This window comes from Nipponia nippon, unplaced genomic scaffold, assembly GCF_047370975.1.
Source record: "Nipponia nippon isolate SJK-2023a ecotype South Korea unplaced genomic scaffold, ASM4737097v1 scaffold_8, whole genome shotgun sequence".
Taxonomy (NCBI): Eukaryota; Metazoa; Chordata; class Aves; order Pelecaniformes; family Threskiornithidae; genus Nipponia; species Nipponia nippon.
In genome coordinates this window covers 560,001-666,502 of record NW_028262402.1, presented here as the reverse complement: position 1 = coordinate 666,502, position 106,502 = coordinate 560,001, and the positions used below count along the sequence as shown (strand labels likewise).

The window sequence follows — 106,502 nt, the reverse complement described above, 5'->3', positions numbered from 1 at the left end:
GATACATACTTCAACCAAGCTGGTCAACTTCTCTATCCCAGCTGCTCTCCCACTTGCTCACAAAGCTGCAGCAGCTCACTGGCTCGCCAAGCTCGTTCTGGCAGCTGCAGGGTAAAAAAAAAATCATAGGGGAAGCTTTGTTTTTCCTGCAGGAACTCAGACGTTCCTTCTGCCTGAAGTCTTGTAGTGTATTACTAGGCTAGTCTATTGCTCTTGGGCATAGCAGCCCATTATATTGTGAATTGCACGGTGGGGACTGTACCTTTTTTGGCATTTCCCAGGGGAGACAGCTGCTGTGGAGCAGGGGGAGAATCCCAGCACCTGCACAAAAACCTTGCAGCTGGTTAAGAGATACAGATCTACTTCAAACTGATAAATAAAGCGGGAACCCTGTCCGTCTGATGATATTTGCAGATGTGTTCATGTTTTTCTACAAAGATGGGCAGAGATGAAGATATTAAGCCTAAGTATTAAAATTTTACTTTAAACGTGGATTATCTAAAATATTACTTCAGTCTTAGCTGGAGCTAGGCCTGCACGGGGTATGTATTTTTATGTATTTTACATATGTAAATGTTACCTGCATTACAAAAGTTTACATACACTTTACACCCACCCACGGAGAACGGCGCGGGAACACGGGCGGCGGGCGGGTATCGGTGGAGGACACCCCCTTCGGGGGACGGGGCTGCCGCCATTAGGCGACGCCTCCGCCGGTGCCCGCCGCTGGCGGGAGGCCCAGCCCACGGCCTCCTCCCGGCGCCCGGAAGAGCTTGTGGCGAGGCGGCACCGCCTCCCGCGGCCACCTGGGCGGTGGCACCCATCTCTGGTGCGGGTAGGGGCGCTGGCGTCAGGCACCTCAGCGGCACCATGGCAACGGCGGCCATGTCGAGCGAGGGCAAGCGGCAGGCCGAGGAGCGTCCATGACGGGTGAGGGCGAAATGGCCGCCGGAAAGGGGCGGCCGCCGTCTGCTCAGCCACAAATGGGATTGGACCGCCGCCGGCGGCCGTGGCTTCCGGTGGGTCGGAGGAAGGCGGCGGCCGAGGCAGCGGCTGGTTTTGGGGCGCGTATGGGGGTCTGTGGGGCGGCCGGGCCGGGCCAGGTGCTTGGGGAGGGCCGGGCCGGGAGGTGGGGGTGCGGGGGAAGCGGGGGATCCGGGGCGGAGGCACTGTACACCCGCGAAGAAAGGGATGGGCCTAAGGGACAGTACGTGTGGGGCTGTCGTGGCGAGCGGTGGTCGGTGTGGGGCTGCCTGGAGATACGGGCGAGGCAGCGAGGGGTGCGGGGCTCTCGGTGCCCGGGAGCAGCGCTGGAGTGCCCGGAGGTGCGCAGCAGGGCTGTCCAGCTGTGGGCGGTGGTGGTGGTCGGTGGTGCGGGAGGCTCCCGGGTGTGCGTGGGGTCGGTGGCAGAGCGTGGGGTCCCCCGCTGGGCGTGGGAGACGGGAGCACGTCGCTGGGTGCTTGCGGGTGAAGTTGCTCCCTACGTGTGCCTGGGGAGTCAGTGGGGGTTTGCAGTGGGTTTCTTGCTCTGCATGGAGAGGAGTCTCTGGTGGGCGATGCGGAGCTTTATGTACCCTATGTGGGGTGGCGTCTCTGGGGGAAATCTCTGGGATTTTAATGGGTGGCTGGGACAGGTTTTTGGGGAGCTCCAAAGGGCTGTGGATTATATGAACAAAAAATTAAAGTGTGGAGGGTGGCTGGTGTGTGTAGGAAGCTGAATGGGGAGCTCTGAAAGGTGCCACGAGTGTATGTGTGTGAAAGGGCCCAGACGCGGCTGGTGGGTGTGGGTTGTAGATAAGTGGCTAAGTGTTGGGCCTGGGGAAGTTTGCTATCTGCAGGTGATTGATGGTGGCCAGCGTAGATGACTTTTGGCCAGTGGTAGGTGTGGGGGGTGCCCAGTGGAGGTGTATTTTGGTCTGTGTGTAAGAGGCTTTTAACCATAAGAGGGGGATTAAGACGAAGCTGAGTCCCTAGTAGGGGAGGACAGTCAATCTTTGATAAGTCAGTGTGATCTGTCTGGGGAGAGCAGACTGTGCATAGCCTGGCGCTGAGGGTAAGGTTGAGTTCCTAAAGGAAAGAGAGGGTCTGTGGTCATGAAAACTTAGTGGGCCAGGTCCTAGGGTACAGTATGTGAGGAAGTGAGTAGTGGGAGAGGGGGAGCTAGAGCTGGGAGGGATGGTGTTGGGAGGCAATGGAAGAAATGGTTTGTCCGTGGACAAAAAATGTGAAAGGCAATAGTCACTGGTGGCTCACTGGACTGACAGATAGCAGATGTTTTTAGTGACAGCTGTTTCCCCCATCCCCTCCAGTGGCCTAGTCATTGTAGCTAAAATCGATGCCTGCTGAATTCTGTTGCTAAAAGGAGGAAAACGGTTAAGTTGTGGAAGTTGTCTTTGTTTATTTTTAAATTTTGAGATGTACTTAATACTTATGTTAAAAGGCAGGTTACAGGAACACTATATTTGCTGTTTCAGTAACTCATTTAGAAGTAATTTTTATATTATTTTGCGTATGGTGAAGGGCAGTGCCAAGCTAAAATGCTTGTTAAATGATAAGATTTGGCAAAGCAGTGTACCAGCTTAATATTAAAAATACAGTAGCCTTATTACTTTCAGGAGAACTGCTCAAGTAAAGCAAATACGTAAGAACTGGCAGGTTCAGTTTGTAACCCTTAGTTTAACTGTAAATGCCATTATGGATTTAAATGGAACAATACAAATCTTACTTGTATGGTCTGCATTTAATTTTCTTCTGGGTTTCATTTAGTTCAGAGGTAGAGATCTGTGAATTGAGTTGGCACAGCATCAGTGAATATGGGAGAAGAATGCTGCTTGTATCTAGTGAAGATCTAATCGGTTTTGTTTTCCATCACTGGCTGCTATATTTGTTTTGGAAACCCTTTAAGTAGATATTTGTTATTTTGCTAAATAATATTTTAGGGAACTGCAAGAAATACTGTTCAAACATAAGAAAAAACTATTTTAATGCTGCGGATCATCAAGTGCTGGCATAGGTTGCCCAGAGTCATTGCAGAGTTTCTATCTCTGGAGATACTTGAAAGCTGACTGGACAAGGCCCTTGGCAACCTGCACTGGCTGACCCTGCTTTATTCAGGAACACTGAGCAGATGATCTGCAGAGATCGCTTGCAGCCTCAACTATTTTGTGATTCTCTAACTAGTAGTCAAGAGCTTTTCAGATTGCATTGACTTGGGGATAAATACTCTTCAAACATGTCTGTGACTCTTCTGATACACAGGAAAACTCTTCAAAAGGGTCTTTACAAACCTTGGCTCAGAATTGTTGTTTGGTTCCATTGGGTTTGTAAGATCTCTATGTAAGCGCTTACAGGGCTCATCTTCAAGGTGTTGCTGCCCTCAGCTTTAACTGACTTTGAATGTTGATAGAATAAGAACAATTTGGTTGGTATGAAGTGAACTGGTGCCACATATACGCAGTCCTCATTGCCTATTAAAGTCTAACCCAGATCATTTTTGTTAATACAGAGAGAGATAAAAAAAGCAGAGGCTGAACCTGCATGAAGATTTTTTTCCAAAGAGCGTGATAAGGTACAGTGCTTCCATCTTAACATGACAGAGCAGTGGATTTTTTTCCCATCAACTTGCTGTTTGCAGTGCTAATCTAGTGCTAATCTAGTGGCAGAACTAGTTTTCCAAAACTTTGAGTTATGTGGTCTGTACTGTGTTGGGCAGCTTATTACCATGACATATCAGTATGTTAAAAATCGTAAATTGAGTTGATTGTGTGGGTGTGTGTTTGCCGTTTTTTTTTCAGTAGTGTTCTTTAATGTTCAGGAGGAACTTTGAGAAGGCGGGAGTCTATATGCTTCGGCCACCATGTCTGGAATTGGCAATAAACGGACGGCTGGAGAGCCTGGCCCTTCTGCACCTCCAGAGAAGAAGGCGGGGGTTGAAGATTCAGGGACCACAGTGGAGACCATTAAGCTTGGTGGCGTTTCTTCAACGGTGTGTCTTCCTTGCACACCTTGCTTTTTTTTTCATCTGGAAATAAAAATATCTTTCTGCCTTCTGTATGAGCCCAGTGATCTGGCTCGTGTGCCCTGTGCCCTGACTTGTGCCTCTGCGCAGGAGGAGATGGACATCCGGACCCTACAGACGAAGAACCGGAAACTAGCAGAGATGCTGGACCAGCGGCAAGCCATTGAAGATGAGCTACGGGAGCACATTGAGAAGCTGGAGCGTCGGCAGGCCACTGATGATGCCTCTCTGCTGATTATCAATCGATACTGGAATCAGGTTAGTAACACGCTTTGTTATTTTATATACACTGTTCTCTTGTCTTTTGTTCTGTTCCATTGCACTCCTTCTATTCACATTCATTCTTTGTCTTGTCTTCCCTGTCCCATCGTTCAGTTTGATGAAAATATCCGCATCATCCTTAAACGCTTCGACCTGGACCAAGGTCTTGGAGACCTTTTGTCTGAAAGAAAAGCGCTGGTGGTACCAGAACCTGAACCAGACTCAGACAGTAATCAGGAGCGCAAAGATGAGAGGGAACGAGGTGAGGCACCTGGCTGGGGACAGTGGAAAAGATGGATTTCAGCTGTGGACAATGTTGATGTCCCCTTCTAAAGGGTGACAGAGGCTCTCTGATTGTGAAGACTAGCAATGTGTTGCCTGCAGGAGCACATTTACTTTTTCGCACTTCTTTCTGTTCCCAGGTGAAGGACTGGAGCCAGCATTCTCCTTCCTAGCCACGCTAGCCAGCAGCACCAGTGAGGAGATAGAATCTCAGCTGCAGGAGCGTGTAGAGTCCTCCCGCCGTGCCGTTGCCCAGATTGTGACGATGTATGACAAGCTGCAGGAGAAAGTAGATGTGCTGTCCCACAAGCTGAATAGTGGAGGTATGACCAAGGTGGCTGATCCCTGGGTGTTACTCAAGAATCTTAATATACCCCCAGCTTAGACATGATTTTGCATTGTAAGCATTAAGGCCTAGTCCTTCTCATGCTTATTTATTTTCCAAAATAAATTTGCTTAGCTTTCCAAGCTCTCAATAAGCAAAACCTCTAGTAAAGACTAGGACTATATACTAGAAGTGTATTATAACTGCCTCTAAATTTGAATGCTGAGAACTCTGCCCAGTGTGTTGGTCTAAGGAAAAGCTTGTTGCTGCCAGTAGTGTGTTCATGCACCTGAGAAGTTACAGATTGCAGTGGAACCCTATCACTCAGCTGTGCTCAGCCAGTGTGTAAAAGGCTTCATGCTTACAAGTGAAGGAAATGAAATCAGTATTGCAAACTGATGTTGGACTCCTTCTCACTTGCAGTTTAGTAAAAGGTGTAGGAATAACCAGCTTCTCTGAGTTTTGAGCAAAATGGTAGCCATCTAATGTCTTGGTATGCCTATTATAGCTGTCAGTTTTGAACACAAAGCAGACTTCTGCAAAAGAAAGCCAAATGACTAGCTTCTGAAAATTAATGCAGCAAATTCAATTTACACTCAGATGACTCTGAAAAACTTCATTAGGTTAAGGTTAGAATTTTAATATTTTGAATGAAAATTTATATGGAATATTAACTCATCCTTGGTTTGCCTTCTGTCCAGAGTGTTCTATATGCTCTGATCAGGGAGCTTTGGCAAGTGTAGCATTCGTGTGGTAACGCATTACTGTCCTTAGTTGGCAGTCTTAAACTCTGTAGTAGCATTGGCATTAGTGCAATGTGAGCCTGTACTCAGTTGCTGTAATTGTCATCTGGTATGTTGGCTCAAGCCACCTGTTGTAGCAGGTTTACGCATGAATTTTATCTGCGTTAGGGTGTCACTGGGTTACAAGGGCATGTTCTGTGTTGCTGATACTGACACAGTTGGAATGATCTCTGACATTAAGGGATGGTAACTGACAGTCAGAAATGTGTAGTATGTTAAACTTCACAGCCTTTTGCTTAGTGAATGCAAGTCAAAGCTCTGTGTGACTTGAGATCAGACCCTCAGGAACCATCTGCTGGAGAGATACAGTAAGCAGAAATTAAAACCAGAAATTCCCTTTTCTGTTTTCTTTTTTTCTCTTTGCTGTTTAAGAATTAAAAACAGTCTTCCTTGATTTCTGTTAATTTCCTTCTCTTTGTGCATCTTTCAGATATTTCATTGATGGAAGAAGCAGTCCTGGAGCTTAATACCTACCTCTCACATGAAAACGGACGGCTGCAAGAGCTGGCTGATGTTCTTCAGGAGAAGCACCGAATCATGTCCCAGGAGGTATAAAAAGGAGAGAGAAAGAAACCTGCTTTGGCGTCCTGCTTAGAATAATTTCTGTTTACCATAGTTTGGAAAGCAGGTTATTGCCTTGGAGAGGGACAGGAGCAACACGGTTTGAAAGTTGCCTTCTGAAAAAAGGTTATGGAAAGGCTTGTTGTTGTGGAGAACTGTACATAGGTTTTCTGTGTAATTCGGGTTCATTTGCATGTTACGTCACTGAATGAAGAGTATCACCAAACCAGTGAGTTGAATGGATTTAGTTTGAAAAGGAAACAGAGCAGAGGAAGTGGTAAGGTGATGCTAAGGTGGTTGTGTAAACATCTGAGACACTTGTCGTTTCAAATTCCTTGGTTTCTTTGGGTCATGTATGAAAGTGTAACAACATTAATTACAAGATGATACCCGTCATTAGGGAATTCACATTATTGACAGTATTTGTTTTGGAGGTTTCAGTTCCTTTTAAAAGCTGTGTTAACGCTGGCCTTGCTCAGTGTTAGACCACCAAGCACTTCAGTGGTCTGTAGAGTAGATGAACATATGGATTGAAAAGATTAAAAAAAACAATGCCTTTGAATAAGCTGAGGTGGCTGTCTCTGTACTCTGCCAGGTATTACCAGCTTCTTGCTCTTTCTCCATTTTCAGTTTTGTCTTGCTTTCATTACTGTGTTGGGGTTCAGCCAGTGTAAAATTCAGGACAGTTCATTGAGTAGTCTGTTGCCACAGCAAAAGATGGGTGGAAAGCACATGAATCCAGGGTATGATGAATAAGAGAAAAATTAATTCTGAGCAGTCTCAGAAAATGTTGATTCTATTCAATATGCTGGCTGAAACACTCTTTTGATTGCAGTTCTCCAAGCTGCAAGAGAGAGTGGAGACAGCAGAATCTCGGGTGTCTGTTCTGGAGACTATGATTGATGACCTTCAGTGGGATATTGACAAGATACGCAAGAGGGAGCAGAGGCTCAACCGGCACTTAGCAGATGTTCTGGAACGAGTAAGCACCATCCTCTTTGCCAGGAAACCAGAGAAATGGGCATAGTTTTGAGATGTGTGACATCATCTTATGGCACTTTGCTGTGAGAAGTGAGACTCTGTAGTGTGCCATCTTTGGTCTTGAATATGCTGTATCAATGGTCTTGGCATTTAATTGGGTATTGATGAAATCTGTTGCCTTTTTTGTAGGTAAATTCCAAAGGCTACAAGGTATATGGAGCTGGGAGCAGCCTCTATGGGGGCACAATCACCATTAATGCCCGCAAGGTAATGTCAGAGGCTTGGTTGTGGGCAAGGGGAAGAGTAAAGTAAGGAGAGCTTGTGCGTAGGGCCACAGATTTAGATACCTCCTTTGCCACAAATCTGGTGGCTTTGAGCAAGCCGTTTTGTCTGTGTACAAGTTTTTCCTACTTACGAAAAAGACCTGATGGAAGTAGACTCTATCTTACTTGGTAATGTTACCTGACTGTTCAGTCTGTAATTTCTGTTACTGTATAAACAGTTACTTAATTAGTACCCTCGGTAGATACATTAACAGTAGGATTTACAAGCAGTTTATCCCCACCAGTTTGAGGAGATGAATGCAGAGCTGGAAGAGAATAAAGAGCTTGCTGGGAATCGCCTCAATGAGTTGGAGGAACTACGTCAGGATCTTGAGGAAGTAACAACACAGAATGAAAAACTCAAGGTGAGACATCTGTACCTGTTTGAGGATGAAGGTGTTCTGTGTGGTTGGTTGCCCTCTGTCTTGCTGTACCATGTCTCCCGAAAACCTCATTAATACTATTCTATTCTGTGCTTGCTCTTTATCTGGGTTGTGTTTTGTACAAGATAAAATTTAGCATGTTTGTGTGACTTAGACTTGCAGTTCAGTGCATTGGTGACACCATGTGGTCATCATTGGAAATTGTAGTGGTTTCTTATTTCCTGTTTTCCATTCTGATCTATTCAGTACATTTCAATGATGTCTAGTTAAAATTAATTGCACCTCTTTACAAGTATTGACCCCTCTTCCACCTTCCCTCTACCCTGTGCAAGTGGACACAGAGAACTGAAAAAATTGGCGAACTTGTGTAGGAGAGCTACAGTGTGGTAGAACGGATAGATAGGAAACAGCATATGAGTTTCTTACGTCTTAAAGGTGGTAATACAAAAAGCTGTGACTCTCTAGTAGATAATTATGATACAAAGAATAATCTAAATTTTATCTTAGTGATCTGTTAGCCTGTTATAAGAAATATCTGAGCTGATAACCTAAGTTTCAGAGATGAGATTCCAGAAACTTGTCTTGAGGCACGTCTAAATTCTGTTTATCCACAGGAGTTTATTTTGAGAGAAACACCATTTGGCTTACAACTTTCTTTTTCTCTTAATTAGTGTTAAGCTGTATGTGTGTATATATGTGTCTGTTTCACTGCTGGTAGTCACAATCATTTGCTAACTTTTTTTTGTAAGGAAAATTCAGATTCTGTACTTCTGCTTTCTTTCATTTCTCTTCCTTTCAATCATTATGTCTCTTATTGGTAGAAAGCTATCATAATGTCTACATGCACATGTATGTTCTCTAGTTTTCTATCATACTTTTCTGTGTGTCCATCTTTATTGATTTAGGTGACTATAGTTTCACAGTAAATCCATTGGAAAGGTGTGTCATGTTTTTGAAGTTAATATGTTTGAGAGAAACTATTGCAGAACCTGAGAATCCAAAACTCTTGTCATGTGACTGTGCAAGAGAAACAGGCTAGTGCATACAGAGAAAGCACAGGCTTTTTAAACTGATACTGAATCATATCACTTGCATCTGCTTCACAGCAATGCTATTAAAGTCCTACTTTTGTCTTTGCTTGTGGTAGCATGATTCACTGTTCTCCTACCTTGCAAAATAGATACCAAAGACAAGGAGATAATTTTTCTTTCAGTGGCATTTTCTTGTTGTGTCCTGACTAGGTTGAGCTGCGACGAGCAGTGGAAGAGGCTGTGAAGGAGACCCCAGAATATCGCTGCATGCAGTCCCAGTTTTCTGTTTTGTATAATGAGAGTCTCCAGCTGAAGGCGCATCTTGATGAGGCCCGCACTCTGCTTCACGGCACGCGCACCACACACCAGCGCCAGGTGGAACTAATCGAGGTAGCATGTCTCCATGAGACTAGGGAATATTGTCATCTTATTGACCATCGCTGCTGGGTCTGGGTGGCTCTGGGAATGCCAGGGAAATTTATCTTCCTGGAAATAATTAATCTGTTCTGGTAACTCATGTTGATGAGGTGAGATACTCCAGGGTCACAGTACCAAGTTCTGTCCCCTTCTTACTCCTCAGAGGGACGAGGTCAGCCTTCACAAGAAACTACGTACAGAGGTGATTCAGCTGGAGGACACCCTAGCACAAGTCCGCAAAGAATATGAAATGTTGAGGATAGAGTTTGAACAGACACTTGCTGCCAATGAGCAAGCAGGTATGGAGTTTTTCTGCTGTGCTTAAAAACATACAAACAACACCTTCCCCCCCTCAACGCCTAGTAGAGGCTGCATTGCAGTAAAACACCTGGTTTGATTCTTTGTCTGTTATTGTAAAATACTTGTTCTAGCAGGTTCTCTGTCTCAAAAACCAAAGCTTTTCACATGTTTTATGGGAGGCCAGTTCCATGTTATCTGACTTCCTTTTAGATGCTGCAACATACATACATTTTGCTAATAATTTGGTTTATGACGGAGTATTTTGCGTTATTAAAAATTACTTTTGGGGGGGGATTCATTTAGAAGTCTGGAATGACAGCCTGGATAGGAAACCAGTAACTTTCAAATTTCATCAAAGGAAATAAAGAAGTTGCTTCTAAAGTAGCATTTAAATCATAGGGATTTTTTGTAGCATGACACATTTCCCTTAGGAACATGGGGAGAAAGGTAATGTTAAGGGAAAATTAGGACTGGGAATTTGCAAGGACTTAGTTGCATGACTTTTCTGCAAATGTGTTGTGTTGCTCTGTTGTGTGGCAGAATGTTAATAGTCTTAATTTGGTTCTTTGTCATTGTCACTTAGCTTGTACTCCATCTCCATTAAAGTCCTCGCAGAAGGTTGGCAAAAGTATGGTCTGTTACAGTTGTGTTTCTGTTTTTGTAGGCCCAATTAATCGGGAGATGCGTCATCTCATCAGCAGCCTCCAAAATCACAACCACCAGCTGAAGGGAGAGGTGTTAAGATACAAGCGCAAACTGAGGGAGGCCCAATCTGACTTGAGCAAGGTATCAGAATAGGAAATGCCAGAAAAGAGCAGAAAGTGCTTAGGAGAACCGGGAATGCTGTCACCCTTACCTGCAATATCAGCCTTTCTGATAAGGCATGCAGAATACAATGTAATTTTTGATGGAGCTCTACACTCTACTGCTTCCACTTACCAAATCAGTGGTCTTCCTTTGTAGCTGTATAGTGGTCCATGAAAGTAGCAATTATGGAGGGGGCATGCAAGCATGGATCTGAGAAGACAAGGGAAGGGGGAAATTCTGGCTAAGAACTTAATGGTTTGTTTTCTTCTTGTGTTTTCTTTCTTGCTGTGCCACAACAGATCCGCTCTCGCAGTGGTAGTGCTCTCTTACAGTCCCAGTCCAGCACTGAAGACACAAAGGAGGAACCTCCAGAGATCAAGCAGGAACCTGATGATCCTTCTGCCCAAGTGTCTGTCCCCAAGGCTGCTTCTGAAGATATTAATGAAATGAAGGCCAGGCGAGATGAAGAGGAACGGGAGCGAGAGAGACGGGAGAGGGAGAGGGAACGAGAGAAGGAAAAAGAGAAAGAGAGAGAGCGAGAGAAAGAGAAAGAAAAGGAAAAGGAACGAGAGCGGGAAAAGCAGAAGCAGAAGGAATCTGAGAAGGAGAGAGAGTCCAAAGAGAAAGAGAAAGGGAAGCATGAAGATGGAAGAAAGAAGGAGGCTGAAGTGATCAAGCAACTGAAGGCTGAACTCAAGTAAGAGTAGTTGTCCCTCCCTTTCCTACTTGAGTAGTGCCCAAACTGGGGTGTTTGTGTGAGATGACTTGTAGCTTGCTCTTATGAGATTAGCTTCACTGAAGTAAAGTGAGAGGTTTCTGGCACCCTCTATATCTGATTGTGATTTGGACAATGCAGTAACATTTCTCCAGTGGCAGCCTAAAGCAGGAATTTCCAAACCAGGTACTTCACGGTGTGGATCAAGTAATCTTTATTTGTTGCTGTCATAACAATTGTGTAAAGCCTTACAGCAGCAGGCTATTAATAAAGGGCACAGTAGTCTTCCCTGTCTTGGATCAGTACCAAAGCAGAGATGGATAGTTTGTTGCTTACTGTTAGGGTACATGTTTCCTCTCCACCACACTTCTCTTGGCTTTTCAACCCATGTGCCTGAACATGTTTCTTTTCAGCTGCCAGCCTGTACTCCTTGGCTATTTTATGCTACCAGGGTAAGATGAGCCACGGATGACTCCATATGCATACCATGTGGGAGATGGAGAGAATATTGCTCTGACTCTCATGCTGGATATGTAATGGCATAGCTTTCCTGCTGTGTTCTCACCGTTGTCTATTTCCCTGTCTCCAGGAAGGCACAGGAGAGCCAGAAGGAGATGAAGCTGTTGCTAGATATGTACCGCTCTGCCCCCAAAGAGCAGAGAGACAAAGTGCAGCTGATGGCAGCTGAGAAGAAGGCAAAAGCTGAGGTAAATCTCATTTCTCTTCCCTTTTTCTATTTAGCGTGTTACTTACTTCTTTTTGGATGCCTTACACCTGAATTGTGTTGTTTTTGTCTTCAAAGCTGGAGATTGTTCCTCTTCTCATCTTTGTCACTTAAAAGAGAGATTGGAATGGTCTGGAGATGAACAGGGAGATTTTGGGATGTCCTCCTCTGGGAAAGGATGATCCCTTTGCCCAGGCTGAGGGACATGGCTCCGGCATTATCAGTTGGAGATTCAGCTGGTAGCAAAGCTGAGCACATGTCCCAGAGACATACACACACAGAGGACACTGACACGGCCAGTCAGGCTGGCACAGACAAGGTGCTGCCTTCAGCAGCATGTACATACAGGACTCATAAGCATAGACAGACAAGTCCCCTTCCTCCTCTTCAGGCGGTAGAGATAGAATGTCACTAGTGCAGGCACATGCACAACAATCTTTATGTTCACAACCACACGCACATTTGCAGATCCCTCAAGTACCAGCATGGCCCCTGTAGCTAGGACTTATTCCATGCAGCACAGATACACATGGGGTAGAGAGTTAGATTACACAGAGATAGTTAAGAAAATATTTAATAAGAAGATACAGGAATATAGGACAGGCTGCAATGATCATGCACAGGGCTGAGCTCGCCAAGTGTGTACTGACTGCCCTAATTTTACATGTGACTGGCTCCTACACGTGATTCCCTTCTCTGTCTAACCCCAATTTGTTCATCCTTGCTCTCCCTTCCCCTGCATGTCCCTCCTGGGTTTGTACAGCTCTATTCCCACGGCCCTCCCAGTCCAGGATCCACCCCTGGTTTACAGTCTTTATCAGTTGCAAAGTCCAGGTTGATCTTCCTGGAAGTGGTGCCTGTAGTTTCTTGGTAGCCTATCAGCTATTGTGACTGGGGAGGTTTATTTCTTGGTTTTGTCTCCATGTTTGTTTTGTCAGGTCTGTGTCTCTATGTATTTTGTTTCTGGTTTCCTCCTTCCTCACCCTCCCCACCCCGCCTTAGTTTCCCAGTCAACAGGCTCCACAGTCAGATAACCTTGCTGGAATAAACATTCTCACATTCTCACATGCTTTCATCAATTAGTGTGACTGACCAGGTTTGGGTCTCATCACTGCCTCCCTTGCAATTTGTCTGTCAGGTTTATGTCTCTGTGTGTTTTGTTTATGGCTGCTTCGTTTTCTTATTGTCCCTCTTTGTATTGATAAAGGTCCTTGACCAGATGCCCTTAAAGGAGCAGATGCTCTTTGTCCACATACCCTTACATATACAACTAAAAGAGACTAATGTTCCTACTCTGATAAAAGATACTATGGAATTTTCAAAGGTTTTGAAATCAAGATCTTGGGCTTACAGCCTGTCTAAATGGTCCATCTCCTAGTGGATGAACACTGTCCTGTTGAGATGAGATTCCTCCCCCCTCCCCCCCGATGCTTTGAAGGGAGTTTCTGCAATGTTTCAGAGAATTGTGGGGAAAATAAGCTGTTTAACAATGTTCAGGCCACATTCTTGAGTTTAGTGTTGTTTCTGTTTTGTCCATGCTGTAGTTGGAAGAACTGAGGCAGAGGGTGAAAGAACTGGAAGACAAGGAGAAAAAGGAGAGTAAAAAGATGGCTGATGAGGATGCCCTCCGCAAGATCCGAGCAGTGGAGGAACAAATTGAGTATTTACAGAAGAAACTAGCCATGGCTAAGCAGGTGAGAAGTTTCTGATGAGTTCTGTCTTGGCTGGAGCACCTGGGAAAGAACTGCCTTCAGGTTACAGCCAGGAAGATTACCTGAGAGAAGGAATTTCTGTCTCTGCATGTGCCAGAGATGCGAGTTTTGTCGCTGTTTATTGAAGGGGAAAAAGCCAACCAGCCAAAAAAAAAACAATAATCAAAAAAACCCCATAACATCAGAGTGTCACAAAGCTCATGGCAGGGGGTGGTGTGGAATGTTTAATTATTTGTGGCCTAGGTGGAGAGCACAGAGGAGAGATGGCTGTATCAGCCTTTAGGGGAGGATGTTACAATTTCTTTTTAAAAGTATTATCAGTTCATGTAATTAATACATGTGCATGGTACCGTGACATACCTTCTTCCACAAAAAAGGGCTTAATCTAATGATAAGAGAGCAGGACCACCTCAGTTGGGGAGAGGCAAGCCAGTGACTTGGCATGTACTTTTTTCACAATTCAGATTCTTTTCCTTGTAGTACAGAACTGTTCTATCTTGTCATTTACTCCTTTAACACTGAAGTGGCCTAAGTGAGTTTACGGGGCTTGGCAGCCTGTTGGTTGGAAGCTGTTGAGTTGTCCACGTGTAGAATTCTTGCCCTAGCGTATATGACAGCTATGCAGCTAGCTGCCTGAAGTTGGGAGTTGGTTTCTGCCCAGCTCTGGCAGTGACTGTGTCACAGCTGATTTTGCTAGCAGACAAGCCACAGTCTGTGAATGCTCGTGGAGATGACCATCTCTTTTCTACACCTTCTAATTCAGGGCTTCTCTGCTGTGGTGCAGACTTCTAGGGAGCACTTTTTTCTGGTTGCTGGGAAGAAACTGTTCTTTGATACTGAGACATCTTCCTTCATCTGTGTTAGGTTTGGTGTCTCTGAGTAAAATGTTCAGGGTCATTGTAGGGGGTACAGGAGACAGTTTTGCCAGAGCCTGTGATTCTTTTGCAGGAGGAGGAGGCCCTGCTGTCAGAAATGGATGTCACAGGCCAGGCCTTTGAAGACATGCAGGAGCAGAATATCCGCCTGATGCAGCAGCTGCGGGAGAAGGATGATGCCAACTTCAAGCTGATGTCAGAACGCATCAAGTCCAACCAGATCCACAAGCTGCTGAAAGAGGAGAAGGAGGAGCTGGCTGACCAAGTTTTGACACTGAAGACACAGGTAACCTGGGAGAAAGAGAGAGGACAACAGAACTGATGGAGGAAGGTGGAGGTGTTGTGGGTTAACTCTGGTAGGCAGCTAAGCTCCACGCAGCTGCTTGCTTGCTTCCCCACAGTGGAATGGGGGAGAGAATCAAAAGGGCAAAAGCAAGAAAACTGGTGGGTTGAGATAAAGACAGTTCAAGAGTTAAAGGAAAGCTGTGCGCACAAGCAAAGCAAAAAAAGGAATTCATTCACTACTTCCCGTGGCAGGCAGGTGTTCAGCCATTTCCAGGAAAGCAGGGCTCCATCACGCGTAATTGTTACTTGGGAAGACAAACACCATAACTCTAAACATCCCCCTGCTTCATCCTTTCGACTAGCTTTTACTGCTGAGCACAGTGTCATATGGTATGGAATGTCTTTTCGGTTAGTTGGGGTCAGCTGTCCCAACTGTGTCCCATCCCAGCTTCTTGTGCACCCTCAACCCACTTGCTGGTGGGCAGCATGAGACACAGAAGGTCTTGATGCTTAGTAAGTGCTGTTCAGCAATAGCTAAAACAGTAGTGTGTTATTGACGCTGTTTTGGTCCCAGATCCAAAATACAGCACCATATGAGCTGCTATGAAAAGAATTAACTGTATCCCTGCCAAAATCAGTACAGGAGGGAATGTTCCCCTAATCAACCTAGGTATGGTGCATCAGACTTCAAAGGGACCCATCTTAGTAAGAAACAGAGACTGTTGTATGAGCATAGAATGTCCTACAGGTTCATTGCTATGGAGAGCAGGAGGGGGAAGGAAAGCAGGAAGTAATTTTCCTGTCATAATGGTACTTCTACATATATAGTCTGCCATCCTTGGAACCAAGGTAGAACTGTTCACTGCCTTGCAGTAATTCTCTAAGCCACCTTCCAAAAAATAAGACACTTCTGTTGAGAGTATTTGACTGCTAAGTTTTAAAGCATTCACTGGAGAGGTCTGGATACAGCTCTTAAGACTGCTAGTTTAGGGAGAAAAAGGCAAACTGAAGAGGTGCTCCTTGGTGATGGGAAGGCAGGGATAGTTTTAGCATGCAGCTTTAATCACAACTCTGAAGACCTGCAGAGCATGCATTTCAGTCCTTCTGTACTTCCTCTCACCCTTTCCAAGGTGGATGCCCAGCTGCAGGTTGTACGTAAGCTAGAGGAGAAGGAACACTTACTGCAAAGCAGTATTGGAACAGGTGAGAAAGAACTAGGTCTCCGAACACAGGCCCTGGAAATGAACAAACGCAAGGTGAGTGATTGCTTGATTTCCTTTTGGATTGTAAGATGGAGTTGTTGTCTTGTGGGAAGCATAGAAGGCTCCTAGCTCTCGTTGGTACTACAGAACCTGATATTCCCTATTTTTGGACCAGAATGCTGAGGAGTCCTGAAGAGACTTCTGATTAAAGTATTGAAGACTGATGTTTCCTTTGATAAGGAGAAGCAGATCATAGGTGTTTCTGTGAAAGTCTGAGTAGGGAGCTGAAGTAAGGTGCCTTTAAAAGGAAACCTATTGTGAAAGAAAAGGCAGCAGCCAGATGAAGTTAACTGGGGTCAAAGCTTTTATAGGAAAGATGTGGTAAGTAAAAGGAAAATATGGCTGGGGAATGTTAAGACCTTCAACAAATGTCAAAGATCAATAAAGTAGGTCTGTTATGAGTAAAATAAGACTAAGTCTCATGGTTGATGCTGCCTTTGTTAAATCTTTAGTAGAAATGCAGAAAGACATGAAAACAGACAGAAAGGAAAGCAGAAATACCACTGTGAAGAGCAGATGGAGGGGGAATTCAACACAATCACTTGTGTTTAATATCACAATCTGTGGTATTGAGGGAACTTGGCTAATAGATTCATTAGTGCAGAGACAGTTAGAAAGTAGTAGGAGAACTGGTGAAGAGAGAAAATGATTAAAAAATAAACACTTAACTTGCAGTTCTGTCTAGTTCAGCTATAGAACTGCCTCTAAACAATTTAGTAGAGAAAATGTAGAAGGTGGAAGGCTGAAAATTCTTGAACAAGAAGAGAATTGTGTGGTCATTAGTGTTTTTCTAAGTGACATGCATTGTAGTGTGACGGGGTTGGCTCTACTGAGGAGGAATGTTCAGAATGATTAGAACTTGTTAACAATAAGATATTACGCTATTGAAGTACTGTTTAGGGAGTAATTCCAGTTATTCCATTTGGAAGTACCAAAATTAGATTGAAAAAATAGATCTCCAGCAGCCCAAGGAGTATTCTGTGAGCAGTCTTGGATTGCCAGGCAGAGGAAATAGAAATCACTAGAGCGCTTTTTGCATGTTTGTTACTTCTGTACTGGTTTTCTCTTTCAGGCCATGGATGCAGCCCAGCTTGCGGATGATCTGAAAACCCAGCTAGAGCTGGCTCAGAAGAAGTTACATGACTTCCAGGATGAGATTGTGGAAAACAGAGTAACTAGAGAGAAAGAGATGTTCAACTTCAAAAGGGCTGAGGTATATACCTCATGCACAGTCCTCCGATATCTGTCTGCTTTGGTGTCTGTCTCTTTGTACATTGAGCTTGGAGTGGGTTCCAATTACACTACTTTTTTTGGCGTCCAGTTTCACTTTGATTTCAGCTTCATCAGATCTTGGGTCTTTCACGTTTTGTCTACTGATAACTGACAATACATGTGGCACCAGATGATAATGTAATCCGTCATAAATCTGTTGGACTATCAGGGATGAAAGTATGGGTGGAGTGACTTAGCCAGGTGCACTGCTGGGTGGTGCTAGTTCTCTTTGGTTCCTGAAGAAGCTGTGAACAGAGAATATACTGCACATTTATTTGGTATCTTGTTTTTATGCAGGAAGATATTTCTAGATTACGCAGGAAGCTGGAGACCACTAAGAAGCCTGACATGGTTCCCAACTGTGATGAGATATTGATGGAAGAAATCAAGGATTACAAGGTGAGTAGCTATCTCTATCAACTTCCTTCTTTAACTCTACTTTAGTCAAAAGGCTGTATAGTCATCTTTTCAGTATTTGACATCTCTTTTCTGTACTCTGGCATTGTAGACCTATCTTGCATTGAAGAAACCACCTTCTCCTTATGAGGAATGGAAGGAGCTTCATCTTCAGTCATTTTTTAACATACCTAGTGCAATGCAGTGGGTCCTCACTATAATGTTTCTGTCTTTCAGGCCCGCCTGACCTGCCCATGCTGTAACATGCGCAAAAAGGATGCTGTGCTCACAAAGTGCTTTCATGTCTTCTGTTTCGAGTGTGTGAAAACACGCTATGACACCCGGCAGCGTAAGTGCCCCAAGTGCAATGCTGCCTTCGGTGCCAACGACTTCCATAGGATCTACATCGGTTGATTCTTTCCACTGGAGTGATGGAAAGTTGCCGCTTACGCTGACCTCAAGGCCTCCCTCACTTTCTGTGATTGTCACCTTTGGGGCAGTCAGTGCTTCTTCAGCTGATCTGCAGTCTCTCTTCTGGGAAGTGTGTGGTTAGGGTATGGAAAGAAACAGATTCTGGATCTTGATTCCTTTCTTGTCCCTTTTCTTTTATTCTTGCCCTCAGTTTTTGTGGATTCTTTGTGCCTGAGAGGACATTCCTCATCCATCACTTTCACACTGCCAAGTTGGGAACATCTAACTGAAGTCCTGCCTTGATGGGATGGAAGCTGTTTATGGTGCAGCAGAGATAAATGAGGCCTTTATTTGAGGAGTTTGCTTTGGATGTTAATTATTAAATCCCATCAAGGTATGGTAGTGTTTCTGAGAGTGAATAGTTTCCCAGATAAAGGGCCAAATAACAAATTAATGGGTACATCTGTAAAGTTCAGTGGAGTGACTCCTTAGACATGTATCTTCCTGAGTCAGGGCAAGAATCTGTGAAGGCTGGTGCATTAGTAAACATCCTTCCTACCCCCAGAAGCAAATGCACATCTTAGTATCCAGAAGAGGAGGAAGATAAGATGTTGGAGAATCTTTGAAAATAGCATTCCACTGATGAATCCTGGTTGATGTGGACATCTTCCCCTAGGCTGAGGCATTGTTGTCATTGTCCTTAGTTTCCAGGAAAGAATTTGTAGGAGTTACTTTGTTGCAACTTTGCCACAAAGATTAATCTTGTAATGCACAAAATCTAATAAAAGCTGTTGTCTGGGTTATTTCTCTGTTTCTCTTGCCTCTGGTAGTATCTATCTGTGCTCCTGTCCTTTGTCGAGTTATTGGAAACATTTTTCACAAGCTTTAAGCTTCTAAAGTAGAGAGATGTAATTTCTTCCTTCCTCTGTTTTCAAAAAATGGTTAATGAAAACAACCTTTGTCCTTTTGGCTGTATTTTCACTACCTTATTCCTGACACAACAGAAGGGCCAAGATGCTGGATTATTTATGCAGTCTTTTTTTCATGGCTGCTGGGAATTTTGTGAAAGGCATAGGTTATAGTCTCTATGCTCCCTGTAGTGCAAGGCTGTATTTGAAGTCTGCTCCTAAAATCAAAATGCACCATCATTTATTTACAACATTCCTTCATAGAGCACAGTGTTTTTCCTGTAGACTTAATTTTCTTGGAAGGTGCAACTGTCAGAGGTTTGTCTCATCTGTGTACCTTCCCTGAATCATAAAATTTCTATTACCTTCATGTATTCACTGTAGAAAATGATAGAAACAATAGTAAAGTGAAAGCAACCAATTGCAGACTGTCTTACAGTATGCATTATTATTTTTATCTTTCTGAAAACATTCAGAAAATATGAATTAAACATTGTAAATTATTAGGAATCCTCAAAAGTGAGAAGGAACACATGGCCCTATCTTTGCCAGGGGAAGCTGGAATGCTGAGAGTTTGTGGTATGGCTTAAGTTCTCTTAGAGCGTGTGTAGAAGCAGAACCCTCGCTGCTTTCACTGGAAGTTGCTCCCTGAATTAGTTTGTGAGGTGAAGTTGCTTGTTGGTGACCCTGGTCCTAGTTTTGATAAACAAACATTGTCTGGATTTTGTTTGCTGTAACAGCAGACTTCCTTTTACAGCTGTGAACAACAATCTGAATTAAACAGTTCTTGTAGAGGTGCAAAACTGCTTTGCCCTTTCCCAGTCATTAAGTCACATCACCTTTCTACTGAAAATCAAGCTTGAAACTTCTGTGTTTCTGGCAATGTCTGGTCATGGTAGGAAACAAACATTTGAAACAGTCTGGATTTGTTTCACAGATGAGGTCTGGAAACTCCTATTTTCTCCCTCACCAAGAAAAAAGCATTTCTTATTTAAAAAAAAAATATTTTAGTTTAAGCTCAGGAAGTCCTTGAAGCTCGTTCTGGAAGTGACGAAATTTCTCTCTGGGCTTATAATTCAAACATGAAGAAACAGTGAAAGTTTTAGATGGTCTGTTTTGACTTGCCAGAATGAGTGGAAAGAATTAAAAGTTTGTCAAGACTAGAAGTGTTTTGGGGTGAAAGAAGGGAAGGGGTGACAAGTACTCATTATCAAAAATCTGTCTAAATTTAGTATCTGAGTAATTCAGAGTAATTAAGTGTAAACAAAGAAAAAGCCTCTCTAGCCCTAATAATATGTGTGTATGTACATATATATATATGAGTGGTTTTGCAAGAGTTCAGTTTAAATCTTTATGCCTAATCACTAGGATTTTGAAAGAGCATTGTTATCACAAAGCAGCCTATAAACATCACAACTGCATATCATGGGTGGAATAAATTAACGTGGAATGATGAACTGAAAGGTAGGGGTGAGGTTTTTTGGGTTGGGTTTTCAGTGGAGTGTTTTTTGTTTTTTTTCTTGGTTTTTTTTTTTTTTTTAATATCCAAAATAGCAGATGGATCAGACTGAAATAAAGCTGCAAAGTCTGGAACTGGTCTTTGATTTTCCTTCTTGCCACCCATCTTGCACAGGGCGTAAGAATCTCAGGACTAGCTGAGGCCAGTTGATGTCAGTAGTGTGACTCTGTGTCAAGTAAGAGACTCATCGCCTGTGTTCTTATTTGATCCAGAACCCATCTGTTGTTCTTCAAATCTGTCAGTTGAAGTTATTTTCTTCTTGTGATAACTGAAGCTGGAAAAGTATTTGAACTGACTGCTGTCCTGTAAATCTCCTGCCCTCCTCTTCCATAAGATTAAGCTAGTCCTAAGGATAGTGTGGCGTTCCCAGTCCACTGGCTGTGACCTGCTGGTAAGCAATGACCTTTGCTTTCTCCCTTGCAGGCTTTGCTTCCTTACATGATGCTAAATGTGTCCAGGGCTCTCTGGAATCCAGTCAAGATTAAATCCTTGAGGAATTTAAGTTCTTCCCTTGGTCCGAGGCAGCAGGAATTCAATGTGAGGCCCAACAATATGGACAGGCCAGAACCATCTACAGTCTCCAGCGCATCTTCTTGTCATAGCCAGTCCTCTCCCTGCTTATGCAGTCTGCAGGCATTGACATGCGTGTGACACTCCCCATCCCATAGAAGCTACGGCAATCTTTTTTTCTGTCTCCTATGGGATCAGGCTGGAGCAATAGTTGAATAAGAAAATAGCATGCCAAAACGTGTCTCTGTTAGGCAGCAATAACTTGGATCTTCTCCCAAAAGGCTTCTAGTTGGTGCTGCAGTAATTTGGAGCAATCCCTATTCTGCATTTGCCATGGGAGTAGCCCCTAAGGCACCCACCAGAAATACAGATTTTTGCTTAATTATTAGGTGGTTGACATTTTTTTCACTTAAATTTTTGCTTTTAAGTGAAGAGTGATTTGTTGAAAGATTGGGTGTTTGGATTGGAACTTTAAACTACAACATACATTTTTGTTGAAGGTATCATTAGCACTTCCAATTACTTTTACTTTAAAAAAAAAAATCTTTTCCTGGGCTCATGCACGTAGAGATAAGGACATAACAAACTGTTGATAAACATACTGATAAAATTGGGCTGAAGTATTTCTTTCCTAGTGTTTGTCTCGTAATAATGAAAAGAGCAGTGTTCATCTGTTCTAACCAAATGATGTTGAAGGTTGTAAGGTACTGGATGCTACACAAATAAAAAGGTCTTCCTAAAAAGCTGATTATCTAAATGAGGGAGGGAGGGCAAGGGAAGGCAACAAAAGCAACCAAAGTGACTTGCTCCTAGTAACCTAGCTTGTCATGAGCAAGGAAAGAAGGGATACCCTATGTCTTTCAGACCTACGTTATGTGCAGGGCTCTGGATCCCACTTTCCTGTTTTATGTCCTAATTACTCTTTCCTGTGTTACTGATTGTGTTGGAAGAAGCAGACACACTTGCTGCCCAAAAGCAGAGGCCAAGGACTGAGCAGGGAATAGAATTTGAGCTCCTCTTGATGAGGCTAATTAGTCTGGGTATTGCTGCTATCAGCTTTTAGCAGAGCTTTTCATTTGCAAGTGTTTTTCAAAGGTTAAAGGTGTAAAAAGGTAGAATGTCTTTTTCAACCCCCAAAATACAGTTTCAGATCTGCCTGTAGCCTTTAAACCCTGCCTGGTGAGAACATCACCCCTGGCAGCATTCATGCAGGTGGCTGGAGATACAGGGAGGGTAAAAATTACTTTGGTGACATATCTGGGAGACCGGAGTTAATTCTGACAGTGTTACAAATGTTCTTTTTCTCTGTAATGAGGCATGTGTTGGGAAGTAGGGTTAAAAATTCATAGAAATCCTGTTTAAATAACACAGTCAGTTGGGTTGATGCAGTATTTATTCAGACGCTGAACAGCTTACCCTTCTTTCCCCTCTATTCATCATCCAGGGGGGAGGGAACTCCACTCAGTACATTGCCTTTGAAACCACAACTCTCATTCTCCTTCACAGTGAGCCCTGGTCCACAGGGGGACTTTGGTGACTCCCTTTGACTTTGGTGGGAGCGTGGTGTCAGAATAAATCATGGACCAGAGCCCCTTTATGTCACTTTGGCTGTGAGAAAAAACCTCATTGTCAACTGAAGACAGAGAATATTAAGGGAGTAGTTTCACATGGGTAAATACTTCATCTTCAGCCGTCAATCCTGATTTACAGTACTGCCACCCCTCCCTTCCCCTCATTGTTGCTCTGTGCCACCATGAACCCATCCCCTCGCATCTGCCGGTGCAGCTGTTTGCATGGCTTCTCTCTGGGTGGGAGTGGAAGCCAAACCTGGGCTCAGAAGCAGACAGAGGTGGTCGTTTGCTTTTTGCCAAGTTATTTTTAAGCTGGGTGAATTCCTTTATCACAGTCACAGAGCAGCCACATCTGCATTTGTGCTGACAGAGCTGAGGGAATGGTGTGTACTGGGATTGCCACCAAGAATTTGTCTCGTGAAACCACAGCCTGTGCCAGGAGGGAAGGGATTGCCAACACAGAACCAGCACCTGGTGTAATCAGGCAACCATAAGGAGCCTTAGCATGAACGGAGACTAGACCCATAGATATCACAACAAAAACATACCAACAAGGGACATGCTTCCAGTGGGCAGTTTAAATTTCTTTTTTTTTTTTTTTCCTTTTTTTGAATTAATGCACAGAAAGGGTTAAAAAAGTGGGAACCTCACTGTACTGTAAAGCGGAGGAACCAGGAACTCTTGCTGTTCGGTTGCTCCTTGTTTCTCCAGTCCCTTGAGAATGGCTGATGTTTGCCAGGAGAATGAGAAACTTGTTATGAAAGGAGGAGGACTCAGGAGGGTGGCAGTGGCTGTGGGCTGCTGCAATTCTGCTCTCATGAAGAGCATATTGCCTGCTTTATTTTTGCACCTCTTTCTGGCATTACAAAAGTGTGTTACAAATTTTACAGAGGAAGGGGAGAAAGGAAGAAAAGGGGAAAGGGCCAAGGTATGCTGGCCTAGGGCTCTGCAGTCCTGTTTGTCCTCTGATACTCTTCCAGCTCTGATTTCCTGTCCATAGCGAGTTGCAGCTCCTGCTTGATGATTTCGATCTGCTTCTCCAGCTCTGTAAGCTCTTGCATCACTGAGGTCCTAGCAATATTGAGGGACTCTGCTTTCCCGTTGGTCGTTAAAGAAGCCGGAGTGTCTCTCCTCACCTGGGGCAGGGGGATGTCTTGGTGCTGTCGGATCGTCACCTCATTTTGCCCTTCATTGGTGCAGATATACTTTTTCCGGTGACAGTTGCCCAGATTGGCTGTATTCCACACAGCATGCTGGCTGTTCCCGACATGGGACCTGAACAGAGATGTAAGGGTTAATATGAAATCAGTGCCTGCTCTTGTGTGTACGCAACCCTCCCCTGTGAGCTATCCTACTCAAAAAATATGATGCTTCTGGTATGAATTACATAGAACTATTATTCCTTTATTCTTGTAACTGTTTTTCTTGAGAAGCACAAATAATGAACTTAAATGGCCAATTTTTGTGATTAAACCATAGCAGAGACTAGAATAGAATCCTAAAATTCATCTTTCCCAAAACTTATTTTTTGTTAGTTATGAAATTACAGTCCTCTCAACTCCAGCTCAGGAAAATGCGAGTCATTCTCCAAAGCTTTCTGAAAGCTTTTGTCGTTGCAATGTCCTAAGTTCATTACAGTGTTAGTCCTTTGTGTGTTAGTACTCTGTGCTAGCTTGGGCATTTGCTCCCTTGGAGGAGCAAAGAGGCTGCCTAGAGCTGGTGTGGAGAGATGAATGGGGAAGTATGCCCTTCAGACTTGAAGTCTTGTGGAGTAGCTGCTTGCACTTTGGGGGATGGACATGATGAAATGTATTCAAACCTTGCAGTGTACAGACATGAGCTTCATGACAAAATAAGCAGAATTTGGAGCTTTCATGTTGGTGGAGAAATTCCCACTTGGGAACTTCCAAATGCTTCGATGTTTTCCTGCAGAAAAGTCTTTCAAAAATATTTTGATTCCAGAGAATCTTTTCCCTCTTTCTCGGGAACTTCACTCTGCAGCCCTCCCAAATCAAAGGGTCTTCCAGGGTTTCCTCCTGAATAGAGGAGCACCCTGTGGCCTCTGCTCTCCAACTAGAGCATAAGGAAGCACAGAGTTTGCTGTTGTGGGAGAGGAGCTTGGCTTTCCTACCTGCTTTACCTTTTTGGATAGATCTGTATGCGTTCATTTTATAAACTGCAGTTGAAACTCTAAAGTAGTTGCTCTTAAAACTGCTCCATCATAGAGATCTGTGGGTATCCTTGGACAAAATGCCTATTAATGTGAGCTACCAATCAGCAGGTTAGGGAAAAGGATTAACCTTTCAGGATTGGGATTGCTGAAAACAGTTGGTTTAGAGAAGGAGTCTGAAGCTGGGACTAGATACTTTTCTCACCTGCCTGCAGAGAAGGAAGTTGGAAAGTGGAAATTTCTTTAGAGGAGGTGGGGATCAGGAGTGTTTTCAAAAAGATGGGATGGCAGAGTGCAGGAGGGGAGGCTTTAGGCAGGAGTGGCAGCACCAGCCTGCGTCACTCTGGAGGGCTCAGGGAACCCCAGTGGGGACGTGTATGTAGGGTTGTTTATTTTTGTGTAGATCAGTGATTTTCTCATACTTCAAACTAAAACACAGGAAGACTCTCAGGTCTTGTGCTAAACTGGATGTGTGTTTTGTCATGCAACTATGTCACTCCCTTGCAGAGATGAAAACAAACACATACCTTTTAAGCACGTTTCAGACAGAGAATAGGATTAGCCTGGACAAGTAGAAACTGGCAAAGCATTTCCAGAGCCAAGAGCAGAAGGCCACCATGCTGCATTTCCACACAGTGGTCTAGACAAAAAAGGTCACCTAGCAAAGAGCAGAACTACTGACACGGGGCTGGGGTGCCCAAAGCTGCCTCCCTGCTATGTAGCTCTGCAGAGCCTGTGGTCCTCAGGGTCCTAGGCAGCCCGTGCGACCAACTTGCCTTGGAGCAGAAGTACACGTCTCAGAGAAGCTGCAGCCCTTTGTTTTGTAAATATTTCTTAGAGTCATATTATTAATCCGTAATTTCTGATACATTTTTTTTTTCCTCTCACAAATCAAGACACAGCTTTTTGATAAATGTTAGTAACTGACATAGCTTCTGCTGCTACTGGCAGTGGTGCTTTTGTCTGGGCAGGTGGTTTTAACAAATGCCAGAGTCCACAGTTAACACTCAAGTTTCGTCAAGTAAATTAAACCCTTCACAGTTTGGTCACTTGATGCTAGGCAGCTCTCCTAGTTTTTGGAAAGTTACGACCTGAAAAAACCACTGGATTTTCTTCCCTGAGGGAAATAGCAGTAGCATAATACAAATTCATTCCACCTCTTTTCTCTGTCTTGGTGCTTTTAATAATTCCACAGTCCCCAGCAGGAATAAAAGAAAGTGTTATAATATAATTGATTTGAAAGCCCTGGTTCAGACCTTGCCACATCAGTGTTCATGACAAGCTCGGCACCATATTACTAGGTGCCTTGAGCTAAATTCGCCATAATTCTGTGCAAAGAGCAGCTCAGACCATGAGAAGAGAAAGGATGGTGGGTGGGTGTGCATGCACACACACACACACATGGGCTGGATGCTGTGTGGGCAGAAGTTTTTGGGCAGCAGCACATCTTCACTCTCAATGTTGAAAGAATATTTGTGTGGTTCTTTTTCTAAGCCATTCTCTGGGGGCTTATGGCCATCTCCTTGTGTTATGAAATTTTTGCACTGGTCAATATCTGGCAAATAATTCGGCTGATGTTTTTTGTATCAACAAAGATACAGACAGTCCCCTCCTCTGGAAGACTCTCCCTCTGGCTGAGTTAGTGCCTCAGGTTGTGGGAGTGTGAATGCCACCACCCAGCAAGGCGGGTGTAGGAGAAGGAAATGTTTTGCACCAGTCAGCTCCTGGTACTGCTGTTCAAAGATCAAAAGCAAGGAGCTTCTGTGTGCATGGAGGCGCCACACTATGGGGTTTTGTGGGGCAATAAGATGAAAGAATGAACAGGAAATTAATTGCATGCACTTTTATATACTTGTTTGTATATAGGCAGTCTAGAAGCTTATAGATGTTTACTTCTTACATTTGCTGCCGTTAGTGCAGGAATGACAAACTAAACACAACATACATTTACATACGTGGGTTTCAGTCATGACAAATATCTAGCAACAGCCTGGAAGACATTTCTTTTCTATAGTCTGTGGCTGAACTTGTCTGTAGAAAAGCAATACGGCTGCCTGTGTCTTTAGAAAGTGCACTAATAGTTTTGAGTTACTAAGCACATGTATAGTTTTAATAAAATGCCTTGTGTTCCTGGTAGCTATAGGTAAGATTGTCTCCTCTTCAGCAGTCATAGGCTATGAAAACAAGGCAAGGTTGTTTGTTACCTACTTTTTTTCTCCAACAAGAGTTGTTTGAGACAAAGGTTTCTGAAGGGAGTGAATTTTCCTCTTCTCAGCTTTCTTATGTCTCATTCTAAAAAATAAGAAAGCTGAAAAAGTTTCTAACATATATGCTGCCTGATCTCTCATTCACTGTGAAGCTATCTCACAGGGGCCTAGTTATCTGCCATTACTTTAGTATGTGAGTAATTAATTACCTAAAAAGAAAGGCAGTGGACTTAAAAAACTGCAAAGCCTGTCGTTAGAATGGGGGTGCTTTTATTAGCTGTATGCAAAATCATGAAAGAAAAAAATTTCTAGATGTAATACTTTCTATTGGAAACAATTAATTCATTTCTGCCTCCCTCCCTTGTCACTTCTATCTTGTTTCCTTTTTTTTGGCTCTATTATCTTTGGGGTGTATTAGATCCATAAGTAGATATCCAGACACAACATACTTCATTTCAAAGTCATTTTTGTAGTTTGTGTTTTAAGGCATGCAAAACTTCCTACCTCTTTTCTACTCGTTTTGTCTTAGGCTGGCGTTTGTCCTCAATAAATGAACTGTTCAGAGCACGATGTAATCTCTAGAGGGAAAAAAAGAAAATAAATTAGTAAAAGCAAGATTAAGAATAGCTCCATGAATAGGTAAACAAATTGGGCTTTGTGTGATGGACTTGAGCATAAATTATTTTGCACGTTCAAGGATGCAAGCAATGTCTGTGCTTTGTCATTACAACAGATTTATTTTCCCATAGTTTCCCAAGGAAGGGCAATCTTAAAGGTTGATAAATAGTTTGCAAACAATCCTTGGTGATAGAATTCCTCAGAAAAAAAGCGGATCTTAGCAAACTTCATTATTTTCTAAAAGATCTCTTTCACTGTGCTGCTTTAAAACAACAGAAGCTCTTCCTTTTTGTGCCTTTTGCTGCAAAGTAACCTCTTCCTTTACAGCAAACACCTAGAGCAATTTTCTTCCATTATTTGCCCTAGAATAATGAAGGACGTTACCCAGCACTTCCTGCATGCATCAAAAGTTTGGGAACCCATAACAATGAGATAAAATGTTCCGGTTAGCCAGTTCAGAATAACAACACTGCTGCTTCTGGTGTCCAAAAGAGCTGTAAGGTTACAAGTGCAAATAGAAAGGTCCATTCTGTAGGCTTTGCAATTGTGAATATTTGAACTGTTTCCTCTGTGCTTCTCATTCCATCATTGAGTAAACCTCTTCAGATTCCAGAAGCTGCTGTCACACTTCAAATGCCAATCATCAGAGCTCTTACAACCTTTTACACCTTGTTCTTATCCAGGCTTTCTTAATCAGCCACATGACTTTCACAGGGTTACTTCTGAATACGTACCTGACTTGTATGGAGCCAGTACTTCATCTTGGATTTCTTCTTGATTCGTGGTAGGACCAGTCTGTACACGATGTGTTCCCCGATGGTGGTGAGAATGGACAAGCCAAACCCAATGCACAACATCACAAAGAGCCCAGAAAAATGCTTGATGCCCATTTGCAGTGTCTGTGAATAAAATCAAAAGGGGAAGTTAATGAAGTAGGCTGTTAGTGTATTTTAACAGAAGCTTCTGTTTTCTCATTTGGAAACGTGGTCTGACTGAATGGACAGTGATGAAATACTGCAGAATAGTCTGGATACTGTTCACAACAAAGACTTTCTGTGCTGCAGAAAGCTTGGTGTTCAGTTAGAGCAAAGGACCTGCCATGGGAATAAGAATCAGCCAAAGACCAGGGAATTTTTTTCCTCATGCTCTTTCCCGAATGAGATTAAGTGTTGAACATGCATGAGAATCCAGTATTTGTGGTGGCTTTGCATTTGGAAAAGCAAATACTGCTTGACAGAATACAGTCAATGAACTGTAGAGCAAGTCCTTCATCAGCAGTGAGCTAAGACTGACTTTTCGTATTTTCTGGGAACTGATATTTAATGTCCCCTTTTTGTACTTTACCCTTGATGGGAGGTCATGGAGAAAATGTCTTGAAGTAGTAGCACAAACAGGGCACCTCTCCACTCCCTAGATTAACAGGACTGAAATTGTGTTTGTTAGGAACCCCAACTGCAATTATGAAAAACAGGAACACTCTCACCTTGTTCTGCTGACCCACCCTTTTCATGTAGGGTAGGAAACCTTTAATTAATTAATTATTGGCATTAATCATGTTTGAAGACCAAGAAACCATGTGCAGCAGCAATCTGTACCGCAAACACCTGCATTCTAATGGGTGGGTCAGATTTGCATGTTATGTATAATCTCAGTACCTTTATTCTCATGCTTCTATAACTCAGTTATGAGTTTATCAATAACTAAACACTCTTGCTAATAATTACTGCCCACAGAGTACTTCGGAAATATTTCCAAGAATACAAGCTTTACAATACATTCCAAGAATGTTACTCCCTATGTCAGGAAAAACAAGGAGCAGAAAATTGCTTGGGTAGGGTTTTGTGTCAGGAGATGATCTCTGGGATGCTATCACCCTGGATAATTGACCTGTGTGTTCCTTCAGTTTGTTGTTAGTTTGGTGGATGAGTGGTGGTGGGGTTTGTGCTTCATTATGACTACAGCTGTGTAATTCAGAAAAGAAACTGGATTTAGTTGAAAGATAAATTACAGAATGTTTGAAAAATCTTGTTATGAGGTCATTTTAAGCCAAAGAGTTGATTGGTGATGAGTTCATTGAAGTTGAAGGCTTGGAAGTCCCTTTGTGTACTTTTGTTGGGCGACTGTGAGCAGTATTTCTCTCTTCTGGTTTTCATATTTGATTTCTGTTCTTTAAAACACAATGATATAAGACAGCATATCACAGATTTTTATCAAGAACAGAGCTTTAGCAGTCTAGCAGAGTGAGAACTTTTGCATGTGGCACTGGCAATGAACGCTTATTTTGGGGGTTCTCTGCCAAAATCAACCTGCTTGCCCTGAAGCGCACTGAGCAGAATTTTTGGGAAGAGAATTTTTCTATCAGTGAATAAGCACTTCAAGGGTGTTGAAGGGTATAATGGGGGTGTAAAAGCAATTTCTAAAGAAACTTACTGCAGCCTGGAAAGGAAAGTGGAAAACCACAACAGAGTGATTCTGGGGTAGAAAGGTGTCAAGAGTCTTGGCACGAGGATTTCTGATGCTGAGAGTGCATCAGTTCAACCTAAAAGCAAAACTTCCCTCTCAGCATCGGAATTTCTTGTTGGCAAGAGCTTGTTGTCCCATACTTTGTCCTTCCAGTTAGGGGAACAGGAGAGCAACACAAAAATGACAGGCGGTAATGCTTTACACCATTCAAAAAACAGTGTTTGACTGGAGGTCTGTGTTACCTAGCCTGTTTCTTTTAATTGGCAGTGAAGCACAACTTTTAGCCCAGGTAGCATAAAAGCAGAATGAGGCCCCACATCTGCCATTTTTCTCAGAGGTCTTCAGAGCCAAGACCTCAGTATGGCTCATCTCTGAATTCAGCATATATAAGTATCTGTAAGAAGCAAAAAGACTGCTATCCGTGCTAGCTGAACATACTGGTTAAATGTGCTTTTGCTAATTCTTCAAGAAGTGTTAAGGCAAATCACTTGTTTCCCAGAAAGGATGTTCAAGGGCAAGTATGAAACAACTTCCTTAGAGATGTATAGTTAACAGTAAATATAAGAATAAATTGAATGAGAAATAGAATAATAATTAAAAAGGAATAAATTTGCTCAGTCACCTGAAGAACACACCTATACATATATATATGCTCCCAGGCTACTGCTGTTTGGTGTCATACGGAGTAACAGTAACAGTGGGCACTGCCATCAACTCCCTTGGTGGCAGGAACGAGTCGATCAGCTGGGTGAAGGTTCTTTTGCTTAGCTACTTGAGAAGTAATGCAGAAGTCCCCAGAGGCAGGGGAGATCAGTAAGGAGGCCTGATCTGCCAGTGTTAGGTTGCTGTATGGTAGGAAGCATTCATATGGCTCTGAGACCAGGAACTAGGTTTAATGGTATATGATAAAACTCTAGCCATTCAAAATAATAATAAAAAAAGAGACACAGTGGCAATTACAGTGGGGATTCCTGCATGCATGAGATGTCTCCTCCAGCCTGAGGCTGGTGTTTGATGCCACTCCAGTACTGCTGCAGAGAGAACACCTGGCCTGAAAAATAACTCCCTTGTCTTCAGTAAAGCTGCTCTGATTTATGATGATGAGGGTCTGGCTCACTGTCCTGTCAGCTCTGCAAAATCGTTTTCTACCTTCCCTGGAAACAGGTGAAAGAAATTCCAGCAGTGGCATCTCAGATGAGTTTTTCACTTGTAATGGATAGCTTTTGAAATTGTCCCAAACAAGACATCTTTTCCTAGGATAGGAAGTGCCAAAACAAAGCATCAATAATATTTCATCCAGCAATAAAGAAGATAATGTATTGAAAGAGCTGCCTGATGAAGGCTGCACAGTAGAGGGAAATTTTTGAGACTAAATTAAGTGGGGAAATGAGGTAGGGGAGAAATAATTAGCAGTGTGTCTTGCAGTGTATGGAGTGATTATTTATAGCAATATCAGCACATTTACATACCACTGTAAAAAGGTAATTTATCAGCTGTTCTTAATTATGTAGGCACACACATGTTAAATAATAAAGGAAACCATCTGATAGCGGCACCTCTCATTTTCATAGCTTTATTCTGATCGATATCAGAGCAGCAAGCTCTACTACTTATTTTGTAGTTTGTGTATCTATTTGTAGGTGCATATATAGAATATATTTGGAAAGAGCAGCAATAAATGGAATCCTCTGTATCACTGCTTTCCTCTCTGCTGAAGTGGTAGGGGTCAGGTGTGTGTGTGTCAGGTCTTTGCTGGCAATAGAAAATCAGCTGATGACTTTCTCTACTGCAATATCTTGTGGTGTATTCTCTAGTAACCCAGGGTAAAAATACAGTCCTTGCTCCAACTTTGTAATCATAAATTCAGAAGGTAGCTCCCTGCATTTTAGAAGAAGGAACGCAATTATGCCCATGCGTGGTTGTTCTGAAGCAATAAGCAACCACAGTCAATCCTGTGATGATTACAGCTAATGGGTGCTAAGCACTACATTGGCAACAGACTCAAAGTTATTTGCCACTTCCAAATTGGGAAATTGGCAGTTGCTGAAAACCAACAAATACAAAACCAGAAGCTGAGATATCTGCTTTTTTTAGATATCCTTGGAGAGAGTTTTCTGATTTATCAGCCCATATCTGCAATTCCTACCTAAACATTTCCTGCTGCCTCCTCTGTAGTTATATGCTTTTTCTTTGGGCCTTGAAGGAAGGGGATGCAGAGAAGAGAGTTTGATATTTGCATTCTCTTTGAAAGGGGGAGCAGAGACAAAAAACAGCACTCAGTGATTTAATTATTGAATTTCATGGGCAAAACTCCTGCTTTACTCCCTACTGTGAGAGACTGTAAATGCTTTACTCTCCCTGGTGGTACTGAGAGAAGTGAATAAGCCATCAAATATGCCTGTGGTCCAGCTTTGACTAATTAAAAGCCTCTAAAGATTTTTGTGGATACTTTGCAGGTTGGCAGCACAGCAGAGGTATTGATGCTACACACAGCTGAACCCAAACACTAAATAGGGATATCATGTGCGTATTAGCTATAATAATAAGCTATCCTTTTTGATAGCATTTTCCCCGCAAGGATTTTAAAAAGCTTTGCTGGGATCAGGAAGTTAAATTTTGCAGCACCTCTGTGAAGAAGGAATTATTTCAGCTTTACTAGGGATAAATGGATATGAAGAGCAGATTTCTAAACTCGTTTGGGCATCTCAGTAGGTTTTCAAAATCCTACTGATGCTGATGCTTGTATTTAGGTAACTAAACAGTACTAAAACCTTGCCCTGTCTCCAGATCATGGCACTTCTGGTAGCTGCAGAGACCGTTATTTATTTATTTATTATTTATCCCTATGGATTTCTGTGCTTTCAAAGAAGCGGCAGCATTGAAGTAGTATGTATTTAATCTCTTTAGGGATATTATCCTTAGCAAAGAGTGGCTTTAGGGTTTCAAGTGCCAAATTTTAAGATACTGTAAATCACTGTCTTGCATGAGCAAGACAAGTTCCTTCCCCCTCTCGTGAGTTTTGCACAGATTTTGAAAAATACTTCCTTTTGTAATAAATCTTCTTCTTTCAACTCATCCATTATCCAAGCCCTGTCTGTAGTTGGAAGAACAACAATACGCATATCATCCGGATTAGGTACTGAGAAGATGTTTGCTTCTGTGATATTACAGGCTGGTGAATTGGGAATAACAGCTCTGTTTCCTCAGACAGTGAACTATTTTTTTTTTTTCAATTTCAACAGGTGAATCTAAATCTATTACTCATTTTCAGGAGACTTAAAACATGCTTCTCCTGACTCTGTTGTCAGACTCAGTACTCATACACTCCTTTCTTCAGGACCATTATGGAAAATAGTTTTTTCGCCAGGGCAAGTCCAGACACCACTGCCTCTTCCCACACTGAGGCGACCCCTTGACAATGCAACATCTGTCATTTTGTGACGCCCTTCTTCATAACGTTCCCAATCCTCCAGTGAGCAAGGGCCAGCTCTCCTCCCCAGACAGTATACGTGCAGGCTGAGCAAATTGTCTTGGCAGGAAAATCTTTGTTCCCGTTCTTTGTGTTTGTTTTTCATGCACTGGTAACAAGGTACTGTGAAAGGTGACCGATGAGCAGCTTTTATTTATGAGCACAGGGCAGTTTTTTCCCTTTGTGAAGGGGTCTGCATGGCCTTCCCTTGATACCTGCAGTGCACCAGGGACAAGCACATAAAACGCAGTTTCAAGGTAATGGCTAGACTGTTGAGTTGTCAGGTGATTGGTATAACAAAAAAGGAAACTAACTGTTGACCTTTAAGGAGACTAGGCAAAACTCAGAGCAGAAAGGCACAATTTGCTGGATGACAATTGGATAAAATCATGGCAAGATGAATGAGGCACTGTCTGATTGTGCATCCCAGGTGATGCCAAGGCCAAAGATCACCAATTCAGGCACAAGCCATGGCAGATCAAGTTTGAGCAAGTTCCTTCAAAGACTCCAGAGAAGAGCCGTCAGTGGATCCCACCACTGATGAGAGAAAAAGAGAGGGTGAAAGGACTTTGTCTTCGCTGTGTGCCTGGTCTGGATCAGATGGAAGCCCATGATCAATAACCGATCCCAACGGTTAGCAGCATGGACCTCTCCCTCAGCCACCGGCAGGAGGTGCATGGCACTGTGCCTTCCCCAGTGTCACCACCTGTGGAAAGAGGTGGGTCTGCAGTAACAGGGTCAGTTTGGGCTGGTGTCGTTTGTGTGCTTGCATATATTGTTATGTAAATGTCAGGTTAGATACTGTTTCTGTGAAGCATCAGTAAGTTGTTGGTATTAATAGTTGGGATATTACATAGCAATATATTATTTTTTATTCCATGTATTTGTTGTTATCTGACTGAACTGCCAGTCTATGTGCAAATCAGTCTCTAAGTTCTAGAGCTTCAGTTGTCCTGTGACAATTGCGAATGGAGAATATACAAGACTTTCAAGTGAAAATAAAAGAAACAGTTTCAACAGTAACATTTAAAAAATGTAGCTTAAAAGCTATGAAACAGTCTGTATGCATAATTAGCTCCTCCCAAACCCTGACTACTCCCTGGACCAGGAGGGGCCCTTTTCTTTCATACTGCCTTGAGAAACCATGGTGTGCCAGCTCATCTCCTCTACACGCTGCCCTGATCATTACTGCCTGGTCTGAACAGTCAAAACCACTGCTATCTGAAAGGCAACTTGCCTGTTCAGGCTTATCCACCCTGCCTGCTGTCATAGCGGCTTAGTGCCGTAGCCGTTTCACTACCATGAGAAGAAAGTTGCAAAGCTGCCAATTCACTGTATTTTCATTCCCAAAAATGCCACAGAAAGAAAGCACTGGCAGTCTCTCCTGAGCATGGGTGGAGCTAACATGTTGGAGGGGGAAGTCCTAGGAGCCTGGCTCCTGCTGAAGTGACATTAATGAGAATAACAGTAGGGTAGAGGAAGGGCCAAGTGTATTGTATGCAAATTGAAAACGAATGACACTGAGTATGTCCAGATGTAATATGTGCAAATATAACTCTGCCAACCCCACCTCCCTCCTGCACTACGCTCTGCCTTAAGTAGTGACTTAGCAAATTTACAACAAAGAAACTCCTTTGAGACTGGAGTATGACAATTTTAAATCAAGAGTACTCAGGTAATATTGCTGGCAACTAGCAATCAGTGTGAACAGCCACTGCTACCAACAATTACTTGTGGTGGAGAGGGTAAGACGCAATTCACTGGGCTTGTTCAGCCTTGAGAAAAGGAGGCCTAGAGGTGATCTCATCACCATGTACCAGTACTTAAAGGGGAGCTACAAAGAAGATGGAGACTCCCTTTTTACAAGGAGTCACATGGTGAGGACAAGGGGTAATGGGTACAAGTTACTCCCAGGGAGATTCCGATTGGACACGAGAGGAAAATTTTTCACAATGAGAACAGTCAATCATTGGAAAAATCTCCCCAGGGAAGTGGCTGACTCCACTACACTGAACACATTTAAGACTCAGCTGGACATGATGCTGGGCCATCTCATCTAGACTGTGCAAATTCTTGCCTAGAAAGGTTGGACCAGATGATCCTTGAGGTCCCTTCCAACCTGGTATTCTATGATTCTATGATTCTGTGATGATTCTATGAATTCATTCCAAGTTCGAGTTAGCTGCATCCCCCGTGAATGATCCAATGGGTGCTGGCCAGAGTAAGATGTCTTGGGCAAGTGCTTTTGCTGAAGAGGTTCATACAAAACACTGAAGTCAAGCCCTACTGACCTCTGCACATTCAAACTCATCTTTATTTGGTTTCTCAACTTCAGTAGTCACTGCAGATTTTTGAGCCCCAGTCTGGATCATGCCTTTTCAAGACAACTTTGTTTTCCAGTGCAATTCAGAATGAGCAAAGTGCTGCCAGATACAGAGAGATGAAAAGAGCTAGTGGTGAGTTCTGCCACAGGAAATATAATTTCCCAGTGTAAGATTAGAAAAAAATGATGAGTAGGAAGATGAATCTCAAAACAAATCTAAAGAAAAAATAACCTCGGTGGGCAGGAGTGGCAGGTGTATAAGAATCAAGTACAGCCTAAAGAGGTAATGACAAAAAAAGAAGATGGATATGTCACCCATTTAAAGGCTATACTGATCAGTATTTCACCTATGTATATTCCCATTTTTGGGTCACTACTCTTGGTCAACAGGTGCAGTGTATCACAGACCAAATTTATCAAAAAGGTGTAGAAAAATACAAAGCCTTACTCTAGCTATCAAAAGGCAATTGCTGGGTCTTAGTTTGGTATATAAGCCATGTGAATGACTGCCCACTTAGAAGCTGAGACTTTTTCCGAAATGAATTATCTGCTTCTGTGTTGAACATTGTCCACACTTCAGTGAATCTGTTGAATTTTACTCTGACTGACTGCATGAAGTCAAATAACGGAGATTTCTGGACTGTACAGGAGCAAAGGATACAAACTGACATAAAGATAAGACCGGGAATAATTCCCATGCTTCTTGATGTAATGATGGGGAAGCTATGCTTTAGAGAGCGTCTGCTGCTTGGCCCTGTTTAGTTGAGTAAATTTGTCCCAGCTGTGAAATTGCAAGTTCTAAAATCTGCAAGTTCTTGGTCAAGAGGAGTGGGTGAAGAGGAGGGGATGCTCATGGGAGATGCAGTAGAAGAATTCAGGAAAAGGAAGGTCTGGTCTTAGCAGAGCTTACCCCACAATGGCACAGACTCACAAGTAGTCTTTTGTTTCTGCTCACTCTTTCTGATTGCGTAAGGCCTTTGAGTATGTGAGGATTTGTTCAAAGACAAAGTCTTTGAGTGACTTTAGCGTCCTTCAGTTCAGTCACCTGAACCAGCTTGTTGGACCTTGGCCTCTGGAGAAAAACTGTTACACATGCTGGGTTAGCACAACTGAAGATCAAATAAGGACTACAGTCAGATAACTAGCCCCAGAGCAGCTAGACTTGCCTTCCTTTCTGGCCATCATGTGGAGGTTACATTCAAAAGACTGAACTACTTTAAAGCACAGCATGTCTTCCAGCTGTGACCCCATGCTTAAAACCTCCCTTAAAACCCCACGCTTAAAACCTATTCAACACTGAGAAAAAAGGAAGTCCATGGGACTATTCACGTGACAAAATCAGAATTTTCTTTTCAGACTGGAGCAGCTTTTTTCGCACCTCCTCTCCCTTTGTTGGTAGGCCCTGAGGAATCTTTGAGTACTTAAACCTCAGTATCGCATCACTGAACATGAAGGAGTTAATGAAGATCTAGGGAAGTGAAAGAACTGGGTTTGCCTCAGAGGTAACTACTAGCAATAGCTGTGCAGGGAAATGGTATGGTCTTTCCTCATATTTTTAGATTGCAAAGGGCTTTCAGAAGAGTAACTGTAAAAATGGCATGCTGCCTATCAGATTTTTTTTCTCTCCAGTTTGAATGCAATGTTTATTCTATCTTTGTTCCTGTTTGCCTTTCTTCACAAAAAGACAAATCCAATTGGTTTTATAATAATGACTTCTGCAGTTTCCCGAGCCAGGGCTTATTTTCTTTATTACTGTATTTGCTATGGCAGAAAAAAAAATCCTGTTTCTAGAGACAGTCTTGAGATCCTAAGGCTTAGAGCAGTGGTCTCCAAACTTTTTTTGATTGCGCACAAACATATATATATATATGTATTACTGAAGTTCTAACGTTTTCTTCCTGCAACCCAGTGGATCGTCTCATGCACCCCCCAGGGGTTGTATGCACCCCACTCTAGAGACCACTGGCTTAAAGGAGCAAATATATATTCTGGGAGAAAAACAGTACTAAATAAAACCATATTTTTGTACTGGAAGATGATTAGAATTGATTCTGTGTCTTAGCTATTTCTCTAGGAATACAGAGAATACAGCCCTGGATACACCTACTGGAGTAATATTCTCACGATCAGAGGAAGCTCCTTACGTCTCATCACTTGGAATTACTAAGAAGGTAAGTTTGTCTCTGCTATAAGAGTTTTCAGTTTTACGACAGTTGCAGTAGTTACCACCAGTATCATCTGGTAATTTTCCCAAGACTTGATTCAAAAGATTGTGTTAAAACTTGGAGTAACAAGAGGTCATTGAATGAAGTGCTTGCCAGGAACAGATATGTCAGCTACATCAGAAAGAAAATTCCCCAGATACCTGTCTTGTTAGATGATAATATGATCTTCAGATAAGCTAGATCAGAAATAGCAATGAATACACACTTTTGTTTAAATGTGCTGTGTTGTGTTGAATTAGTCACATAAAAAGAGAAAAAATGGAATTGAACAAGTTGAATAAAAATAAATTGAATTTTCTTCTATGAATGTCTGATGTTAAAATCTGATTTATTTCATATTGACACAATCTTAATGAAAAAGTTAAAAATGTAATAAGAGATGCAGAAATACCTCAACAATCTATGTATTAAAACAGTCAAATAAAGTTTTTCTTTTTCTGATCTCTAAAAAATGCAGTTTTTCTAGTGATTTAGTCAGCAGTGAGAGGTTTGCAGACAAGAGGCTCAGGTGACCACTGAAGGGCAGGAGACAGAGCCCTAGGAAACTGGGCTTCTTTTTTAGGGGAGAATGGCCATGCTACCAGTTCCTCAGGGAACATGTAGGGTTGGTTTGATACCTGGCTGAAGGCTCTGAGGAGGAGATAGCATCCTTCTAGCTATGTGTTTCGTGCCAGTGAGAACACGTAACCTATGTCTTTTAGAACACCTTGAGGTAAAAGTGTATGCTCTAACCTTCAGGCATGCTTGATCTTCTTCTCAGAAATAATGGCCTACATCTTCAGCTGCCATGAGCTGGCATAACTCCTCTGATTTGATACCAGGACATAAAACCATGGAGATTTACTCCCATTTCCTGTAGTTCTACTTAGACGTGAGACCTGCTTCTCTTCTGTTCTTAGCACGGTATCTTAGCGGACTGTTTCCAGGCTGAAGTCCTCTCTTTGGTACAAGTAGCTGACACCCATGTTAGGAAGTGGTCAGGGTTGTATTAGAAATTTGGAATGTACTAAGTTCCCACTCTTTCTGCTTCTTTTGCTCTTGTTGGTCTCTGTGTTAACTATTTTAGCTATCACTCCCATGTGAGATGGTCCAAAATCACTGACAGATCCTGTAGATGGTGATACACATAACTGAGTGGAATCAGATAGATGTGTTGTGCAGTGTGCCAGATCTCTTTTTTTAATGCTACGTTACATGCCCCATTTGTCTCCAGAAGTGCTCTCTGATGCATGCACTGCATGCCTAACTTAGCAGCACAGTCTTACTGTTGTTTTTCTTGTGCTCTGATCTGAACGCTGCTGGGCTTAGCATCTCTTCCTTTGAAGCCCAATGCTTCCCTTCAGCTGCAGCCCATCTCTGTCATGTGTGTATATCTACTGCACATTGTGAATGAGGGGAAATAATTGGCAACTTGAGCAAATCTTCATTTATGTGACCCAAGTTCATTGCTTACCTCCGTGACAGCAAAGCTTCTTTTCCCACATGGAACAACCTTGTACCATTTGTCGTGCAGAACATCCATGAAACCGTGGGACTTGTACTGGCTTATCAGTTCAGAGATATTTGAGGTGAGTGGAGAGTTGGGGGGAAGACCAATACCATATCCTAGAAGGAAAACCAGTATAATTATCTCTGTCGTTTGCTTTTTGTAAAGAATGTTCATTTCAGCTATCAGCTATCAGTGTGGCACATCAAGTTGGCATTCTGTTTCAGGAAGTCAGTTCAAACCTGGATGATAGCTTACCATGGACTGAGAATGCTGAGATGAGACTTTTTGCTGTGCAAAATAAAGTAGCCTAATACAAACAGGATATGCAAATTCAAAATTATTGAGGCCACAAAAGTAATATGTAAAACTGGAGGTTCAAAAACTTAAGATGGAGATACAGACAGATGAATAAATCTGTCTTATCTCTAGAAACACAGCCTGTTGCATGGCCTTGCCATGTGTTCTTCTTTTTTACCTTGTTTTAGCAATGCAAAAGGGCCTTAATGTCAGGTAAACCATTCTGTGGTCCCTTTACATTTTAGATCAGCAGATGTGACTGCGGTGTCACATTTGACATTTTCTTTTCTTCCTATGGATTTTCTGATGAGAAGCTATGTGCATGTAAATGTATATGGGAGCAGTCTGTACTGTTACCACACAGCAATTTAAAGCCCAGAGGCTATGCTTTCCATTCATGCAGTTCTGCTCTGGCAGTGACTTGGACCTTCAGATAGTAATACAGCTTTTAGCCACTGTGTCATCTTTTACCACTGTAAAGTCCTGGTAAAGGATTTAGTGTAAGTGAAAATGATTCAGTAACTCTAAATATGGTCTTTCAACTTGCAGAATCTGGGTTTTGACTTTAGAAAAACAAAATACAGTTCATGCCTGGAAGACATGCAGTTGCATGCAGAGAGATGTCCTGCCAATTGCCTGCAGAGATTCCTTTCTAGTCCACTGTGGATTTTTGTTTTTCAGTTCAGAATTCAGAATTTCAGACTGTCTCCTTTAAAAAAAAAACCAAAAACCAAAACACAGGAAGAAAGAAAAAAAACCCACATAAATATATGAGTGGTAAATTCGCCATCCCAGTGGCTTGCTTTTCAATGATGCAGAGTGATGTGGTGATATGAGTACCTACAATGCAACAGTTTCCCTTGCTGCTGATTTTTATACATTGTGCCTATATTTTCACCTGAATATATTTGCTAACATTGAAGGAATGGTTTCAGAGAAGGGATGGCTAGGGTTCATGAATACCACATTTTCAGCATATTTAAGTGTTTTGCACCTGAGTGCTATGAAGTCCAGTTACGTAAAAATGTATAGTCTGGGGTTTATTTGTTTTTTTCTGTATTGAAATTCACTTTATTTGATTCAAAGTTGTGGAAGCTGATGGTTTACTTCTGTAGAGCTGACCTTTCTGAAATGGAAGATTTATCAGGTTACATGAGCATGGTGAAACATGCAGCTGCACATGCATAAATTCTGCTACAGCCTGAACAGCTCTCTGTGCATCTATCCTCCCCATTGGCAAAAAGAAAAGAAGAAAATGGATTGCTTTCAGGTCTCTGGTGTGAATTCAAATGGGAGATGCTGATGAGGTATAGCAAAAAGGAGCATTCTACAAAATGCCTAGTGCTGGTGACTTGTAGGTGAAATGATTACAACGCTCAGCTTCCCCTGGCCTTCATTTAGCATATTGCCTTCCTCAATCAGGTTTGAACATTTCTGAAGGAGGTTGTTTTAATGTGCGATGGGAGCGTCCAGAGTGATTGCCCTTGGAGAGGAGGAAAGAGGGAGCTTCAATCATTTCCATTGGCCATCTATCACAAAAGTGATTCCTGAAGTCTAATAGCTGCTAATGTGCTCACTCGTGCTGGAAGCAGCTTCAGACAAGCTTTGCTTCCAGGCTGCCTTCCGATGTGTCCTTGCTAACACACCAGGGCTGCAGGAGGCTGTGTACCAGGGTAGGCTCCCTTTTTAGCTTCAATTAGCTACAGATTCAGCAGGAATCTTAAGCTGACCTTTAAAATGGGAACAGTATTTATCTGCTTCAGATGAGAGCTAAACTGTAGAACAGCATTTTGAACATATTCCACTGAGTTTTGAACATGTGTAATGGAAGTGAGCCTACAAAAAGCAAGCCTCGTTTCAGGAGCTCCTTTATTTCATCGTGAGCAGTGAAATGGACAGTGCCTTCTACTTGTTTGGAGACGGACTGTCTCAGCACTTTGAGTAATTCCTATAAAGAGCATAGCAACAGATTGTACAAGTGATCTCAAAGTCAAAAAAAACCCACAAGAAAGGGTGAAACCTGGTTCTGCTTAATCACTAAGAATTTTACCATAATCTTCAAAGGGTCCACAGTTTCATCTGCATACTTTCATTGACAATACCAAATCACAATAAAGCAAATGCAACACATGAGAAATAGAACAGTATGTTAGAAAACTGATTATTACCTTCAATGGCAAAGGGTTTTCCCACGGTTAGAAGCTTGCAGTCGGCATCTATTGATACTTCATAATCTAAGAGTGCTTTATCCATGATGAAGGCATCAAGTTTCTCTGGATCATGCCTGTGTTCAACATCAAAGTCAGAAAACAGAATCACTTCACAGTCTAAGACTCAGTGATGCTCACTAAACATTTATCTATGCAGTCCGCTGGAAGATTATTGAATGAAAACAGAGACCAGGGACTTCTATTTTAAATGCAAAACTGATCTACATTTTGAAGAAAGGAACCGTGCATGAAATACAAACTTAGTGCATTTAGAGCAGGACAGTGGGGGTAGGACTTATTTTGCTCCCATGAAGTCCTACTGATCTGAAAGATGGAAAATACTACAATATGTTAGACTTCGACTCAATTGAAAGGTAGCACAAAGCTTTATTGGAAAAAATAAAAAATTGCTAAAATACTAGTGCTATCTTGGTTTGTCATTACAGCAAAAATGCAGGAGGATAGCTCATACAAAGGTGTTTCTCCTCCTTTCTCCTTGAATATGAGGTAAATTAATTTCCTTCACCCAGATCAGCTTTTCTCTTTGTTCAGTCTTCATGAACACAGAGGACTGAATTCTACTAACACAATAATTTATGAATAGCAAGCTTGCATAAAATGATGATATAAAAGAACAGTTGCAGTGCCTGTTCTCATCTGATCCAGGGACTGCAGCCTCCCTCATGTCCTTTAAAGGTCTGGGTGTTTTCCTGATGTGAAGTTACATTACTTCATTGATTTCGATGGATTGATTCCAGTTTAACCCAAAGGAACTGACATGTATCTTAATTATCATTAGGATGGGTCTGGGAAAAATGCATAAACAGGAAACAACTTCTGGTGAAAAATTCTCAGGCCATCTGTTATGCAACTTCTATGTAAAATGAATGAATTATTTCAGGCTTATTATCACCTCTTCTGTTTTCTGGCAGAGTGAATCAACTGTGTAACCCCAGATTGTTAGCACAAATGCCTCTGAAACACAGTGATGCCATGATTCCCTAAAGCAAGAGGGTTTGGTGTTTAATACTTTTTACCAGACTAATGCTTCTTTTATTCATTTTAATGATAAATGCTTTAAAGTTTCTCTCTGAGAACCTTCTTTCCTCCCAGCATGCTGAAGATGTTGAGGAACCTCATTCTCAGCTTTTGCTTGGACTGTGATGTTTTTTTCTGAATGTTTATCACTGCCTGATGAAGGGCTCCAAGCACAGAAACCTGCCAGGATTTATATGTTGCCCATGCTTGATGGCACCCTAGCAATTAGTTAGTGTGAAGCACTGCTTCCCCTGGAAACACTCCAGCTGGTGCTATGCTAGCTTGCTCTCCAAGTGTCACTCCCTCCACGTGATTACACGCTTTCTTCTCTATCTATCTGCCACACTCCCTTCAATGACTGTTTTGTGGGATAAGTGACACTGAAAGTGGGAAACCCAGGACCATCTCACTGCCGTGCATTTTGGTCAAGGAACCAGATCTGCTGTTGCATGTAGAGGCTCACTTTAGATATGCTACTCCATCTGGGGTTGCAGGGACATTGTACCGTCGCATGTACTCATGCATCTCCGGGAAGCTTTGCCTCACATAGTCTTCTGCGCTGCTTTCTCGCACGGTTCCAAACCGAAACCCTTGGGATGGGTGGTGGAGCTGAGGAGATGAAATTACAGATTAGCAGAGTCATTTGCCTCCTTCACATCTGGTATCTTGGTCTTATGTGTGAACAGTTTGTCAGAAATCCTCAGCATTCATAGACCTGCCTCTGATGTCTTCCTGCAGTCAGCTTTCCACATCATAGGAAAAGTTTGAAAAGACTTACCAGGTGACTGACTAGCCTGTTTTTGTACCCTCAGGATTTCCTTCAAATGTGAAAAACATTTCCCTTGAGACACCCTGAACCCCCAAATCTAGGTATTTAGTTGTATTATTTGTCTTTAAATCAGTCAACATTACAGGCAGTGTCGTAAGAAGCCTCTAGGCTTGCTAGGATCCACTTTCTGGGGCTCCAGGTAGCCAACAAAGGACCCACAGTCTCGATTTGTTTTGGCAGAATGTCTTTTATTGACTCCATAAAGATGACATTTAATTTTCTGCAGGTCATTTCTAGAAGCCTAGACACCATACCACAGACCACTGCTGTCTTTGCTGCCATTCTCCACAGAGAAACTAAGGACTGAATTGTTGTGGACACCAAAAAGTCTCCCCTGGCAGTGAGAAGGAGGAAGAATATCCCTCAGCATAGCCCAAGCTGTAAGCTTGATTACCAAGCTATACACATACAGAAAATTTTTGCAGTTCTTCACAACTGGCTCCACCTTCTGTATTAAAGCCCCGAGCAGTTTGGATGTTCACAAGTTTCACAGACCTCTGTTTCTAAAGTACCCTGTTTGTCTTTGGAGCATTTAATAACTCATGGGGAAATTCTCAAATTGCAGTGGAGGTGTCAGGCAGTGTCCTCTACCATGCTGAGAACTTCCTTGAGATGGCTGAGTGTTGCCAAGACCATACTAATTGGAAAGCTTTCAGCAATGCACCAGCCCCTAAAAGGTCAAACTTTCAGAACACAGGAAGCCAAATAAAGCCAAGGCTGAAGTAGTCATGCTCTATTTGCTTCCCAGGAAGCTAATGGTCTTCACAGCAGCTTGCAAAGATGATCTCACCATGGCCATGCTCTGCTTTGCAAAGACCAAACAAAGAGGCATTTTGACGGTCCATCTGGCTCTTTGCATTATCATCTGTGTAAAACAGAGTGTATGGCAACACAAAGCCATACAAAAGACCTTTCCCACTCTCCTCTTCAATGACCCAAGGATAAAAGAATATTCCTAGCTTTTTTAAGAGTAACAGAGGTAGACTGTAAAGGCACAGTCATCTAGTTCAGTGTGAAAAGGAACAGAAAAAGGTCTTTTGGATGGTATTTTGATGTCCTGGGAGCTATGAATATACTGTATTTGTGGTAATTTTTATCTGGAAAGCAGACAGGTGCTTTCCATATTGTGCTCTGCTGACCTGGTCCCTGTGTTGCAACCCAGGAATGAGACCTGTGGGTAAATGCAAGACCGTGGACATGGAGGGAGTCTTGGCATGTTCTTTGAGGTGTTCTGGTTTGGATGATCATGGGATAAGCAAAGCAGGGTGTGCCTCCATCCAGAACTGGCCATAGTACATGCTGTGCCAGAAGGACTGTGGGCGCAGAGGGAAATGTTCTCGCCTAGAAGTGTGGAAGCAGCATTCAAGTGCCAGAAGACATAAATAACAGAGTGGTGATGTGACAATACATCATGGAGACTTCCAGCACAATGCTGTCAACCCAAATCTAGGTCTAGTCTTGAGACACTGAAGATGACTTGCTTAAAGAATGAGGCTGGAGTGGGCTCCATGCATTCTATGTCCCAAGAAGCTAGTTGCCACAGTCAGTACTATTTTGGGGGTTTTTATTTCTTGGCGGTTTCAGCAAAGAGACCAAAAAAACCACTGAGTCTCAACACTGAACCATTCTGCCACCTTCCAAGTCAACTTAGGTGTTTGTTGTGATATTTGTGGCCCACCTAGTGATGCCAATTGCAGCGCAACATCTGATCTGCAGATAAACACTGCTGATACCTGACTTCACTGGAAGGTATCCCTCACTCAGACTGTCACCAATATCTACATCTAGCTAAATACTTAAACCTCTATGAGAAAGGCTAGTACAAAAGAGAGAGTAAGCTGCACCTCCATGCAATTTTCTGTCCCAAATGCTTTATTGAGGACTGTACATGCTTTGCTTTGTGTTGGGCACATTGTCAAATTTCACCACAAATGGTGACAACATTGGAATACATATTAGATCAGAAGTCCATCTGGCTTAATATCGTGTCTCTAGGAGCACCGTATGTCTGGTGGGAAGTCTTGGAAATTCTAGGTAGGGAAGTTATGTAGTGATCCTTTGCATCCTATGTTCTTCCTGCTTCTGGTAATCTATGCTTTTTGTTAGGCATAATTATGTGTCTGCAACTTTGCATTTGATGACTCTTGACTCCTTTTATGAAGGATAAATCTTAATAGTGTTTTAATCCTCTATGTCTTTTGGGACTTCTATTTTCTTCTTACTGCTGCTTATCCACATGAAGAAAAGTTTTGCTTGCAGCTACATGAATAGTGGATTAACAATGCAAAATGCTGCCAAAAGCAGATAATGGACTACCTGCACTACCTTCACTACTAATCTGCTAAGACTGCTAAGGGTTACTTGCTTCAACAGAAGACAAAAACTTCAGGATGGAAACAAGACTCATCAGTTGTCACTGCTGCTTTTTTACTTTCTGTAGTCCTCTCCTGGGAAGATTCTGTGAAAAGACGGAAATCACAAATAACTGTGTCCCAACAGGATACATAAATGTCACAGTCTTCCTGTGAGTCTTGCCTTATTAGGTATCCCTTTTTATATTTATCTTTTCTGTTTCTCATGCTCTGTTTCTTTTGTGTTTCTAACATTTTAAGAGTCCTACATTGAGTCTTTCTGTTTTCTTTAAACCAGTAACAGAATCCTAATGCCTAGGGCTTCAGAGAAATCATGAACTCTGAAAAATCAGCGTTTGAAGAATCACAATTTGAAGAATCAAGAATGTATTGTATCTTTTTTTTTAACTGGTGATTTGGGAGAGACAGTTAACTTGCTTTTTTATCAGTAATAGCAAATATAAAAGCTATCTTACTGAGAAGAAATAGCTGTCCAAATTATAGGCATTTCTAGTATGTGGAGACTACACTTCTGTGTATACTTTACCGTGTTTTGTCATTCAAAGGTCAGTCAGTGTGAAAGGCGAATAACCATCACAAAGCAGGTAATGGGCACTAGAAACTGTTGACACTTTTTATATCCATAGAGTACCTGGAGATTTGCTGGTGATTTGAGTATGATTAAAAATAAAAGAATGCAATAGCTGCACACCCGTCTCCAGACATGAGCTTTCTTGGCACTCAGCTTAGATGACCTTACACGGTCACTCCAAAATCAGACATCTATAGCTGTAAGAAATTGAAAGAACAAGGTTTGTTTTGACCTAGAGAGAGGCTTTCAGGGGAGAATGAAGTCCCAGCTTGACAATTCGCTGAACAAGACGTACAGATAGTTATGGGTACAGATGATATATCCCTTTTTATTCGTCTTTTTAACTGCCAGACCTCCCTTTTGAAGACCTGGGAGTAAAGGAAATCACTCGTTTTTTTAAAAGGCTCATTGCTCCTGAATATAACTGCTCCTCAGCAATAGGCTAAGTCTGTACTCCCAAGCAGACTCTCCCATGCAGTGCATGGGAGCTAAGCATTGCTGCCGCGTGTGGGACTCAGTAGCGTTTAGCAAGTAACCAGCCCTTTGAATGTTAGCTGACAAGGCCACAGCAGCACCACAGCGAACGGCAAACTACACTGGCCAAGCTGCTGAATGGGAGAAGTAGGGGAGCTCCAATGGCCTGGGCAATGTAACAGTGTGTATATATCAATGGAGTAGTTAAAAGCCAATGTTTTTCAGGGGTTAAAAAGCTATTTAGTGTTACTGGTTAGTGGCTCTTCTAAAAAAGGGGAAGGCTCTAGCAGCTAACCATATCATTTTTACAGCTCAAATACTGGAGATCAGGGATTTCATATTAGTAAATTGAGTTTTATATCTGAAGCACTGGTGTATACCATGAATGGCCATACTACTTAGGTGCATCCCGAATTTTTAGAACCATCTCCCCAGTCTATTATGAGAAAGCTGTTGCACATGGTGACGTCCCATTTGGATATGGGTTAATACGTGCGGCAAACTCAAGAAATGGTCATGAGACTCCTCACAGCACAGGGATGTAGTGCAAGAGAGGGCTGAGCACTTGTTGTCTTGAGTCAGTACTCTGACTTCACAGGTTCAGGGCTGTGGAATGCCAAGACCAGAGGATCTTGCTGCATAGGTCAGGGACAGATGGTTCAGGAAGATGACGCACCTTCTGTGAAGACAGAGCTCTGGGGAGGGAGGACTAGGAAATGCTGCTGGGAAGTGCAGGATGAAGGTGCAGGAGAAAGGCTAAAGAACTTTGGAAGTGAATACGCTTTCTGGAATTGGGGTACCAATCCTGTCCCTGTGACCTCTAAGGACAGTATCTACTGTGGGATGCATGGGCTGTGCCAGTAATTCCAAGAACAAGTCTCACTGTTTAAGAAGACAAACCATGGGAAAGAAAAGAAACAAGGGGTAATGTTTTCTTACACTGTGTAAGAAAACAAGGGGTAATGTGAATGCCTCCAAGTACTGAAGAGCACTGAGACAGGGAGGTCATGTAGTGTTTAAGGAAAGTCAAGAGCTCTACAGAACATCCAGCTTCTCTGACAGCACCAGGAAAAGCTTTGGGACTTCTCAGAGTCTTCTGTACCTTGTATAGCATTGTGCCACTAGACAAATCATGTTTGTGCTGCTTACTGCAAAAGCAAACACTGTAGCTACCAGTTCCCTTGGCCTGGCACATTACTTCTAGATCTTTTTGATTTCTGTCTTCTGTTGTTAAAACATCTGCTGAGTGGGAAGTGGAGAACTCGTTTTATTTGGGAAGATGTTGAGAAGAATTAGGCATGTGCATACATCTATGGCTTGGGGTGACAATTATGCATGAAAATACCAATGTGATAAAACCACAAGAGCAGAAACAGGAAAGTACAATCCTAAATGTCAGGGATTTTGCATTACTTGGCACATTTCAGTTTATGTAATACAGTGTCATTGCTTTCAGTGCCATCAGCTAGGCTGATGAACTTGAACTTTCAGAATTGAAAAGACTTAGGCATAGAAATAACCTATGCAAATTGGGATTTAAAACTGGATATGCATGAGATGCTGCCAGCAGCTAACCTTGACATACACTAAAGTTGGGCTGTTGGGTTTTAAGGTCTTTGTAGCAGTTTCTGGCTTCCGTATGACCTTTCAGTGCTGCAAAGCTAGAAGATTTGGCTCAAAGACTTTTCCCCCCTTGGTGCCCTGGTTGTTATGTCTACTATCATTTTGAGGTTTGCATCACACTTGGTTGTCATGTATTTTTGCAGTGTGTAGGAAACCCAGGTGTTCAGAATATAAATACAGTGAAAAGATAGTCTCAGCTCCAAAAAAACAGGCAATACAGTATTGCCTTCTGATCCCGTGGAGTTTGAGCTTGCTGGGAGATGTAAAGAGACAAGGAACGTCTAAACAGAGCAACTGTTGGGAAGGGAATTTATGGCTATTTCCTGTAAGAAATGAACCCATAACTGAAATCTAGGAAATGCTTTCGCAGTACTTGATTGATGGGGTGCACTAACTGCCTCACTGAATCTGATTCAAGGCTATTCTGTGCATCTTGACAGCTGGCTGGAGGAAAAATGCTTCAGAAACTCAATTTCTAATCAGCATCTCAAATCATTAAAATTATTTCATCATTCATTCAGTTAGCCTCTCCTTTCCAAAATTCAACTCCATGAATTATTCTTTGAGGGAAATCAGAAAAGGGCAAACCAGTATACAGTGGACTGCAGTGCCAGTGACTGCACCCTGCAGTGACAGATGCAGAGTTAACACAGATTCAGCTTTTACCACCACCTACGATACTGCTTTTTAATTTTAATAGGGTATAGAAAGTGCTGAAAACACTTTCCTAACTTTTCCAACAACTTCTGAGGAAAAATTATTATGAAACGGTTTCAGTAACTCTGCTCCATGATAGTGCTGGTTACCTGGTATAACACCAAGTGTAGTGTTTAATGGACATCATCTCGTGTATCAGCAGAATTGCTGTTAGTGCCAGCACGATCTCTGCCAGGGAACTGCTGCACAATCTTGAAAACCTGTTCAGTTTCAGTTACTAATCACTGGAGAGGTGTAGCATTAAGTGGTCTGCTCTACTGTGAAGAACTGACATGCTTTTAGAGATCTGCTGTTTTGCAATGATTCTTCTGTCTTTGATATGTGAAGCAATAGCATTTTATCTTGCCTTATGCAACCAATACATTTAAGTGGTCGTCTAGCTGCTAATAGATTTCTCATGGCCTACTGATAAAATAAGTGCAATTGCTAGTGCTAAGCAAAGTTTCAGGGGAAAAAGAACAAAACAAATAAAATTTTAAAAAACCCAAACAATGTAGAACTCTGTTCATGGGCTTTTCCCTACTTATCTGCAAGGGTTTTTGAAAACTAACTAGTGAATATTTATGGGGTGCAGAAGGAGATGAAAGAAAATAAAATTATTCACAGTGAAGCACATGAATTTCATATTTTAGCAGATGAAAATTCACAGCTGAACTTCTGGAAGTGGAGGCTTTGTTCAGAAACTGTCCGATGTGTTCAGGCTTGGGAAGTGGAGATGTTCCCAGGGCCTCCAGGAGGTGGTGTATGCAGAATATGTTTGAAAGCTCACGTTCCCTTCTCTGTTGCAAAAAGTGTCAGTGGAGCTGATCCTTGGCTTGCCAGGATGATGTCAGATTTTGTTAAAATCCTGTTACTTTGACTCCAACTCAGCTAGGTCATTAGTTGGCATAAAACTTTAGAGCTTCATTGAAGAAAACAAGCAGTTTCAATCTAGAAACAAATGCACAATCCAGAACTGACACTTAATTCTCCTGCATGGCAACAAGATCATACATGAAAAGGAATTGTTACGTAGGTCTCTGTTTCAAAATACAAAGCTTCTGTATTGACGTTCCCTGTGTGAGCACTAATAATTAATTGTAAGATCTGCTCTACTTCTCTGGTGCTGCAGAAGCTGTACAGCTAAGGGATGACACTGGGGACTCATCTGTGGTAGGTAAGTTAATTTCTGAAAATTGCCCTGCTGAGTGAGTTTCTGGGCAGAGTCTTAGTACAAAAAGCTCCATAAGAACACTACTCTGGTGAATATGAACTTAATGGTTGTTTTATCCCTGTTTCTTAATAGCACTTAAAAGAGTGTTCTGGACAGAGGGATCTTTGAGCTGGAATTTATTCCAGGAGAGCTGAGAACTGTAAGATAGTAAGTGTAAATTATTGTAGGAAAAACGGATAGACTGAGAAAAAAAAAGGGATGTAATTCCCAACAGGCAACAGATCACTGTTTCCAGTTGTACTTCAGCAGCACAAAACAGCCATAAAAATATTCCAGCCTGAGTCACTTCATTGACGATATTTTGCTTCCCACCTGTAAAACAGGGCTAATACTGCTCTAAGGCAGGTGAAGTCCTTTTTAAATTTGAAGCAAAGGAAGGAGAGCTCTTTGGCTGAATACATCCTCAAACTACCAAAGAGACATGGGAGACTTCTGGTTAAATAATCCCTCTTGTCCTTCCATCCTGAGTCTCAGGTCTGCGGCTGAAAAGCTATCACAGTTCCCTACAATCAGCCAAGGATGGAGGGGGAAATCTAATGTGCCAGTAGCTTAAAGTGTAAGTAGCTTTCTCACTTTCAAAACATTCATCTTTCAAATGCTTTTTCTTACAAGTTTCTCCTGCTTCAGCTGTTGCTGGTTGATTAGGGCAACACTGTCAGTCCTCCTGTCCCCTGGCCATATGGCAATTGTCCCCCAGGTACCAGGGCTGAACACAATCCTCTGTGGTGACACTGTCTAAACTTGTAAGGCAAGGCTAGTGCTCTATGGTTTCCAGGAAAGGAACAGACAACGGTTTCGTGTTGCAAATGGGTCACCAGTTACTAGGACCAAGAGGTTTCCAATTGCAGATTGTGGAACCACAGCCCTAAATTCTTAAATATGTTATCTGCTATTGGCTTTTGGTTCAAAAGCATCAAATGAAGGTAAATCAGAAGGCATCCTTTGTTACTGACAGATCCAACATTGGAACTAAATATTTTTTTTCTTCTTGGAATCCATTTCGACCAGTGAGGCATGTGTTAAGCACAAAGCGTAACAGAAAAATGATGGGCTCATTTGGATGTCTTGACATCTTGCACAGTGAAATATGGACAACAGCATTTGACTTTACCTGGTGTTCAGTCAAATCTTATTGTACTCAATGAAAACTACTGTTTTTTTCTAGAGGGCTTGACCCCTTGGCATCCCTGAAATCCGGGGGATCAGTGCAGGAGCTGACTGAGGACTTCTATCAGTAGGAAGGTGAGCCAGGCTAGTATCCAGGTCTCTGTTTATAGATTGCACTTTGATGATCACACTGTGACTTTTGTGAACAATAATAAATATCCTCAATGCTGCTAAGTCAGCTGTACGATGATTTTTCATCTGCCAGGCGATGAGATCAACCTTATGCATCTTCTCTGTTATCTGCTCCTTTTTGCCAGTTACTTCAAGAACACCTTCTCCTCATATTTCTCTGCTTTCATTATTTCTTGCAAGGGTCTGAGCCCCACCTATGATGCAGTTGCTACTTCTGGTGGTGGGCTCGCTTTCTTTTTTTTTTAAATGACATACCATACAGGTATACAGCAGCTTGAGAGTGAGAAACTGATATGAAGACAGCTGGGAAAATGCTAAAACACATTAATTCCTTCTGGCGCTGAAAGAACAACTTTCATGATCTACACCACATGGAATAAAGACAGCAGGACTTCCTCCCTTCCACCCCTACCCCTACATTCTTTGGATCAAACAATTAGCATGGTGAGGTAAAGAATGGCCAAGACAGTAGATGAGAGTACAAGGCATTCTATGTAGGTGAAGACCTGGAACGGTAGGGCGTAATACACAAAGATACCAAAAGAATAATTGTTGGCAAGAAGGCATAAGAAGCAGGTCTATATGGGAAAGGAAACTTGATTTGGAGAACAGTGCAGTGCATTGTCTGATAAACTGGGTATCAGAATGATAAAAATCCAAACTCGACATATTCTGAGCCTCCACAGCCGCAGCTTTACAAGAAAGCTTTAATGATGTGATGGGGAAGCTAAACAAGTCAAGTGTTCACCACCATAAATTGCATAGGGAAGCTAAAGAAGCCAAGACTTCACCTCCATAAATTGCAGAAGTCTTTCATTCCTATATGAGATTGCTCTGCAATGCCTGTTCTTTATTCTGATTGGAGTTTGATGCTTAATTTCTCCTTTGAGATTTTTTCACTTTGGTCTCTGTGACACTTAAAGTCCTCTTGCGTTCAAATCCTTCACTGACTCATTAATACTCAGAAAAACACCATGTATTAATTAGCAGGCTGTGATGCTGTGAGTCATGACCTTCCTGTGTCCAGTGACTTCCTGCACAGAAATGTATGCTCTATAGATTTTGCAGCCAACTTCTTTTAATTGTAAAAAGAAAAGAATCCTGCAGTCCTGTACAGATACTAAACCCCATGGGAGCAATAAGATATCTGTTAACTCCACTGAGTTTGTTGCTTGTTTTTTTGCTAAACAATTTAATGCATTTAATGCATATTTAAATACACACTATTTCATTATATATTTAATACACAGCAGTGCAAGTGGCACTCCTTATAATGATTTATCTTAGGTTGCCGCAGTGAAAGCCCATGGCAGTCTTTAAGAGCATTTTCCTCAGTGTAATTCTTACAAGGCTTCCTTTTTTCAGGAAGAAAATTTATCAATAAACACACAACAGTTATGGCCTCACTCTAAAGCTTGCTGAACTTGAGGGAAAATATCATGAAATGCAGGGGTACTTGAATTGTGCCTCTAACAATGAAAAAGGCCTATAAAGTGGCTGGACCTTTCTTCTTGTACTGTTTAGTATCGCTAAAACTTACCTGCAGTTACTTGCCAGTTGGTATTTTTGGACTGTTTTAATACATGTAACAGGGAGTTTTTAACTGATACAATAAGGCCCATAAGGCCTCTAAATTAATTGAGATTTTCATAAATCAGAAATGAGAGTTTGCACACTCACATTTTATATTTTAAATCTAGAAACAAAAATCTGGGTGATTGTACATATTGAATTCCTGAGTAACAAACTCTCAGAAATATCTTGTCTGGATCACTCAAAGTGCTTAGTTTTGTAATAAAAAGATGGACAGCTCGTAAGAGCAAGTGTTCAGACAATGGGTTGGAAGGGAAGCAGAGATTTCTGAGGACTAATCCTGAAGCACACCAAGGCTGTTGCAAGGACTTGCTGGATGGGGCTTGTCAGAGTGATTGTAGGTGTCTGCAGTGCATTCTTTGGGGCATCTACAGTGTTGATGAGTCATCAGTGCTGGCCATGCTAGTACACCATCATGCATGACAGAGAGAAGTAGGTGCCTTCAGGGAACGGTCTGGGTGATCTCGTCCTGAAGTAAGTGTCTTCAACAGCAGCCCAATGTGCCTACCTCTCCCAACTAACTGTAAAAGCATATTGGACTAAGTAAATCGTAAGTAATGTCTCCGCTGCAGACATGTAAAGTTAGGTGAGATAACACAATGAAATTGCTTACGGTGAGATTCACAGCTGTAGCCCTTTTTGTTAAATGAATCTCAATAGGTTTGATATTTTCTCTCAAAATACAATGTGGAAAGGAACTTTGCCATTGTCAAAGGGTATTTTGAAGGTGAAGTGATCCAGAGAAGTAAAAATATAAGCACAGTAAATTAACAGGCATAGCTACTCAAGTATATCCTAAAGATGGCAAAGAAAAGCTGACAGCTGTCACAGAAGTGACAATGGTCGGATAGCACCTTACTGTATTGTTGAAAGAATGACACTTTTAGCAGAAAGAAAGGCCAGGCGTTGGACCACCTCATGGAAAATCTGTCCAGCTCCTCAGCTTCTGCTGTTGCATGCTTTCTTGCTGGCATGGTTGAAATATTTCCGCTGTCCTCTGAGCTTCCACAAATATTTTGCCTCAGATAATCTGAACTACTCAACATGCTCCTGACTTTATGGTGCATCTCCAATAGGTGCTCGTGCATTAGGAGCCTGAAAGCAAAGTCCCTGCTGCCAGTCCCCTTGCCACTAAAAAAAACCACTTCCTGGGGAGATCCGGTAATAAAAGACCCTATTTTTGGATTTGATAATGAAGAGTTTTAGTGGATCCAGGCCTTAGCTGCAGGCTCGCTGGGCAAAGGAAGGCACTGACACTTCTTTTACTTACAGATAATTTCTTCTTTTCCCTGTCTGTGGCACTGAGACCTAGGTTACTCACATGCAGATAGTACCACTTTATTGAAACCATACTGTAAACTGAAACATAAAATATCTGGATTTGTCACAAGACTAGCTGAAAGAGGTATCAGCCATAAAGAGACGTGCTTCTGAAGCAGAATGACAGCAAATTCTCTTCTTTGTGCCCAGAGCCCCTTACGTATCAATGTGCCCCTTCTCTGCTCAGCCTGTGCCTGCGAGGCTGTGTACTCAGCTTGCTGCTGTAGATCTGTAATGCAATCACCTCCAGTCAATCGGGAAAATGACAACAGTGGCCAGCTGTCCTAGACTTATCTGTCCCCATCTGCATACCTACATGCTCCTCTAGCACCAGCTCTGTTTTAAGGAGTTACCTATTGCAGCCTAGTCTTGCCACTGTGAAAATATGCATTGGTCGCAGCGGAGGATAAAAACTTTGGGTGGTGGCTTTTTCAACTGTAACTGAGTATAATGTCATCACCAAGGGGCTAAGGAGCTATACAATAAACAAGGTGATAAGCAGGTTTGGGAGATGTCAGGAATCAAGCCAGCTGTCTCCAGGCCATTACAGGTAGGCAGGCTGCTGGTTTGCATGTCTGTAGGCTGAATAACTTACCTTGTAAAGAAGGCAACTCATACAGCAGTGTACCTGGTCTGCCAAGCACTCTGACAAAGAAAAATCTTGTAATTTTTTGTGCATCCAAAGATGTGACACTAGGAGAAAAACTGAAATAAGCCTCTGGGATTCAGATGAGAGCAGGGATAAAAGCATTATAAAATGATCCAAATACAATATTTTTTCTCTGTCACTACCTCCTCTATCTGCAAACAAGCTTTTAAACTTTTTGCCACATACTGTAGAGAGCTTCCTAAGAGGGAATCAGGACACTGCTGCAACTTTCACCGGGTAAATGGCACATTCATCCTGTAGCTATCCTCTTGTGCTTAAATAGCAGGCTGAACATGTTCAAGTGAGTTTCTTCCCTGAAAACTGTTTGCCAGCTTCCACTGGCAAGAGATGATCGTCTAAAATGTGTAAGATTAGCAAATGGGCAGCTGTGGCCCTAAATTGCCCATTCTCTTAGAAGAGTAAGATTTTAAGGTGGCAGGACATTGCTTTAATATTTCTGCAACTTACTGGCTATGTTGTAGCGCCTACCATAAGAAGTCACCTGAAATGTGACCTAGTAAAGGGAGTAGCCAGCTTTGATCGATAATCTAGATGTTTTGCTTTAGTGACCCATCCTTGTTAAGATTCTTACATGGAAAATACATACTAAGTTTCCAAAATTCAAGACATATTCCAGGACCTTAATTCTCCTGCCACCCATTGCTTGCCTTCTGCTGTGGTTTGTCTTGCTTCACTGGCCACTCCTCCTTTCAGCAGCATGATGATATTTCTATATTCCCTTACTTCTACTTCTACATCGTTAGTGCATTTAAAGGTCCAACTGAGGTATCTCTAATTCCGTATTCCACTTTACGTTGTGATGAGTGGTTGTACAGCAACTCATTTTCTTTTGATTTCTGATGAAAAGAGACTTCAGCAACATGAGAGGACCATGTTTCCTTTGCCGAGCTGCAATGAGCAACTGCTAAAACACTGTACTGCTTGGTCAAATAAACATCATTGCTGTAACATGAATTTTTCTAGAAAGGCAGATGCTATTTATTCAGGCTATATCTAACCTTGTCTTTTTTTTAACCACAAGAGAGCGCACAGATATTCCTGGCAATACTGACTTTAGATACCAGGTTTCTAATCTTGAAAAAAACCTTTTAATTTTTCCCAACTTGCCTTCCTTCCTGACTGTTTGCTGTCTCAGATGGAAGTTGCTGTTTGTGGCTGCCAGCCTGAAGAAATGATATGTCTTACATCACCTCAAGAAGGTTGCTCCTCTATTTTGGGCTTTGTTTTTTAAATACATTTCAAAAGCACAGTACAAGGGCATATGTATCCTGAGAGCAGCAGGAGAATGTTTAGAAGTATATTAAAATTAAAAAGATTATTTCTGCATCCTGCTGCTTTCTTTTTGAAATGAGTCTCTACTACTGAAAAGAAAGAGGTAAGCAGATCTAGAAAAAAAAAGCCAAACAAACCATAAAATCTTTAAATCATGTAAAAAATGCTTTAACTAACTAACTAAAAAGTGGTGCGTGTACCTATACAACTGTTGTGTCCCAAACATTTCCTAAAACTAAGCTTTAAGTCTTAGAGAGAACTTTGAAAGGGCACAGCTCAGGCTTTGTGTGAGAAAGGTTAAACCAGTACATTTTCTATTATAACTACTCTTACAGCCTATACTTTGGAGGCAAATGCATGAATGAAATACATGAAACTGTTTTGTAGTTCACGTAGTGCAGGAAATACTCTTCCATAAAATCTACCTTGTCTTATTCCCACATTGGAAACTGGTAATACTCAGAACCTTAGATCTATTCCATGAAGCAGAGAAGTGCCTGTCTAGGAAAGGCCAGTAATGCCACTGATTTAATGGAATCACTGAGGTTACTAACCATGAGTCGTCGGTGTTTCTGTTCAGGACTAAGACCTGTGTTTGCAGCACCTGATATGCTTTAGTACTCTGTGCTCAACTTTGTAACTCAATAGCCAAGCTTTACAGCAGAGCTTTAGAATAACTTCATTTTCTTGCAACTGCAGAAATTTCCCAAGACACCTGTCTTGGGAACTTCATGTGTGGTCGCAATAATGATGCAGAAAAATAGGATGTAATCTGATGTGATTTGATTTGATGGATTAGGTGATGCCCATGCGAAGAGTAGAGGACTAACCTCGTTTTCAAGTTGATCTTATGGCTCATGCAACAATGGCTGTAACAGAGATATACCTGGAGCTGGGGAAATTCAGCCAAAAGCTCTCATTTGCTTATTCAGAAAGCTTTGAATAAATCAAATACATGATTCGTGGACTTTTGCAGCTTAACTTTATGAAGTTATTGATGCAGTATTTATGATATTTTTTCTGTAGAAACATTCTAGACAATGTTGGAGGAAGTGAGTCAGAAGTCGTACTCACAAAGTCAAAACTGTATGGTCATTAGTCCAAACGCCAGGTTTTACTAACATAACAGATGGAGCTTGGCCTTCGCTGTCTGGAGGGACATATGTAACCTTTATTTACACAATTTACAAAAGCAAAATAAATGTTCAGTTCTTGAGTTCTTAGAATGACTTCTTCCAGTGGCACAATTTTGTATCAATTCAGTCACCTGAGAGAAATTAATGGTGGATGGTTTCAAAGCTACATGCCAGCAGTTAGATAATGAGTATAAAACTGTGGACAATACAATCACACCTTTACTGGAGAAAGTGCCAAACAAACAAGGGAATTTGCTGTTGCCATCCTGTCCGCTAAACTTACTGTCAGGTGAACAGGATGGCTGCTTGTGCCACCTGCAGCCATGTATTCTCTCTACAAACCATTCTGCATGCATGTTTTCATAATCATTACTTAGGGGCGAATAAAATCAGAATAGTCTTATAAAATGACTGGACTTAAATTCCAACTGAAGATCCCTTCATTCTCCCTTGGGAGTGGGGGAGAGAGTGGGTGGAGGCAGTCCCGCTTCTATATTTTTCCTTGCCTTACCAAAAAGTACTAGGAAGTCTGAGCTATTTGCAGATGTGTTGTCTACAACATAATTCATCTCCTCCCCTGACAGTTCCCCAGTGGAAACAACAGTGCAAATCAAATGTTTGACTACTTGTAAAGTGAATTCCACTGTTTTGAGGCAGAAGGTAGGTTTTTTCAAAAGATTTCAGTTCTGCTCCGTTTGATTTAGCATTTGTGGGGAATTTTGCCAGCAACACCTTCGTAAGCACCCTTATGGCCTGTGAAATACTCGCAAAATCCTACCGTCAGTGGTTTTATCTTCTTGCTGTGTGGTTGTTTTGTTTGAGGATGGTCTCAGGATGACCCAAATCATCCAGTTGATCAAAACAACTACAGCCAAAGGGACTTCAGAACTGAAACCTAACCACTAATCTGCATATAGATACCATTTTTCTTCTCTGCAGTGGGCAACACCAAAATCCTTCACCTTCCTCCTCACCTTCAATCTTTGAAATCGCCCCCTACACTTCTATGGATGTTTAAAGGTCCTATCTCACTGAACTTTCCTACTGAAGTGCCGTCAGATGGTAACTAATTGTAGTGCAACCGCTGTTTTGCACACAGACTGCTTTCGGATTTTATTAGAAACCATGAATTATGCAGCAGTGACTTTTGACTGGGAAGAAGAAAACGCTGAGTTAATAACAACAGATACGCTTTACCTTTGGGTCGTGTATTCCAGAAAGCTCTTCATAGATCTTCTCTCCTACCATGACAGCAGCTAGGTTGGCTGTGTATGTGGACAAGCAAAACAGACAGAAAATAGCCCAGAGATTCATTAAAAACCTTCCAGTCCAGCACTTGGGGGGTTTGATGGCAGCTGTTCTTCCAAACAAGATCGCATAGCAGACATTCAGGGCAGAGGAGAAAGAGAAGACTTTGTTCCTATTCCTTCCCTTGGGGGTCATCCCAAAAGGACTTTTCCACTCATATAAGGTGAGGAATATAGCTGTGATGTGGAGAGCAACAAATATCCCCAGCCACATAGTCCAGTGAAGTGGCCACATAAAGGCTCCAATAGGAGCTGCTGTGTCTCTGGTCCTCACCAAGATGCCCAAGCTGGTTGAAAAGAAAGGGCTGGTGAAATCAATCACTTGGCTGCGGGCAGTGTTAATGCTAAATGATGTCACTGCCATGTGAGCTGTGCCAGCAAGAAGGTCTCCCACCAGCCCTGTCCAATGGCCGTTCTTCCAGGCTCCATATTTTCCATCACCAACAATGTACAAGTCAAAATCAAAATTCATATCCTCAGCTAGCTTTTCCAGCAGGTCAATACAGTAGCCATAGCAGCACTTCTTCAGCTCAATGGGAACGGTGTCATTCCCTCCTTGAAGGGTTTCAAATAGGTTATCCAGCACGGCTGAATCATTGGTCAAAGGATCCAGGCACAGCTGCCCTGCTGGGCAAAGACCTTCATCATCTACATCTCTTGTAAAGACAAATGGATGCTCAATGAGAGTTACCACCCTGAGGTGCAGCCGGGTGGGGTGCTGCATGTGATTCTTATGTCTCTGGGCCTGTTCTGGCCATATCCCATAGTCCATGATTATCTTCCCTTCTTGCCAGCTCCCCAGACGAGTCCACATTGGGTTCCCAACAGGGTCGTGCTGCAGATTCCAGATGAAGAAGTTGTTTTCTGAGCTGACAATGGAGGAGCCTTTCACCTTAATGTGGCCACTGAGACCATCAAAAGTTGTGTTGGCTAAAAACCTGTTGGAGCAAGAAAGCAGAGTAATCAGAAGCAGACAACTGAAGTCATCATGCTAAAGCATGTGCAGACACCATGAATTTATGTTTAAGAGAATAGATTGGGGATGTTGCTGAACACCTGGATCATTAATAGCTTTCCTATGGCATGAAGAACAAGCCACTTAAATTATGACTAAAGTACTTGGGAATGCTTTCCTACATATCTTATCTAATGTAAATGAAAAGTCTTCAGGAAAGATATTCTTTTACTGACTAGAAAAAATGAGTGAGAGAACAACAATTTTTTCAGTTACCTTTACCTCATAAATTAATGAAACATAGGTTAGTTCTAAGCTGAACTCACCAGATCTGTAGTCAGTTTCCTCAGTAAAAATATGTATGAAAATGGAAGAGTGGAAATTATGTATGAAATGTCCTTCCAAGAAAAATCCCATAATCTCAGTAAGATCTAGCTTACATAAGAGGCTACAGAAGTGCTGTCAACAGCTTTCAAGCACTCTGAAGTGAACCAATCTGGATTCAAAAATGCAAATTTGGCATTGGTAAATCACAGTTAGCCACTTCGGAATGAACAAAGGGACTCAGTGAAAGATGGTTGCCCTAGGACAGTCAGTTTTAATTCTTATCCCCCCCAAAAAAAAGTTTCTTAAAATATCTGCAAAAGTAATGTTCTTAACAGTGGAATTTTGACATTGTAGCAGATCTCATGAAGTGTGCCGTTTTTGCACTGCACATTTTGCATTGAGATTTCTGGGCTTTTACTATTCCAGATATTCACAATAAAGCTAAGTATCTCCTTTGTATTGGGTGGCAATGTTTGCTAGTAGTTGTCTTCCCTGTATGTTGAATTCAGCTTGTGGTAAGTCATTATCAAAAAGGCTAAAATGACATGGATAAAGGAGCAGGGAACTGAGCAGGAAATAAGTGTTTTAAGGAGAAAATCCTTTTTAGTGTAAAGACCATGACCAGCTGAACTGCACTCTGTTAATGATAAAACTGCTACGCATTTTGCGGGGCCTGTAGAGGAACCCTAATAAGACTGTATAACTCTTAGTATGGTGATTCCACTAAAAGCAACTGAGTTAAATTGCTGCTAATATGGTGTAAGGTAAGTCAGGCACATATTTTTCAGTAACAGGCATTCAGAAGACAGACTATTTAGCTGTCATAGGAGAATATAACACCTAACATTAGTTGTGGGAACTGGATAAAAGTAAGTATTGAAAGAAGTATAAAGGCTATAGCTGTTATTCCAGCCTCAATAAGCAAGACATAAACTTTAAGTAGGGTTAATTGTTTATCAATAGTTAGTGCGGATAAAAAATAACCTTAAATTGATTTGAAAAGGCTAAATCCACAGCAAGTGTGTGGGCTTGCATACTTCTGCCTGGTCTCTACCCTTTGTTTTGATGACTTTTGATGACTTTTGATGGAGTTTCAGCAGTTAAAACTCTGGATTGTGTATGTCTCAAGATAATATCAGTTTTTGTCCTCAGCAAAGGGCAAACCGACAAAACTAAATCATATAGTTTTGAGTGTGGTTGTGTGTGTGACAGCCTTCTCTGAGATGGCTTCAAAATTCTTCTTATGATGCAGTCTGGTTTTGGTTCAGTTTGGAGAAAGACAACACAGCCAATACTGTCAAAAGAAATTAATCTGAAAATTGTGCCTGAAAATGCACATAGGTGTTTATAAATGGGACAGATGCATAAATGTGGTTCTCACTTTTAAAATCCTTTACCACTTAGTCTAGTGTTAGCTAAATGGTACTGAAACTTCATTAATCAGTGGTGTCTGCCACTGTTTGACTAGTCCTTTTCTCCTACCCTGTATTTCATATTTGATGGTGTACTTGCATGTTTGTGTATGTAAACACTATCAAGACAAAATTTATAGGGGAAGGCAATCTTAAGCACTAAAAAAAGGTTTATGTGTCCATAAACTTATCTAGTTTTTATCTCTCCTCCTCAGTCTTTGTAAAAAATTGTGCAACTTCATCTTTACAAGCTTCCTGGGCTTATATGCTGAAGCCATCACTATGGCAAGAACAGTAAAACCACTGCATGTGTAGATGGGTCTGTATCTAAAATTTTGAAGGAATTGTTTAAGTGTGGAAAATAGTGTTAACAGTTTACAAAATGCCAAAACAGAGGGAGATAAGTCCTCAGATGTAATAAGCTAGCAAAGTTCTGATGAATTTGGCCCCACGTTGCTACTACAGCATGACTTGCTGCAGACCAGGTGCTTTGGGAGTAGATGAAGCTATGGAATAACGCATTAGATTTACTTTCTGCAGGTAGAATAAGAACAGTGGAATTTATGCACTGTGTTCTCTGACTTTCACTGTAGAAATAAGTGTGCCCATGAGGGTGAATCGAGCCCTCTGTAGCTGTCCTGTAGTTGAATTGTGTTAGAAGCGGTTACCTGAGAGATTTAGTAGCATTTAAATGTATGACTTCCCTACCTTATTGAGTTAGTTGCTTACTTCTGCAGCTGATTTGCATGTTCTATATTTTTGGTACTGACAGAACATTAATCAAAATAAATGAGGGGAGCCATGTGGGAAATACATTTTAACAACACTTTGTTTTATACGTGAGTGGCTATGGCTGCTAATCATTTGCATACACTGTATGCAGCACTAGTGAAACTCACACCAGGGACTTCATGTAAAAAAACCCCTTACTCAATAACTTTAGGAAATAGATAAAAAGATCTGACTACATTATTTAAGCCAGCAATCTCTAGTGTGAATCGTTGGGAATTACAAATGCTGAGTACTGCATAGACGCATTGGCAATATCTGAGCAATATCTTTTCTGTAGAGCTACTGACAGATTTGTATGGAAAGACTGTGTGTATAAATTTCAGAACGTGAAGGGCCAAATCCTCAAGTTTGACAATTTCCTTGACCCTATGTCAATATGTGTGAGCTGATGATCACATCAATAGTCTGTGACAGCTGTGTCAAAGCTTTACTAGCGTCACTTCAGTTTGACCAATGAGTCCAAAGTATGTCATTTGCTCATTTCAGCTTTATTTGTTTTTCATATGCTTTGTTCTAAGAACGGCTCATTAGGGCTTCAGCAGTACTACCATACTCCAGCAGCGATATCTTTGTAGTACCATTAAGAATGATTTAATTAAATGATTTCATTTTCTTTCAAGCTTGATGGCTTGATCATTCCACATCTTTCTTGGAAAGTTTACTGCAGGCAAGAACTAGAGTGGGCAAGCAAACAGCAGACTGCTGAAATTACCCAAGAAGCAGAGTTAAAGCTGTAATACTAGTTAAAGCTGTAAGACTAATTAAAGCTATAAGACAAGATAAGGCTTTGAAATTTTAATGCCTTGTTCCGTCAAAAAGGATGCTCCCATGATCAGACAAGAACAGATCAGGGAATCGATCTCATTGTAAGAGGAATGAAGGATGGAGACTTATAACAGTATACTCTTCAGGGTTTTGTACATCTATATCCATATCCATATCAATAAAAGCATGCTTTGCCATGGACTAGATCTGGGTCTTGTTCGCAATTGTTATTCTGCTCTTGGGTGGCATTTAAATGCCTGCACAGCCAATGTATGACTGCAGCATTGGCAAGGAAAGCTCAGATGTCAGCTGTGGCAGCTTGTGGGACTGCTGTTTAACTACACACTGCAGTTAAGGGAGGCAAAGCTCTGTGCCACTGTGCCTTCTCCGTCCCCACTCGCCGCAGCTCCGAGGCGACATACCAATACAGATGGGTTCATTCAGACAGAAAAACGCCCACATTAGTAAACATTCAATTAAGCACCAGATAAAAGTTTCATCTTCGGAGGTGCACCACTTGCCTAATAGCACTCATGCAATGGATAAGGTTGGTCACAGTCAGGCCACTCATTGGTGCTTCACGCCTGAGAAATTATTGGTACCACTCAGAGTTAATAGTTATGCTTCTAACTCAAATACATCAGTACTGGCCATCAGGTATCTGTCTCACTTACATACTATAAAAACAGCTGCAGTGATTCAGGACAAGAGTTTATCTAACCTGTTATTTTGTCTTTAATAGGGTCCACAAGCAGATGCCTAGGGGAAAAAAGGCTAAGCATATGATTCTTTTTTCTTTTCCACAATATCTTTACTGAGATGAAGAAACAATAAATTTCATAGATGTGAAATTGCATGTTGTCTCGCAAAATATAACAAAAATTACAGCAGTCACTGTTAATGAGAGAGCTAATAGTTTTCTGTAAAAAGCAATGATGAAGAAATACTTTGCAGGAATACTTTTAAGAGCTTTAATTTTGCTTTCCTTTTTCTTTGTCCCGTCCTTAACCCTCAAAAAGTCTGTTTGTAAAACTACTGTCCTCAAATATTTGTTACTTTAAGAAGCCTCTTGCTGAGTTTTACTTTTCAGGAACTTAGGTATGATCTAGTTAAAATATCCAGAATAATAAGACAAAATTAGTATCACAAGTCAGTGGGGACATTGCAAGCCAGTGCAGTATTTACTTCCAAGCCTTTTTTCACTCTTTGGAAACAGGGGCGGGGGTTGACCCCTAAGTTATAGACCAGTGCTAACTAAGGAACTGTTAGGGTCTCAAATGGTTGTGTTTTGAGCAGTGCTGTTACCACATTATTATGAAGACACACCTCAGATATAATTTCAAAAAAGTTGCAAACATATGAATAGCTTCAAGAACTTTTATCCTAACTCTATCCAACAAAATCTGTAGGCTGAAAACCAGGTGTAATGGGGGGAAAACATGCAACAGTCACTGGATGTAAACCTGCTGATGAATTCACATACTTAGCAAGGACCTTTTTGTTTGTTTTCAAAAAGAACCATGCAATTTTTCCTCTCATATGTTAAAAATCAGAATATTTCTAGATGTGAATTCCCAAGCGGTTTTGGGAGCAACTTCGGTATAGTGACATGCAGTGGTCTACAGGAACAGTTTTAGCAGAAGCTGAAAGAGGAGCCTCCCGCATCAAGCAACAAAGACAGCACTTTGTAGTTTTGAGTGCTCTAACCAGCAGCAGCAGCCTCTGAGGTGGTGAAGGTGCAACTTTTTTGTTTCTTCTCCATGGAAGCATACTGGCAAGGGCTACACATCTGCTTTTATACTCTCTGATTGCTTTGGTATCACAAATATTCTTATTGTGTTTTCTATTTCCTCAAGTATCTCAAAACCTCAGAGAATTTGACACTAGCCCTGACTTTTCCCTCTTACATGCATAAACATAAATATGAGATACTTTCAGATCATAGTCTGTAACCTAGCCTATGTTTACTGTGTGATCTCAACTTCTGTGGAACAGTGTCTTCTACAACTGGCTTAATCTCCCTCTGTGGCTAAATTTAAGTTTCATTATTTGCCCTGAAGTAATGAAACAAGAGGAAATACTGAAACAGATGTGTGTATGAGGGTTAACAGCATGATAGCTAAGCCACTGAGAATGGTGGCAAGGCAGGGAGAAATTATTTTTCTTGTATACCACAAATATTAGCTACAAAGAAGATGAAAAGGAAAAACTTACTTTGACAAATACTGCCCTGAAGTGATATTTCTTTCATCTGTGTCCATGCAATTCATTGTACTTGGAATAAGAGCTAGTTCAGGTTGAATCATGGTGGCTGCTGCTACAGCTCTTGCTACCAGCTCCATTGCATCCTGTACATAATGCTCAAAGACTGACTGTGTTGTCTTGCCATGAGCAATGAGACCGAGTGGCAAACCTTCTGTCCTCAGTTCTTCCACATTCTGTGAATCCCCAATAATCCAGTGAAGTTCTGGAGGCATCACACCAAACTGGGTGGTTATTTCAAAAATCCTACGTGTTTTTTCCATGTCACATCCAAACATCACCATAGTAGACGTTGTGTCTTTGATGCTCTCTAGGTAAAACTGTAAGTAGTTCAGAAGGTCAGTGGTTGAAGTGAGGTTTGCTGTGATATTTATAATAGATCCCAGATGGAACTTGGAGCTCTGTTGTGTGAGGAAGAGAAAATCTGTGATGTTCCACTCCTCCTGGCATAGCATCAGGCTGAAATTATACCAGTTGTTCATTGCAAGGATTGAGAAAGTGACGTCAGCATCAGAACTCAGAGAGTTTTCTAAACTCATCTGCAGGTGAAGGGGATTCTGTAGTTCAAAACATGAAAGATAACTGATCAGAAATATGCTGGACTCAAAGTTAATGAGTTTGCTTAATTTTTATTCACTCATTTCGTTCAAAGTAATCACCTGTCAACCAAGAGAACTGTGTGAGAAACAGGGAAACTTATACCCACCCAGCTTAAATGGACTGTGATTCATGGGCTTCCTCAGCTAAAGTCTGAGTCAACTTTAGTAGTCACTAATGAGTCTGTTTCCAAGAATTTGTATTTCTTTCAATCCATTTGTACTTTGGATTTCTTGGCATTCTTAAGCAAAGATTTCCCTGCTCTCCTAACAGGTATATGAGAAGGTATGCCCTTACTGTTGAGGTTCAATCGTGGTGTTCATGTTCAAATTCAATGGATGCTGACAAGTTCTTTGGTAAACAAAGAAGAAGAAATATGAAAAATAAAGAAGAGCCCTCAGTTCTTTTTATTATCTCTTTTTTTTTTTTTGGTAGTTAGGGCCTTTTTTTACACAGACACATGAGTAACCTAATTAAACAGATGACAATCTACAATCAATGCATGTCATGTACTGCCAACAAAACACGAGAAGATTGATTCTTTGGTAAAGGACAAGTTACTGAATGCACAAGAGGCTAAGATATGCAGACTGTGATTTCTGAGATGGAAAAGATTCAATAAATAAGCATTCCATACTCATTTTTTCCACGCCATTGATGATATAACAGAACTTAACCCGTTAGGTTTCCCAACGCCATTGCCTGTGGGTTTATCTTTTCCAGAAAAGGAAGAAGGATGTGAGACTAATTCATCTGTTCTCTTAAGGTGAATATTTCTTCCTTTCTTATTATTTGATCTATAAATACTTCTCCCTTACTCTTATTCCTCCTCCTTCTTCCCTGGTCCCAACAATAAAGTTAAATTTTATCTACAGGCTTAGTAAGGAAGAAAAAAATTAAAGAATCCAGGCAATTTCTGGCATTTTGCTATGAAATAATTCTCTGCTCTACCAAAATGCTTCTATCAGGCCATCAGCTAGCACATTATATACTGTTCCAACTTTTGGTTTCAGCTGAGAATTTGACAGTCTTCAGTGCAGCTTTGCTAAAAAACTTACTTTACTTTACACTGGCATTTGATTCCAGCCATGAGACTGTTCAAAAAATGTGAACTATGATGCCTGTTTCAGTGCATCTTGTGGTTTGTGAGATCTTTTTTGTGACTTTATGTGAATGTTTACGTCAATGCTTATCCCACACAGGTACCTGAATTTTATCTATCCATTAAGTTACTAAACACTTAAGGCCTGTTCTTCATCCTCTTACATTTTCAGTAGTTAACATGTATTATATATAAGAGGGATCAAACCTTTACTGTGTTTAAAGTTGGTATAAAATGCTGTCATTTTGATTTTAATAGTATTTTACTGTTCTTTATAGGCTCCAGTTTGTATGGATCTTAGAAATGTCATTCTGAATTTGGAATAATATGATAACCACTCAATTTGCACTAGTTTTACTAAAATGGGCTCTCCAGTACAGATGTAAGGGGTGGAGTGAGAAAAAAAAAACTGAAGAGCTAAACACCATCTATAAGCAGCAAGCTTTCATTGTGTTAATTTGCAGTTACATTAACTCATCATCTGTTTTCCAGAGCAGATAATTTAAATTCAGAGCTTGATAAAGAGAATACTGTAATTGAAGATGCTCTCGGATCTTTTTGTTATCTCTTGGTTTTGGTACCTGTGGCCTTTTTTTACACAGGCACATGAATAAGCTAATTAAATAGATCACTGTCCACAATTGATGCACATCATGTACTGCCAGTAAGAGACAAGAGGATTGACTCTTTGGTAAAGGACAAGTTCCTGAATGCACAAGAAGCTAAGCTGTGCAGGCTCTGTGCGTTCCATGCCGGAAAACATTGCCTACTAATTAAAATACATTTCAGGAAAAAAAAGCATTGTGCATAATATCTGGGTTTGGGAAACTGATTTGAATAAATTACTCTGCAAACTGAATCACAACAAACTTTTTCTGAGGTTATGAGATGATTGGGTAAATTAACTCTAGTTTGTCTCTCACTGCAAATAGAAGGGAGTATAAAGGATTTTCCTTGTGTCCTCTCTGTCCAAGATCAAGTAAAAGTATGAAGACTTTTTACACAATGATCTGCCTCCAATCAGTGAAACTTTGCAAGCCTACTGGCTTAGTTGACTTAAGTGTTGGAGAAGAAATGAGTTATTCAGTATACACAGAACATTTTGCATATATAAATGATAGCACACAACCTGACCATACCTGTAGGAGGAAGAGTCTTCAGTATATTCATAAGCATAACTTCCCTAGCATAGTACTATAGCTATTACAGTATAGGTGCAGGAATAAAACAAATCTATTGGATGTAGAACAACAACCATGCACTGATGAGTGATAGAAGTTAGCAATAACAACTGTATCCATACCATTGAATAAAACAGCCCCAGGAACAAACTTGAGCATTTGTACTGCTTAGTTTGTCGCTGGTCTGGTTTTGGTGCACGCCAATTAGCGTTCTCATACCATGCATTTGCAGTTTGGGTCCTAGCACATTTTGGGGATCACTCCCAGTACGCAGTATGGATAAGACTGCATAAGAACTGGTTCTCCATCTTACCCAGCAGGTTTAGATCTTCAAAGACCTCTATGTTCTCATGCTAAACCCAGGGCGTATGCACAGTTTCACATATGCAAGACTGCTTCTGTTTATCTACAGCACAGTTCTTCTAGTATTAAACCACTTTGAACTGATAAAGCTAACACAAAAATTACACCTTAGTGTCACTGGACATTACACTGGGCCCAGAGCAAACACAGCACCAAACACATAGTCCAGAGAAAGCAAAACTTTGCCTCAGGGTCAGAAAACTGGACATAATTTTACTCAGCAGTGCAGGTGAAGGCAGTTTCCATGTGACTTGGTATTCTTAGGTGCAGGGCTGGGCTCTCCTATAGCAGTGCAGCTACAGGCTTAGTCCTCAGGAGCTCTAGCGTTGGGCCCTGTCTTATGTGCAATATACTTGGATGTGTCTATATGGTCTAACAGACTGTTCTTGTATTGAGATGCTGCTCCTTCACTGAACGGAGATGGATTTGGGATAACCTGGCTTAGACTGAGCCTGCATTTAAAAGTGCTTCTTGGTGTGAAACCATCTCTGCTTCAGCTGTCACTTTCAAAAGGCCACAGGTGCATCTACGTGAGCACTTATCACCACTGTGATTTATTAGTTGCTAAATTCCCTGTTAATGTGCTTGAAAGGTAAACATTCAGCCCTGAAAAAGCAGCAAACACAGCCTCTTTATTAAGTGTATTGGGACTGCAAACCCATCTTCAGAATTTTTCTGATACATAAAATTCAGTCACTCTCGTGTTTTGTCTTCTGCTTAACTTTCAGCTAATTCTCAGCCCACCATGCAAACACCGCTCCAGATGTTGGGGAGGAACAGCAATTAATGTTTGTTTTGTACTGGGACTGAGGGAAGGGGATACTTGATGGGCCACACTGTTTCACAGCTCAACCAAGAAGAACTCTCTCTGGCCTCATTCAGTGAGTGGTTAGTTGACTTCACTGGTTTTATAGGCAAAAGAAGATCCTTTTAGGAAAGGATATGGAGATGTTTGGAGACGTTTGGATTTAATACCTTCTTAATTTTATTTTGAAAGGTTTATTTGTCATTTGTAGGATGCAGTTGAACATATAGGCCCTGAAAAAAATTACACAGAAGTCACATGTCAGTATACAACCTTTGATACTATAGTGTTCTTAATGCTTTTACATATTTTTATTCATTTTTCTTTCTTCAAAATAAACAATTACTGCTTTTTAATGAGGAACTTTTGAAAATTGTTTATTCAGTCTTTCAGTACCAATCACTGAGACTGCATAATTTCATAGCAAAGGCTTTTGACAACTTAAATGATAGTTTAGATGTGTGTAACTTTGTACTTGTCATGGAACAGAAGATTTATGAAATAGTATCAGTACATTGAACTGTGCCCATCCATCCTTAATAAAGTTCTTGGGCAAACTCCTTCATTACCTCACTTTGGAAATTAGTAAAGTTTGACTATTTCAGTTAAACTGTCAATTAAAGCTCATATGGAAATTCAGTTGCTTTGTTTAAATTTGTCTTTAAGCTGTCATTAAAGATGATATGACTTGCATCAGTTTCTTCAAATTATACACAGAATTAAACCTTATTTGAATAATGTTAATTGTGATCTGTTTTTAATAATGTGTTTGCATTTACATAGTGTCACTAGCAAAAACATTTTCTGTGTCTGTGAGAGATTAATTTTTTATTGCACATCATTAGCTCTTGTTTTATAAAACAGCCATGATCAACTGACTTCAGTTTTTACTGGGTAAAGAACAGGGCTAGAATCCTTAATTTCTGACTAATCACCTTTGGATCACTTACCAACAGTCTTTCCACTGACTTTCAGTGGGCTTTGGACCAAGCCATTCATGGAATATTAAGCTTTACATGGTCTGATATGTTTCGCTCCCATACATCAGCAGAGACTGTAACTACTTATTCACTTTTTGTATCTCAACCAGAGCAGTTTTAGTTTCATTGCCTGAGACACTTCAGATAGCAGGTTCATTTAACAACTGATACATGATTTGCATTTCATTAATGCAACATTTTTCAAGTCTCCATTTCAGTAGCCTGTAGACCCATCCTTAGCCTTTGTAAATCTTGTGAGCACGAATGCCTGGAGCTGGACTGACTTATACCCTGAAGGATCTGGTCATTTATCTCTTCAACCAAATTTGTAATGCTAATTAGGCATGGTCACAGTGACATTTCATTTGACATTATGATAGCTTCATTAGCAGAGTTAAAAGCATATATGTGAATATTCTTTTGCTAACTGTGTAAAAGTAAACAATACACAGAGAATATTATTCACCTCTGACCCTTGGGGGCAAAGGCAGTGCTCAAATATATATTTACGATAAGAAACACGAAAGAGAAAACAGGCTATATAATTACATCAGAGAAAGCTCCACCAAAGGAAAAAAAAAAAAAGCCTTCTGGCTTACAGTGCAACTGTGGGGACTCACAGCTTTACAAACAGAGATAAATGGCAGCTGTGAGCAAGCTGATGCCATAGATTCAAAAACTGGGAAGCTCTTTCTTCCATGGTTGAAACTACAAAATTTAGGCTTAAAACCCAGTTCCCTAAAGGCTACAGGCACACCTATTTCTTCTTCCTTGCTGTGAAATGTTAGTTTATGTTTTTTAATATCTGCCTTACTGCTGAAACTGCAATGCTTCAAGAAGGATTTTGTGTTGGCAGCTGACAGACTGCGGGAAGGACTTTGGGTGGAGAGATTCTGCTGCCCTGCCCGACCAGCTGCTGAGCTGCCCACCATATTGTATCCCAATCGCTGGACGATCCACCTGGCAGCAACAGAGGGAAGGTGTGCTCCAGCACGTCCACCTCCAGGCTGCAGTGAGAAACCCGCTCTGTCCACTGTGGCCAAGAGGCCATGCACCTGCAGGTTCCACAGTGGACGGTGAAGCATCCAGGTTTTCTTTCCAAAATCCGTTCTGCAGCTTCTGCAGAGATGCAAGCGGTGTGCGGGGCAGGCATGCATCCCTCTGCTCCCCTGTGAAGAGCACTGGGAGCTGGGCCCTGGTGTTGTGCAGCTCCTGGGTTCTCTGCTGGTCCCATTTAAACTCCCACAGCCTTGTCATGGATGTCAATAAGTGTTAGATTTGGCTCCTAGGCCTTCATCCAGCAAAACGGTTAAGCATCTCTTTAAGCAGCAGCATCAGGATGATTAAAAATAGCAGTAGTACATTTCTTCTGCTACTTAGACTTTTGGTTATCTGGGGAAGAAAATCCCAGACTTGCTTTGGCCCAAAAAGAGGAGGATGACTTCATGAATTCCTCTTTTTCTTGTCTTGCGTGTCTGTCTCCACATACACACTTGTTTGACCAAAACCATAATTTGAAACAGGGCAGGTCCCTACACTAAAGGCTATTTTTTGCAGATGGCTTAAAGCTTCTGAGAGAGAAAACCTAGCTTAGACTGCCAGAGCTGTCCTGATTCCTGCACCAAAAGAAGCCTGGCATCCGTCCAGGCAATGCTTATAAGCAGATCCTAACAAGGCACTGATTGTTGATTTTAAAACCCACAAAACCAGAACAGTTAGATTAATTTAAGTCTTGACTTAGTTTGTCCTGAAAATGATTTCTCTTGTTAGACCAGACGGTCATGAATTGAGGTTGCTTAGCATCTCTAATGCCTACATACAAATACTCCAAACTACTCTGAATATGTGCAGCTGTACAAGGTCAAAGAGGCAATATAAAATATGAACTTTCAGCTGTTCTTGGAAAGCAAGACCAATTATTTATCTTCATAGCCACTTATAAATTATCATAAGTCATAATATTTCAAAAACCTCAAGGTGTTCTTTGCTCCAGGAGGAAAAAAAAAAAATCCAACATTTGAAGTTTGACAAAGAATATTTCATACAGATGCCAAGAGCCAAAATAGCTTTTCCTTCCCTAACATGTATCATTATATTTAAGAAAAGACAGATGATTGCTAATACAAATAGATCGGGGGAGTTGCATTAATTCTCCATGATAGGCTTCCCTCCATCATTAATAGGGCAATGCAAAACTCTAGAGAGCCACCTCTGCTCTCTGGTACACTTCAAATGGGAGAAAGAGGTGGCTGGGTCCATGGCTGTGACTCTTGCTCCCAGGTGCTACAGTACTGTAATCAATGTCTGCAAAGCCCTGGCAAATTTTTGGGTAAAAGATGTGAGGAGATACTGAGTGTGAATACCAGCCACAATGGACAATTTGTTACTGCATGGTATTATTTTCTAGCAGCTCAACACTGTTATGGAATAAGGTTGTCACAGGTGAGTGAGCACTTGCCAGCAAGAGCGAGGAGATCTTGGCTAGCTCTACCCCAGGCTTTATTTCTAATGCCATTTCCCATTAACACATTTTCTTACGGCTGGCCTCATCTAGACTGTCATGTTTGTGAGCAGGATTTCTCATTTGGCGTTCATGCTGTAGCTACCCCATTATGGGTCTTCCCACACTTGTAAAGGATGCAAAATACAGTGGCTGTTCCACAGAGGTGTCTCTATTCAGGGTTATTCTGAATGCAACTACAAGCTTGAATGGCTGGAAAATGCCATTGAGAAGAATTTAATTCTTCCCTTGAGGAGATGTGGCATTCAACTAAGTCAAAGGGGTGTTTGCGTGCTTCTCTGTTGAGAAGCACCTCACAAACATTGGTGCTTTTCACATCCTGGCTAGCAGTCAGAAGGGCTCTGTTTTAAAGTGACTCCCAAGCAGGCAGTCTGAGTTTTCCCATGCACGTTATTCAAGTGATGCACAGGAGAAGGGCTTTTTTCCCCCCAGTTTTTGGTTCCTGAGGGCAGGTAGCAATTCAACTTTTGATAGCAGAAGAGCCAAAACCATGGCAGCACCTGGGAGCAGACAGTGCCTGCACTTTGGGCTTGCTGAGATCTGCCTCCTTGGTTCTCACCGTCCTAATATCTGAGGTCTGATGTAGGAAGACCCTGCTGTAAAGAAATTCTGATAACACACCAGTGGTGCTGTTTTAACTTGAAGAAAATTATTTAAGTAGCTACCAGAGCACTCTGTGTGCGTGTCTGCTAATGGAAGAACTCTTACTAGTCTTTTAGAGTAATTACTAATGTCCCTAGATCAAGGATATAAATGTGATCAAGCTGCAGTAATAAAATGTTACTTGGATTATCAAGAAATTACAGTTCAAAGGCTGATGAAAAAACCAAACGGGGTTATATCAAGGATCCTCAGAAGTGCTATCACAAGATCACAGCAGAAGCCTTAACACTGCAAGCACAGGATGGCACCAGAAGTGCCAGGGCTAAAAATCACAACTCACTAATGGTCAGCTACTGGTCACTAGCAGATTGCAACCTTGGGAGCTGAGTAAAACTGGGTTTAGAGAGAGCAAAGAACAAGTATCTAATACGTAATATATACCAGGTACCACAAATGTGGATATAAGGTGAAACTGCAAACCCATGAGGAATGGGCAAGTAAATACAGCAGACATCCAGACAGCATTAACAAACACATAAAAGTGACCAAAAGCAAACCCAGAGGAGGAAGAAACTCCTGCCATCAACATAATACTCCTCCCTTTAGAGATCCTGGGACACAGATGACTTGCCGCTAACAACCCCCAACCCCTGAAAACACACATCCACTTGCTCTGTCTGCCTAAAGAAGATTTGTGATGCTGACCTTGGGATCCAGAGGTGCACAGAAGGGTGAGCCCAACACCTGAGAAAAGAGATACGGGAACTGCGTATACAACAATTTGAACTGTATCATTACTGAGAATGAGCTGTAGTACTTGCATAATTTGCCTATAAGTGTTAGCATCACTGGGACCAATAATACTACTTTGATTAGACTGCTAGGACTTTAATTACACTAACAATAAACTCTTGGCTTCACATATAGAATGGGTTTCTAAAGCTGATGTTAATTGCACGTGGTGTTTGCTCTGATGCCTTGGTCTTGAGGACTACTGTTAACACAGTGCAAGAGTTGACAGAGAATTTGGCAACCAAGCCTGTAATTACAACGCACGTTGCCAAGCATTGCTCTACACTGGGCTCCTTGGCATGTCATCCCTGCCAGGCTCCTCAGCATAAAGGCCTCTCGCAATGGCATTCCCATCCTTGCCCTGTTACAGCAGCTTCCACCTTCCCATCAGCAAGATGGACATGTTGCAGTATATCACTACAAAATGCTACTTTTTCACAAGCACAACAAACTATGAGTTCACTTTCTGTATGACCTAGCTTTTTAGGCATGCGCAAAATTCTGGCCAAACAAAAATAAATTAATTCTGGAAGAAAATGTAGAATATAAGGAGGAGTACAGAGAGATTGATTCATGATATGTAGGCAAAAGAAGTTTGATTCCATTTTACGAAAGCAGCTATTGTCCTTTCTGATATGCACCTGGTGTATCCACACAGCATTTAATCCAGTCAGGTTTTATCCACCATTAACACCTGGAGCAAGGAATAAAATCTGGAGCACCTTTTTCACTCACCAGTTCAATTCCAGCATGGCTTGAAAGAATCTTCAACTCTTCCTGAGCATTTGCATTCCCCATACCCTCAGTAGTTCTGCCCCTGTGTCTCATTATTTTTACGAATGACTATGTGCCTGCCAACAGGCTGTGCAACCCTATCTGGTGTTTGCAGCTCAGCAGAGTGAAACCAGGTCATTTGATCTCAGAGACAAATGAGGAAGGAGATGGCAATTCAACAAAGAAATCTTCCCCGTTCATCCTGAGCCAATGCTGTAAAACGACATTCAGGATGCAGCGTGCAGGGCTGTCCTGCTGCAGGCAGCACCTCCAGGCACAGGACAGCCCTGGCTGCCGTGGGACTCCCCACACTCCTTGCAGGGCACTGGGTGCTGCTCCTCGAGGACAATGACCAGTGACCAAATGAGCCTCTTTGTCTCTACAGGTCCCTGCCTGTCAGAGAAATACCCACGGGTTGTGCTGCATGCAGTTATGTATGGAGCAGTCACTGAAACGATACCTGCATGTGGCAAACTACAGTGGGAGTGAATTCTGACCCGTGACCCGTTCCTCAGAAAGCCACCATCAGCTCATAATCATGTCCTCTTCTGCTGGGCCTTGCTCCGAGCATGTTCCCCAGGATTAATTTTACCTACAGGTGCATTTTGCTCCATATTGATTTTTTGTATGAAAGAAAGCTGAGAATTAAGCTTGCAAAGACTGATCTCTTAACTCTATTAAATGAGGCCAGTGTAGATTAATTTAGTAGTTCATCTTTCTGAGGGTAGACATTTAAATCATGGCTCTAAGGTGAATTCTTGTGTGTACTTGCTTGGCTTAAAATCAGGAAAAGAATTTAAACATCTCCACTTGAGGTTTCTTATTTAATACACCAGCGATTTAATTAGAAAGACAGAAAATTAGAAAGAAGAGTTATAATTGGCTCTCAGGGCAGGGGGTAAGCAGGGGAAAAAAAATTAAAAAATCAAACATCTCTTTTAAAAACAAATATACTCTGTGTGCGGTGGGGCAGGGAGCTGACAGAGGGGACCAGCCACCGGGACGCGCCATCCTGAGTGGCCGTGAAACGCCACTTGCTGCCTGCCCAAAGTCTGTGATGCTGACCTGCTGACCAGGGTAGGAGGGTCTCATCCTGCATGGGCATCCTCACCTTGCTGGGCACCTTTCACTAATGGCACCACATGGTGAAGCTACTTGCCTCAGGAGGAGGCAGTTTGTTTGCACAAGAAATAGTTCAAGGATAAGTGTCACTCAACACCAGCAGTTGCTGCAGGAGGAAAAAATAAATAAATTGGGAGGTGTGATGTTTGTGAGCTCCTCGGCTGCAGATTTACTGTCGTTCAAGAGAAGACAAGAATCTGACTTTTGAAAATGCAGCAAAGCCTAGTGACTTATATTCGTTGTAAAATTTTTAATCACTGCTTCCTATTTTACTCCCCAATCCTGGATTAATTCATTGTCATTCAAAAACAAAACAAAACAACAACAAAAAAACCCCAAACCAAAAGACAACTTTACAATTTAGAAATTTTGTGGCAGTGTTTGCAAATTGCTTTTCTGAGCATGCAAAACACAAAATAAGGCATGATCCTGTAATCAGGAGGCACCTACCCCCCGCCCCCAAAGGCAGAAGCATTTGAGTTTCCAATAAAGCATATAGCAACTACCCACAAAAGCGTGTGACTACGCAGAGCCCGTTACCAAGGCACACAGGGAGAGGAGGAGGAGGAGGAGGAGGAAGAGGCCCTGGCTGGCTGTCGAATATAGAAACTAAGTGATCCAGTTTGAAATCCCTGCCTTGCCTTCTGCTCCCTTTGCAAGCAAACCTCTCTCTGTAAAATGGGGATAACCCCCCTCTGCAGTGCCCTGGGGGGTACAGATCACCACTGCAGCAGGGCCAGGCTTCTCGCTCCTTTGAGAAATGGCTCTCTGCCCATCTTAAGGCTTACAGCAAGATAAATATTTCACACCCTCTTACACAGGGAGCGATCAGACAGGAAAAAGGAAAAAAAAAAGAGAAAAAGAGGTTAAGTCACACATCTTGGAGAATATACCAAGATTTTGCCAGAAGCAGAATCTAGGGCTCAAATGTCCTGTTCCTTCCCATGCAAGACACAGCTGCCTCAATAGATAAAAGAATGTGCAAAGTTATTTTATGGGTTATTGTTAAATAATTTGGGCATTTGTACCATTACACTACTCACAGTGCTCTGGAAGCATTACCAATCCCACTGATACTTGCCTCATCAGGACCCCATGTCTGCAAGCATTTGGATACTGTTATTTCTTCATTAGTCTTAAGTAGATAAGCAACTTAGTAATTACCCATTGTATTCCAAGAGTCCTGGGTAGAGTCATGAAACGAGACCTTACTGTAGTAGGTACTTCACAGTGCAGAAAGTGGCTTACAGCAAGTATTGTGGTGAGGGTTGGGAGAATATATCAAAAATCACCACCCATCCCTGTTTCACGCGTTGATTTATAACGTGCAAGATCATCAGGGGAACATTTACAGCTGCTAGTTTTGACTCAGTCTTCTGCTCTCATCCAAATGCTTGACAGAAAATACACAATACCATCACCTCTCTATTATGCATAAATATTTGCATAATTACTGCTACTAGGTTGTCTTTTACTCTGTACCTAGCATGGACATTTAGACCAACAACAAAGTGATTGCAGAGCTTGTAAATCACTATAAAATATGAATGATACTTACTTATCTCTCCTTTGTACTGGCCACCGAATTTGGACTCAGTGGAGCAGTGGTAATTGATACTTGGTAGGCTTTAAGCAATGTATCCATCAATATGTATGTAGCACATGACAGTGGGCACAGGCTGAAGATAAACATGTGACCATGCACACTGGGAAAAACAGCATGCCACGCTTGATGGGACCATCTGGCTGTACCAAAGATTCACATTGCTGTCTGACACCATCACTCACCAGAAGCTAGCACTAATCACGAGACATTGGCACTGGCCAAACAAATGTAATTCTCTTTTTCTTCGGCTCTGTCTGTGGCAAGTGCAGTTGGTGCCAGTATCATGCCATCAGGAGAAGCTCATCAGCCTTCCGCTGTAGATCCCTTTCCTGCTGCAATTGCATAAAGCACCATATGGACAAATCACTACTGGTGGCAACAGATCCCGACAACTGCTGCGGGTGCAGCAGCTCTACCGTAAAGAGAGAGCTTTTTGCCTTACAGCCTTCTCTCCTTTTTTGCTGTGCTGCTGGTTCTCAATGCGCAGCCTGGGGGCAAGCTCCTCGGCAGAGCCAGCACTGCAGCAGCTGGTGAGGCTGGAGTGCTGCATAAACCACACAGCATTGAAAAAAAATCTGGAAATCCATGCTGCATCAAAGAAATACAAGATCTTCCCTTGTTAATGAGAAACTCAATAGCATACGGACAAAAATAACTCAGCATACTGCTCTTACTAACAAAACCTTTGGTGGTGGGGAAGTTTAATGTACTTTTTACCCTTGTAGAAAAAAACTAGTGAGGAGTAGCTGGACAAGCTGTTGTGATGGAATTAAATACCGAATTCACTTCATTGTAAATAAAAAGTTCTTCATCCTACCTATTTATGCAAAAACTTATTTGCACTGTTACTTTATGTTTCTTGAGGAGGAAAGGGAAAAAACTGTTGTGGCAAGTTAATAGGGGTTGGCTTCGTTTATGAGAAGGTAATGAAAGTAACAGCAACAATTTAACAGGCTGGATGTTATTGATGGGAAGAATGCTTTGCAGCATGGAAATGAGGGGAAAGGCCTTTACAAATTGAGTTTTCTTTTCAATACTGGCTTTACCTTCTTTGCTGCAATTCCTTTAAATTTCTACTGCCTCTGTATCCCCCTCTTATAAAATAACACATCTCCTCCTTAAAGTTATGTAGAGGTTGCGCAACTCTGTGACAGCTGAAAACCACTACACTCATGGCAAAGCACCAATTACCCAAATACGTTAGGTATTTAATTTATTTTTTAAGAGCTTTGTGCTTTAGGATCTGGTAAGGCTGCACATTTCTGTGAGTCAAAAGGCTCTCAAAGTACTCCGAACCAAATGAGTCAATAAACTCTTTTCTGTGCTTGAGCTTCCTACAGACATACGAGACATTTTCTTCCTCACAGCTCAGCTCTTCCTGCCCTGGCCCATGTGATGATGCACATGGATGCTAAGCTCTCTCTAGGTCAGCTCTTTAACCATGATGTCAGCAGATGTCAGCAGATGAGTGATCACAGCTGAGGAAGAAGCCCTCAGCTCCTGATAATGAACTCCACAAGTGTTCTGATGCACTTGGGCAGGCAGACCAAGCTCTCTGCAAGTAGGCTGGGTGCAGCTGGGGCAAACAGCATCTTTACTTGCATAGCTGCAAATCCGAAAGCATCAGATGTATTAATGGATCTGCCTGCGTACACTGCCCTCCTCTGCCCTTCGTGGCTTATAAACTCTTAAGGCACAGCAGCTGTAACTCGTTTTTAACAGCACCTCGTTCATGGGCGCCACCATCCTTCCTACAGCCTTTGCCAGTCCAGTGTTACAGAATAATATCACAGTCGAGTCTAGCACTACCAGTTCTATGGACTAGAAGAAATAATGACATTTATGAATTCAACAAACAAGACAGAAGTTATGAATTTAATGATCTGGGAGCCAGTCTTGAGTTATGCAAAATACATTGAGTTAGGTATTCACAAAATTACTTCAGCATAATTGTCGGCACGTGGATTGTTTGCAAACAGCTAGCACAAACTACTTAGTGTTAATCATTTGTTCCGTGACATAGTTAGTCATGCACTATTTCTGCTTCTTGAGTGGGTGATTGTATCCTCCTAAAGGAGAGGGTAAGAACCAGTGAAAATGAAGCGTGCCCTGGGAGTTTAAGATGGATAAGCGCTTGTGATAAAATACGAAAGCGTCATGTCTCACTAATCTCAGCAAGATGTTTGCGTCTAACCATCTCCATGCAAATAGTCTGCGATGACTCTGCAGAGTCTGGTGAACCAAGCCTGGGGACGAGGAATTCACATTGACTATTTTTGGCACCATGATTTTTTTTAACTCTCTGAACAAGGGGAAGTGTTGCAGAGGAGTATCTAATTCCCCCAGACAACCTGAAAGGAAAACATGACAGACCACTGCTCCTATGAGTTTGGCAAGAACGTATGATCAAAGCTGCTGTCTCTCTCTGCAGAAAACAGTACTGCTTCAGGGAGAGAACCTATCATAAAAAAAATCACTAAAAATGTATATTCCCCAAAGAAATAGGAATGGTTTTTTTTTTTTTCTTTCCCCATTTCGGTTTTCTCTGTTTACATGATGCTAGCACTTGAATGAAAGTCTTGGTCAGTTTTCCAAAAGATAAATTATACTTCTACACATTTCAGTGACCAGGGATGAAACTAAGGAAGGTGACAAACCTTAAGCTCTGAATTTCGTTGTAATATTGCTTTGATGTTTTGCATCAACACAGAGTCTGCACTGTCCCATTTGAGCAAGGGAACTGAAATATTCTGTAAAATTCCCTGCTTAAAACCCTTTACCAGGTACCACACAGAACACCATGAGGTATTATAAATAAATTGGAGTGAAACAGCTAGCCAGCTGTGAGAATAAAAGGGAGACACAGACACTCACAGAAAGCAGGATCTTCTGTGAAAGGCTGGTTTTTCTTTTCTGAAAGGTAAGCAAAGTTTGGAGACCACGCTTAAAATGACTGAAGATTCTATACATGCTTGAGCATGTTGACTAACACACACGAAGACTGTTAAACTGCGTCGGTGGGACACCAGGCAAAGAAGCGCGAAGGCTGCTGCAACACCCCCCTCCAATCTCACAGTGAAGGCAAGGGAAATTACTCTGCCAGGAGGGCAGTGTTGGTCTCCTGGCCCACACCGTGTGACTGAAAGCACCACTCAGGTCAAATAAAGTCTTCTGCAAAAAAAGATTTCGTCCACAGCAGGGAACTTGCTCTCTGGGTTGGCTGTTTCTTCCTCTCACTGCTAATACTCTTAAAAAGGATGGATGCCACAGCACCACGCAACAGCTCCAATGGCGACCACACTGTCATTATGTTGCGCAGTGGTCAAATGGGCACACAGACTCGGCGCGTTGTTTACACACAGGCAACAGGCTGCTGTTGATTTTGACAGCCTTGGACAACTTTTAACCTTCCAGAGGAAATGTCTGACAAAACAAGGAAATGCAGCTGGACTACTCCATGCCTGGACTGGTAGACCAGTAACTATTCCAGTACTCAGCCCAGTGTATTTTCCCATACAGTTTTTAACTGTGTTGGAGAAGACTGTATTTCCCATTTGTGTCCCCTGTTCAATGGTCAGACTGCATGCTCATTTCTCCCCCTCTTACTAACAATAATAAGCCATCTTGCTGCTTATTATTCTCTAATAAGATTGTAATAATTTTGTATGACTCTTGGAAGACATGCATTTGCTCTCATAGTGCTGGCATAATACAGATACACGAAAAGATTAATTGTCTTAATTATCCTTCATCTTAAGTCAGTAAATGGCTTTCTATAGATTTTTAAGGGAACTCTCTGGTGAAAATAAGGCAAAGTCAGGTAAAATTTAAGGTTAAAGTTGATAGAAGTGTTAAATTCACTTATAAATATCATTTTAATATGCCAGCAACAAGCCACAAATCCTGCTGGACTTGTTCCTCATCCTAAGCAAAGCCATACCACGCTTAAATAAACAGCAAGTCTGAATATATTGGTTTGGTTTTTTTAATGATGGCAATTGCAACAGAAACAACACATAGATACTCACATGAATGAAATGATTCGCTTCAGCTGTTCTTGTTCTCCTCAACATTTGCTCTTCATGAACATTCCAGTAATCAAATTACACTAGGACAAATGCTCATAGAAAATGAAAAGCAAAACTGAACACTTGCAGTATTTGCAAGTTCCAGCTTCCATGTACATCTCCAATTCCTGTGTTTATCAGATTGGAAGAGAAAAAAAAAATCTTGAGCCTTAGTCAAACAACCAAAACTGTATCTCAGGCTGGTCCCTATTCAAAGCCAGTGAAATAAAAGGGCGCACTTTCATACATTTTTTGGAAGGCTCTGGGATGCAGTTATTCCTAATGCTTATATTGTCCGTGCTTGTTCCAGAAATTTCAGGTGGTTTTCAGGCAGGAAAAAATGTCTGTGATTATCAGATGTATTATTCACTGTGAATTCTCACTTTGTTTTCCTCTTAAAGTACACGTCTGGGGAGGAATACAAGAGCAGTATAATCTGGGCAACAAGCTCCCATTCTCTGTCAAGCAAAGCACCTTTCTTGTGCTAATCATGTGGTATGCTGCATCCCACCACAGGTCTCAACTTGCAATTTATTCTTTTGCTGTAAACCTGTAAGGGTTGTGAATACCCAAGGAGGACATCACAGCACAGCTAACTTTCTACATGTTACATATTTATATGCACTGTCAAAATGGTAGGAAGGTATGAAACTGAGTTTCACTGGAATCTAGCAGGCTGAGCTATTTATAAATAAGTGCCTTATTTTTGGTGCTCTTCAGAGAATGTGATGAACAGTGAGTGATGAGCAATTTATGTTGCTGATCATTTGTATCACAATAGAGCCTTGCGGTCTTTTTCTGGAGTCAAGACTGTTAATTTAGGATCTGTATTATCCTACACTGGAAGACAGGACGTCAGAACAAAGACCAATGGGCAAGATTAAGAAAGGGTGAAACGAGCATGCCACACTGAAAATGGAAGAGTAGGTAGAAAATGGTGTAGCTGAAAAAAAATGTGACGGTTCCTGGGGATTCTGGGCATGAGTATTCAAAACAGACCAATCACCCAACTCTTCCTTGCAAAAGAAATTCTCAGTGTGAAGGAATCCTTTCCCACAAGTATTCTGCACTGAAGGATTTTCTATTTATACAATGAAAGATAACATAAAACAAAATATGGAATAATGAATGTGAAACAAATGCCTTTAGAAGGATTACATGCTCTAAAGAGATCTTAGGGGTATAACTGAATGAAAAAAGCAGGCTTTAATTAACAAGTGTGTAACTAAGTACCCTGTACTATGTAAATAATTCATGTGTATAAAAAGATCATCATAAGGGTGACTGAATAATCATAATCTTGGCTTCCCTGTGTTGACTGCTGATGTAAGATTCCTTATCAGAGGCCGCAAGAGTATTGTTAACTGTACCAGCCCATTCAGCCTATTTCTATACTGATACATTGTGATATGAACTTTTAAAGAGGTGATTAATAGGTGTTTTTCATCTCCCCCGAATCTCGGAGGAGCAAACACTGATGCCATGTTTTATCATTCCCCCCCCCCCATTAGCTCTGCAGTAGACAATTTTATAGATGCCAGTGGGAGCCCGGCATGAGGTGCCCCTCTGTGTGGCCAGAAGGTAGCTGGTAACAGCAGCAGATCATTTGCCTGCCACACCAGGCAGTGCAATTGGTTTTGCAGAACTGGTAACAAAGGGGGAATGTGGGGATCATATACAGCACCATACCACCTCCTTCTGTGGTCTTGGAGCAAGGAAACATCACTAAATGTCACTGGTGCAGGTTGCATGCTTGCTGTATGACTGGGGAAAGAGAGACGGCAGAAGAGCAGAACCTTCCTTCAATGTGTTGCTTGATTTTGTAGTCTGGAAATAAGCTCCTGGAAACTCCTGTTTGGCAAGTGCAATTTAAATTGCAATTTGGCAATTCAGCAATTTAAACAGGTGAAACACATGCACATAACTCTTCCACCTTGTTGCCCTTCCAATGTAGAAGTAAAATCAACTCCATGGTATTAGCATACTAAGAAAATGTAAATCACAGTTTAAACAGTTCCAGTACACTCTCGAAAGAGGGCAGTTATCAGCTCCAAGGTTAGATCTATTTTTCCCACATTCTGATGCTTACATCGAGTACAGTAAATTCTTAAAAACAACTGTTCTCCTACGGAGAGCTGTTTAACTGATATATATGAGTGAGTCTTACACGCTGAGAAAGGGATAAATAATTACGTTTTCATCTAAAATAGCACCGGAAAATTATCAAACTGTGAACTCCTAATACTGACTTTACATCTGATTTGCAAAAAAAAAAGGGCCTTTTAAGCCAGTTTGAGTGAGTACGCTATTGAGTGTAATGTAACTGCTTTATCAGTAGCATCGTTGAGAGAGCCTGGTGCATAATACAGATGCTCTTTCTGGCTATTAATTGCTATGTCTAATAGTTCTTTCCTTGCAAATGCAAAACTTCATTTTTAAAATCTCAGTTTATGCTTGAAGATCTGTCTTGTCTTTTAACTCTCTCTTAAGTTAGAAAGCCTTGTAAAATGTCTTATGAACAGCAGAGGCAATCATTTCCTTCACAGTCTTAAAAAAGCTGGAAGTGGAATAGCATGCCTTTAGGGAAATACCAAGAATTTAAAATACGCCTGTGCAGCATATTCATAGATTTTTATAATGCATTTCAAATACTTTCCACATTGTAAAACAGGCTTTGAAAACTATCATCACAGATGAAAGCTGGTGAAGAAAAAGTAATAAAAATACTGTAGCAAGAAAAGGAAAAAATGGTGCCTGCTTCTGAATTCCCTAACATTTGATTTCTCCTATATAATAATAACAATCAAACGATCACAGTAATTTCCCTGTTTACTGTGCTTTAGTGGCATCTGAGGGTGCACCTGTGTTCACGTTCATTCTTCTCCCCCTCCTTCTCCACGTCCCCATCTGCTGCCTGCAGCCATGCAGATTCAGGTGACTGAAACATTTCAGATAAAAGTTAATTAGGCAGCACACTGCACACCAGATCTTTTCAAGCCAGAGCCAAGTGGAAAACTTCCAGTCAGCTCCTGAGGGCTCTCCCAGCTCACTACCCCCACAAGGGTGCAGTCCACTGCAAAGGAGACTCTGTGCAGCAGGGCGCATCCAAGAGGTTCAGCATTATCTCTCAGCTATCTGATAATGCACTGACATACCTCGCAGAGATAGAATCATAGAATCATAGAATTGTTTAGGTTGGGAAAGACCTTTAAGATCAAGTCCAACCATTAACCTAGCACTGCCAAGTCCACCACTAAACCACATCCCTAAGCACCACACCTACACCTCTTTTAAATACCTCCAGGGATGGAGACTGAACTGCTTCCCTGGGCAGCCTCTTCCAGTGGCCGATTACCCTTTCAGTGAAGTAATTTTTCCTAATAACCAACCTAAACCTCCCCTGGCACAACCTGAGGCCATTTCCTCTAGTCCTCTCACTTGTTACTTGGCAGAAGTGACTGACCCCCACCTCGCTACAACCTCCTTTCAGGTAGTTGCAGAGGGTGATAAGGTCTCCCCTCAGCCTCCTCTTCTCCAGACTAAACAACCCCAGCTCCCTCGGCCACTCCTCATAAGACTTGTGCTCAAGACCCTTCACCAACTTTGTTGCCCTTCTTTGGACACGCTCCAGCACCTCGATGTCCTTCTTGTAGTGAGGGGCCCAAAACTGAACACAGTATTTGAGGTGCGGCCTCACCAGTGCCAAGTACAGGGGGATGATCACGATAGGGATGGCTGCTTAGCACTGCAGCGGTACACACATGTTCTCTGCTTACACCAGCAGGGTGTATATATATGCTACAGGGATGCAAGACGCTCATGAATGTCTGTATCGTACTACGCTGTGGCGAAAGGATACAGTAAGCTCAGAACTGAGTGGTGAACATCAAGCCTGAACAGAGATATGTTTTGAAATACTGTCTACAGCCAAAATCGAGTCCAAAGGCCAGCTGCACATAAACATCTGGTTGCAATGCCCTGCAAAGGCAGCATGTAACAATTACTGTTTTATTGTGGTTTGTGGTACGCTGCACCGTCAAGTCCCTTCTCAGTTCTTCATGTAGTTGTTCGTAATTACCAAGAGTAATGTTGGTAGCTTGATGTGACAGCTGTGAAGCACTTGGGGCCAGATTGTGAACTTCTTAGTCACACTGACAAGGAGTCCCTTGCACAAATGGCTTTGCTCAAGTGTGACTCCCTTAATAAATGAATCATCTATCATTGCTGCCTACTCAAGCTTAAATCTTTCTCTCAGTTCTGCTGTTACTTCCACCATCTGCACATCTTCTCCCCATGGTGGTGAGAGCCAATTTGGCTGATTGATGGGGTGTTTGGGAAAACGGGGAGACCTTCAGGGCCAGACCAGAAGTAAGGAAGAGTCGCTGATGTCCAAAGCTGCAACCCTAAAGCCACTGTGCCTGAACTTGCTCCCATTTCTTAGGAAATTCCTTTTGGGTACCTATTGGTATGATGCTGCATGTACCCACGTGACCTTGATCTGTCTCCTGGCACTCTGAAATGCTGACCAGAAGATGTCTGACCCCAGGTGCCAGAGCATCAGATGGGACTGTGTCCTGAGATGCCCAGGTGCATCTCTCTTCCTGTCATTCTCAGCACCAAGGAGCAAAAAAGGCTTCCACTAATTACACCCACCCACACCAAGGCCTCACATCCTTTGCAAGAAGCACCCTCAGCAGCAGTAATAAAGTGCTATCTACATTTGATCTAATCCCTATTCCTTTCACTGCTTCCTAGATGTTGGCTTAGCAGTTCCCTGGGAGGTCTGCACCATTTTTCGGGGAAGCATTGCACACTGGAGATAACTGTCCTTAGCCAGGGATCAAGACAGCCCTGCTAATTCAAACCTGACCTGCGTGGGCAAGCTGTTTCGCTCTGTGCTTGGTGATCCCAGCTCTTTTAACAGTGCTTTCATGTAAAATTCAGTTCCCTTGTTCTTATGCTTCTGGAATCACAAAAAGTAAAAAAGACAGAGCAGGGCACCTCTTCCCTTTTTTCTCAATTCAGTTCATTTTTTCCTTCTTTCTCCCTATGTCACTGCCATTTATGTTTCTAGTTTTCTTGCTTCATCTTCTTGTTTTCTTCCCTCTCTTTTCTCTGGCTCCTTTCAGCTATTCAGAATAAACTCTGCAATGAATAGCTATTGGTATTACAGTGAGATTTGGTGTACTCTCATGTTCAACCAAAATGAAAAGATGACCTGTCCCCTCTTTAAAAGCTCTTCAGTAAGATCTACAGAAACGTGATTCATAGCCTGATTCTTTTTTGAAAGACAAGTCTAGAATTTAAAAAGAAACTGTGCTTTTTCCAGTTTTCTGCTAATTACAATACATAAATTCTAGCCATGCTATGCCTGGATTTCTTTCACATTAAAAAATTACACGGAAATCCACAGAAGAAAAGAACAGAACACATGAGGTAAACATTTTATTTGATAACTTAAAATTGTAACTAAATCCAATATAACCTAAAGTTCTAATGATGTGAGTTTTCAATATTTCAGGGGTTTAAATATTAAATAACTCATTAAATATACCCTAGATGAGAACATTTGTAAGTAGTCTTTGAACTTAATTGTAAGCATTGAATTGAATAACATATAGCATGACAAGATCCTTGGCTGTTTTCTAATTTCCACAGCTCTGTTTACCTAGGTCTGCCATGTATTTTAGTGGAAAGATGGGGTGCTTTCTCTGACTTTTGTGGACAAATTCATGGGGGAAGTTATACTGAACACCCCAACTTACATTTCTAGAGAGTGCTTTCTTTGTTAGTAGCATGTCATTCAGTAAAGTCATAATTAATCATTTAACCCTGTGACAGTTTAATAGCTCATTATTAACATGAGTTTGTGCAGTGTATTATGAAAGACCTTTTCTAAGCTATGCAATAAGGAAGACATTGTTTTGTGAATACCTAGAATAGCAGAAAACACAGAAGAAAAAATCATGTATGGTACTGAATTCAATGGTAACTCAGCTTTTTCTGCATCAGAGAAGCAGCACAAGATAAGGAATGAGAAAATCTTGTTACTAGCCAGCTCAGATACTTTCTCCAGAATCTATTATGATATCATGAGTACAGCGAGGAAGGAGACTAATAAAGGAATGCACATCAAACTACAAAGCCGGTATCTTTGCCTTTGAGTTTTCATATCAATTCAATATAGACATTTGTTTTTCATTTATATAGGAAATGTCTACTGGTATAGTATTTAACCTACAAGAATGACCTTCTCTCCACCCTCTTCCTAAATCTTAACTCTTCACCACCCTTTTCAAATGGAATTGATATAACTGAACATACAATAGAATTTATAAAGTTGACTAAGTGATTTGATAAAACTTGACAGAACTGGATGTATTTCAAGAACAAAATGATCATTGGCATAATTTTATCTAAGGATTCCCAGAGTCAGATACCTTAAATAATGATAGACTCAGTGCACATTCTAAATCTGGGTAATAACCCCTTCGCTGTATTTGAGATAGATCGCTCACTGTTGACTTGAAGCCACTCAAACAAAGAATCTCTGGTGTATGTATTTCAAATAATGCTGCACTATCCAGTTTTCAAAGCCTTAGATCAATATGTAGGTACTTATATCACCCTAACTTGGAAATAAGCAGACACTCAAACTGTGGCATGTCCAACATTTCCTTAAATAATAATTGCCAAGAAAAGAAGAACGTATGGAAAATTACGGATAGTGAATAATGCTGTGAATGGTCATTGTCAAAACCAAGCCTCACAAGTTATATTACAAGTTACAAATACTACAAAATAAGAACACTTTTATGTTATCTAAGCTAAGAGTTGAAGAAACTTAGAGGAGTCTAAGAAGCCTGCTGTAAGAGTTCACTGAGACTTGGATGGTAAGAAAGAAATTCAAGTCATGAACTAATATGCTTGAAAACACTTTTTCACCTCAAAAATTTGCTCCTCCATAAGCAACAAAACACCTGGAAAAACAATACATTCTCATACCTTGAAGTGTTGTATATATTTACCACATACCATGCTAGTATACCCCTTAATTTCAAAAGCCCAGTGGCAGGAGAGTGAATTCAATGGATTTCTGAGGGGCCCTCTTCCAGAGGAGAGGGGTTGGAGATAGCACTGAAAGGTGCTACTTGGAAAAGTTCACCCTGGCAGAGTTCTGGCTCCTTCTGTCTTACCAGGACGTTAAAATTAAGGATCCAGAGGAGAGAACTGAAAGTAAAAGTACTCTCACCACTTTCCTGCATTCTGAAAAAAGATCTTTTGCAGTCATGATGAAGTGAATCCTCCTTAAACACTGTAACTGGAATAAAGAGAATAGTTCTTTATTGTCTTTCATTGCCCCATGCTTCTGTGTATGCAAAGCTCGTTGACAGAGGAACTATCCTTAAAGAAGTCCCCACGGATAGGTAGGCTGCAATGTTCTGCTTTACATGACTGGATGCCTTTAGTGGTGTTTTAAACAGTGTTTATTATGACTCTGACAGTTTAAGGGACAAGGATGACTTCTTGTATTATCAACCATGCAATACAGAGATAAAGCAGACCCTGAGCATCAAACAAGGTGAAAAAATGCAAAATACCAAAGGTGCCAATAGAACTCCCAAACGTTATGCCAACATCACTTTCACAAAACTTGAGGTCTTTCTGACCATGGACAAAAATATAAACAAGGACTCATTTCCCTTCAACACACATCATTTATCAACTTAAAGGTAACAGATTGGCTTCAGCTGATAACACAGTGAACTATGAAAATTGTGCTACTATCATAGCTGATGATGTTCAACACAGCACAGAAGCACAAGTAAAACCATTCTCAAAGTAACAACCTAAGGACAATGTATGATATTGGGGAAAAGCATGTGAGACGCAGGAGATTGGATCAGTTACTAAATATTGCATAATTGCTTTCTAAGAGAGGACTGTTACCATGAGGAGACCTCTTGCATGATGCTAGGACCACAACGCTGCGAGCAAAATGTCAGTTATGCCTCTGAAATCTGTGTTTAAAAGAATTAATGACTCTATAGGATACCTGGCTATGGAGTAAAACTGTTAGTTACACAAAACTTTCTTACATTAGCTGGTAATGTAAAAGGACTCTCACTTTATAGCAGATCTGTGGCCTAAATTACGCAAGTTTCAAATGCTCTCTATGACCAAAACCGCACAGAGACCTTTGGCTGGAAGAGAAGCAGGTGAACATTTGTTTGAATGTCCTTTCAATTTCCATCCTTTTTTCCTTCAAGGCACCTCTCATAAACCCTCTTGAAGTGCACAAAAGGTATGTGCCATACTATTTATGCACTGTGAGGTGAGGAGGGTTGGTGATCACAGGGGAAGATTGACTACATATTCCTCATCTACACAGTAACTAGTAGAAACATCAACATTTGGACTAAGTCAGATTAGCAGTGATAGTTTGAATTACCAGAGCCTGCAGCTAAGCATGTATTTTGCAGTCTTTCCTGGAAAATGAGATTTTTTTTTTTTTTTTTTTGCCAATCAAAAATACTTTTCTGCAAAAATACAATTCTGGCTTGAAGGAGGGAAAAAGTGTCTTTGGGCATTTAGTTGGACAGAAGCTTTTCCACATCTCCATTCCCTTGCTCTAATTTCTACCTGCCCTTGCTGGTGCTCTGTATAGATGGTGTCTTGCAGGCCAGTATGACTTCTGGGGATACCATACACACAGTGATATTCCTGGCTATTTCCAAAAGGGTAAGATGTGTAACTCCCCACCCAGGGTGGTTTGATACGTATAAACTATAAAGCTGTTTTCAAAAGAAAGCTTAATTCCTTTAAAAACAAACAAAAAATTAAATGTTAATGGTCAATTTCTTTTTACAGAATCTGTTCTGAGACTGAACTTGCTCCTTCACTAGGAAATTCACTGTTTAACCTAAAACCTTGACTTGATTTATTTATTCTTCTGACCCTCTCTGAAGTCATAGCAGTAATCAGCAGTGCCAGCAATTCCAGTTCCTCAGGAAACCAGATAAAGCACAGACTGGCTATGCAGGGACTAATGATTCAGATTCACTTTATTCTGTTTCGTTGCTCTGAGAAGATTCCTTTTCATGTTAAAAGACATCAGAGCTACTGATTTATCTGAAACCCAGTGAAAACACTCCGTAAGTTCTGAAGTTCAGAGAACGCTGCTGCAAACATGATCTTGCCTCTCTTTCTGATAGTATCACCTATAAAATGGATATTATGAGCTATTCTTCCCAAACTCTTGGCTCTGAACTGTAGTACTAGAAGTGATATCACTGTATTTATTTATGGTTCATGTTCCTTGGCTCTATTCCCTGTTCTATCCCTGGGAAAATTATTAATGATGTTGGCAGTCTTGGAATGAAAAAAGAAAGTGTGTTTCTTCATACAAACATACATAACATGACAAGCCTTGCCTCAATGGCATCAGTGCTTGTGAGCTGCTGTCCAAAATAATGATCTGTCAAAGCTTCAGTGCAATTTGCATTCGTATTAGTAGTAAAGAAATCCAGTGGTTTTTTGCTTGCTGAATGATAGTGATAAATTGTTACTTTCACTTACCAAGAGTGTGAAAATTTACTGGAGTGACAGTAAATTCGGAAAAGTAAACAGCTTTTTTCAGGTCACAACAGCATCTGGATTTACTGTCAGTATATGTTAGTCATTAAATCTCATATACAAATGAAAATGAAAAAAGTATGTCACATTTTACTCTGTGTAGCATCCCTTGAAGCCATGTGTGCATTTTGCCACACTCAATCCTGAACCCGCTGTTGCTTGTGAGAAAACGAATGGCGTACCACACCACGTGATGGTTGTTGTCTTGTGATTGTTAATTGTCGTGGGGGAAGACTGTTTGTTCTCTTTTTTTTTGTCTTCAGGAGAGTAGAATTCAATGAGAAACAGTCTTTTAAAGATGCTTGAGCAACCACAAAACTTTTGAAAACACTCTAGGTATCCAGCTGACTGTAGCTGCCCAGCTGTGACACTGTGGATCTCCTCCTGATGTTACATGTTTAAAGTGTATCATCAGATGTCACAGAGGCAACGGCCAGTATTATTGAAATGTATTCAGTTCCGGATCCTTATCTTCCTTTTCATTTTAAGTATTGCTTTTTGCTATATTAGGGAAGATATGCTCAAAGATGAACGTGCAAAGATCAATTACAATGAACATCTGCTTATTATAAATTTTGGTATGAAGTAATAATGTTAACATTCAATAGTGGTACAAGTGCTGCATGCGTACGTTTCAGTCCTGGCATAATGTGGAAAATGAGACCTTGTTAGGCCTTACTACCTTAAAGCCATCCTAACAAAAATTCTGAATGCTGAGGAGAAGCAGCTTGAGACAGCATCTAGCAAATGTCATGTTCATTAGTATGTTTGCTGTGCTCCTCATATGGCAAACACTCTTCAAGGGCAAACAAATTTTGGGTCTGCTTCTGTTCCTGCCTGGAAGAAAGCTCACCACAGGCAGCCTCCCAAGGTGTGCTGCGGTGGTGTTTTGGAAGGATGGAGGGAGGGAGGATTGCTTGGCCAAAGTATCAACGGGAAGGGTGACTCCAGGGAAGCTGATGCTTCACATTTCAGAAGCAGGGTTAGATTTCAGTCTTTTCTTCTGGACTTTTCTTCTCTGAAAAACTGCATGCTGAGCCCATTAGCAAAATGTCTCTCACCTACAAAGTATGTCATTTACATCCTCTAAAATTCCAGTCAGTAGAAGCAGCCCGTCTGTGGCTCCAAGGCTGTTAAACCGGGAAGGTGGGAGGTCCATGGTAAGTTCATTTCATGCCAGTGCTCACACGGGACTGTGAGTGACACAAAATCCCTGCTTGCAGCAGGTAGTAAGACACTAGAGGCTGCTGAGGCCAACATCTCCGGGGACCTCTGGGTCCAAAATGCTGTTGGAAATCCTTTAACTCTGGGAAGTAAGCAAGGTAAGGCTGCTGGCACATTGCCTCCAAAGTTAGCCTTAAAATGGTATTTATTATGTGAAGGTATGAAAAAAGATTGTTCAGAAAGATGTCAGACCCTCCAAGCCAATCTTGAGAGACTAATATACTTGTATTACCTGTTGGCCTTTGAGTAAGGCTGAGATTCTTTTTAAATCCACAAAGCCTTGAGGAGTGATTTTTTTAGCTCAGCTGAAAAAAACCAGACTCTGTTCAGCACAGGTTCAATGTCAGGCATTTGTTTCACTGTCACTGAAGACAATGATACTTAAATGTCTGCTTAAGAGCAAAGTCCTGATTTGGATAGATTGATCCAGTTGGGTCCCCATGGAGAACAATTTGAAAGTTAGGCAGGAGCTTTTAAGTCTGTAGAAAGGAGCAGTGACTCTAACCCTGTACTATATGTGTTTTAACACATCTTGTGTCCTCAGGCAGCTCTGGATGAACTTAGGCCCATCTCTCAGATGGAAGAGTAAATAATCCTGATTTTAACAGACAGAGCAAGGAGATGCTGGGTTCAGGATCTGGTCTTCAGGGAGCTTTGGCTATTGACTCCAGCACAACTGTGAGTGCAGCTGTAAAGCTGGTAGGTGTAACTACGCAAACTTGGACGCTATTGGCACCAAACACGCATCAGTAGTGGCATTCAGTGGCACTGACTACCCTTGAGTTTCTGCATAAATTTACAGAAACCTGAGTTACGTGTGTTTTGCGGAGGTCAAGAAAACTAGCTGAGTTCAGACCAGCATACAGCAGTCACACCTTCAATTACAGACCAGGAGCTGCCTAGCACAGACTTTCTTTTCCTACCTTTTCTGTCACAATCTAAAACAAAAAATACAGAATTCTAACAGTGAGCCAGGCTGGGTTTTATATTTGCTTTTGCAAAGCAAATTCAGTTGGTAAGCTTTTTTTCTGATTACATTTTGAGAGCAAATTTGAGCTATCTCTTTTTATATAAAACAACTATTTCTCCTGGCTACTTAAATGGCAGCTTCTGCCATTTTACTCATGACTTCCCTTGCATGGGCCATGCAGAATAGAGCATTTTCTTCCAACTCTTTTGCCTGAAAATGATTACTGGCATCAAACACACATTTGCAAAATACTGAATATCACCTTTATCCAGAGTGTGTAACACTAAGTTGCCATCAAAGTTTAGCTCCCCTTGGACACTACCACTATTTGTGCCTAAGACAGTCAAACTCAACCAATTTAGTTTCTACTATTTTAGCTACACAATCAAACACAGACACAGTCAGACTTCAGTTTCTACTACTTTAGTTAGCCAATAACATTTAGCAAAAATCTGATCTAGCAGCAATGCGTAAAGAAAATCCTCATGCTTTACATAGCTCAATGTGAAGTCAAGTTACAGTGAACAACTTCCCTGAGAAGTGTCATCTGGTGTACTGGTTTTAGCCTTTTTTTTTTTTTTCTTTTTTTTCTTTTTGCTAACAACCTTCTTTTGGTCTGGGAAGTGTGTCATTCTCCCAAAGCCAAGATAAGGACCTCCATAAGAACAGTGCACATCCCGGACCCCCTTTCTCCTCTCAACTCCACAACTTAACACGGCATATGACTTTGGGCTCACAAGTCAGCTTTTCCCGCCCGAGCTCTGCCTTTCCACAAAAAGGATGCTCGTCCTCCTCCACGCCTGGGTTGACATCAAGAGCCAACACAGGAGAGGATGCAAGAAGAGGGAAAGACCCGAAAAGCGATTCCGGCGGCCCCAGAGTCAGAGCGCTTCTCCCCGGGCAGGGCTCGGGCAGCGTCCATCCCCAGCCCGACCGCTGCCCCGCTCCCACCCCGGTGCCCAGACCCTTCCCCGCGGGGTACCCGGCGCCTTACCGGACTCCGCCGGGGGAACTCGCCCAGCACGATGCTGACCACGGGGATGCGCAACGCCGCTGAGATGAAGTCCAGCTCCAGCATCTCCCCGCGGCTCTGCGGGAAGGCGAGGATGGCGGAGACCCCCTGCACCACCACGGTGTGGCAGAGGCTCTGCAAGAAGGAGACGGGGTCGTTGCTCCAGGAGGCGCTAGGGGAAGAGAAGGGGAAGAGGGGCAGGTCGCCCAGCCCCGCCTCGATCGCCATCACCACCTCCAGGGACAGGTTGTAGGGCAGCAGCCCGGCCACGCCGTTGAGGTTCGCCACGGCCAGCAGCAGCGCGTCCCGCGGCGAGGGCGAGGGAGGCGGCCGCCGCTCCCCGGCGCCCCCCGGCCGCCGGCCCCGCGGCCCCCCGGCGCTCCCCGCTTCGGGGCTGCCGCCCGCCCGCCGCCCTCCCGCCGCCTCCCCAGGCCAGGCGGCGACGCGGGGCTGCAGGTGGGTGGCCCCCACCCTGACGGTGTGCCCGATGCGACGCAGGATCTGGCAGGGCTGCGGGTGGGACGCGGAGCCGGGCACCGCCGCCAGCAGCAGGGCGCAGGGCGGCAGCAGCAGGAGGCACGCCCGGCCCAGGAGCCCGCGCACCGCCGGCCGCCACATGGCCGGGAACCACCGGCCGCCGCCGCCTCCCCCGGCCCCGGCCCCGGCCCCGGCCCCGGCCCCGGCCCCGGCCCCGGCCCCGGCCCCCGCCTCAGCCGCCCCGCGGGCGGCCGGCAGCGGCATCAGCCGCGGCGGGCGGCCCCCGCGCAGAGCCGCCCCCGCCGCCGCCCATGGGGGCTCGGCCGCCGCGCCCACGCCCCGGGGCTGGAGGTGGGGTTCGGCCCCCGGCCCGCCCCACCACGGACCCGCGGGGCTAGAGCGGCCCGGCCCCGGGGCGGCACCCCGCGCCGCCTCCCGCAGCCGCCGGCAAGGCGCCCCTGCCCGTCGCCCCGGCACAGTTATTTCGCCGGGGCGCTCGATCCACGGAGCGAGAAGCTGCCCTGCCCGGCTCCCCTCCGCAGGCCCGGTCCCTTGCAAGGCTGCCCGGCCCGGCTCCCCTTTCCGAGCCCACCGGGCGCTCCCCTGCACGCCTCCCTTGCAGGACTCCCCTGCCCGGCTCCTCTCCGCTGCACTGCACTCCCGTCCTCGGCTCCCTCGCAAGGCTCCCCTCCGCAGCCCCCTGCCCGGCTCCCCTGAAAAGCTCCGGCCCCCCTCGCCTGGCTCCCCTCCGCTGCCCTCGGTGCACTCCCCTGCCCGGCTCCGGAGGCGAGAAAAGTTGCCGGGCGCTGCCGGCGGGGCTACGGGCGGTCGCTGGGCTGCGCTGCGCTCCCGCCGGGAGGGACGGCGAGCGGCAGCCCCGCACCGGCTCCTCCCCGGGCAGCCGGGACTTGTAGTCGCCCCCGCCCCCGCGGGCCGCCCGAGGGGGGAAGGAGGGTTTTCGGGGGAGCGCCCGCTCCGTCCGCGCCGCCTGCTTCCTCCCCCGGGGACGCGTCCCGGGACAGCCCCGACGGAAACCTCTGCCCAGGTGTTGTTGCGGGGCTTTCCCCCCCTCACAGCGCCGGAGAAGTGAAACAGTTTTCCGGCGCCGAGAAGAGACCCCGGGCTGCTCCGTCCCCGGAGGGGCTGCGGGCCGGGGCGGGTGGTCCCCTTGTCCCCTCGGCTGGGGGGAACCGCGTCCCTCGCCGCCGCAGCGTGCTCGTCAGGAAGGCCAGCGCTGGCTGCGCTCGATGCCCTTCTCGTGCGCTGTTGCTTCAAACCGAAAGATTTTTCGACGGGTGGGACCAGAGATCCCGGCTCAGCAAGCCATGAACAGTTTCTAAATTTGCTTTTATGATAGAACACCCATATCGTAAGAGAAAATAGGGCAGAGCAGAGATGGGCGTTTGTGTGCGTGTCTGCAAGGGGCTGTGGAAAGTGCCATCCTTGTCTCAGTTCCAGTAACTGTGTTTAATCCTGGGCCATTGGGAGCTGCACTAACCCTATGTCTGAGCCTTTAATGCTCTGATTGGGGCACTGATGCGCTCAGCATTGTGTCTCTGCTCTGTGATCCATCTCCAGGATCTTAGAGGAAGCCATCTCCCACAGCCATGTTGTCCATCAGAGGGGAAATAATCCTCATGGCTCTCTCCGGCAGTGAAGTGCAGGCTGCCTACGGACACAGGGGACGCCCAGAGACTTGAATATCTTTTCTGCCTGTGGGACTCGTGTCATCTTTCGCTGGCTAATTTAGCCCTGTTTGAATGCAGTGCAGTTTCCTGCTGTCTGCTGTCATGCATGAAAAAACAGTTTGAGACCTTCACTCCTGGAGTGGTTAGAAATCTTTCAGTAACTTCTTTGTGAGTAGTTTACCCTGACCTAGAGCTAGCCTTACTCCTTAACTTAAAGAGCTCTTCTCTTCTGAATGTTAACCTTCTTTCCCCTTTCTTTGGGATTTGTCTTCGGAGCTATTTATAAAGAAACATCATATGCTCCCTTTCTTTTTATTCATTTGGTATGCACAAAGTCTGTGTAGAGGGAAACATTTTTCATCATGCTGTATAAAAGAGGTGGGCACTATCCTCCAACAGGTCTGAACTGCATGTTTTAAATTCATCTTTCTTGAGGGGAGGTCACCAGAGATGTACACAGTCTTCAAAGTGAGGTTTTACCAAGGTCTTGTGCAGCTGTTCTGATATTTCTCTGTCTCTTATGTCCTTAGCTCCATCATGATAGCACCTTGTCATACCTGCCTGCTGTTACCATCTTCCAAACGACCTGCAAAGCTAGTGTTTCTCTCATACTGCTCTCTCTAAATTGATATGTGGTTGCAAAATTGGTTCCTAGCTGGAAAACTACGAATGGCAGAGTGGTGGTCTGTAGGCCAAGACTGACTATATAAGCTGCTACATGTAAAAGTGAGCTAATACTATGTTAAGAGTTAATAACAATTTCCTGTTTCCCCTTTTCTTCTTCCTTTTTCTTCTAGTGTTGTAATCACATTTTTATTTCTTGGTATCTTCTTCTCTGATTGACTCAGGTTCCTCCTGTCCCTTTTCCTCATTTTTTTTGAAGGAATGGATCATATTAACACAGGTATTGAAAGTCTCCTCTGTTAGCAATAAAGAATTATTGGCTGGGAGACCTGGCTTTGAATATGGTAAATTTCACACAGTGCAGAGAAAAATTATTTTTTTCCTCCCTAAACCACAGGAGTTAGCTTTCGCGTTGTCAGAGTGAGCTCACTTGAGATCTGTACAACTCCACAGGCATAATGTGTATTTGCATTCTTTTTGTCAGGTTTGGAAAAAACTGGTAAGCACGTAACTTCTCTGCTGTGCAGTTAGGTAATCACTGGTTTTCATGTGGGAATTATTTTTATAAGAAACAGTTACTCTTCTGTGTCTTAACAGACAGCCCTAAATTGTCATTTATTTGAAGCTTCATTATAGGAGCGGATCTTTCTCTGGCTTTAGGGCACTGGTGACACTAGTTTAAGAAAGCAGGCATTTCAGAAAATGTAATCAAGCTGCTCATTGAAACAGCTCTGAAAATTGCACAAGAAGTTGATCAATAAAGGGAAATAATTCAGTATCTCCATTGTTTGTTTTTTCATTTGTGGATAATCTATGACCAGAGTGCAATCTCTGCTCTTTCTGGTGATCATGCAGTACCACTCTTGAGACTACTGCTGTAAATAATTCCTGGTCTGAAGCGCATTTTTGAGCAAGTCACAGCAAGTGGTCACAGTCAGAAACCTGACCTGTACAGAGTGGGAAAACTCCACGGGTCATGTGATAATTTTGACTCAAATGGCTCTAGCTCTTGAAGCTATCTTTTCAACTTGATTATTTATAACAATAAATAATCAATTTGTCTTCTTTGCAATTTGTGTTTATTTTTATTCTTTGCTCAAATATTCCTGTTAATAAAATTCTCTACAATACTGCTGATATACCAAAGTGCTTAAACACAGGGATTTTTTAAGAAGACATTCAGATTGCTAAGTGCTGCTCTGAATATTTGCAGAGAGTGATCTGAAAAAGGATATAAACCCCACCAAAGTGTATACATGTAGCATTTGGAAAGTTGTGTCATTAATTTTTCTGCTTTATTTGCATAAATATGTGTCTGGAAAAGAGCACAATTGGTTTAGTCTAATAAAGGAATTGGAGGCTGCTGTGTGTCAGTTGCACCCTGCTTTTTAGCAACACTGCAGTCCCTCTTCCAAGGCTGCCAGCAGAATAAACTTTTTGACAGATTCTTGACTTTTTTCATCTTCAACAAAAGGACTAGATGCCTTCCACTCTTCTCCCCCCTTTTCCCTTTCTCATGGTGGTTGCTGCAGTAGGAATGTCCACTCTGCTCTTCTCCTATGTTAAATACTCAACTGGAATAAGACCAGGTAGATCCGGGCAAGTGGATGGACTTCCTCTGAATTGGTTGTCACCTTGGGTAGCCATGAGTATAGCAATGCTGGTGGCATTGATTGCTCGGGAATGGTGATCACAGAAACTATTCATCCTTGACAGGTGGCTAAGTGTCACACTTAAACCTGGTGAAAACCCTTCAACAATGAAAAATGCAATAGGGAAATGTGTTTAAAATCACCACTTCTATTTCTCTTGCTGCTCTTTCTGCTTGCTTGGCTCATTGTCATTTCTTTGAAGTAGGGTTGGTTTGTTTGCTTTCTAGGCTGCAGAACAATTGTCCTGTGTGTTTCACAGCGACCTTCTGCAAGGCTTGTTCCCTCTCAACAGCTTGGCTCATTTGGAAGTAGGTTATTGCTGTCCTCCCATTCATGTCTGTGTTGCTCTGCTCCCTTTGCTCTGAGAGAGAAGCTCCTTAAGCTTGCTACAGCCTCATAGCCAGATTGCTTAAATGTTCATCTGCCCCTTTTTTAGCTGCTCACATTTTTCAGAATGCCCCAGTCACTAGCTGAGATGCAAGGCACCACATGCTATCTCTTTCGCCTTGGAGAGAGTAAGGGATTTATTTTGGGTCAGCCTGAAATGAATTTTTTTTTTCCTTTCATAATGATTATTGAAAAATGAGAATTAGGGAAAAATAAACCATTCAGGAATAATAGTTTATGAATAAGGGAATAGGAATAAACTTTTCTTTTGTTTATATTTAGATCCCCCAATTTATCAAATACAGTTTCAAACATTTCAAAATGCTATGGCTTTTATTTGAATTGCCATTTCAATGGAAAAAAGCCTGTCGTCTGGATGTTCCTTATTTTCTGTCTTCCACACTCTTTTTCCAGCCGGAAGAAATTTGCAAATCCTTTCAGATATCTAGAACTGCATTAAGAATGTTAAGTAGGGTATCATGTTTGAAAAATTTCATGTTGCTGTAGTGCTTGTCTGGTGTGAATCAAAAGGGCACTGGCTACTCCAGACTTACGCCTGCAAATATCCTCCTGTGGGCAGGCCTGGTGTCAAATCCAAACAATGGCTTTCAAGTCAAACTGATTTTCACCACTGAGGTCTACATGCTACTTTACTGCCTCAGAAAAGAGGCTGAGAGAGTTCTTGCTCCCTAAACAAAACTCCCATTTTGTTTCTTCTGGCAATATAAATCCAGACAATCTCTGATACTGTCAGAGGATGCTTGAGAGTCAGTGAGGAAAATGTGAAGTGAGTATCTATGGTCCCTTTTGGAAAGAGCAGGCAGGAGATCTTGTAACATAGCCAGATAGCGGCACATAGCCCACCAACCCCTCTGATTTTGGTAGTCTCCTCTCTGAAACTGATGCTACCACAGGAAGATCACAAGACATTCCAGGTACCTATAAATGGAAAAAAAAAGTGACTACTATTCAGTCACAGCTTCTTTCCACCACTGGAACTGTATAAAGTTGCCTGAAGTAGGCATGAATATACTCTCACTGTGAGACCTGTTTCCATTGCCAGAATGAGGAAGGAAGAATTTGGTTGCGGGTGAAAGCACTGTTCCCTCTGTTAATGTGAGCGATCTGATCGATCATTTTTATTGCTCCTTGACTGAGGTGGCGGTGTATATCTTCCCAAACAAGTAGCTATAAAACCTTTATGAGATCCCTCCTTGCCACGTATTTTCTTCATGCCATATATTTTGAGTTTGACACTTAGTCATCTTTTTCTCATTGCTGGTCCTTTTATAGCACTCTCCATTGTTCTCACCTTTCAGATATATTAATCCTGGACAGAGCTACAACTAGTAGAGAAGCACCATAATGACTCAGCCTCTGACCATAACTACCTGAAGTTTCTGCCACTGACTGTAGTTGTTTTTATTTTTAAGTTTTTTCCCTTCTGTTGTCACATCTCCTGTGTTGTTCCTTCATAGTTAATGTGACAGTGATGAAAACAACTCCAGTAGGTAGGAATGGTCCCAGCACTGCTTACAGCATCACGATGGGTGGCCCAGAGAGCCTTTAGAAGACCCTCAGTTTAGGTGGATGGTTATCTGGGAGTCCAAGGGTTGGTTGAATGTAAAGTCTCCCTCTCGAGTCTTGGACTCAAACTCTGGTGTAGGCAACTGCACAGGGAAGAGCTGTCTGGCAAACCTGAAGGTACAGGAGAGATCTGGTCAGGGGCCTTTAATCTCTAACAAAAAAGCACCAGCTATATGCCAGAAACGTGTTATCCCAGTATCCACAGGGAGTTGTTGAGGAAGAAAAGTCATCCCCACTGCAGGCTAGCTTCCCTGAGCTGGCAAGCCCTGCGCAGAGAACGTGAAAGTGGTTCCTAGGGTGTTGTGTGCATGTGTTTGTATGTCATTACTGTGAGTACATCGATTTTTTTTTCTTGAGTTTTTGTCAGCAGATAGGCAGGTACTTTCTTCCTCAATTTTTCTTCCAGGTAGTAGGAGATTCTCTATCATGGCCCTGCTCAGGACCCCCTCCCCCCCATGAAAACAGGATGGCATTCCATGGACTTTTGTAGGACCAGGCTGGATTTAATACAACTTTCCCTGTATGCACTTGCTGCTTTATTCCAGGATGACAGTGGAGCACTTGTGAAAATTTTGGGGGGTGGGAAGAGAAAAAAGAGAAAAAACTGTTTGAAGTCAGTGTCAAAATTGTTACCAACATCAATGTCATTTGAGTAGCGAGGTTAGACAAGCCCCTTCTCACAGAGCAAACCCATAGTTTTGAATATCAATACTGCTTTGCTGGCATTGTGGTGCCCTCTGCATTATATCATTTCTGCCACCCTTCTGTGGCAAATAAAAAATTTTTACAGGCTGTGTGCAACCTTTGCACTGTTTTGGCTGGCTTCAAAAGGCCACTTGGTGTAAATGCTCAATAAAGATGAATAAAGACTTCAACTTTCAGGCAAAGTCTTCAATTTCCACAAGGTTAGGAGGGTACCCCCACACCGAGTGATCCTGGCAAGATCACATGCTTTTTACTGTTTGTTCCCTCCTGCTCTCTCTGACTTAGAGATGGGGGTAAAAGGGGAGGGGGAAGAGTGAGAAATCACGGGTGCTTATCAAAGTTAAATTATAAGGATGGTATAAAAAAAAGGAAAAGACTGAATAAGCAAACTAAGGAAAGGCCACAACAGCATCTGTGGAAGAGATAATTCACCCAATTTGTCCAGCTAAACAATTCTGTCAAGTTTACTGAGGGCTGCAAAATTGGCAAACTGCCTCATCTCCTCTGAGAAGTGCAGAAGCAGCGTGGGCTTAACCCTTCTGTTTGCTATTTAAAGAACTGATTTTACAAACCCTTACTCAAAGCAGCTGGGATGACCTTACTCAAATTATTTGCTTTAATATGGATTTCTGGTACAAGCAAAATTGAGTTGGGCAGGAGTCGGCTTGCCAGCTGCAGTCATGACAAGTGCATTCCTGAAAAGTCCATGGGCTCGTTCAGGCCTTTGTGCACTGCCTGAAGCTGCACAGCAGAAGATGCAGCTTGTCAGGGATGCACCTGAGGGATGCCACTCCCTCTCTAGCTTTCATCAAAAGGAAAAACCTCCTCAGGGTCTGTTTTTGCACAGTGTGCTTTCTAGCCCTCAGGCAGGTGTGGTACCCACACCTGTTGATTGAGCCCTATGTGGTTGTAACATTGAGCAGCAGGCTGCTGGTCTCTCCAATAACTTGCTTTTTCTGCACAGTATTAGCTCACTGGCATGCATGTGTGTATGTGTGTGTCGTGTGCGCATGTAATAAATAATTGATTCCTTTAAAGATGCTTCTTGTTGAAATGTCCCTTAAGGCATGCCATACTGACAAAAAAACCCAAACCAAAACCCACTCTATTGTGCCTAGGTAGAGTGCTGAGCTAATGACTCGGGGAAGCCCTGGGAGAGATCACACACCTTGCTCATTCTTTGCTTCAGTAAGAGATGTCCTAGGTGTCAGCTGTGCTATCCAATCTATCGTTCTGAGTCAAATACCCTGATAAGGGCAGGTGCATGAATGGAGATAAGACTCTTCTGTATCAAGGAGGTATTCAGCAGTTTGTTCCTATGCATCTGAGCTCAAGAATAGGCTACCCAGCAGGGGTATAAGCTGCAATATAGTCTAAATTACAACTAAGCCTCCTTCAAAATATCAGAAAAACTATGTGATACAAGTAAGTGTCTTAGAAAGCTAAATAATGCTGAAATTTGGCAGGATGAGGCTCACATAGGAGATTATGTTGGCAGAAGGGAAATGTTTGTAAAATGCTGACACGTGAGATAAAGTGCAAGTGAGAATGGCATTCACCCAAGGTCGTGGTTTTAGAAGGAAATAGATGAACTGGATGTGTGGTTTTTGTTCCAGGGAGCCTTTAAATAATGTGATGCTGGATGCTGTACTGGTAAGGTAGTACAGAAGAAGCAATAGTTAAATCAGACATGTACATATGATATATGGTTTTTGTTGTGCTCCAGAAGCAACCTAAGAACCAAAGAATTTACACACCTGCTTAAGAAAAATGAAGTCTGATATTTATAAAGGCTATTTTTAAAAACACAAGTTCCCTTTAACAACACAGTCGTGAAATTCTCGAGTGCTAATGCCAATGTCAAATTATTCCCATTGTACAAATGGGCTGTCCTGGAGCAAGCTCAAGTATTTTTAACGTGGTGCTGGATAGCAGTATAGGTATAGCCTATGAAAAGAAAGAGTAAAGATAGCTCAGGGTTTATGATGTAATCCTGGGCTTTGAAATTGTGATGTGCTTTCCACTCTGTTACATGCTCCATGGGTCCTTACAGCATTTCAATGTCTTGCTATCAAATACAGACTCCAGCACTGCTCTAGCCTCTCACAGGGAGACAGAAGGGTGTTACTGAGAAGGAAACATCTCTGAGGAAACAGAGCACCACTTTTGCACCACCAGAGATTCTTGAAGCATCCTTTTGACAAGCTGCTTTAAACACCTAAGAGCTCTCTGATGAGGATGAAGAAAGACAAAGTTTTTCTCTCTTTTGTTTGCAAGCCTGGAGAAGAAGCAAATGTCAGCTGTAACCCTTACAGATGGTGTGGCTAACCACTGTTGTGTAAATCTCCAGGAAAGACCCCGAAGCATCAAAAATGGAGACATAATCATAACATGTTGAACACGACTTAGATTTTTTTTTGTGACTGAAGCCTTGTGCATTCCTATCCCTTGACAAAGACCTGTGGCAAAAAATGCATTTTTGCTTGCTATTAGAAGTACTGAAAAGGAAGGCAAAGCAGCTTGATGCATTTGAAAGGTAAATTATTAAATAAGGCTCTTCAGATAACTTGCCTTTTTGCCTTCTGCATTTTAAAAGGATTTTTATGTAAGAAGTTGATCGAGTTAATATGACCATAGAGAGTTTAGATGAGAGGCCTCCAAAAGAAAGCAGTTGTCTTGTTCTGGTTATTTCCACAGCAGAGCAGCTTCTGTAAGTGAGCTGGTGGAGAGAGAGAGGGAATCTGCTATAGACAACACATGCCTCTAGGAAAAGAGAAGAAATTGCAGAGTGCACTGGAACCCTGAACTTAGGTGCTTCTCTCACTTGCTTCTAAAGAGGCAAAATTATGCTCTGTCCTTTACTTGGTTTTCATAATAAGATTCAGACCCACCACTGAAGGCCAAATGCTGCCACTGCTGAATTTGTGCACTGCTTGCCCCTGGCAAATTGACCTCAGTGGGAGTACTGGTGGAGTTAGGCACTACGGAACAGGAGCAAGTGGGGTGTTTCTGATAGTATGTCAGTGACATTAACGACTCGCAACCTGGGCATTGGCTGCTCCTAACTTTAATGGCAGAAGTATTTTTATGGCTGACAAAGGCTGATGAGAAATGAAAATTTTGGCGGCTGTTTGGAATGCAGATCAGATTTAAAGTGCTCAGTGTCTCCTACCTCAGACTTTCTCTGCAGACATCAGGAAACTCTGTGGGAGCATCACTTGGGAAGATATTATTTTAGCTGATGAATTTCAACGTAAACGGGAAAGATGTTCTAGAGTCTCCGAGTAATTTTTGCCATGGACGGGTTGTCTTCAACAGCAAACTGAACTGTTTGCCACATGCACACAAAATGTTCATGAACTGAACCTGAATAAATACGTAGGGAGGAGAGCACAACTGTAGCTTAGCCCCATGCATTACTTAAATGTCCCAAAGCATTATCCCGCCATGGGCATATCTCGTGGAACTGTAAGTTGGGAGTACAACTATTTGGTTTGGCTAGGAGTGGAAGAAAAGGAGAAGACAAAACCAGAAATGCACCCGCTGAACAAAAAAAAAGTATCTGAAGTGACTTAGAGAAAATTTCTTTCTAATAAGGGATTATAAGTATCTTGGAGTGGAGAAGAGTGAGCAAAGGAAATCCAATATTGTACAGCCTCATGACAAATTGGTATGATCTGAGTCTACCAAAAATAGTAGGTGGTTTCTGCAGATAGTATTTTGAGGAAAGATTTCTGTTTTTGATTAAGCCACTGGTTTGTTTACAAGAGTGGATTCAGTTGTGTGTAACAGAGTTCAGCTATCCAACTGAGTGACTTCTGTGTCTTTTATCCCTTAAAATTATTTACACATATAAATTTAATATTTTTGTCCTGGATTTGCTTTGTTTCTGTAAATATCCTAACAAATTAGGAAAAGGAAATTCCATAAGGACAATGGACTTCTTCGAATATATTT

At 42.2% G+C, this 106,502-nt stretch overlaps 2 protein-coding genes across 9 annotated transcripts; one reads left to right on the top strand and one right to left on the bottom strand.

Annotated features, from left to right (window-relative positions):
* The first annotated feature begins 790 nt into the window (after positions 1-790).
* On the top strand, positions 791-18,947 carry RNF20 (ring finger protein 20). Of its 8 annotated transcripts, none has more exons than XM_087742634.1 (21): positions 791-930; positions 3,506-3,568; positions 3,831-3,985; positions 4,109-4,276; positions 4,394-4,541; positions 4,702-4,884; positions 6,120-6,238; positions 7,086-7,232; positions 7,421-7,498; positions 7,800-7,919; positions 9,179-9,358; positions 9,549-9,684; positions 10,350-10,471; positions 10,792-11,189; positions 11,797-11,914; positions 13,476-13,625; positions 14,592-14,804; positions 15,934-16,059; positions 17,138-17,278; positions 17,635-17,736; positions 17,971-18,947. In XM_087742634.1, the coding sequence occupies exons 3-21, from the start codon at positions 3,857-3,859 to the stop codon at positions 18,145-18,147; spliced, it is 2,955 nt and encodes a 984-aa protein (XP_087598760.1). In that variant the 5' UTR covers positions 791-930; positions 3,506-3,568; positions 3,831-3,856; the 3' UTR covers positions 18,148-18,947. The 8 variants fall into 8 exon arrangements, with proteins under 8 accessions (XP_087598760.1, XP_087598756.1, XP_087598761.1 ...); XM_087742630.1 differs by having other exon boundaries at positions 3,815-3,985; XM_087742635.1 differs by having other exon boundaries at positions 872-1,019.
* Positions 18,948-22,456: 3,509 nt separating this feature from the next.
* GRIN3A (glutamate ionotropic receptor NMDA type subunit 3A) lies at positions 22,457-96,166 on the bottom strand. The gene is made up of 9 exons (XM_009473205.2): positions 95,408-96,166; positions 66,023-66,627; positions 59,448-60,495; positions 43,625-43,770; positions 42,082-42,197; positions 39,581-39,732; positions 28,382-28,546; positions 27,534-27,607; positions 22,457-23,927 (listed from the first exon to the last, which is right to left on the bottom strand). Exons 1-9 carry the CDS (start codon positions 96,164-96,166, stop codon positions 23,591-23,593), a joined length of 3,402 nt encoding a protein of 1,133 aa, XP_009471480.2. The 3' UTR covers positions 22,457-23,590.
* Positions 96,167-106,502: the final 10,336 nt, after the last annotated feature.

Excerpts from the sequence above, each read along its gene's own strand:
- RNF20 (XM_087742634.1), top strand. The coding sequence starts at position 3,857 with ATGTCTGGAATTGGCAATAAACGGACGGCTGGAGAGCCTGGCCCTTCT. Across the intron at positions 4,885-6,119 it reads CCACAAGCTGAATAGTGGAG|ATATTTCATTGATGGAAGAA; the intron begins GTATGACCAAGG and ends TGCATCTTTCAG. Across the intron at positions 17,279-17,634 it reads TCAACTTCAAAAGGGCTGAG|GAAGATATTTCTAGATTACG; the intron begins GTATATACCTCA and ends GTTTTTATGCAG.
- GRIN3A (XM_009473205.2), bottom strand. The coding sequence starts at position 96,166 with ATGCCGCTGCCGGCCGCCCGCGGGGCGGCTGAGGCGGGGGCCGGGGCC. Across the intron at positions 66,628-95,407 it reads AGTTCCCCCGGCGGAGTCCG|AATCCCCTTCACCTGCAGAT; the intron begins GTAAGGCGCCGG and ends TTTGAACTACAG. Across the intron at positions 42,198-43,624 it reads GATGGAGTAGCATATCTAAA|GCATGATCCAGAGAAACTTG; the intron begins GTGAGCCTCTAC and ends TGTTGAACACAG.